The 121,896-nt window shown below is 41.6% G+C and overlaps 1 protein-coding gene and 1 pseudogene across 6 annotated transcripts; one reads left to right on the forward strand and one right to left on the reverse strand.

The window, feature by feature from the left end:
- The first annotated feature begins 22,244 nt into the window (after positions 1-22,244).
- On the forward strand, positions 22,245-111,454 carry Pals2 (protein associated with LIN7 2, MAGUK p55 family member). 6 transcript variants are annotated; one of them, XM_051152395.1, is made up of 13 exons: positions 22,245-22,397; positions 62,067-62,185; positions 77,573-77,725; positions 80,064-80,213; positions 81,020-81,247; positions 91,864-91,905; positions 93,407-93,538; positions 95,237-95,336; positions 95,649-95,717; positions 98,192-98,353; positions 108,040-108,242; positions 109,870-109,998; positions 111,191-111,454. In XM_051152395.1, exons 2-13 carry the CDS (start codon positions 62,069-62,071, stop codon positions 111,365-111,367), a joined length of 1,662 nt encoding a protein of 553 aa, XP_051008352.1. In that variant the 5' UTR covers positions 22,245-22,397; positions 62,067-62,068; the 3' UTR covers positions 111,368-111,454. The 6 variants fall into 6 exon arrangements, with proteins under 6 accessions (XP_051008352.1, XP_051008356.1, XP_051008355.1 ...); XM_051152398.1 differs by having other exon boundaries at positions 22,256-22,387; XM_051152396.1 differs by lacking the exon at positions 22,245-22,397 and adding an exon at positions 22,649-22,806.
- Positions 66,261-67,136, reverse strand: LOC127194802 (tRNA N(3)-methylcytidine methyltransferase METTL6-like; annotated as a pseudogene).
- Positions 111,455-121,896: the final 10,442 nt, after the last annotated feature.

Consider the following 121,896-nt stretch of genomic DNA (forward strand, 5'->3'; position numbering starts at 1 on the left):
CTGATCTGGCACTGTGCTACTCCATGCTGCATGCTTCCTTGTGGGAATCCCTGGGAGCAGAGGTGCTATTCTATCTCCTGTCTCATGAAGAATACAGAATAGCTCGCTGTGTCAGGTATAGTTCAGATCACTCTAAAAACAATGCCAGATCTGCCCAGACAACAGTTAGTTACCACACTTCGTTCCTTATACCCAGAAATTCTGAAATTTAAACTTTAGCGTGAACCACCTGATAGGCATAAAAAAAGACAAACTGCCAGGGAAGAAGTCCAGCGCCCAACATTCCAGGGAATGGCTGAATAAACTATATGTGGTGTGCCTAGCTACGGGAGTATTATTTGGTCCTTAAAAGGAAGGTGATGCTGACAAATGCTACAACAAGGATACATTTTGAGGATAATATGCTGAAGGAAACAAGCCAGTGGGAAAGAAGAGGCTTTGTGATCCCACTTGCCTGAAGCTCTCGGAGTAGTCAGCTCATAGACAGAAAAGACAATGCTGCTGGCCAGGCCTGAAAGGAGTAGAGATTGTGGGACATTTAGTGGGTTTCAGATGAAAAAAAAAACTTCCAGATGAAAAAAAAAATCCCAAAGGTAGATTTCCCAAGAATGAATAACAAACTTACCAGCGGTTGTGATGGTAACATTTATGCTCTACACGCTGTGCTACAATTGAAACAGACACAGGCATGTTGCCAGGTCCCGTGCCCAGTGTTGCTGATGCAGTGGAGCTGAGACCAGGCCTGAGAACTTGAACTTCCAACCAGCTCCCAGATCATCTTGAACTAAGGCTCTGAAAATCACTGTGTCATTTAGAGGCATTTCCAGGATCTCTGCATAACCCACCCAGGGCTGACAGTCGGGTTGGAAGAAGCACATGGGGACCTGCCTTGCTAGTTAACCTAGGAAGCATGCTGTGGGAATTCTGCGTCCACCTGGAGAAGCATTCCTAGAGAGCTGAAGGAGTGATGGCCAGCCTCACACACTCCAAGCCACCTCTTGGCACTCCACTAACTGCTCAGGCTACTGGGTAAGTCCCAAGTATAAGTGGGAAAGCATTAAGACTTGACGTTTTTGCCCTTAGCAGTCTTTTATTTTATAATTCTCTTCTTTTTAAAGCAGGAGAGAGTGTAAGCCATCTAGAAAAGGAATATAGGAAAATATGAAATGCTCACCAAGTTACAAGCTGTATGTTGAATGTTTACTATAAACAGGACAGATACTCTTTAATGTAAAGTAATCATAAAAGCCTTATCAAATTAAAATCCATAGTACTCCTCATGGTAGGGTAGAATAACAGTATTGACAATGGCTTCTGAGATTATATTACATTCAAAATGCACTTGGAAGAATTTTTCCTTATCTATAAAACATTCCTATTCTTTCACCTACTAATCTTACACATAGAAACATAGTAAATATATGAAGTGTGTAATACAAAAGTGTATAATAGTAAAATAATAATATGCAATAAAACCTGAAAATACTCTACATGTGAAGTTGGAGACCAGTAAGGAGCTAAGTTCATTTCAGTGCACCAACCAAGAGATTTTCAACTTTAAAAAAATATGAATTTGGGGGCTGATCCAAAGCATCTTCTCTGAGCACCTTAGTCAGGGCCAGAGGCATGTGTGGAGATAGTTGTATATCCAGGACAAAGGGCAGCCTCCTGCCGCCGCCTGCGGTTGCCGGTTGTAAAGGCAATGGAAACATAGAAGCCACACAGGGGGGGAGGGGTGGGGGAGGGGGTTGGGGTGTGGCCAGTGGTCCAGTATTTGCCTTGCTCAGATGAAGTACTAAGCTCAGTCCCTTGAGTGGGCAGGAGGGAGGTTAGGAGAAAGCAGGCAGAAGAGCAAGCCTGGATCCTGTTGATCCTATGGTCCCTGAAGCTAGAACCCTGACTGTCTTTGCCTTTGGGGTCCCAGCTACATGAATCTATAAACGCTTTGCTTTTTCCTTAACTTCACAATCAAAAGAGTTAAAAATATATTCTAGTTGAGCATGGTGGCGCACGCCTTTAATCCCAGCACTTGGGAGGCAGAGGCAGGTGAATCTCTGAGTTCCAGGGCAGCCTGGTCTACAAAGTGAGTTCCAGGAAAGCCAGGGCTACATTAAAAAAAAAAAACCTGTCTCAAAAAAAAAAAAAAAAAAAAACCCACAACAGAACAAAACCCATCTTCTATTTGAATATATATTATATTTTAAATTCACATATATATGTAAGGAATATTAAAGTAGTACATTAAATTATACTTTAGAAAATCAAATGTTTAACTTTTGAAAAGACTTCATTAAAAAAGTATTAATTAGTGTCTTAATTACCTAGCTTTATAATATTGCAAAAAACTTTATTGCATGAAATATATTAGTATATGCCTCACAGATCAGTTGAAGGAATACAAAATGAATAATCTCCATGAAAGAAAAGGGAAATTTATCAATGTACTAGAAAGTACATTTATCTTGGTCCTACCAATACCAGTTCTAAGGATGCAAAGCAAAGACACAGTAGCAAAAATGTGAAAAGATTTATGCATAATCCTATACAATCACATTTGTGATAGAATTTTTAAAAATAATCTAAGTGCCCATTGATAGAAAACGATGGAAAAAGCAAAGTATATCTACCTAGTCATATACTATGTAGCCGTAAATAGAAATATGACATCCTGAATTATACACAAGTCTTTGGACACGTTGCTGAAATTTAAAGCCCACCAACCACCACCAGCAGCAGCAACAAAAATAAAAACCAATGTGCAAGACAGAAAACAACATGGAGAAGGCTGCCTTTTATGTAAACAGAAGAGCACACATGTGTATTTATTTTGCATGAATAGCTAGTGGGATATTAAGTCAAAATTGATACAAACAAGGGAAAAACAAGATAATTTTAAAAGGAATGAAGTAACAGGATAAAGTTATCAAATGTTGGTAAGTGTGAGGAGCTAATGAAACACTTACCTCTGCTGAAAGTATTAATCAGAGCAGTCACTTCTGGAAACTGCACTGTTCGTGAAAGCCTGAAGACACAGCACTTCTATTCTTCACAAAATAGCCACTAGAAATGCATGTGTGTCAAGAGACCCACAGAAGCACGACACAAATAAACCCAGTAACAGAATCACATTACCGGTGCAACCGACCCAGAGAAGGCCTTTCAAAAGTTCAGCTTCCCTTCCTGATGAAAACTCAGGAGGAACTAGGACTTGAAGGCACACACCTCAACAAAGCGAAGGCTGCATCCGGCAGATCTACAGTCACTATATAGATCATGTAACCATCACATAAGACCAGGGAAAACTGAACTCACCTCCTCTAGAATCGGCAATAAGACCAAGGCACCCACTTTCACATTTTCTTATTTGACAAAGTGCTCAAATCTTAACAAGAAGAAAAATAAATAAAAGGTATATAAATGGGAAGGGAAGACATCAAAATTTCAGAACACATAATCATATATATAGTTTTGTTTCTTGTTTTTTTTTTTTTTGTTTGTTTGTTTGTTTTGTTTTGTTTTGTCTTGTTTAGTTTAGTTTTTTCAGACAGAGCTTTTCTGTGTACCCTTGGCTGTCCTGGACTTACTTTGTAACTCACAGAGATCCGCCTGCCTCTGCCTCCCCAAGTGCTGGGATTACAGGCATGCGCTCTCACACCTGGCTTATAATGTTAAGTGTAAAAAGCCAGCCTTAGTAAGATGAGTATTACATGTTACTCTTTATGTGGAATATGTATGTGTATGTGTGTGCACCTGAGTATAGGTACTTGTACATATGTGTGTGTTCCTGTGCACATGTGTGTGCATGTTTGTGCAGTGTGTGTGTGCTCTTGCACATGTGTGTATATGTGCACACAAGTGTACCACATTGTGTGTGTGTGGTCCTGCACATGTGTGTTCGTGATGAAAGTAAAAGAGCAACCACGAGAGAGAAAGAGATATTAAAGAAGGGACATATGGGAGGGAAAGAGGGTGCGATGGAATACCAGTGGCGTAAAAGCGGGAGAAGGTGTGACAATGGGGTCAGCATGGGGTGTCATGGAGCAAACAGAGTGTAGTGGGGGGTGGGGAATGAATTAAAACAAACTATAATGACACATTTATATGAAAATGTCGCAAAGAATCCCATCACTTTGTATGTTAACTTTAAAATATTTTTTTAAATTGATACTAACTTAATATATTAATGAAATCTTTCATTCATTCAAATTCCGAACTAGACCTCCGTCTCCACTACCAACAAAATGGTTACACTGTAGTACACTGCGATCCAATACACTAACAAATGGAAGAGAGGAGACATTCCAGTGCAAGTAGCCTGGAGGGAGCTCATCAGACGTTGTTGACTAAGAAGCGTGACATGCTGTGCTGTCCCGCCCCTAGTCCAACGTCTGGTAAGGCCAGTCCACGGGAAAGCAGCTGCCTCTGGGACCAGCTGCTGCAGAGACCAAAAGAGCACACGGTGAGTCTCTTGAGCGCTGGTGGGATCCCATGTGTGCACGTGTGGGTGGGCTCGTGAGCGTGTTTAGTCTATGAGAAATCACCATGCAGCATGCTTACGATGTGAATGCTTCACTGAGTGTTCTGTGCTTTTTAAAATGTTTAGAAAACATTCGAGTCACTACGTCTGAAAGCGGGGAGGGAGCAGCGGGAAGAGAATGGGCTGGAAAGCAATGCTCGGAATCCATGGTGCTATAAAGGTTCAGCTAGCTTTGCATTCAAATGTATGTTTTATGTATGCAAAGACATAAATTCAGTAAAAGGAAAAAACACGTATGAGTACATCAAATGGAAATCATCTTAACATTTTCCCAGGAGTTAAATTCCAACAGAGATATATGTGCGTGTGTGTAATCATATGTGTGTATACACACATATGTATTTTTAGGACTTAGCATAAAGTCTGGTCCCCTGAAATACTATAGTTATATTTCTGCATTCAGTTTAACAGCTTAAAAAAAAGAAATCAGGAATGTTAATGCTCAGGAAACCCCAGGGAAACAAAGAAGGAAGGTAGAAAACTGCACAGCTGGAGAAGGGTTCATTATTATCCAAACAAACAGATGCACCATGGTTAGGCGTGCAGGAACCTAACAGCCTTCTGGAATTCACGAAACTGCCTGGGAAGCTATTACACCCATGCAGACAGCGCAGTGAGCCGAGCAGTAACTACGTGTTCAGGTGGAGTCCCACCAGCTCGGCCTCTACTTTCTCACAGACCGCGGCGGAGCCACGCAACGTGCGCGCGGAAGGGCCAAGCAAACGGCTCATGGATGTTTTTATTATAAAGCGCAGTTTCCTCTTCCAACTATTTAATGTCCAAGTGTTTCCCAAATGGTCCTAAACTGGCAGAAGGTAGAAGATAATGAGACGTCTAGGGTCTTTGTCTTTGGTTCTGGGGGGAAAGCATACTGTCGCAGGTCTACACAGAAGTTTTGGTTTTATCTGTGGGAAAGTTTAACGCTCAATGGAGCCAAACTTTTGCGCACGCAAAAAAGAACAGAATGCTGAAGAACGTGGCGGAGGTTAAGAGCACTGGCTGCTTTTCCAGAGTTTCTGGGTTCAATTCCTAGCACACTTGTGGCAGCTTACAACCAACTGTAACTCCAGTTCCAGGGGATCTGACACCCTCTCTGGATTCTGCAGGTACCAGGTGTGCATGTGGTACACAGATATACACGCAGAAAAAAAACCCATGCACATGTGATAATGGTGATGATGTTGATGATAATGATATTTTATATTATTATATAATACTTAATAATGATATTGTTAATTTGAAAATACATTTATTTTAAAAAGAATCACAGTCCTGGTATTTCTCACATAGCAGCATTATCGTGATAAAAAAAAAAAATCACCACCATTTCATTTGATTGTGTAGTTCACAAAGAGATGGCCTTTGTTTTAGGATTTGGTTCATTTGTTAATTCCCAAAGAGAAATATGACCACACATAGCTACTGTGATCCTTCACTTTTATGAGAGAAAAACATTCCTTGAGGAGTCAAGTCACAGGTGAATATGGCTGGATTTACATTGAATCAGAGTAACAGTAATTATCTGATAATATAAGTGGCAGTGACATTCAAGTGTGAACACTCTCTATGCTGATGATAATAACAGCTAACATTTATTGAGAGCGCACTGCACATCGGGCGGTGCTCAGTGCATCGTATCTAATTTAATCCTTGCCCCCATGAGATCTTTCCTCACTGCAGAGCTATACCTGCCAAGCAGATGGCATATTGATGACAATTAGTCAGGCCATTCCCCCTTCCAGAACCCATGCTAACAAATTCTCAACTTGACTCTAATGTCCCAGGCTGCGCTACTCCTGCTCGGTCCCGTCTGTGACTAAGCGTTCTCTGAAAGGTCCTCCATGAGTGGCACCAAGCACGCACAATAGAACATTTTCCAAGGAATCAACATGACTTAATAGCAAACAAACTCAAGGGATTTTATATGAAATTAGCTAGTCTTACTATGAAACACAAATGCAAAATTCAAATAGACATTAAGAGATAAACCTGGAAGAAATTTCACACTTGAAATGGCATCTTGCGAGCTCCTTTTTAGAAGAACTTTAATAATCATTTGTGCTGTCACATAACAATGACCCAAAATAGCTGCGGAGGTGAGGCCCAGGTTTCTGAGATAACCTATGTGTTTGTTTAATTTCCTATGGCACTTCCTCTTCCCCTTGCATTGAACTGGGTGGGTCAGTCTCATGAGGCCCATATTGACAGGTCACTTTTCAGTTCTGTCTGTAGTAAATTTTGTTCACTAGCACACTTTCAAAATGAGAATTTATTCTCTTTCTCTGGGTAAAAAGAAGAATTCAAACTTATATGGGGCTTTTTTTTAAGCTAGAGAAACAAAGGGGAAAAAAAAAACAATTAATTTCATTAAACTTGTCAATCAGGCATACAATTAATATCCTGCCACGTGTGTGGAAACTTTGGGCCTAACCCATGAGTTAGACAGCAAAACTCTTTGCCTGCAAAGATATTCCAGATTTTCACTCTTGCAAATGTTGACATAAATATGAATATATAAATATATGTGTTTATTTTTATAAGATTTTAATATCATCATACTTAGTTTTAATTAGGTTATTTTTATAGTAGTAGTAGTATGTTGTAAGCATTTTATTATTATCTATTATTATTATCTATTTCATAAATGTTAAAACCTGAATAATAATTTACTTGAGGGACATGACATATATTACCTAATGAAGCTGGAGATTTAGGTTCTTTTTAACTTCTTATTCTTATAATTATACTAAAGTGAATATTTTTACTGGCAAATTTCTATGCCAATCTCTACTTATTGCCTTCAGATGAAATACTTTGAAATTAACATATTCCTCTTTCAGGGTCCAAGGACATGCACACGTGAAAGACTTTTGAAACATTGTTGAATTGTGTCCCAGGAGTAGTTATATCAGCTTATATTTTCCTATGCATCATGTGATAAAGTCTATTTTCCCACAACCCAACAGTACCAGGCACCTACTATTAGATATTTTAAGCCAATTTGTAGGTGTAAATTGATTTCTTGTTTTAATATGCCTTTGCCGTCCCCTGTGAGTCTGGCGCTCATCTCCCGAGGTTGCCTTTTCCTGTCTATACCTTGGCCATTTTTCTACTGCTATACTTGAATTTCCTTCTCCCTTTTGAACAGGTCTTCAAAAATAAACCTCAGAGTGACGTCGTTATCTGTCGCATATGATTCAGCGATTTTTTTTCACAGCCTGTGATTTGTTACTTTATTTATTTCCTGAGGATTTTATTTTATTCCGCCACATTGATCAATATTTTCATTTTATAATTCCTGTTTCTGGTTTGGAGCTTTGAAAGTCCTCTACCGTCTAGTCTTGGTTTTTGATTCTAAGGCTGAAAGAACATGTCACAAAATGTGTCAGACACACTCTGAGTGTCTCTAAGTTTGAGAGAAGCAATATGTCCCTTTCAGTTTTCAGAAGGAATCAGGGTGATTAGGGTAGTGTGCAGGCATGGAGCGGGGCAGAGATAGACACAGGATCAGGAACTGAGGGTAGAAAGCAATCTGATATGTAGATATTACCAGATTTTCTTCCCCGACTGGGGCAGGTTACTACCCAACTGTCACTCACTGGTAGAGCCTAAGAATTTTTCCTTCTAACAGGTTTCAAGGTGAGGCTCAAGGTTACTCTGGTTCCTTTTCTTGATAAATGGCAGTGCTGGAGGTCTTCAGTGTGACAGTCAACCTAAGTTTATATTTCCTAATTCAATGGCTTTCTCTACTTTGGTTCAAGTTTTTGTTGTGTTTGTTGGTTGTTGTTGTTGTTTGCTTGTTTGTTTGTTTGTTTTTTGAGACATGATTTCCCTGTGTAGCCCTGGCTGTCCTAGAACTTGCTCTAAAGAGCAGACTAGCCTGGAATCCAATGACCTGCCTGCTGAGTGCTGGGATTAAAGGCGTGAGCCACCACACCCAACCTCTGATTCAGTTTTGAAAGCCCTAAGCAAGCTGCACAGATATTCTCTGGTATTCCTTCTTAACAGGCAACACTCAGCGCTCACCAAAAGCAAGGACATCTCCGCTGAGATGCTAAGCGTCCAGAAGATCTCCACAGGACCTGAGCGGCGAGGCCAGTGGGCAGCTGGTTGAGTGCTGAGAGAGGACGCAGTCCATCCAGCATTGTTACTCATACCCTGAATAACCTCAAGTTACGCACAGGTTGAAACCCGCCGCCCTGTGTGAGGAAGCAGTTCTTTTATTAAAGTATCAAACAAATCTCACTTCTGAAGTCCGTATTTGTTTTAAAAAGCAGGGGAGGCTAGCAACTGAGACCTTCTAAGACCCTTATCTTTGTCTAAGTGCAAGCTGCTCCAGTACACACTGTTCTGTGTGCCCAGAGACCACTTTTCTTCCCCCACAACATTGTGAACCCTGGTGTTCTACGCCACGTAAGTCCCTCTATAATCCTCCGTGCTATCCTCTTGCCGGAGCCATCCAGGCCTCGTCTTCACTCTCCGCATTGAGACATCAAACGTAGGAGACCGGGCTATTTTTCTGCTTTTGATCACCATTGCTTTTGCCTCAACCCCAGCACGCCTGGCTTGTCTCCTGGAAAGGCAGCAAAGCTGTAGAAAGAAATGCACATTTGGTTTGGTATCAGACTGTGCGTGGATTCCATGTATTGCTTTGACAGCCAGCCTCGGAAACAATAACTTGGCATTTCCAAGCCTAATTTCTCTTTAAAGCAGGAGCCCTATCAACCTCACAATGAAAGTTCTCCACCTCCACAAATACCAATTGTTTTCCCCTACTATTTTTTTTTTGTTTTGTCCTGTTCTTTGTTTTTGTTTTGTTTTGTTTGTTTGGTTTGGTTCTAGTAAGCTGTCTGGTCTCTAGACAAGCGTCTACATGACCACCAGAATAGCCTTTCTACATCAGAAATCTTAGTTTTAAAAAGTCATTACACTTTCACATCAGTCAGAGGACAAAGCCTCTTGACAAGGCTGCCTTTAGCCACCGCTCCCTCTTCTAGATGCTTCTTGCCCCCTGCAGCAAACTGTATCAAGTCTGACTTCCTGGCTCCTGTTCATAGCTCAGACCTTCTTCCCTTTCCCCAGTCTTTCTAACAAACAGCACCTTTTCACCCAGTCCGGAGTCCCGCTTGAAGCTTTCGAAGGACTAAGCAGTTTCCTCTGAGTGGGTTTCATAATTGAACTTATCTCCTTTCCTGTTGCAAATGCTTGCATCAACTTGCCTGGTTTTATTTCTGTTTTTATAGGTAGAAAAACCTGATGCTTCAGGGTATAAAGGAAATTGTTGACCCAGTAAATTGACAGGACAGCCAAGATTCACCAGGCTGTCTGAGCTTAAGTCCATATCTTCACCATTATGCAACACGTAGTTTGCCATGAAACACTCTGGCAGCCTCTTCACTCATGAATAAGATAATTATATATTTCTCAAGATCTACAAAGTGCCTACCACAGTGCTTGGAGTACAGTCAATATCTAAAAATAAAATTTGAGTGCTTTGTTAAAGGTTGAAAATACTTGCCCAGGGCTGGGGTAACAAGGGGTGAACCTGTTACTTCCCTGGTATGCTCTGACAGCTGCCGAACTTTCTTTGAGTCATGCCTGTTTGAATCTAACACACTAGTTTCATTGATTTCCCCATCTGGGCTGTAAATTCCATGAAGTCAAATCACACCTATCCTAGTTACCCTAGTTCCCAGTATACTATCTGACACACGCATTAGGTGCTTACAAGAAATATTAGGTGAGCTGCTGAGATCAGTAGCGCCACCTGGTATAGCTGACGGTGCCAGGAAAAGAACAGAAATAAAATACATTTATCAACAAGTAGCCTACACTCCAGTTAGAATCAAAGAATCATGTATCCCTCAAGCAATAGATCATCAAGTTAGCTTCACAGCATCTCGCACAAGACCTGACTACTTTGTCCATCTGGAGAATCCCATAAAAGATGGAATGTGAAAAAGTTTCCATAGTTTTGCTAATATTCTCTTAGCGTACTGAGAAGTGATTAAGACGTAAGAGAGCAGAAAGCATCCGACCCGTAATGATGTGCAAATGATATTGATCTCATCAGTCATGTTTGCTGTCACGAAGGAGTCCATGACCGTAACCTATGTCACACACTGTGCGAGCAGTTCTGCAGGGCACATCATCATCATTAAACACCCGTCTGTGTGCGGTACCCCGCTAGGTACCATGCAAAGGATTTTAATTAAAACAAGTACAATCCCCAAAGTTTGCAAATCACTTCACTCAAATAAACTCCTTTTAAATATTACAAAAATATTCTGATATTTTAAGTTGTAAATTTAAATTCAATCATCCATTCCTGTTTTATTGACCCTAATCACCGTAAGCCATCAAATGCAAAAGACAAATCCTAGAGAACGGTGATTGATTCTGCCAGGCTTACATCCGTCCCTTTTAAACGTAACTAGATTTAGCTATTTATACTGATTTCAATATATTCGTGATATGTGACTCAACATTCCACCACAAATTTCCATTTTATTTCTAAATTATTTTCTAATTGTCTAGGGTATTTTTCTTTTTACCAAAGACTTCATCATGGAGTCACAAGTTTTAGACTGGGGGGCGGGGGCAGCGCGTTTGCCTTAATTAGCATACAAAATAATGGGTTTTGTTGTGGTTTCTCTTACAGACTTTGTGCACTTTGTTGTGGTTTCTCCTGCTCTCTGCTTTCCTTTTATCCTCGTGCCCCTTTTCCTGGACCCTTGCACCCCAAGCAGTCCTCTTCCTGCTTTCATGCCATGTGTGTGCTCTGCTCCGTCTCGCTTGTTCTTCAAGCCTCTTTCCTCCCTCTTATGGTCCCCTTTCTAGTTTCACAGCCGGTGCCCACACTCACACCCATAAACAAACACACGTGTGCATACAAACCCAACGCTGGGCTCTGAATATGAGAAAGAGCCTGAAGTTGTCAGAGTCTCAGTCCCTCACCTACATAATACCCAGCTCTGCCTTGGTGCAACGCAACATTATTTTTAATTCCTTATAGGGGGTTATTTTGTATGTAAATCTCATGCTATCTACAATTTATATTTGGGATTGCAATTTACCAAGTGTACCAAATTGTCTCTGCTTATTAGAAATAATGTTTGCAGCTGGGCGTGGTGGCGCATGCCTTTAATCCCAGCACTTGGGAGGCAGAGGCAGGCGGATCGCTGTGAGTTCGAGGCCATCCTGGTCTACAAAAGGAGTCCAAGATGGCCAAGGCTACACAGAGAAACCTTGTCTCCAAAAACCACAAAACAAAAAAAAAGAGAGAGAGAAAAGAAATAATATTTGCATCCTCAAACCTCTTTATGTGCATAGCCTACTTCTTAGCTATTTTGTGTGTCTGTGTGTGTACACACTGGTGTGTGCAGGCGTGTGAGAATGCTCCTGGAGAATAGAAGTGTCTTCTTCAGTCATTGTTTACCTTATTTTCTGAGGCAGAGTCTGTCTCTGAAGCTGGATCTCGGTGGTGTGGCTAGACTGGTCACCAGCATGCTTCAGAAATATTCTGCTCTCTGTCTCCCAAGCGCCCATATTACAGGCAGATGCTGCAATGTAAGGCTTTTTACATGGGTGCCAGATGCCTAGGCACCCGGGCAACAGGCCGTCCTGCCTGCCCAACAAGTATCTTCCTAACTGAACCATCTTCCCAGCCCCACTAGCTATTCTTTTTAATAAGCTGGCTATACTTCCACTAATGCTGTATATAAACTCATGTTAGCTTTATATTTCAGTTCAACCGAGGACATAGTTGTAATTGTGAATGGCACATATTTATTTTACAACATGGATTTATTTATATGGACTGGTTACATGTATGGAAAACAAATCGCATTTTATGGACTTTGATTAGATGTACCTGGCTTTCCAAGTCTCCCTCTTTAGCTCTTTTAGGTGATCATGACTCATCCAGAGAGCTAATCGCATTACTAGTGAATGCCTTCTCTCTCTCACACACTAATACCATTTCTCTTATGTATTTCTTTCTTGTCTTATTGAACTGGCTAGCACTTCTAGATCAGTGCTTAAAAACAGCATTTAAAATGGAGCTTTCTCTTCTTTGGAAGAAAACAGGACCTAACTGAGAGCATTCTCGGTGTATAACTAAGGAGAATAAGTGAATGAGCACTTGCCTTTCTACAGGTGTGGTGAAAACAAAAATAGTCAATAGCTGACCTCTTCTTGGAGAAAGCAACAGTATTGGGTGTCTAATAAGCTTAATTTGTAACCCTTAAATACCCTGCAAGGTACAATGAAGAACAGAAAAATTTTTTCTCATTAAAAAGAAATTCTCAGGCCACACACACGAGTGTTCACAGTGTGGAAGTTGGAGCTGACTCTGAACATTTCTCTTCCTCCACTGTTACCTGGCTTGTAAATGCTACGATGGTTTGATGATGGTAGTTGTATATTTATCTTTGATTATACAGTTGGTGTATGGTTGCAGTTATACACTTTATTATTCCTTGAATAACTATTCAATATGTTAGAATTGTATATTGACTTAGAATAAGATGAATTATAATCACTATTTCCTGATTTAAAAATTGGAATGAATCAAACAAATATTAACTTTTTAAGTGTTGGTGCCTTATAATTATTTATCTAACTATATCATGCAATTATATACTGAGTATACTGCAACATTTCATAAATGTATAACTTAACCAAATCAACTGTTCTCAAGTTAGACTAGTCTGCTGAAAAGGTGGCTTAAATTTTCAGCTCAAATTACCTTAGTTTTAAAAGGATTCTATGACTTAGAAAAATTCCAAAAGAAGACTTTGTGTGTGTAAATTTTTCCAGGTGTTCAAGAAAAGAGAATACGAACATAGACACAAGAGAACACTCCTCTCTACCCTCTCTCTCTTCCCCCTCCCTTCTCCATTTCTCTTTTCTCTACCAGAAATCCAAAAATGTTAGCCAGGTGTGGTGGTGCAGGCTGTTAATTCCAGCACTTGGGAGGCAGAGACAGGTGAATCTCTGTGAGTTCAAGGTCAGCCTGGTCTACAAAGTGAGTCCAAGACAGTCAAGGCTACACAGAAAAATTCTGTCTGGAAAAACTATGAGTGAATGAATGAATAAATAAATAAATAAATAAATAAATAAAAACTGTTCTTGATTTACTAACATACCACCCTCTCTGCGGCTGAGGGTGGTCCAGTGGCCCAGTGTTCTGACTGGCCAGACAGACCTGAGTCATATGGTGACTCCAATGATTTAAGGAAAAATATAGTCATTAGCATCCCAAGTAGAATGTTATGTAACAAGTGATGAAAAATATTCTTCCAAAGGATGAGATGGGTTATAACTGTTTCAACATAAAGAACTTAGTATCTGCTGAATTAAAAAAAAAATAATAATAATCATGGTGGTTTGTTACTGGCTACAAGCTCTTTGCTATTTAAATGTTTGTGTCCCTGCAAAGGTCTTGTGGAAAACTAACCCCAAGGTAATGTGGTTTGGAGGTGTGTGCAAAACAAAATGACTGGGATTTGTGGGTCCATGTGAACAGGATTAGCCACTTATAAAAGGCTGGAGGAAGTCTTTGGTCTTCTCTTCTGCATAAAGGCACAGTGACAAGGTGTCATCCACGCAATAAAGAGTCATTTCTAGACACTAAACCAAAGGATGGACTGATTTATCTTGAACTTTCCAGTTCCCAGAAATGTGAGAAAGACTTCTGTTTATAAATCACCTAACCACCAGGAGGTGGTGGCACACACCTTTAATCCCAGCACTTGGGAGACAGAGGCAGGTGGATCGCTGTGAGTTCGAGGCCAGCCTGGTCTACAAAGTGAGTCCAGGACAGCCAAGGCGGCACAGAAAAACCCTGTCTCAAAAACAAACAAACAAACAAACAACAATAAATCACCTAACCTACTGAGCAAAGGGACTAACGCAGGTTTCCTGTTCCGAGATATCTGTTTCCTAGGAATTCCAATTCCTCAGAGTGACCAGTAAAGTGAACATCTATTCATATAGGAGACATTCAACTAATGCATCAACAAAAATAGAAATTATATAATACATAGTTAAATAGATGGTTAGCCATAAACCTCCCTAAGACAATTAAACTGTGGTGTTAATTATGTGTCCTCCCTTAGAGAGAGAAAAGATTGCTGTAAGAGTCAAAAGGAGCCCTTTTCTTTGAATCTGCCAGGGTCTCTGGGCAACTGATTGTAAGGCAGTTTGGAGTGTCCATCAGTAAGTGGCCTTGAATGGACACCAGTGGAAGAAAGGAGCCAGGAGTGGACAGAGGTGGGCAGAAGAAGCAGTCAATGGCAGAGCAGGCCTGAGTGACACTCTAAGCTGTTACTTGGGTGTCTGCTATGTTAGTGAGGTACAAGACTATCTTTAGTTCAATGTGCTGACCCTCAAACACTGGCCACATCCTACTGAGTAACAGAAACTTTGAAGCCTTCTGGTTTGGGGGGAGCAGCAAGAAGGTCCAGCAGGCAAAAGTGCTTGCTGAGCAAGTCGATCTGAGTTCCATAAAGGTGAAAGGAGAGAGAACCTACTCCATGAAGTTGTCCTCTACCTCGACATACTTGTCTTGGCATGTGCCTGAAAACACACACACACACACACACACACACAAGCTGCTTTTATTTTTTTAGGTTTTAAGACCCATTTGAGGGTGCAGGGGGTGGGGTATACAGCACACTGAAAGACGATACTTAGGACCCTGGCTTCAGTCCCCAAAACCTCAATTTAAAAAACCCCACAAAACCCTAAAATTATATTTATTATTATTTAAAATTATTTATTTATTTATTTATCTGCTTTTTGGGGGATTCTTTCTTTCTTTCTTTCTTTCTTTCTTTCTTTCTTTCTTTCTTTCTTTCTTTCTCAAGACAGGGTTTCTCTGTGTAGCCCTGGCTGTTCTGGACTTCCCTTGTAAACAGGCTGGCCTTGAACTCACAGCAACCTGCCTGCCTCTGCCTCCGAGTGCTGAGATTAAAGATGTGCACCACCATGCCTGGCGGTATTTAACGTTTCTATTCCTTTTTATTTTTTTTGAAAAAGAACAGCTTAGAAAAATTTGTACGTTGGTATCATGTAGTTCTAACGCGCAGCAACAAAACCGGAGGGGTTTACCCAGGCTCCACACGCCTCAAATCTGAGCACCCGGTTGGTGCCCTGATCATGATGCCGAATCTGAGTTAAATAGCATGTTACAGAGAGCCCCTCATCATGTGGCTCGCACTGTAATTCATTCTGGTTGAACTGGCCTGAAAGCACTCTGCATATGCACTGTGAGAGCGAGCAGGGCAGGCTGGAACCTGGAACCCGTGGAGGGGGAGGGGAGGACACGACACAGGGGGGGCATAATAATGACGTCAGTGGGCCAATAGGGCACTCCACTTGCATTGTTATTGTTGTTTTGTTTTGTTTTGATTTGGCTGAGATGAGGTCTCACTACGTAGCCCAAGTTTGCCTGGTACTCACTAGGTAGTCGAGGCTGGGTGAGAAACAGAGGCCTCCCCATACCAGCTTCCCGCGTGCCTATGTTTCAGGTATGTGACGTCCCACTCAGAAGGCATGCTCTGAGAAGCATGAGACTGCTGCGCCTATTGTGTGAACTCACAGGCAGAGTCATTCGGTATTATTACAAAAGCAAGTCTTCCATATATGTTAAAAAAAAAAAAAAAAGTGTTGCTATCTTAAAGAGGAACTAAGGCCCCTGTACGTCCTGCTATGGTAGCAGCACGTCTTTAAAATGGGCCATTAACTTTCAGGATTTTGAACAGCCAACACAGCTTGCCCTGGCCATATCTTACTACTACACACACAAACACACACACATACACACACACACACACACACACACACACACACACACACACACACCACTTCCACCTTTGTTTCTATTTCTCAATCTGGATCATCAGTCAGTTATTTGACAAAAGCCTTAAATCTCTACAGCGCTTATTCAAGACCTGGTTTCACCCTCCTGACCTCTCTAAGAGTCTCTGAAGGAGCATGTCCGCTCCACAGCGTGGCCTTGTGCTGTGGTGCCTGGCCACTATTAAAACTGTTTTTGTCTACCATGCCATAATTGTCTTCAAAAGGGCCTCCTCTGCACTGCAGGACTGTAAGTCTCTAGGCTTCTCCAGAGAGGGCAGGACACTATACAGACGCCTTTTGATGCTCACTAGTTTTTGTTTTAATTTCCATTTTCATGTCAGTTAAAAATCTCTTTATACCTGAGTAGGATAATTGTTTTCTTCTTACATGGTCCATAGATAAATGGGAGTAGTTAACTCGAAAGCTAACTCAAAAGGAGAAATCCAAAGGGTTAATTAGATGTCCATGCTATTGCAGGACATTCGATCAGCTTTGTTAGGCTCCCTACCTCAAGTCTCATTGCCCTCAGAAGAGCTTTTCACCTGTGCCCTGCATAGTCAGGAATAAGTATCAAGTATAAGCAACAATTTTCCTTTCCACTTAATATTTTTAATTTCGTAGTCCACCAACTAACGGCTTCGTTCCAATAAATGATTACCTACTATCTATAGCACTTTGCCAAATGCTGCAGGCAAACCTTCTTATGCAAGGCACCCTTGACTCTTATCTTTAAACAAGATAGGGTTGGAGCGGAGCCTGGATGGAGGTGAGGAAAAAGTGTAGGTAAATATTCAAACATAATGGATGCTTTTTATAAAGCAGAGTGGAAACGGGGCTAGAAGAGGCAATCAAAGTATTGCAGAAACTCAAAGGAGGTCAGTTACCTCTGTTTGGGGTCAAAAGATATCAAAGAAGAAGAGGGGAAGGTGAGCACACACGTCAGGAGTTTGGCCAGCAGAGATAAGGTAAGACCTACAAAATACGAGCGTCAAAGACAGTGCTGCATGCTTGCAGCGACTAATATACAGATGGAGAACCTTGACCATTGCCAGTGGCTTTAGGAGTAGAGTCCCATAGGCAGTAAAGAGAGGGGGATAAAATGGCTGACCCCCTCGGTGAAGTACACAGATGGATTTAGGGCACGGAGGGAGGCCTTGAGGCAAGAAAGAGTTGAGAGCCAGAAGAGATGGACAAACAGCATCCTTTCTGGAGCAGGCTGCATGTGTGCTTGTTAGGGCGGCCCGTGGGAGGCCGTGAAGGAGGTGCAGGGCAGGGATGCCAGCCAAGGGGGGGTGGTGAACCAGAGTGGCAAGAAGCAGCAGATGTATTTTAGTCACGTTAATTGGTACTGCGATTGGCTTGCCCAGATGGAGATACTCAAATCTCAATATGGAGTCGAAAACAAGCCTGAAAGGAGAGTAGACAGATAAGAGGCGTGGGGGCCCTAGAGCAGCAGCCTCTAGCTTCCCAAAGGGTCTTCTTGCCTTCTCAGTCTACATTTCCCCTCAGAAATCCTCCCTGTTCTTAGAGGAACATGTCTCTTTAAGAAGTGGGAGACGATAATACAGCGGGAGCTCAGCCACAGAACAGTCAGAAACATAGGAGTTGGCCAATTGTGTAGTGTCAGTGAAGGTGAAGGAAGAGAAAGGCTCACAAAAGCAGGGTCGGGGGCAACCCCTTGACCTGGTAAACCCAGCAGAGGTGCAAGGAAAGAACACTACTATCTAAGCAGAGACCTTCTGGTGCCTCTATAATCCTTCTGTCTCCTGCTAAGATGTCTGACTGACGTGGCAGTCAGGTGCTATTTTAATAGCATAGTGTTCTGCATCCTCGGGGAGTCGCTGATGTTAATGTTTTATTCCCAGCATTTTCCACCAATAAATGTGTGAATATATAAACAAATATATGAATAAAATTGTCAATGGTGATGAGGTAAAGAGTAGTTTCAGTGGAGAGGTGGGTGGCGTAGAAACCAAATTCCAATGTCTAAAATACATGAATAATCACACAGACACACATTCTTGTGTAAGGAAAAAGAAAGCATTGAAATTCTTACAGTTGATGGCTTTAATTGTAATGATTTTTAAAAATGAATTGCTATTGTGATCTTTAGATAGATAGTTTAGAGGACAAAATTCTGCTAAGAAAATAGTTGTTTATTTTGGATTGTTGGTTGGTCAGTGAGACTTCAGAGAGATTAAGATGGCAAGGAAAGGCCCCTACAGCTATCTATGAAAGTAAGATTAAAACAATATTATTATATTATTCACAGTCAACTGTGGTCCCAGGCTTTGTAAACCAGGGCTGTCAGAATGCTCAGAGATTTAGGAACCTGGAGATCTCCAGGCAGCCAGGTGAGACTAATCTGGAGAAGCTTTAGAAAGGAGATAAATTTAAGCTGTTTTGAAAGGAGACTATTCTAGTCAATTGACAAAGAGTCTTACAGGACAGGATTAGGTATTTTAATTTGATTACTTGTGATAATTTGGAGCTAGCCCAGCATTGTAAAAAGTCAAGACAGTTGTAAACATTCCCTGGAAGATGACTCATTTCCATAGCTCCTCCCTCTGCTGTACCCTGTAAGTCCCTGGACAACTCTGAAACACCCTGTTACCAAAGCTGTACCCTAGGCCAGTAAAACTCTGGGAGCAGGGTGGGGGTGGGGGAGAGTGGGGTGAGGCCCAGGCATTAGCAGTGCAGTCAAAATGGAATGCAGGGTGACTATCTCTGGGTGTAGGGCGAACTGTAAGCAGGTATGAAACAGGCTAGAATTAGAAAGGTTAGCAAAAAGGCTGGAAGTGGGGAGTCTGGCCTAGCTTTGTGTACAGAGATGAAAGAGTGAGGTGAAAGTATTCCTGAGGGAGCCTTGCTTGGACTGTGTGACGCTTGTCACTTGCAATTTTTCACAAAGCTATCCTCTAAGAACACTACAGTTCCTATGATGGATCACTTGGAAAAGGAGCAAAGAGGACGTTCTTTGCTAAAAATTCGGGGGTTCTTGCTGTTAGCGAAATTCTCTTATTTCTGTAATAGCCTATCTGGTCAAAGGGAACCACGTTATCATATAACCTTTTACTTATACACTTAAAAATTCTTATTTCACATTTCCGTATATGGGGGTTTTGCCTGCATTGCATGTATGAGTATCACGTATATTCCGGGTGCCCCAGAGGCCAGAAAAGGGTGTCAGATCACCTAGAACTGGAGATAAATGAGGGTGGTGGGAATCCAAGCCCAGCCCCGTGAAACAGCAGCGAGTGTTGCTGTCTATCACTGAGCTATCTCTCCAACCTCAGCTTTTATCTGTATTTGGGGGACGAGAAGAAAAGCTAACTAGAACTTTTTAAATTCTGACTTTTTTTTTTTTTTTTTTTTTTTGGTTGAGTTGCAACTAGGCTGTAGTGAAATTAATGATCCATTTAGCAGTTAAAAGTTTAGGTTAACCTTGAAGAAAGATGGAAGTCAGGCCATCAAGACACTGACGAGAAAGGTTCCACGCCAGGTTCAATCATAACCACCTCCCTCTCTGGGATGAAGCTTTGTAACAGGTGTGGGAAGAGGATGCGTGGTGTTTCAGGAACGATAGTCTTTCAGAAAGATGAGCTGACAAGCAAGTGTGGGGTTTTGCCGTTCAAATCAGATCATTTCCGATTGACTCTGGCATGTCTCACTTTTAAAGTCTAGAGGAAGGGCAGAATGCTATGAGGTGTGCTATTATTTATAATAAGAAGTTCTGCTTCATAGTATAACTGGTATAGGAGTGTTTGATGAAACACAGACCCTGACAGAAACTTCACTGTCAAGGGCTCCCAGGAAAAGAAGTGATTGAAGACAGTTATTGAAGTGAAATCATTTCTCTGATCCTAGGGATGAGCTTACAACAGCAATCAGCCTCTTCTCTATAACTGCTGTCAGTGTTTAGAGAAACGATTTGGAACAAGGAGTGAAATGAAATGTAACTTATTCCTGCTCTTAGACGCTGGGTCAGACACACAAGGACAGGCGTACTGGCCAGGGCTGGTCTTGGAGGTCTACATGTTGCGTGATTTGACAGGTAGACTCTCTGCTTCCTCCCCAAAACTCCCTCAGCTGATTTTATCCTGTTTGTAAGGACTGAAAGTAGAGTGTGGTGGGTTCATACATTGTTTCCATGAGACCTTTGAGAAAATAAAGGAACCAGCAAGATACCCAGAAATGACATCACTGCCTGCCCCATAGAGAGCAGCTCAGGGCAGGTACAATACTGGGTTAAAAAGGCTGTGGTGAGGTGGGTATCGGAAGGCCGACTATGTAAGAGTTTACAGATTTTGGGAGTGATGGGGGGGCGGTGGTTAGGGTGCTGCAGGAAGGGGCTACTGAGTATCCAGAAAAATAAGAAAAACCCAGAGTCCATGCCGTCCTCAGAGGTCTAAGTATGCTTTCCTTCTGCCTATGCCTTACCACACTACCCGGCTCCTAGCCCACTCCATCTCTTTTCCCCTGGCAGGCTTGGCTACAGGGTGCCACAATACCTACCCGAAATTACTCCGGGCTCCTTGGCACATTCAACTTCTCTTAATTGTTCCCAATTTCCTTTTCTCAGGTTTGTTGTTCCGGGAAAGAAGGTTCTAAATTAACGCTCTACAAAGTCCCTCTACATGTTGGTTTGCAAAATTAATGATCCTCATGGCAGAGCAAATTAATCTTTGATGCTTGGTTGACGCTAAAGACAAAACTCACTGGGGCCCTCTTAATACACCGAATCAGTGTGTTCCCCCCTCCCTTCCCTTCCATGCGGGCTACATCCACGGAGGAGGCAATGTATCATTTCGGATGTCCATCTCTGAATCTTGTTGTGGGTTTGTGGAGGGGCTGTGCAAGGTGCTCAGAAGCCAAAGGATGCTACATAGGGGAGCCACCAGATGTATGGTCACAGGAGAAGTTTTATTGGCACTTTCTACATCCCCTAAGGCGGCGTTGTTCCATTGAAAGAACAGGTAATACTTGCTTCAGTTTTAGGGAGAACATGACAGCACGTTCAAGAGCACACAGCACAGGTCTGAGAGCTCGCAGAGATCTCCAAGCGGATTGGAAGCTCTCGCACAGCCCTGCTGTGTTCTTAGCCAGAAGCGTCTGCTACACTGCACTTACTGCTCAGTTCCTTTCAGCTGAAAATTTAAAGCTACACCCCTTGTCAAAACGACACTTTTAATAGGGTACCCATCAACCATCACCCGACTCCGGCAGGGTCGCGGCCGGAGGCACCGCACTCCGCCTCCTTCCCGGTCTGGGAAGACCAGATGTTTGGGAGGGTCTAAGCTATGCCCGCTTCAGGATCCCGCCCGAGCCCGAGCCCTGGCGCTATGAAAGGAGCTAGTGTCCTTTCATTTGTCGGGTGTGACCCATACTCTCCGGTTGAGGCTTTGGGAGAAAATTAAGTCCCCCTCCAGGTCCACCTCCGAGCCAAGGGTATAAGAGCGGGGCGGGCGCGGACTCCGGGACGCCCGCGTGTCTCCTTTGTGCCATAGCGGCTCTCGGCCGGTTCCCGTTTCTCTCCTACAGATCGCAGCGGACGCCGAGCCAGGCCACGGAGGGCTACCCTAAGGGACCCGCCCGCGGAGCCCTCTGGCGGCAGCACCTGGCGGCCCGGCCACGGCCGAGGGGCGGGACGGGGCGGGGCGGGGGCTGGGGGGCGGGCAGCGGGGGAGGTGGGGGGGGGGACCTCCGCGCGCACTAGTCCGCGCGCACTAGTCCGCGCGCACCGCGACGTCCGGCGCACGCGCGAGGCCAGGAGGAGCGCGCCCCGGCGGTGGCGGCGGGAGCCGAGCGGCGGAGGGAGCCTGGCCGCGCGGGCCGGCGGGCAGCGGCGGCGCCTGGAGCCGGGCGGAGGGCGCGGCCGGCGGGGACGGCGGGAGCAGCCCGCCCGACCGCGTGCCCCGAGTCGGTAGATGGGGCTGCTCGGCGCCCGCGGCTGAGAAGAGGAGCGGCGGCGCGGAGGCGGCCGAGGTGCGAGCCGGTGAGTGGCGGCCCCACGCGGTGCGGTAACGGGCGGCTCGGGCGCCCCAAGCTCGGCGGCGCCACGCGGGCCCCGCCCCTGGCACCTGGGCGCAGGAGCCGCGCCGTGTCCCTTCCCCGCGCCCCTCGCCCCACGCGCGCCCCACGCGGGCCGCCCCTTCCGGGCGGGGCCGGCCGCCTCCCTCTGCGGTGCGGGGAGCGGAGCGGGCGGGTGGCTCTGACTGACACCTTTTGGGGGGCTCCGAGATTCCCGGGGAGGCTGCTTGCTGCAACTCCTGCTGCCACTTCCGAGCCACGAGGTTCCAGTTGTTTGGCCAAAGTAGCCGTGGGCGAGCACACGCCTCTGCGGGGGCGGTCGCCGCTGAGCGCGTGCTCTGCGAGCCTGGGCACATTTGGCTGGAAGCAGAAAGGTGCCTTGCCTTCTCTTCCCTTGTATTTTGGCCGGACGGCAGGCCTTAAGGGGGAGTAAACGGAAGATCCGACTGCGCGGTGACAGCTTGTGGATTGGTTGGGGTGTATTTTGTTTTTGTTTTTATTTTAATTTTTTTTCTTGCGGGGGGACTTTTTTTTTTTTTAAACACTTTATTGGGAGTTTATTCTTAAAGCTACCAGCTACCAGTTCCTGGGATCGCAGCTCGAGATAACATTCATTAAACTACCTTTTTCTGGGGCGAGCATTTGTGTAGGTGGGGAGGAGGGGGTGAGGAAGAGACTCAAGGCTGTCGGCAAGGCTCAGAAAATTCTCCGCATTACTCAAAAAGGAGCCGGTTAAGGTCAGGCTAGCCATGCTTTTTACTCTTTTCCTACGCCTCTGGGAATTCTTGGAATTTTACTTTAGCCTTCATGAATGGGGTTCCTTGTAATATAGCTGACAACATTCCGGGTGCATTAAATTGCTCTTCACTTGGAATATGACTTAGCAGCCATTTCTTCCCGTGTAGAATTTCTGACTATTTTATTATTATTAATTTTTTGGGCAAACTTACATATGTCTCATGTGGTAGGCGAGGTAATTCATCGTTAGCAAGGCTGAGGTAGTTTTGATTCGTGGATCAAAGAAGGCACCCGACATGGGCTGGGCTGTGCAGTTATGATAAACTACTAGGCCTGATTGTAGTTTTGTGTTCAGAGGCCTTATGACTCTGTAATAAATAACTTTGGGGGGTTGTTTTTATGTTGAGGTTATTATTTTGTTAAAGCTACGTCATATCAATTATTGCTTAAATACATATATTGCTCTTGAAGGCTCATGTTTCTTTTATTCTAAACTAGGGTTACATAATGCACAAATGTTAACACTTTGAATTGCTCTGTTTTGTCCTATGGAGGCTACAGGCTAGGTAGGAGGGTGTGTGTCTTTTGTAAATTATTTCAATGAATCCCATTTCTACCTTGAAATACATATATATATATATATATATATACATATATATATATAAATAAAATAAGTTTGGAGGTAAAAAATATTAAGCTGTTGGAGTTAAATCAGATAGCTCTATATAAGACAGTCCTTTTTTTTCCTCTTCAGGAAAACTGTTGGAGTTTTATGATTTTTCTCAAGTATTTGAGGGAGCAGTTTGCTCTTTTCCTGACACTGCCTTCAGGCTGAAATTGTGTCAGGAGGCTGCCCGCTTCTCCATCCTTCACCTTTAGGTTTGAGATTAAAAACAAAAGAGGAAACTAAGTCCTGCGACTGTAGGTAGCAGGTTTTTTATAACGCTTTAAGATGGTGTTGTTCGTTTGAATGTATCCTTTCCCTGTGTCAGCTTCAACGCTGAGTACCGGGGTGATGAGGAGAAGACAACAGATGTTTTCATTAAATGCTTTGCACCTTTGGTCATCTGAGCTTTGTCACAAGTGGGTAACATCAGCAAGCAAATCACCGCTGAGACACTTGCAAACAGTGTAGGGCTCATGTTAGTCCGAGACACAGGGGATTAAAACACCAAGAAAATAAATACTGAGAAAGGTAGGAAGATCCGTTTGTATTGTTTATGTGGTTTATAGTCAATGCAGATTGCTAGTGATTTAAAAAGTTAGGTATGTAGTAACACTGATAAATTCTCTCTTCCAGTGTATTTCATTTGATATGTAACTAAATTAGTATCAAAACTTGCCTTCAGCTGGGCGTGCGTCTTTAATCCCAGCACTGGGGAGGCAGGGGCAGGAGGTTCGCTGTGAGTTCGAGGCCAGCCTGGTCCACAAAGCGAGTCCAGGACAGCCGAGGCTACACAGAGAAACCCTGTCTCGATAAACCAAAAAAACAACAACAAAAAACTTGTCTTCAAGTAAATGTAGTTACTCACAAAGAATATGCTGATACTCAGGGACAGTCGAACAGATTTGAAAGTACTCAACTATTTTGATACAATCAATCCCCAGAAAATTTTGTAGAGAAAAATTATTGTAGTTTTGTTTTACTGTTCCGTTCTTTTTTTTTTTTTTCTTCCAACAGTAGTTCACTGGTTATAATCATCAAATCTTAAATCATGGACGATCTCTCTACTTTTGTGGTACTAGTATTTGATTACGTTTTTCTCTAATTAGGCATCAGCTTTGCCTAGAATATTTTTGGTTAGATTAAAAGCAGCGTCAGCGGTTATCCAACACTTGGCTGTTTTTTTGTTTGTGACCACTGGGGGGAGCCTTTGCAGTTCATCTCAACGGGATTCCTGCTCTGCATGCACTGGCTGCTAATCATCCTGGGCACTTGGCCAGACTGCTAGAGACCGTGCTAAGGAGGGTGCGTTCAGAGCCAATGACTTCCCCTTTAATTCGCACCCCACTCGCAAGTACCTCTCCTCACAGACTGCTATTAACAGTGTACTTTCTGGACTGCTGTTAAATGGGCAGACCAACCATGAACCCTAAGATTCATGAATGCATTACAGATTTCAGAGATCGGACTTTACCGGTGTTGATCTTCGAATTACTTTGTTAACGTACACAGATATCAGTCGTCTTGAGGGATCTGGAGAGATCATCACCCTTGTGAAGTATACTAATTCCAAACCTTTTAAAGCAGATTTGTCTCTTTAAAAAAAAACTTTTAGAGGAGGAGATCTCAAAGCATCCCTTGTGGCTAAATTTGTGTTCATTACCCTACAGAAGAAAAGATGGTCTTCTGGCAGTCATGGAGATTAATTTAAAAATCTATACCTTTTGACCGTTAAATTGTGATTTTTTTTTTCTTATCCAGTAAAATAAAGTCAGATTTTTACATGTTCTTTTCTGATAATATTTAACCTTGTTATGGCCATCTCAGAAAGTGAGCTCAGTTAAACAAAGTAAAATGCATTTTTAATAGTTTAGAAAGAAGTTAACTTTTATGACCTTCCTTAATTATGGTAAAATAACTCCGAGACCTTCCTCAAATCTTTTTCATGGTACATTCATTCACATAATGACTAACAATTTGGAGTACTTCCCATCTTTAAATTGCCCCTTTAGGAGGAATGGGAGGATACAAGGGATGGGATAACAATTGAGATGTAATATGAATAAATTAATAAAATATATTTTAAAAAATTAAAAAAAATAAATTGCCCCCTTTCCCCTTTAAGATGATTTTGCTTTTGTCCTGAAATTCCTTTTTCCTTTCCTTTTAAAAAAGATGCGTTTATTTTGTATGTGTGTGTGGGTACCTGAATGTATGTCTGTGTGCCTCACATATGTCTTGCCCATGGAGGCTAGGAGAGGCCATTGGATCCCCCGAAAGTGGATTTACAGGTGGTTGTGAGCTACTCCTCATGGGTGCTGAGAACTACACTCCAGTCCTGGAAGAGAAGCAAGTGCTCTTAAGTACTGAGCCATCTCTCCAGCCCCTCTTCTCTCTTTTAAGTGTAACATACCAGAAGAGACATTTTCTGCTTATTGAAAAGTGTTTATTTGTTGCAAGGTTCCACTGGCACTTGAGTGTAGTTTAACATACCTGGAGATGGTGACTTCAAACGGTACTACCTGTTGGAGTCATCCTAGATGAAGGCAGAGTGACAGTCGAAGACACGACAGTGAGTGTGTTTCTGTTTGTGTGTTTCGTGTTTTAGCTTTTCAGATTCTTTCCACTATTTGCTAGCTCCTGCATGTGACCTGACCCTGACACCTTGTCATCCTCAGCCTTTTCTTTTAGACTCCTTGTTAGGAACAACCTTGATCGGTTCCTTACATCTGTCCCTGTCGCTGGAACCCACTGACACTGCGGGCTCTGTTGCTGCTGTAGGCAGAGCGTCCCTTTCTGTTGCTCCCAGTAGAAGATGTGCTCGCCAGCAGCTTCTGTGTTTTCACAGTACCGCCCAGACGACTAGAGACAGAAATCAATATTGACTTCTTCCCTGTTTGACAGACTAGCTTACATTACTGGAACTTGGTTGTACTTACGGTAACCATGTACAGTCCCAGTAGGCACCCCACGCGAAGATCTGTGCTCAGTCACTCCAAAAGCAGTTTTATCTTTACCTTTTAATTTGGTCTTTAGTTCTAAAGATCTGAAAAGCAATTGTCTAGGAATATACAAAACAGTTACACATAATGAGAAGAATTTACAGTTTGTTTAAGAAAGGTATATGTGTGAAGGAATCAGTATACCATGAAATGATAAAAATAGCACGATGAGAGCCAGGCGTAATGGCGCACGCCTTTAATTCCACCACTCGGGAGGCAGAGGCAGGTAGATCCCTGTGAGTTCCAGGACAGCCAGGGCCACACAGAGAAACCCTGTCTCTAAAATCAAACAAAGTAAAAAACCCAAAACAACCAAAGCAAGTGAACAACAAAGCAGTTTCAGGAAAAATAAGTTTATGTTCATTATTCTGTGGAGCTTTGCTCTGTACCATATAGATCTTAGTTGAGTAGGAGAGATGTGATTAAAGGGTGGGCTGGACAGCTGGAGATATGGAAAATGTGTAGGAAGTTTGTGAGAGCGTGAGGAAATGGCTTACTATGGGCCATATGCTTAGGAAAAGGAGAGTAAAAACGAGAGGTTTATAGACATGTTGGATTCAGAGGGTCTTCATCTTGGAAGGAGTATTGGCTTTGGGAATTGTAAGTAAATTTAGTTAAATGTTTAAAGAATATTTGCTTTATGAGGTTCCATAGGTACTTTTGCTGTGGAGTGACTGGTACAGTGTGCTCTTTGTGTAAGTTCCTGTCTCTTGTAGTTACCCAACAGTAAAGGATCTTAACTCTAGCATGTTCATATTGAGTCCAGCTTGAGTATAAATTAGTATGCCCTGTGGAATATTCTCTTTACCACCAAGTCATTTAACAGAGGGTTTTGGTTTTTTGGACGGGGTGGGGGGGGGGAGTGATGCCTTCTGTGTTGTTTATATTAACATCAGCGTGTGGTCTGCCCTCCACCACACTCGCCAGGTCCACACTGCAGCAGGCGTCTGGCTGGTTCCCCTTGCTTTCCCCAGGGTCATGTCTTTCCCCCTTTGCTTTTCTCAATCTCTAATAGTAAGCGTTCGGGCTTTCCTTCCTCAAGAAACGGTCATTGGGTTGAACTCATCTACAATTTTTCTTTCTGTTCAAGACAAACTGTAACACATAACGTGTCTAACATTCATTATGTGTTTTCATTCTTAGGAGCCTTGAATCTTTTCCCCAGCTTGCTCAGTAGGATTCAGGAACTATGCTAAATGCTCACTGTATATGATCTCATTTACTGATTTACAGACTTAGCATCAGAGTTTAAAAATCTAAATAAAATCCTTCCAGATTCTCTTGGCTGCTGCAACAAATTGGCACACACATGTACTGACTTTTAAACAAAAATCAGAAATTTATTCCCCACAGCTGTGAAGGCCAGAAGCCTGAAATCAATAGTGTTGGGCCTAGATCAGGGTGTCATAAGGCTTTGCCTGTTGGAGGATCTAGGGAATTCCCTTGTTGCTTCTTCTGTAGTTTCTGGTGGGCATTCCTTAGCTTGTGGCTGCATTATTCTCACCTCGAATGCCAGCCTTTCAAATCTCTCAGCTCTGTCCTCTCCATGTCTACCTACCTGCCCTCTCCCAGACTTCCATCTTCCCTTGAAAGATACGTATTTAACTTAAACACAATATTAAAATTTTTTTTTCATGGTAAGGTAGTGTTCAGTTTCCAGGGGTTAAGACAGATTCCTTGGGGAGGCCTCTGTTCAGCCTCTAGATGACTGTTTAGTTGGTTCATAAAAGGGACTTGTGCACAAAATCGTTCTGGCAAAGAAGTGGCTTTTTGCCACATTCTCGTTCTCCTGTAAAGTAGTACCTCAACCAGGGATGACTTTGCTGACACTCTGTCCTCAGGAGTATTTCATGACGCAGGTGAGAGGAGCTGCTACTGGTGGTGTGGCTTCTAAGTGAAGGGTGTTGCAGAGTGCCCAGGATGGCCCTGGAAACAAAGAACCAGTAGCCCAGAGTGTCAGGAGCACTGGCATTAGTGAGCACTAGTCTTAGGGCATCTATTGACTGGATGTGTGGACACACACCTGGAATTCCAGTATAGCCAAGGCTGTGTAGAGATGCCGTGTGTGTGTGTGTGTGTGTGTGTGTGTGTGTGTTCATTCATTGATTTAAGTTACAAAAAAATGATTTACTAGTAGCTGTTGCTACTTAAAGTATAAATTCATGTTAACGTGTTGATCTTAGGACTGTGTCCTTTGTCAGGAGTTCTGACACCACTCTTGTGGTACATGGTCCCTGAGAAGTTGGCTTGGTAGTGTAGTTAGTGATCCTGAGGGTGGTGATGCCACGGCTGTTTGCACCTGTTTTGCCCACCCTTGATTATAGTAATTTTTTTTTTTTTTTTTTTGTCACTTAGTGGCTTTGGGTCTTTCCAAGCCATTGAACTTGGGTTCCATATAAACATGATGCCCGTAGCACCATGTCTATATCCAGTACAATACGGCGTGCATAAAGAAAGTTGTGTGTTTGGAGATCTTGTTTCCAAATACCATTTATTTTCACAGCTTCTAACCAAGTGATAATGAAGATGGCTGCTGCCATACTGTAGTGGGACTTCTCAGACCCGCCCGTGGTTTAAATAATAACACGAGGCTTTTACCAGTGTTTAAAACTTAGGACTTTTGCTGGGCAGACCCTCAGCTAGCACATCTAACTTACATCAAGTGCTCTAGCCCACGGCCCACCATGTGCCTAGTTCTTTTATCTCTCTCCTCACCCTTGGTACTTTTCCTTCTCTGTGGCTGCTGGAAAATTTCCCGCCCTTGCCTTCTTTCTCCCAGAGTTCCTCTCTCTCCCGGAAGTTCCGCCCTCCACTTTCTGCCCAGATATTGGCCCTCAGATCTTTATTACACCTAGTAGGTAAGTGAGGCAGGAGGAATGTATAAAATATTAGTCCTGTGATGGTTCATAGAAGTAACAATACCAAGATCTGCCTGAAATTCTTGGATGTTTTAGGAAATTTTGTTTAGTACTTGTCCTAATTGGCTTCCTATTGCTGTAATAAACAACATGACCAAAACCCAAAGGGTTCCTTTTAGGCTTACTGTTTTTGTTGTTCATCATCAAACGTAGCCGTGCAGAAGCTTGAAACAGAAGCCATGGCGGAGTGCTGCTTGCAGCGTGTCCCCTCTGGCTTGCTCAGCTAGCTTTCTTAGCCTAGACCTACCTACCTAGAAATGTTGTCTCCCACGCTGGGCTGGGCCTTCCTATATCTTAATATCTGAGGGCCAATCAATACCTGGGCAGAAAGTGGAGGGCGGAACTTCCGGAAGAGAGAGGAACTCTGGGAGAAAGAAAGCAAGGGCAGCCACAGAGAAGGAAAAGTACCAAGTCTTAATAATTGTAAAAAGACTCAAAAACAGGGCCACAGTCCAATCTAACTTAGGCAGTTCTTCAGTAGCGGTGCCTGCTACATAGGTGACTTTAGGTTTGTGTCTAGTTGACAACTGAAGCCAGCTATAACAATACCCAATACCACAGTGGTAGAATTTTCTTTTTCTTTCTTTTCCCATATTCTTTTCTTTCTCAGCATGGCAAGGCTGTTAGCACTGGGTAGTAGCCTCAGCTTTTCAGTTGCTCTTTTATATTTTTCAGATTATGGTGTTCTAGTCAGCCAAAACACTAAGTTTGCTGCTAGAAGTGTTTCAAAGAGTTGTTTGGAGAACAGGTATCTCTCTGTAACCCCAAGATGGTGTGGACCTCGTGATCATCCTACCTCAGTGCTTGAATTGTAGGTGTGCACTCCCATATAGGCTGTGATTTCAATTGGTTAATGTAAATAAGCTATAACATTTAGGCATTTTGTAAATGCAATTCAGGAAAGTCTTTCTCTTACTATATGGTTCAGTGTGGTATGCACAGAGTCTGGTACCTAAAAGATGTTTAGTTAAGTTCCTTTTGCTTACTTCATAGTTTTATTTCTTCCAGAATATAGGTTTAAGTAAGAAATTTTAAATGAGTTTTATTTGAAGTTATATACTGTGGACTAGTTAATGTTTAATTTTCGCCTGACTTTTTTTTATGTGTTTACAAAGATCAATCAAATGTTGAGTGACAAAGTGGAATAGGTGACCCTAAGTTCCTTCCAACCTGAAGATTTATAGCATTGACATAATCCCCATTTTTTTCTCATTTTTCTGCTAAAATCTGTAGAGTATAAACAGTATTTAATGATGTGGCATCTTATTTTGAATAAAGCAATATATACTTCTAATAGATCATTGCCATATAAAGAGAATTTTTTAGCAACTCAAAGAGTGTGGTCATCTTCAAATGAAGTTATTATCTATAGCCATATGCACATATGTTTTTTTGGATATTTCAACTTTGGTTTTTAAAGTAAAATTGTCTTTTCATCTTTTAATATTCTATCTGACATTTTGGTTTATGGCTCTTAGAATAGTTGAGTAATGTTTAAAGAATTGCAAGTACCTATTTTGTATACAAATTTATTCAAATAGTTTTTATTTTCTTTTTAAAATCGGTACTCTTTTGGAATGAAAATAAATGAAAAAACCATTTAAAATGGTTGAGCTTTCTTGGGCAACCTAGTTGTACCATTGCTTGACAAATTGTCAGCATTGAGTTCTCAAAGAACCTCAAAGCAGATACATTTTTTTAATGACAGAATTGGACTTTGTAGGGTAAATAAAGTTAAGCTTGTGAATGAGCCCATAAAAGTCCTTAGGACATTCTGTTTATAGAACATATTGTCAAAAGTTTATGATACGTAATTTGAAATTTCAAGCTAATATACCATTAATTGCTTAAGTGCTTAACCACTGCTTTCTTGAGAGAAACTTTTGAGCTATGTGGAAATTTTCTTATTTTCTCTTAAAAGTTGCTGATACTGCCTTACAGACAGTACAGCTCGATGTTCGAGGTGGGAAAAGCTTTTAGCAACCTTTTCTCTTGTTCAGCTTGCTGGGGCCTAGCAGGTACTTACAGAGTGTGTCCACTCACAATGTCACGCCAGTATCAGTAAGAACACATCAGTACAGCAGTCGCTGGTCTGCCTTCTCCTCCTTTCCCTCTCACCTGCCCGCTGTCTATGCTTCTGCCCTCTCTCCAGAGAGTGTGCGCTGCCGACATTTTCTCTTCCTACCCTGCTATTTTGTTTCATATCTTTATCATCTAAATCTGTACTTCGCATTCTTATATGTGTCCAAAAGAGGCGATTCATACTCTTTCACTGAAAGTAAATCTGAACATGAATATTCTGGAAATTTCCATTATATAGTTTAAGGAGACAAATGTTGTTTTTTGGGGGGCAAGCATCATTCCATGAACATAGGCTATGCTTATACTTTTAAAAAAGGATAATTGGAAAGTTAGCTAACAAGTAGCATTGGCGCCATGAATAACACTGTAAGTTTTAAAATGATTGAGAGGACAGTGTGGTGGTGGTGGTGGTGGTTGTTTGGATTTTGTTGTTGTTTTGTCAACTTGACAGATGTTAGACTCATCTAGGAAGAGAGAACCTAAAATGAGAAAGTGCCTCCGTCAGATTGGCCTGTGGGCAACTCAGGAGGACATTTTCTTGCTTAGTGACTGATATGAAAAGGCGCAGCCCGCTGGGGCCACCCTCGGGTAGACGTCCTGAGCTGTGTGAGGGGGCAAACTGAGCAAGCCGTGGAGAACAAGCCAGTAGCCAGCACTCCCCCATGCTTTCTGCTTTACTTCCTGCCCTCAGGTGCCCGCCTTGAGGTTTTGCCTCAACTTCCCTTAGGGAGCGATTGTGACCTGGAAGTTGTAAAATGATACAAATGTTTTCCTCCTCATTTGTTAGTTTTGGCCAGGTTTTTTTTGTTTTTCTGTTTTGTTTTGTGGTTGTTGTTATTGTTTTGCATTTTTAAATCAGCTCAACAGAAAGTCAGACTAGAACAGCCAGCTAGTAAAAACACCCACCTCCAAGCCTGACCACTTGACTTGGATGCCTGGAACCCACAGGGGGAAGGAGAGAACTGACTTTGATAAGTTGTCCTTTGACGGCCACATACTCAGCCCTGAAAAATAAATACAACTTTAATTATTCAAAAATACAGTTAAAAACAAAAACAGAAATTTTACCTGTGGGTAGAAACTTGCTCTTTGTTTGGTCGAATTAATTTTGAGACAGTTCTGAAGACTATAAATTTGATTCGGCCTGTTCAAGAGGTAGCCATGGATTGGTGAGAAGTTGATAACTGAGGGGGCGAGGCCTTCAGTGGAGTGAGTAACACGAGTGAAGTAATTAAGGAGTAAGGTATGTGGTCCTGCAAATAAGATGGAAAAGATCAAGATGGTTAGAGCAGATCTGTGCGCTAAAGAAAAGGAATTATCAGGAAAGAAATTTTAACATTCCCAAAGACAGAAAAGCAGCATGGCCACTAAACTACTGCCACGTGAGCTGTGTGACAATCGTGTGCCTCGATGGTTGCAGGTCATAAAGAAGCTGGTAGGTGAAATAAGGAGGCTGAAAGACAGTGGCGGCCGAGGTGAGAGTGAGGAACTAAGTCGAGGCAGCTGCGAGCCCACCACAGCAAAGCAAGCAGCTTAGGTTACACACTTTGAACTTTTCAAGGAACTCCCACCCAGTCTGTCTCTGGATGTTCAGGTTTGAGATTTCCCAGAGAGCTTGTCTTTTTCTTCAGATAAGCCCTGATCTTGTATTTAAAGTTATTTTAATATTTAAAGTGTATGCTGGGGAGCAAACACAGAGCCACGCACACGCTGGACACATGGTTCGCCATCTGTCTACACCCTCTGCCCTTGCCCTCCTTAAAAAATAAGTTCTTACATTTCCTAAGTTTTAGTAGATTCTTAACTGTATTGTTTGACAGTTTAATTAAAGAATGAAAAAGTTCATTTGAAACCATCTACTTAGGTAAAAGGTGCTAAGCAGGATTTCGTTTATCTCTGCATGACACACTGTTGATCTCAGTGGAAAGACAGTAATTGTGACGGATGAGCGTTAGGGGTTTGTCACATAAGGCAGGAGCAAAGATGTGGAAGAACCACAGGAGTTAGAAAAAACAAAAACAAAATCAAGGTACAGAGCAGACGTGGCTGAGTTTTATTTCTAATCCTGGCACTCGGGAAGTAGAAGCAGTGGACTGCAAGCTTTAGGCCAGCCTGTGCTACATAGAGGATTCCAGAGCGGCCCGCGCTGCAGAATGAAGCCTGTTTCAACCCCGCTGTCCGTCTCCTCCGTCGCTCCCGAAACACCAAAATACTAATGGTAGCAAGGAATGTGATACTGTTGATCACAAAATATTAACAACAAGATTTAAAAGCCATAGAAACGGCATGTGTATTCCAGTGTTTGGTACTAGTGGGTTTTTAACTTTGATCGTAGGTCTTCCTCTCTGACATCTTTTTCTTGATTGTGTGAAAGAACAGCGTAGCAAGTGCATTTTGCCGTCATACTGTGTCTTTAATGCCAAATTACTGCCAGGTGTTTACTAGGCGCACATGGAAAGTACAGTGATCTTGGATTAAAGTAACACTAACGCTTGTTGGCTCAGTGCATTGTGTGGACGAGTTAGGGTAACTCGTTACAGGTAGTTTTCCCCGCTGGGACATCCTGTGCTATCTGAAAACATTTTTGGTTTTTCCAGCTTTAAGTGGAGGGCAGTTCTCTTGCCTAGTGAGTGGAGGCCAGGATTGTTACTAAATAATTCATGGGGTAGCATCTCACACACATAACAGCCACCTAGCCCCAGGGGCAGTGCTGCCAAAATTGGACCATTGAGTTCATCTGTAATTCAGGAAATGGAGGCAGGAGGATTACAAGATTGAAGCCAGCCAGTGCAGCACACTAAGGCTGTGTCTTATTTACTGGCAGGTTGTTTCTGGGCGCTGTTGGAGATCTCAGTTAATCCCTTACTTCTCTCTAGACTTGGCCATATGTTGGCCTTTCCTAGGACTTACAGGACAGTCGATTTTCTTTATCGTGTTTCTATCCTGCAGGTTCATCTTCGTGGTGGTGTGCGAATGCGTGTGTGTGGGGAGGCTAGAGGTCCACTAGTGCTTGCCACCTTCCGCACCTCACTGACCCTGCTGAAGGGCTTCGGGCAGGCCTGAGAGGTCCTCAGGGATTCTCATAACTCATGTTGGGATTACTGGCCACAGTGCCCTGCCCAGCTTCCCCTCCCCACCTTTAAGTGGACGCTGGGTGATTGAACTCAAACCATCATGCTTGTTGCTAACTGAGTCTTCTCACCAGCTTTCTAAGGGCTTATCTTAAGGCATTTGGGATAGATAATTATTTCTGGTTTTCTTTTTTAAACCCTCTTCTGCTAATCTTAGTTACCTCGTATACACTTTTACAAGTTTAGCTCTGGAGAGATCACTTTTGTGTTCAGATTCTGAGTGGGTTTTTTTTTTTTTTTTTTTTTTTTTTTTTTTTACTCTTTTGCAGTAGTGCAGTTAATATTTTTAATGTATTACTTTATGTATATGAATGTTTGCCTATGTGTCTTGTTTGTGTACCCTGTGTGTGTCTGGTGTCTAAGGAGACTGGAAGAGGGTATTGGGTCACTAGAACTGTTGTTACAGACAGTTGTGTGCCTCCATGTGGGTGCTGGGAGTGGAACCGTGTTCTCTTGGAAGTGCATCTCTTGGATGCACTTTGCTACAGAGTCATCGCCTCCAGCCCTATGTCAGTGCTTTTAGTTAGTGCACTTTCTAAAACACTGAGCAGAGGCAACGCAGGCAAGAAGGGTTTCATTTTAGCTTTAATGTTACAGTCCAACATGAAGGGCAGCCGAGGCAGGCACTAAAGCAGGAAGCATGTAGAAATGCTGATGGCTTGTGCGCTCGTGTTCTCCCTCCCTCCCCTCTCTCTCCCTCCCTCTCTCTCCCTCCCCTCATTATTTTGTTAAGATTTGGAGATAAGGCCTCAAACTCAGAGAGCTACCTTTTGAGTGTTTGGATTAAAGGCACACGCCTCTAAACCTTGCCAGCTTGCCTTCTTAGACGACAGAGGGCCTTCTACCCAGGGTGGCACCACCCAGCGCGGGCTTGTTCCCCTCCCCTCATCAGTCATTAATCAAGAAAATGCTGTACCGACATGCTTACAAGCCAGTGTGATAGAGACAGTTTCTCAATTGAGAGTTCACAGTGACTCTAGCCTGCGTCAAATTGACAAAATGAATAGCACAAAACTTGCAGGTATGTTTGTGCTCCTGGTCTAGGATGAATCAGGTCTGGAGTCTAGGTGTTTGGCTTTGTTGTTGTTTTATAGTGCTTGAACATGTTCTGCTTTTTAAATATGAGTAAAGAAGGAAAGTTACCCAGGAGCTATTAATATCAGAATAATTTCATTCTTGCTTATGTTTACAGGTACGTGCATACGTACATACATACATACATGCATACATGCATACATACATACAGTAATATGAAGATAAAAGTTGAAAGAATGTATCCATAGTGGAGAAGAGATATTTTAAAAGAGCTGTATATCATTTTTCTTATCCCACTCCATTTGAGGTTTTAAACACACTGGCTGTGTGTTCTTGCTACTGTGGACAGTAGAGAGGGGAACAGGCGTGAGTCTATAGGGCAGAAGTCAATGTGGTGGATCCAGGTATGTGGTAGGCATTTTCCTGTTGCTGTGACTAAATGCCCAACAAGAAGCAACTTGAGAAAGGAAGGACTTATCGTCACAATTTAAAGGGATATAGCTCATTATGGTGAAAAGGCATGGTGATGGGGGCTTGCTCAGGCAGGCTAGCGGAAGCTTGTGGTACAGCTTCCTTCTTCCTTACAGATAAAAGGCTGTTGCGCCCTCCCCTCCTCTCCAGTCTTTCCAACTTCCTTGCTCCAGTAAAGCTGTACCTCCCAAAAGGTTCTGCAACTTGTCTGCAGTGCCACCACCTGCAGGCGAAGTGTCAGACACATGAGCCTATGAAGACATTTTACATTCAAACCACTGTGTGTGTGTGTGTGTGTGTGTGTCCATGAATCAACATCTGGTGTCACTTCTCAATCACTTCTCCACCTCATTTTTTTGAGACAGGTCTCTCAAACTCTCTGCAGCTGGAGCTTGCTGATTTGGCTAAGCTGGCTGGACAGCAAAGCCCCGTGATCCTCCTGCCTCTGCCTCCTCAGGATGGGATTGCAGGATGCATTGCTGCATCTGACCTTCCCAAAGGTGCTGAGGAGCCAAGTCCAGGTCTCATGCTTACATGGCAGTAGCTTACCAACTGTGCTGGGTAGCCACCTCATGGTAAGTGTATATACAGGATCTGTGGTTGCCTTTAGGAGACAAAGTACTGACGTTAAATGCATGTGTTGTGTTTTGTTTTGTTTTTTTCCAGTAGCTGTTTCCTGTCTGCTTCTTACACGCATAGATTATATCTTTATCTTCCATTTTCATCCAGGCAGGTATTTCTCGTTTTGGTGTCTTATCAAATCTAAACCATGTGATTCCCTGCTGCGTCTACCAGTAGCAGAGACCGGTGTTATTCACAGGCCCATCCCACTCTGCTCTGTGAACGCCCGGTGGGTGGGGTGGTTATTGTTTGACCCTTGACTCCTTCCTAGGGCTTCTTGTTAGCTGTGGGGAACACTGCTGTGACAGCTGCTGCTTCGGGTGTCTCATACTTACCGCAGGAGCACACAGCTAGCCTGAGCACACCTGCTTTAATGCTTGACATGTTTTAGCTAAGAATTATGAAGACACTCCTCTTAGGAGCCTAAGAATTCCAGGGTAATCAGTTGTGTTACTCTGATCCTGGTGCTTTGAAAAACCCAGCATATCTTCCCCCACCCCCGAGACAGGGTTTCTCTGGGTAGCCTTGGCTGTCCTGGACTCACTTTATAGAACAGGCTGGCCTCGAACTCATGGCAATCCGCCTGCCTCTGTCTCCCGAGTGCTGGGATTAAAAGCGTGCGCCATTCCACCCAGCAAACCCAGCATATCTTGAGGGAGGGATTTAACTAGTCTGTTTGTTTGTTTGTTTGTTTATTATTTTAGATTTTGCAGACAGGGTTTCTCTGTGTTATCTTGGTTATCCTGGACTCGCTTTTGTAGATCAGGTTGGCCTTGAACTCACAGAGATCTGCCTGCCTCTGTCTCCCAAGTGCTGGGATTACAGGTATGCACCACCCCCCCCCCCCCCCCCGCCTGCCTTAATTTTGATTTTTTTTTTTTTTTTTTTTTAGACAAGAGTCTTACTTTGAGGTTCCGGTTTGCTGGGAACTCACTCTGTAGACAGGACTAGCCTTGAACTCATAGTTTCTAATCCTTCTCAAACAGTTCCACTCCTCGGTGACTAAGCCACTGAAATATATGAGCCTGGGGGGGGGGGGCGTTCTGATTCAAACCACCACACCATGCAACAATATCTCTTAAATTTTAATTTAAAGTAAATGTATCATAAATAGGTAATGGGTCTGGGTTTGGTGGCACATACCTTTAATCTCTGCATGCAGAGGCAGGTGGATATCTGAGTTCCAGGCCAGCCTGGGCTATGTAAAAATAAAATAAAGTTCCTCTCCCTTGCTTTTTCATGAGGTTAATCATTGCTACAGTTTCAGAGTCAGTTACACGAGAGATGTCTCCCACTAGTTGGTGAGCAGTAGTTTCAGAGTTAGTTAGACTAGTGGTGCTTCCCAGAAGTCAGTGACTAGCACTTTTGGCCAGATCATGGGTGGCACAGCACAACATTCTAGCACATTTCCAAGTGCCCCCTTAGAAGAGGAGTGGCAGGCACTGCTATGTCCTAGAAAATGTCCGTGTTTTCAACTGTACATGGCAGCTATTGACTGTCCAATAAAGGAAGAATATTTGTATTCACACATTCTCAAGGCAGACTCAGAGAAAATCTTGGGGCCAGTTTGTGTGCACCTCTGAAGTCTGCAGTAGGAGATTGCTCAGTGTTTTGAGCTCTGGGCTGCCTGGTTCAGCTCAGCTGTTCCGGCCCAAACTCCTCTCCCAGCTGACTTATTTAATCTGGCTTCTCTCTCAGCCTGGAACTGCTCCATTTGGCCTCAAACTAACTCAGCAATCTGCTCTAATCTTCTGGCTTCTTCTCATTTTCTGGCTTGTTCCATCTTCACCTGTGTTCTCTCTCTCTCTGCAACCCATCTCTCTCTTCCTGTCCTGGTAACACTGCCTCTGAAGTAGCTTCCCTTTCCTCTCTCTTCTCGTGAGAGTTGGCCGTTTCCTATTCTGTCAGATCTTCTCTGATTCTTCACCTTTCCTGCCACTCAATTACACATCATTTTCAAACATGGGTGCTCCCTTCTACAAATTAATTTTACCTTCATTTTGGATAAAAGGCATGTGTCACCACACCTGGACCTAAGCTTTCCTTTACCTGATACTTGCTCTATGCTAGGCTGGCCTTGAACTCAGATCTGTTTGCCTCTCTCCTGGATTAAAGGCGTGTTTGTATTCCAGTAGGATCACACAGACCTAGAGGGTCTTTGGGTGTGATCTCTTGCCAGAGCAGCCATTCCTCTTGGACTGTGTAAGTGGGGAAGGGAGCTGAGTAACCGCATGCATTCTTTCTCTCCTCCTCTGAGCTCCTCACCATGATAGACTGCACTGTGAACTGTGAGCAGACACCTCCACAGAGCTGCTTTTGTCAGGGTGTTTTATCACAGCAGCATAGAGATAAACTAAGGTGCAGGAATAGGTGAAGTAACTTAGGGTTAGATTCTGAAGTGAGAGATAAGTTATGAACTAAAGTAATGGCAGTGGAATAGTGAAATATGCAAAATTCTGAAACTGAAAGACCTTTGTGATGGAGGACGCAAGAGAGACTGAATTGCTACCTGTACTAATGTTAGTTAAGAGAGAGGAAATATAGGGACAGGCCAGGTTTAGGTGGTACCATGGTAAGCTTTGGAAATTTGGAGTTTTGTGGTTACTTGGAGCATTTTACAGGAAATACTGAGTCTAAAGCTTAGAAGGTAAAGCCTTGAAAGACGTTAGACACTGAGTGCCTGCTGTGTATAAAGGCACTCACTGACTGCCAGGGGAAGCGGGACCGTGAGTGAGCCACCCAGCCGCCACAGACATGTGGACAAAGGTCGGTTTGTGTGAGTGTGATGATGATGGGGAGTGACAGGTTAGGTGCTGCTGTAGCCGAGGTATTTGGGGTTATTTGCTGAGGAGGTGACAACTACACTAAGTAAATTAAGAAAATAAAGAATTGTGGGATCACCAGGCAGTGGTGGTGCACTCCTTTAATCCCAGTACTCGGGAAGCAAAGCCAGACGGATCTCTATGAGTTCAAGGCCAGCCTGTTCTGCAGAGCAAATTCAAAAACCGTGTATCAGAGGGGTGGGGTGGGGGCAATTCATGGGATCTCTGGGAGGGTCACTTCAAATGGGATGGTAAGAAGTGGTGACGATGGTAGGCAAGTGAAAGACACAACGGACCGGGCTCGTTTATAGGAGAGGAGGCCAGTGGGACTGGCGGTTAGAGGACAAGGGGCAGGAAGCTATAGGGAATGAACTCAGAGAGGGTCGAGCCAGCACTGTGGCGTGCTGCAGGCCACAGTGTGATGTGCCTCCTTTTGGACTGGGAAGCCTTTGGACAATTTCAGTAAAAAGTAGTAGGATCGCTTTATGTTTTAAGTGACAGTCGTAGCTACTCTGTAGAGAACTAAACTGGAAGTGGGGGATTTGTGCAGCACAGGTGACAGTGCCTTAAGTAGTACCACAGAGGTAGGCGAGTAGGGAGGCAGGCAACTTTCTTCAGTCACCTCTTTTCTGACTGAATAGAGCTGGAGGACGTAGCTCAGTGGTACAGCACTTGGCTAGTACGTGCTAGGCTGAGAGTTGATCTTCCTCACTGCAAAACAAAGTTGTCACGGGGTCTGTACGAAGTCTCCTTATTTTTCGAAGTAAATATGTAAGCTATGTGATACTTGGAAACAGTCTACCGATAAAATTCATGAGATACTCATTTTTACTAAAACGTAGCATTGATCCTGTAGCCAGTTTCTTTTTTTCCCTAGTGTTTATTAAATGTATACAAATACTTTGAGGTGGTATTGATTTAATAATACTTTATATTTTCTTATGCTAAGTTTTGACTAGTTTTGTTAATTGGAGCTCAGGTCAAAAGTTTTTTTTTTTTTTTTTCAAGCTGGGCACGCTGGGCTGGTGCTCACCTGTAATTCCAGGACTCAGGAGGCAGAGGCAGGTGGATCTCTGTGAATTTGAGGCCACCCTGGTCTACAATGTGAGTCCAGGACAGCCAAGGCTACACAGAGAAACTCTGTCTGGAAAAACAAAAAAGATAAGAAAAAAAAGTTTTTTTCAAAGGAGGGTGGTGACTACAGGGTGAAAAACATTTAGAATAACAACATTTAATTGAGCTTTGTTTTGTTTTAATATGTAGGTTTAACTTTCTCTCTGACAGCTCTGTTTCCCATGGGTCAGTCGTAGAGTGGACATGGGCAACATGGACCAGGATCATGGGTTGGTCGACCAGTTAAGAGTCACTTTAAATAGAGCATGTGGGGACTCTAAAGCAAAGGACAAAGCGGGAATTACAAATCCATTGAACTTTTTTTTTTTTTAATGCAGAAAGTTAAGGATTTGGAGATTAGAGAAAAGAGAAAAATTGAAATTTTTGAGACTCAACTTTTTGAAGAGAATGGACAGATAGTGACATCATAGCATACATGAAAGGTTGAACTTATAGCAGGAGGACTCAGCTTAATAAAGTGGGCGAATAGTTTTTAAAATGGTAAATCAAAAACATAGTTGACAGTTGTTACTTCCAGATGGAGTACATCAAGAGGCAGTTGGTGAGGTGCATGCTGTGACTGGGATTTGGAAGTCACCAGATAATGCGCTGAAGCCCGGAAGTAAATGAGGTACTGGCAGCCATGTGCTAGGCTTTTATTGCTGTGATAAAATACCATGACCAAAAGTTACTAGGGGAGGGATATGTTTATTTGGCATGTAGATTACAGCCCACGGTCAGGGGAAGCCAAGGCTTCTGAGGCTGCTGACTGCCTTGCTCTTCTTAGCTTGTTCCTCCTGCCTTCTACACTCAGGGCCCCCTGCCCAGGGATGGCCCTGCCCACAAAGGGCTGCCGTGCCAATCCTCAGTCGAGAACATGCTCCACAGGCATGTCTCTAGGCTGATCTTACAGAGCATTTTCTCAGCTGAGGCTCTCTCTTCCCAGATATGTCTAGGGTTGTGTCATGTCACAAAAACAGCACAGACAGTGGTAGTCCGTCTCTCAGTGGCGTTTTTGATTAGTTTGTTGTCAGTTAGTCTGCTCCTAATTTCACTGAAGAAATTTGAAGAGAGCAGTAGCCGAGGGAGAACTGAAGAGACAGTGCCCAGTGCAGACTGATCATCTGTGGAGGCTGCTGAGAGCCAGGGAGGCGGTGAAGAGTGCTTAAAGGGGAAATGATTTTTTAAAGTAATTACTTGTGGCTAGGGAAGACGCTAGCATTTATACATTCAGAAGTATAAAACAAAGTGGAAATACAGGAGGTATACGCGAGAAATAGCCCAGGGGACATGGCCCCATGGTGGGCAGGTGGGTGTAAGCACCGCACAGACAGAAGCCTTGCAAAGCAAGAAGCCTGTGTTTTCTCCTGAGATCCGAGGGAAAGAGGTAAGAAGTGCAGAAGAATTTCATTCCACAAGTGGAGGTAAATGTCAGGGAAACAAAGGCAATCACCCTCTATTTTCTTCACCTTTCTCTCTTCACAAAAGCCTCTTGACACTGTAGTGGTAAGTCTTCTAGAACGGGAGCGCGAAACTGTGCAGACCAGTCACAGCGGGTTCAGAGCGGTTTGATAACATTGAAAAACGTGGGTATAGAAATAGGAGCCAGAGGAGGAAAAGGCTGCTGAGGAGGAGGATTGCCTCATGATTTGGTCAGCACGTCATATGTGTGCATGCAAGCTCCGGCACGTCACCAAGTGAGTGTGAACTGCTGTCTTGTCCAACCCACATATGTAAAGGAAGCTTTGCTAAAACAGAACAATGTCCCGTTGGAAACTAACTTGTGGAACATCTGCAGTGTTTGAAAAAGTATATGTAAGCTTTTAAAATGTATAAAAACCACAAATTATATTTTTAATTTATGTGGTTCTAAGTATTTTTGACAAAATGACACCCCAGTACAGTTTTGTAACTGCTAGAAATGAGGGCTGGCAAAGACATGCAGTTGTCTGCCATAGGGACGTGTGCAACAGGAAAAGGTAAAATATTACTAGAGTTGAGTTGTTAGGGTGCTCTCTCAGTGCTTTGAACAGATTGCACATTGCTTTAGTTTTACAGTCAGAAACTCTTTCAGATAAATATGTTCTTAAAACCTAAAACAATGTATTTATTTTGAATATGATATAATTTGAGTTTTCACCAACACAACATCTCTTTGATGCCTTAAATTTCCAAAACCTTGTTAAATAATTAGTAAAACTGTTACGTATACGATTTCACCTGGAGGCATAGAATAAAAGTTTTGTTTGTTTGTTTTGGCCTTTTGTGGTTCCTTTTCATTGTTTTTTTAATATGTGACTTTCAGTGTTCATGTGAGGAGTCTCTGGACGCTGGCCGGAGTTTTACTGAGCAATTGTGTCCAGAAGGAGTATTTGAGTAGCTTAGGAACTTTGGGGAAAAGTTTGTTTCCCAGTTTCTAATGGAGCACTTCATATTTACACTTTGTCAGTGCTGTTCTTAAGGAGTGCTGTAAGCCGAAGGAAGCAGCAGCCTGGCCGTTGGAGCCAGAGTGAAATGTTCTTAGGCTTATGGGTTATTCTCCTGCCTTATGAAATCTGTCATTTCAGTACAACGTGACACCGTGCCCTGCTGTGAATTGTACTTAATTGTAGGTTAGTGATTTCTGAGCCTCAGTTCCTTATTAGATGATATTGCTTGTGTGCCAGTTAGGTAAGGGATTTAGATCCAACCCTAGATAAATATGGCTGTAAGTACAAATAGTTTTATGGGGGCTTAAATGAAATAAGTTGACCACTTGTGTTAAATTTTCATATTTACAAATGTTGGGAATGGTCATATCCTTTCAAAGTTGGAAATATTCTTTATGGTATGGTTTCAGACATAGGTTATGTTATATCTTAGTTGAATGTTTTATGAAGTATACTTCATGCTAAAGTATATTCTTTAATGAGATAACTTTGTCTCTAGGTGTTCTTTAAAAAAAAAAAAAGGTTAGTTTTCTGTCGTCTTTGTTGTTTTGGACAGTATTGGGAATGGAACCAAGGCCCTTCTGCCGCAGAGCTACATTACCAGATCAACAGTGAACGTTTGAATTTCAGAAGTTGGTTGTAATTTTCTGATTTTTCTATAACCATACTGGGTACTGTTTATACATGATAGCTGCACTTGTTTTTTTTTTAGCTTTTAACTTAAGACTGTTAATGCACATATAGATAAAAATACTGTGCTCCTCAACTTCTATTTCTGTTGAGTTTGAACTGTTTTTGTTTTGTTCTTGTTGTGTGTTTTTTTTTTTTGTTTTTTTTTGTTTTTTTTTTTTTTGTGGGTTCTTTTGTTTTTATTTCCATATCAAGTAAATGGACTAGTTTATATTACTGATGCCGGATTTAAAAAAAAATTTTTTTTTAATCATTATGCAAGGTGACAGTTTAGCCTTTTTAAATTCTGCCCTTAAATATATAGGTGTATGTATATTAATACATATATATGTATATATGTATGTATACCCCAACAACTTCACATTGGGAATTTTGCTCAGATTGGTATTTATTAGTATATATATTTGTAATCTATATTCATAAGCTATAGTTACCATTTTCCTTTCCTGTATTATTTCTTGGCATTAATAATTACTTGCTTAGTTTTCCAGATACATTACTGTTCAATATTGAGTCCTTACTAATTTTCTTCATCAACTTTTACGGGTGCTTATTTAAATCTGTCAACTTTATTTTCTTAAAGATGTCATTCCTGAGCCTCTTGCTGGACACACTGAAGTTCTCTGTGCCCAGGTTGTCCTGTCTTGGATTACCCTACCTCCTTGTGTGTCGAGCAGTAGGCCCTGGGTCACCTGCCTTTCTCTTTTGTTCTTTGTTTCGTGCTTTATAACCTTAGGAAGCATTTGCGGTAAGTTGAATTTGTGAAACTTTCTATCATCAGGTCATAAAATTATATTTAACTGCCTTGATTTGATAAGGTAAGGAGTTTTCAGCTGTAAAATTTTAAAGGCGTTGTTCTTTGCCTTCTGTCTTTGATGTGGCCAGTGGGCAATTTTGATTCCTAAATCTTGTCATGTGCTTCTCTTCTGCCTCTCCATTCTGTCCCCCGGGGATGAGACATTTCACAGACAAGTGTGGTAGTTTGAATCCGTTTTGCCGGGTGCTCAGTGTTGTGTTTGTTCAGCAGCTTCACAGCTGTTAGTTGTGGAAAATACCCAGGCGCTCATTCACCCTTTCCTCTCCCCCATTTTGTGTTTTCTCTTTCTCTCCAGAACGCCATCTTTTTTAGATGCCCAATGGTCAGATCCCCAAGTTTCTATGTTTCTACCTAGTGTGTGTATTTTATTGCATTTTAGTTTGGACAAAATTAGATAAATTCAATTTGTCAAATTCAAGCACAACAAAATTGAGGAGTCTCTACTAGAAAACTCTTAATGTTACATTAATTATACTTTGGGTAAGGGCAACTTTGATGAAGAGTTCCCTCTGGCCTCTTGCAGATTCTGATATTATTGTGAACTCAAAACTAATCCCAAAGACATATTGGATTCCATGATATGTATCTGTTGATTATCCAAATTTTTCTTTCCAGGCAGAGCTTATAGCTAGTAATGAAAAAATAACACGTTGTATCAATAATCTTTCATGGCACCATGCATCTTTCTACTAATAATTGGTTGATTATCTGTGCTATGTAAGACACTATTTTGAGACCTCTAAGAAAAGTGTAAACTCCTGTTCTTTGCGAAGTATAACTTGAAAGAGGGAAACAGAGCCTTCAGGAGACCAGTGCTGCGGTGCCCCTCACCATCTAGTTTCATTCTAAGCCCCTGGTAGATGCCAGGCCTTCAAGTTCTAGAACTGTGTATATACTGTTTGTTTTTTGTTTTGTTTTGTTTTTAAAAACTACATGCAGGGACTGGAGCGATGGCTAAGTAATTAAGAGCACTGCCTGCTCTTCCAAGGGGCCTGAATTCAATTCCCAGCAATCACATGGTGGCTCCCATCTATAATGTGATCTGATGCCCTCTTCTGGCATGTAGGTGTACATGCAAACAGAGCACTCAGATACATTAAATAAATAAATCTAAAAACAACAGCAACAACAAGAAACCGCATGCACCAGCAACAGGCTGGTTGATCAGTGGAATCGAATCGAAGACCCAGATATGAATCCACACACATATGGTCACTTGATTTTTGACAAAGAAGCCAATTCCATTCAATGGAAAAAGGATAGCATCTTCAACAAATGGTGCTGGTCTAACTGGAGGTCTATGTGTAAAAAAATGCAACTGGACCCATATTTGTCACCCTGCACAAAACTCAAATCCAAGTGGATTAAAGACCTCAACATAAAACCAGAGACACTAAGTCACTTAGAAGAAAAAGTGGGGAAGAGCCTGGAACATATTGGCACAGGAGACAACTTCCTGAACAGAACACCAACGGCCCAGGCCTTAATGTCAACCATTAATAAATGGGACCTCATGAGGCTGAGAAGCTTCTGTAAGGCAGGAGACACTGTCAAGAGAACAAAGCAACAGCCTACAGACTGGGAAAAAGATCTTCACCAACCCTATATCTGACAAAGGTCTAATATCCAAAATATATAAAGAATTCAAGAAATTAAACACCACCAAACCAAATAACCCAATTGAGAAATGGGGCTTGGAACTAAACAAAGAATTCTCAACAGAGGAATATCAAATGACTGAGAAACACTTAAAGAAATGCTCAACCTCCTTAGTCATCAGGGAAATGCAAATCAAAACAACACAGAGATTCCATCTTACACCCATTAGAATGGCTAAGATAAAAAATTCAAGCGACATTACATGCTGGCGAGGATGTGGGGAGAGAGGAACACTCCTTCATTGCTGGTGGGAATGCAAACTAGTACAGCCACTTTGGAAATCTATCTGGTGCTATCTCAGAAAACTGGGAATAGGGCTTCCTCAAGACCCAGCTATTCCACTCCTTGGAATATACCCAGAAGATGCTCCAGCACACAGTAAGAAAATTTGCTCAACCATGTTCATAGCAGCCTTATTCATAATAGCCAGAACATGGAAACAGCCTAAGTGTCCCTCAGTAGAAGAATGGATAAAGAAACTGTGGTACATATACACTATGGAATACTACTCAGCTATTAAAAAGAAGGAATTCCCGAAATTTGTGGATAAATGGATTGAGCTAGAAATGATCATAATGAGTGAGTTAACCCAGAAGCAGAAAGACTTAAATGGTATATACTCACTTATATCTGCATACTAGCCCAAGGGGCATGTCCCACGAAAGCCTTCACTTACCAGAAAACTGGGACAGAGGGGAGGACATCCTATTGGGACTCTAGATGAGAGAAGCATGGGAGAATAGCAAAGTAGAAGGATCCAGAGGGTCCTAGAAACCTACAAGTAGAACATTATGATAGGCAGATTTGGGCCCAGGGGTCCCGCTCAAACTAAGGCACCAGCCAAGGACAATACAGGCGGTAAACTTTAAACCCCTACCCAGATCTAGCCAATGGTCAGAACATTCTCCACAGTTGAGTGGAGAGTGTGATATGACTTTCTCACGTACTCTGGTGCCTCACATTTGACCATGTCCCCTGGAGGGGGAGACCTGGTGGCACTCAGAGGAAGGACAGCAGGTTACCAAGAAGAGACTTGATACCCTATGAGCATATACAGGGGGAGGTAATCACCCTCAGGAACAGTCATAGGGGAAGGGAATAAGGGGAAAATGGGAGGGAGGGAAGAATGGGAGGATACAAGGGATGGGATAACCATTGAGATGTAACAAGAATAAATTAATAAAAAAATTAAAAAAAAAAAAGAAAGAAAAGAAACCGCATGCACAAATGTAATGCCTTTCCACCCTAAGCATTTGTCATTCATTATGGTTGTTCCTTTTGTAGTTACTTTCACAAAACTATTACAGTTTTGTGACTCTTGATTCGTGGCTCTGTGTTTTTACCATAGATCTTAGCAACTTTATCACAAAAGTTTTCCTTTCCTTAGGAAACCAAAATGTTCAGTTTTTCACTTAAAATACTTCATGGCGTCTCGTTATTACAGGGATTTTTTTTTTTTTTTAATACAAATGGATAGAAAATGTAGGGAAAGAACTGTATATAGAGCAGCTTAGCCTTAGAGCAGCATTTAGGAACAACTGCCCTAAACACAAAATTAACACATGTTATCTGGCACCACAGGGTAAGGCAAGCATGACTCAGTCATGGTGCAGCTAAACCAATAGGAGATTATAAAGGCTTCCGCTGCTGATGTCACTTGATGGCTTTGATTAATAACTTGCCTTCCTTCTGTAGATGGGTGCTTATATTAGCAGACAACAAGTTATAAAAGGGCAGCAGTAGTAATTCTTCCACAGTCAATTACGATAAACAAAATATCATTTTATAATTGTGAGAGAGTTGCAGAGCATTTAAAAAGAGTTAGAACCAATCATCTGACCTAATAAGATTTAAGAATCAGTATAGAGCTGGGCGGTGGTAGAGCACACCTTTAATCCCAGCACTTGGGAGGCAAAGCGGGCCTCTATGAGTTCTAGGCTAGCCTAGTCTATAGAGTGAGTTCCAGGGATAGCCAGGGCTACACAGAGAAACCTTGTCTCGAAAAACCAAAAAGTGAAAGAAAGAAGAGTCAGTATAGAATTCAACTTAGTCTCAAACCAGCTACCTTGGAGCTACATGTCGGAACACTTTTGTGTTCATGTCTTATGTATGCATAGCTAAAAGAGAAAGACAAGTAATTAGTATTTATTTCCATTGTCCCAAAGTTTGCTTTCTTTTGGAGATCTGAAAAGATTGTGATTAGGGTAAAATAATTTTTTATCAAATTTTACCTGCAGAATAAAAATTAATAATAATTGAAAATACTTACAATTAATTTTTAACAGCCTTAAAGAGATTTTATAACTTAAGTGTACCCATTAGACTTATTTAATGTCATTATTTAATTAATATGACAGTCTGGAATGGCTTATTTAGAAAATAACTCATGACTAAAAGTACAAATTAATACTTATGGCATGGGACATGTTAAGGGATAAATAAGGAGATTAACTCCAGAGAGAAAAATCTGACCTTGGAAATAATACCAATAGAGTTTAGTTTGGGGTTTGTTTTGGGGCTGGGGGCGGGTGGTTTGGTTAGTTTGGTTCAGGGTTCTGTTCTTTTGCTTTGAGACAGTTTTACTCATAGGCCAGGCCAGGCTGGAGGCTACAGCCTGGAGGTCACAGCCTGGAGGTCTTGCTTCATCCTCCCTAGGACTGAACTTCCAGGTGTGAGCTCCTGTACCTAGGCTTTTTTTTTTTTTTTTTTTTTTTTTAATTCCTAATGTTAAAGTGTTCTCTCTTCATCCTTTTGGATCTGTATACAGCTCCTCATCTTATTGACTCTTCAAGTAGTAGTCCATAGGTGAGATAAGCCGTCTGTTAAATTACTGTTTTGTTGCATAGATAGACACACATAGGCAGTTTGTGTAAGAACTAAGGTAGTAGTAGGTAAAGCTGAGAGCCTTTTAACTGTGCCTGTGCCTTCCTCAGAAGGAGGAACTCTGCCTCTGCTCCTTCCTCAGAAGTAGTACTTACTATATTTTATTTCATGTCTTTCTAGATGTATATCTATGCATTTATTTATGTGTTGTGCCTGTAGAAAACCCTAACTTTGGTTGCTTCATTTCTCTTTCTTTTTAGTGCATACATGCCTATGTGCATGTGAGAAAGAGATGGGGGCGTGGGGAAGAGGGAGCCATGGCACCTGAGGCTTCATACATAGCAAGCAAGTGCTCTACCTCTTGGCTATATCCCTAGCCCTCCTTTTACTTTTTATTCTAGGACAGAGTATCATTAAGTTGTACACACTGGCCTTGAACTTGTGATTCTCCTGTTTCAGACTCCTGAATAGCTATGACTACAGGTCTTTATCATTAGGCCTGGCTCTATGAATCATCTTCCACAAACAAATATACAAAATGTAACATCTTACTGTATTAGTAATACCTGGCAATAGTATATTGGTGTAATGTTGAAGTAGCACCTGTGACATGGTGATTTCTTTTACTTGATAGGAAGTTGTATCTCTGAAGGATCAATAAAATTAAAGCTTTGAAATTCTTGTCATTAGAAACAGCACTCAGGTTTTAGCATGCTGCCATGTTTTCCTTCTGGGAAAACAAACAAAAACAAATATAAAAACAAGTTAAAAATGGCCATTTAAAGATACTGGGAATTGACCAAGAGGAGTTAAAATCTTGAGGACCATTTATTATTGTAGAAGGAATGGCGCTTGGTGTAAGAACAGTGTGAATTTGTGACCTTTTTACCTGAGGCTCTTCACCTAGGTAAGTTGCTGAGGACTGCTTTATCTACCCCGTGGCAGGAGGTCTGTGTCCTTCCAGATTCTCAGTGTGAAATCCCAGGCCCCTGTTGGGTAGCATTGCTAGGTGGGGCCTTTGGAGTTGGTTGGGATTGGATCAGTCCACAAGAGTAGAGCCTTTATGAGGAGAAGAAGGAGTACGCAGCGAGGGTGTTTTGATAAAGGAGCATTAACGGACTGGCTCCGCTGTCTGGAAGTTGGAGTGGCTTGATCCAAGCTAGGAAAGAGCTGTGAGGAGCAAAAACCTACTATTTTGCTACTGATAGTGATGAATTTTTGGGGAAATACAGAGAAAGCCTGCTGCTTTGTTAGTTTGAGATTATAGATTTGGTTTTTGTGAACATAAATGTACCAGGTAAATTCTAGAAAGGAGAGCTGAGGTATGCTTTCTACAGAGTTTGGCAAAAAACAGAAGCTAAGGGACTTGGATTTCCAAACCCACATAGACAGGCTCACGGTGTGTGAGCACAACCTTTGCCCCAGTCATTGGCTGATCATTAAGCCACAAAGACCTCTGCATAGTCCTAAGGGAGCAGGCTGCACTGAGCTGAGGTGTGCCCTGCCTGGGTTTCGCTGAACGGCATAGCTTTTTGGCACCGTAAGATAGACTGTTGAAAAAGCAAGCCCAGTTGCTGCAGTATATTAAAAGTTCGATGCTCCAGCAAAAGTGCCATGATGAGTGCAGAACAAACAAACAATAACCCAGAGTAATTGAAGTTATAATCCGTAAAGCAGCCAGTAGAAATTAACTAGGCATGAGGTTAGGTCTGCCACAAGCATTAAATTGGCTGTTTTAATACAGTGAAAGAATGTAAAGAGTCAATAAAGAGGCTAGGAGAACCAAATGTAAAGTTTAGATGGGAAAAGCAACTGTATCTGAAACAGCAGGTGCATGGGATAGGTTCAGTAGCAGACGTGAGGGGACGGAATACATGTAGAGATCAATATTGTTTCAGTAGAGAGGAAAAGAAATTGTAAGGGTTAGGGAAAGAGCTTGAGAAGCCAGCGGGGCAGTGTGTAACGTTCCAGTATGATACGGGATGGACATTCCAGTGACCAGGTGGAATATGAAATGTCTCCCTTGGCTCATGTTTTTGAAAGCTTGGTCCTCTGTTGGTGGTGGTGTTTTAAAATTTAGTATAAACTTTAGGAGATTGGACCTAGCTAGAGGAAGTAAGCCACTAGGGGTCTGCTCTTGACGGTTGTGCCTCATGTCTGGCCCCTTCTGTTTTTTCTCTGTCTCCTGTCCACCATGAGGCATACCTCTTCTGCCAGCAGGAGTGCAAGAACCTCTCCGGTCTCCTCCCCTCCCTGCTTCTTCCCTCCCTCCCTCCCTCCCTCCCTCCCTCCCTCCCTCCGCCCTCCCTCCCCCATTTCTTCCCATTCTCACTCTCCCTCCTCTGCACCTCATTTTTGGTGATGTCTTGTTCCCCAGTCCTCAGGAAACCTTTGGGTAGTAGTGTTGATGTGGTTACACAGCTCCTAAAGCTTGACACTCCAAGGGGAAGAAGGCTTTTCCAGCTTCATTTGGAGAGAATTCCCATGAGGATGCGGCCAACCCGCATATTTTGTTGTCCTGTGTTGTCTCACTGCTTGAACTTGGACATGAGTCTGCTTGTAGGGAATAGGTGTCACAGTGGGATGAGTAAAGCGCCACCTTTTTGTTTGAGGTTTAGGAAAGAAGATCTGGAAGAGACCCTTTAAAGTTCATTTTACACATACTTTATTTACAAGCTGCTGTGTACTAAAATACTGCTAGACCACTACTTAAGGCCAGTGGTGACATATTTGTAGTACAGATTTAAATGGCAGTGTGGACATTTTGAAGAACTTAGTAATTTCTTACGATGCTGAATGTATATACCAGTACTACTCTTTGCCTGTTTACTTGGCTGAAATACAATTTAAGTTCACAAGCAGGAGTATAAATAAACATGAAAAGTTAGAAATAATGAAACAAAAAGAGAGGAGAGTCGGGGGAAAATAAAGAGCTTATTGTTTATTTTTTTTTAAAGGTCCTAATATAGCAAACAGTTAAAACAAAAACAAAAAAAAGTAAGGGCATTATGTGGGAAGCTCTGTTATAAAAGTAAATACTAGAACACAGTTACAGAATTCTAAATTCAAACAACTTTAATAAACAAGAATATATTTTTCAGAAGAAACTATCAAATATCACAAAACAACATTAATAATTATAGATCTGGATGAGATTAGTTATTTTTGAAAGAAATATTTTTAATTTATCAAATAAGAAAAATCTTCCTGCATAAAGTATGCTGTAGGTAACAGGGCTTATCTAAAGTAACTCCCTGGAATGGTTACGGTGAAGAGCTAACAAGGTAAGAGGCAAGTGGAGGCAGAGGGCACGGGTAGGGCGTGCACCGCGCCAGAGCACCGAGGGTAGGGTGGCACCGCGGCAGAGCAGAGCACCGAGCTCCTAAGTGCTAGGAGTGACAAAGGAGAAGCTGGGCATGGCGGTGTACACCTGTGATCCAGCACTCAGGCAGAGGCTGAGGAGTCAGGCTTTACAGACCTACAGAGCCTCCTTGGGTAGATAGCAGTTTTCGTTACAGAGAGACTGTTTAAAACAAACAAAACTAACCTCCCCCCAAAACCCACCCCCCCACCCAAAAGAAAGAGACATGAAAAGGGACAACTTTTCATACAGGATAACATAGCTGTGTACCAAGTGACCTGTCAACCACCTCGTGACACAGAACCACAGGGGACACAAGGAAATGTCATCAAGTGTACAGGAGCATCCAGGGACTTCACTAAACCGTGTGATCTACCAGAGTAGGTTCGCTGAGCAGTAATAGGCCAGGGGCTGGAAGAGCTAAACTCAATCACAAATAGATCTTATTAATAACTATGTGGTGGGTTTTGAATCTTTATAATTAGCGGAGAATGTTCATTGTTTTTAAGTGCTGGCATATGCCAGAATTCTAAAGTAAGCAAGCTTGTCTTTAGTATAGAGCAGTGGATGCTTAGGACTCTGGGGAAGAAGAAGTAAGGCGGCAAAGGCAGGAAGGATCATAAAGAGGTCCTTCTAAAAGATGAACATTTTCACTGTCTTAGTAGTGCTGTAGTCTTGCAGCTTGATATGTATCAAAATCTGTTAAAGTATGTGCTTTCTATATGCAGTTACACTTAAATTTCAAAGAGCTTTAGAAAATAAATGACTGCAAAAGCATATTGAAAGTTGGTACTATTTCTTGAAATGCCAATTCATAACCATACCGATAAAAATAGTCTCTGATATAGAAACCCCACGTCTGGAAATTTAACCTGTAGACATTCCCATAAAGCTACACAACAATCATAATAACAAAAATAGTTGAAACACCTAGATGTTTTATATAAATTGGGTAAATGGTGTGTTAGATAATCTATACATTAAAGTACTATTACACATGCAAATTAAAATCTTAAGCACACAGGAAAGCATTCATACATACACAATAAGTAACTCTTTTTTTTTTAAATGTAGTATGTGTGTTACCACTGGAGGATACGTGGTGATTAGGAAAATATACGGTGACGCTCTACCTCAGGCACGTAAGATGCACAGGTGCGGTGGCAGGCAGACTTACTTCTGTCTTCTTAGGAGAAGGAAGAGCCTGAAAGGGAGGGAGGGCCCGCCCACAGTTTCGAACAGCCCCATACGGCAGCTTTGTATAACTTAATTGCTGGTTAAACTGACATGAGGGTTTTCTGGTCTTGTTTTTTAATCTTTAGCCTCTTAATTGTGAATGTTCTTAATTTTTGCTACAGTTAATTTAATGTACTGTCATGGTTTCTTATTAGAAAAGAACAATTAATGATTGACCATAAGCTAAACATACTGGTAAATCTGACTAAAATACTTAAACGATGGAAATCGCAGATGGTGATATCTAGACATTTCCACACTCAGTTTATCTGCAAGATTTTATTTATAGAATAAAAATAATTGTATGCTAATAAAACTTAACAAATTTCCTAAACGAACATAAAGTTATTAAGCTGTTACCAGGAAGAAAGTTATTCCTGTGTCTTGAGGAGAAAGTAAATCTTCCAATTTTTTCCATAAAGTTACTTTGTTGGCTTCATTTGGTAGAAGATAGCCACTACATATGTAGAAAATCCAACTGAATCTTAGTCAATCGAAACTAAAATGTAAGAGCTTCTTCTTCACAGTAGCACAAGACACTTAAATATTCAGGAAGAACTCTGTGAGGAGATCTTAGGACCTTCACACACAAACCACCCAGTTAGTGAGGAGTTAAACATTAGCACTTTGATGGTTTGCAGAACCTGGAAACGTGGACTGCCAGGAGACCTAACACTGTGGAAGACTGTGTGTGTGGCTGCCTCTCATCTTTGTCTCTCTGTAGGGGAAAATGCAAATTTTTATTTAATAACTATTTATAGAGGATAGCAGAAAGTCTAAAGGTGTTCAAAGAAAATTTAAATTTCATCTTTATATTTTGGTCTCCTGGTGTTACATTTTAATGTTTTTAATCATTCAAATCAGAACCTTCCGTTGCTGTTTATTATGCTGCTGTTTGTTGTAGGTGGGGTGGGGGTGGGCAGGGATATTCTTGTAGCAGTTTCTTCCTAGGTAGCCAAGGCTGACCCGGACTTCTCTGTGTGCCGAGGCTGACCTTAGAATTTTGATCTTCACTGCTTTAGCCTTCCTTCCAAGTGCTAGAATTACTGACGTGCGTCACTGTGTCTGGCTAGAATTTATTATTTTAAAATTTTCTTCTATGAAATCTGTTTCTTTCAGTTTGAGAGGACATCTTTCTGAAAGTGTAGCATATCATGGAATTGTTTCTAAGAACAAGATTGAAGCTGGGGTGGTGGCATTTTTATAACCCCAGAACTTGAGGTAGAGGCAGGAAGATCAGAAATTCAAAGTCAAAGTTGGGAAACTTTTAGAAAAGAATATAGATGGTTAAGTACCAGTAATTTAATTAAAATGGCTGTATGTGATAGTCTAGAAAGCCTAGCAGTATAACAGTAGAAAATGTCGCTGTTAGAAGCTGTTCCACTTAGTAGTCTAAACAGTTAAACACACAACTTCTGTCATAACCTTATAAATAATTCATGGGAGTGAATATTTAGTTTGAAAACTATGGTTGTTAAGATACATTGAAATGCTCTATTTTTGTAAAAATACTTTATTGAGAATCTATGATGTACCAAACTGCATTCTTATTCTTTAAGATTCAGGTAGGAGCAAGACAGGTGTGATTTCTGCACTTCTCAGAATTTGACAACAAAGCATGTTTTGAGCAAAATCACAGTATTAATGATGCAAGCTTGTCAGAATTATAGAATTATATATATACACACACACACACACACACACACACACACACATACATGTGGAGAAATCCTAACTGGAGCAGCCAGTGAGGTTGAAACTTGCTTCTGAAAGATGACTGTGAATTAGTTATACAAAGGCGGCTTTATATAAATGGCAGTAAAGAAGAGAGGATTTTGTGTCAGGGCCAGGCAAGGATTGAGTGGTTAAAGCTATAAAGGTTGGTGTAGATTGAATCTAACAATGTATTAAAAGGCTTAAAAGCCTTAAATTTTACATTTAAATCACTTCCTTATGGGTCATTGTCATACTTTGGATCTGGAATGCCCCCCAAAGTTTCACAGCCTCTGATACTATTGGGAGGTGGCCAAAGCCTTTAAGAATTGGGGCCTCATGGGGGACTTTTACTGAGGCATGCCCTAAAAAGTTGTGGTGCCTTGGTCTCTTTCTCTCCTGTCCTGGCTATGAGGTAAACAGCTCTGCCCTGCCGTGGGCTTCTACTATGGTGTGAGCCAAATAACCATTTTCTCTTTTTAAGTTGCTTGTCTGGGGTATTTATGGCAATGAGAGGAAACCAACAGTTACAGACAGGCTGCAGTGATAGTCTGGGCAAGGTAGGATTTTAGCTAGGACTCATTGCCGGGTAGTGTGGAAAGAATGGGAAGATTCCAGAAATAATGTGAGATAGGTTGTCTTGTTGTTTTTTCTAAGTCTCTGTTTCTTCCATGTGGTTGTGTTGGTCTGATGTTTCCTCCCTAGCCATTCTTTGTCTTCTTTCTGAAACGATTCTTACAGTACTTTCCTGGTGTTTTAATAAGAATCTTGAAGGGAATAGATACAGTAATAAAATTAAGTAATCGGTCTGCTGTTTTCTGCCATCTTTCTGTGTATTGAATTTTATTTAGGTAGTTAAAATATCTATATATTGCTGTTAACAGTGCTGCTCACTTTCCAGTGTTTTGCGGTTGACAGCTCAGGAAATCCCATATAGTTATGCTTTTAAAAATGTATTGCCTACTTTCTATATTTTTTCTTTTTGGCAGGGGGAGTGAGGAGGTTTCGAGACAGGATTTTTCTTGTAGTCCTGGCTGGCCTCGAGCTCACAGAGACTCACCTGCCTCTGCCTCCCATGTGCTGAGAGGTATATGCCACTATGCCTGGCTTTTCTATTTCAGGTAAATTTTATAATTAAAAAAAAATCCTATTGGAATATCTATTATGTTTCATTCCTTACTTTCTTAAAGAATAATTTGAAAAGAATTGTCTTTTTTTATATTAGTGATTCCTACTACAGAAACTGTCCTCAATATATTTGAAATTTCTTATATACAGTACAATATTATTATTTTTCTCATATGACGATCTTATTTTACCTTTAAATGGCTGTTACTACTACTTAGGGAAAATATTGATTATTCTGTTTTTCTGATGTCTAGCCACTTTGAAAATTCTCAGAAATAGCTGTTTATTAGCATATTTTAATTGTAAGGTAACTACATGACTTCTGCTTCCCCTCTTATTTGCTACTCTTTGCATTCCTGATTTTGTATTTTGCGAAGTTCAGTCTTTGGTCCTGTTTGAAGGATTTTTGGATTTGCTTTTTAGGCTTTTGCACACATCTACTGACCTTCCTTACACTCCTTGCCCTCCCGGGTCTTCGCCCCTCCCTTCTCCTTCCAGGCCCTCTGTCCCTTACCTGATTCACAGTGGTTTTCTGTTTCCTTGCATTTTCTATCCCCCTCCTCCACCTTCCCCTCCTGCCCCAACCCCTTGTTTGGTAGGAAGCAAAGCCAGGACCTAAGAGCAGCACTAGCCCTGCCCCAGGCCCGTGGCTCTTTTGAAGAGGCTCCCCTCAGCACTGTTTTGCTGTGTTTTTGGTCCTCACCCCAGCTCCCTATGTTGGCGCTTCCCTCTCCCAACTGCCCTCCTCCTTCCTCCCTGCCTTAGGGGTTCTCTGATGCTTAGTGCTCATGCTTGTTGATTTGCTGCCTTTGCTTCATGCAGGTTGGTTTCCTAAGTGTTAGCTCTTGATTTGTTCATATGTGAGACAGGAGGACTCAGATGAAAATCTCCTTTCTCCCCCTGGTTTAAAGTCTCTCCTTCAGGGACTACACAGGGCTGGGATTTGCAGATAGCTTACTTCTGAACTTTGAGACTTTACTCCCTTCCTGGAATCTGAGTAAATCGTTGTTTCGCTGATGTTCAAGGCCCCCATAGCACAGCTTATTCCGTACGGGAAGCTCTGACTACGCTAGCGTTTCGTTCCCCTGTGGCTACCTATGTCTTACTTATATCATGCTTTAATGTTTGGAGTGCTTTCTCTCTTCTGTTTAAGGGGTTTTTGTTTTGTTTTGTTTTTGCTTTGTTTTAAAACACAAAGTACTTTATTGGAAGTTTGGGAATGAAAGGACTTTGATAAAAAAAAAAAATCACCTTGTTTCTGTTTAAACTCATAAAATAGCAGAAGGCACATCTGTAAGAAATAGTCCAGATTTTGTTGCTTGTGATATTGGGAGAAAGTGCAGAACCCCTTGTTGAGTCGGGTGTGGCCAGGCAGCTGTTAGCCTTCCGTCAATGCCCTGTTAATGTGTCTTTAGAACAACGTAGCTGGAAAGAACTGTGGTTTTGGTTTTTATTAGAAATGGATCAAGCAGCTGAGCAGTGGCATTTAATCACAGGCCTCAGGAGGCCGAGGCAGGCTGAGCTCTTGAGTTCAAAGCCAGCCTGGGCTACACAGAGAAACCCTGTCTCATAATTTAAAAAACAAAACAAAGAAAACAGAAAGAAGAAAATCAAGTGATCAAGTGGAAAGCTAAGCTGGTGACACAGATCTGTATTTCTGTACTCCAGGCAAAAACAAAAATCAAGACCAGCCTGGTCAACTTAGTGAGTTTCAGGATAGTGAGACCTTGACTCATAAAGGAAAGGAAAAGAAAGGAAAGGAGAAAGAGAAAAGAAAACACAAAACGAGGTAAAAATTAGTTAAGAATAATTGGAAGCTATACTATCAAAATGTAATTATAATAATCTCAAAAATATAAACGAATTAATGAAGATATATAAATAAAAATTGAGCTTTTAAGCCAGGCATGGTAGCACACAACTTTAATCCCAGCACTAGGGAGACAGAGGCAGGAGGACCACTGTGAGTTTGATCCTGGCCTGGTCTACAAAGCCAGTCTAAGACAGCCAAGGCTAAACAGAGAAACCCTATCTTGAAAAACTAAGAAATAAAATAAATAAAATTTAAAATTTGAACTTTTAGATGGGGGAGGATTACCCTCTTAGAACCCGAGGGATTGGTACTTTATTAGTGTTCTGATCTTATTCCATATGTCAAAAGCAGTAGCAATGTATGAGGTTCTTAAAAATAGTCAAGGGTGTGTTTCATATTCCGTTTTTCTACCTAGAGTAGATGGATCTCCGTTAGTTTAAGGCCAGGTTGGTCTACACAGTAAGTTCCAGAACAGTCAGGGACATGTAGAGAGACTCTGTCTCAAAAAAAAAAAAAAAAAAAAAAAGGCAAACTGGAAGTGAGAGCGCCTGAGCAGCAGGGTCACCTGCCCGGCCCAGGTTAGAGCCCCAGAAACTGCGCTTACACTTCCCCTCAGAAAGTAACAACAAGAAGTCGAGCTAACTACCTTGATAGACACAGGGCAGAGATCCGAGGCTGATCCAGTCACTCTCTGCCCACTTAGAGAAAAATTTAGGCTATAAGCAAAATTGTGAAGTACCTATTTATTTACATTCTTGATTTTAGCCAAAAAGCCAAGAGTTTAACATGTCTTTCTTTCCTGATGCCTTACTCCTTCCTTTCAGTGTAGTGTACTCCAAGTGCTGTGTTCCTCTTCACTTCCGGGATTCTAAAGTTGTTGGTCACCCACTCCCGTCCAGGAGGAGAGTGCCACCGTCCACATGGGAGTGCAGAGAACGGCTGCTCTGCTAGGGGGAAAGAGGACAGAAGACAGGGGAGGGGGCTGGAGAGGCAGGGGAGGGTCTGAGCCTGTGGACAAACAGTGGCAGGAGAGGAGTGTGCTGCGGCATTTGGTGGGGGGACCGCAGAACTTTGAAGAGTTGCATGAAAAACATTGGTTGAGAATGTAGAAGGGGGAAGGAAGAGCCTCAGCCTCCGCTATCTCAGTAAGATAGTGTTATTAATATCTTCTCCCCCACATAAAACAAAAACCTATTTACCCATCTGACTAGGAGAAATGATCAACAAATCTGAACAGGAGGTTCTAGTATGGAGCAGGATAGTTAGCCGGGCAAGCAGCGTGAACAGAGGGCACTGCGTTTCATTACCAACCTCTTAATGGTACAGTCTAACTTTTGATAATGGTCATTTGTGTCTGTCATAATGAAAATAAGTATGAATTTGAAACAACTATAGTATTAGTTATTCTTAAAGAAACATCAAAATGAGCTAACACTGATTAAGAGTGTGGTATCTATTGAGAGCAAGGGTGTGGGCTTGCATTTTATATGTGTTTAATATGTATTTATATGTGTCTAATATGTGCCATTTGACGTGTAACTATTTGTCCTGTTGTTGGGGCAGGGGCTGCTTTTTTTTTATTGAAAGCCTTGTTACACTGGCTAATAATCTGCAGACTTCTGGAGTTTAGCTGCTTCCTGTATGTATGCTTGTGCCACACAGGTGTGAGTCGTGCAGCTTTTTAATAGGTTTTGATTGAATGAAAGGCCGTAAGCACAGGATGTCTTTCCATTTATTTAGGACATCATTCATCCTTTAAATAAACATTTTTAGTTTTTAAAATAAATAGTGTGTGTGTGTACGTGTGTACATGTACATGCGTGTGCATGTGTGGAGGTCAGAGGACAACCACCAGGTATGTAGCAGGCATTGAACTCTGGTCATCAGGCTTGGTAGCCAGTGCCTTTACTTGCCAAGCCTTCTAAAGGACTCTCATTCACTAATTCTATAAGTGTTTTTTGTTATGTATTAGGATTTTAGGATTTCCATATGTAAGATCTTATCATTTTAAATAGAAATAGTCTTATTTAACGCTTTTTCCGCATGTTCTGGGCTGGCTTTGTTTTGTTTTTGCCTAATTGCCTGGTTAAAACCTCCACTGGTTTTACAGTAATGGGGACACCAACTTGCCTCGTTTCCTATGTGGCATGTACTGTTTTGCCATTAAGTATGATCTTAGCTTCATACTTTTTATAGATGTCCTAACCTAAATGAGGAATTTACTTTATAAGTTTTGTTAGTGTTTTTAGGGGGAGGAGAGGGAAATTTGGGAGCTTTTGTTTTGTTAACAAATGAAATGTTAAAAAGTGTTAAAAATGTTTTGGATTTTGTCAAACACTTTCTTGTGTATCTGTTTGAGGTGCCCTTGGGTTCTATCCTATAACTTATTGACTTTCATATATTTTGCTCCTGGAATAACTTGTATTTGGTATTTGTATATAATCCATTCTGTTTCTAGTACTTAGCTGTTGTTTTATTTTTACATCTGTATATATAAAATATTAGCTATTCCTTTCTTAAGAGTATCTTTGTCTGCACTTCAGATCTAAGTACCTAGCTTCACAGAATGAATTAACAACAGCGTTCTTGCCTGACATGGTCTCGCACACCTTTAATCTCAGCACTCTGGAGGCAGGGACAGGTGGATTTCTTGAGTTTCAGACCAGCCAGAGCTACACAGTGAAAACCTTTCTCAACTCCTGCACCCACAAAAGAAAAGTCTTCTTATATTACTTTGAAAGTTTGTCGAGTTTTACTTTTAATTCTATTTTTAAGTGTTTAGTGGACTTTACCAATGAAGTCTGATTTTGGACTTAAGGAAAGATTTTTTTTATTGTTGTTAATTTAATCTCTATACCTTATATACGTCTTCAGAAATTTTATTGCCTCTTGGATAGTGTTTGTAAATTTGAAAGATAAAAAGCAAGTAAGTTTTAGGTATGTATACATTAAGTCTAGTCGTATAAAATCAAAACTGTATATAGAAATTCATCCAGTTCAGCCGGGCATGGTGGCACATGCCTGTGAAATCCCAGCACTTGGGAAGCAGAGGCAGGCGGATCTCTGTGAGTTCGAGACCAACCTAGTCTACAAAAAGAGTTCCAGGGTAGCCAGGGCTATTACACAGAGAAATCCTGTTTCAAAAAACCAAAACAAAACAAAACAAAAAAATTCATCCAGTTCATGGGACAGTAATTAGTATGAAACTCAGAGTTTATTTATTTTTTAAAATAGGATTCCCCGCCCCCCCAAAAGTTTAGCTAGTGTCTTCTTGTTTGCATGGCTCTATAGTCTTACTCCAGAACGGCTTGGAATCTGGGTCTTCCTTCACTTGTGTATGTACTAACTTCTCCTTTTTATCTCATCAGAAATGCAGCAAGTTTTGGAAAACCTTACAGACCTGCCCTCATCTACAGGAGCAGAAGAAATAGACCTAATTTTTCTGAAGGGTATTATGGAGAATCCAATTGTGAAATCACTTGCTAAGGTATACTAGTTTTTTCATAAGATTACTGGATGACTTTGAAAATTGCTTTTACGGAAATATTTTCAGTGACCACCATTTTGGAATTAGTTGATGCACTGTTTCTCAGAGTTAGCAAATGACACTTGTCACGTTAGTGAGCTGTTAGTGTATGCCAACATCAGTAAGGTCTGCCACCTTTTTACTCTGCCTGCAGAGAGTGAGGTGACTCTGACAAGGCAGAACCGCACAGGAGGTGACCTGAAGCGTGGGAAAAGGATTTGGGTTCTATCTTCACTTTCAACTAGCAAGGTGTTGGTTTTATATTGTAATATACACCTGTTTATCATTTAAAATCTTAACTGCTTTTACTTAGTTCTTTATTTATTTTGAATTTTAGATTTTTCTTGCGTAACCCTGATATTTTAGATGTATTTCCTTAAATCAACTCTAGAGCAAACCTAGTAGCTCACTTAATGTACACTTTTTTTTTTTTTGTAACCTTATTTGTGGTTCTGTTTTATTTCACTTACAGTTTATTGATGATCTTGTTTTGACATCAAGGAAACTCAGTGTATTTACTGCCTGTTTCATACCCTGCTAGCCCAGTCCTCAGAATTGCTCTAGGTGGTTTTTGCTTTCCAAAAGCCATTCTGATGGTCCTCCAGCCTTACTCCTTCATGGAGCCATCTTTCCTTTTTTGCTTTGTACTGTTAGAATGCTGGTCTCACCTTCTATGTGTTGCTGTTGTTAGTTTAGTTTTTTTTTTTTAATATGTGTGTGTGTGTGTGTGTGTGTGTGTGTGTGTGTGTTTGTGTGTGTGTGTTTGTTTTAAGACTTCTGAAAACCATACCTTTTTAACTGGTAAAAATGAGTTCATGTGACTCATGATGAGGTCATGCGGTAAAAAGTCATTTTCATAATGTAAATACTTAATATTGCTGCATTATCATAATATACAGGATAGTATTTGCTCTCACATTCTAACTGCTTACATGACTGTTGAAGTAGGTAGGAGCGACTTGAGCCCATACTAAAAATGGTTGGGTTTGGGCTCCTGTTGGCACAATTTTTACTCTTACCTTGATTTTCTTATACTACCTCTTAGGATATTCCTTCTATTGTCCCTGAATCACTTTTGTCCTTGTTCTCATGTTAAATTTAAGGTATTTGTGTAGATTTAGACATTTTAATACCATGTAAGACATTTTACAGTATGTTTGTAGTTTCCAAAGTTCTTTAAGATACACTAGAGTAAATAATAGAAGGGTTGGGGCAGGTAGGCCAACGTTGTCTTTTAAGTTCCTGCTACACAGAGAAACCCTGTCTTGAAAAACCAGAAAGTAAAAAAGAAAGAAAGAAACTGGAAAGAAAAGCAAATCTAATTGACATTTTAACACTCAAATACAAAATTATTTCATTTGATAGATTTAAGTATTAGAAGACTAAATACAGAAGGGCAGAATCAGCCAATCTGAAAATAGATGAACAGAAAAATCCCAGGAGGAACTCACAGAAAGTCAGATCAAAATACAGAACATTGATGTGAGATGCACATATAAGCTCTGATGCACGTTTGCTTCCTATCCCAGAGAAGGACTGGGAGAGAAGGTAGAAATGGTTTAAAATGGGCTAACCAGAACTTGAAAACAGGTAACAGTAGGCATCAAAGCGACTCAGGACATATGTGTTACTGAGGTGCCTATTTAACACATCAGCGTGGACGCTGGCCGCCAGGTTTCCCAGCAGCCTCTCAGCATCACTAGCACCTGTTTCAGAGTCATTCTGGCTGGTACCCGAAACCTCTCCAGGACCTGAGGTTCTCTCCCTTTCCAGCTTCTCTTCTCTGTGGAACTCAGCCATTTGGCTACATGGCCTCTTGGTCTCCTGACTACCTTGGCTTCTGGTCCCCTCTCTTGTCCTCCCTTCTCTTCCTCTCTTGCTCTCCCCCCGCCCCCAAACACACACACACTCCTTTTATGGCCTGGTTTAGTCTCCTGGCCCAGTTCAGTCTGGACCCTTATATGTGCCTCTAGCTGTCCCCTCCCTCATATCTACACTAACCCTTCTCCTCAACCATACCTTAGGGCAGTCATGTCCTCATTTTCTTCATTCAGTGTGTAACATAAAGCTTCTGGAATTTATGTGATAAAACACTGATTAAAAGTAACTGGGGAGGAAAGGGTGTGTTTCATCTTACACGTCAAGCAACAGTCCATCACTGAAGGGACTCTGGACGGGAACCTAGAAGCAGGAACTGAAGCCGGAGCCGTGGAGGACTGGTACTCACCGGCCTGTTGCACCTAGCTTTCTTATTTTAGCGCCACTTGCCCAGGAGTAGCCCCACCCAGTACGGGCTGGGCCCTCCTGCATCACTTCTCTATACCCTTTCCCAAATCAAGGAAATGCCCCACAAGCTTGCCTGCTTGCCTGCGGAGGCATTTTCTCAATTAAGATTCCTTCCTCCCAGATGACTTCCGTGTCAAGTTGACAACAACAACAAAAAGAACCATGAATGAATGAAGGGGGAAAAACATCATAAAGTATTTTCAACTGAGTGAAGAAATGAAAACGTATGACAAAGCAGAAATGAAAGGACTGTCTATGTTAGAGAACAGCAAAGCCAAGTGAGCAAATGTAATGCAAAATATACAGAAGTGGTAATAAAAATATGGCATAAAAGAGGAACAAAAATAGCACAATGGCAGAGTTGCAAGTGTAGTATAGAAGACATTTCAGACCTGGGGCTGGAGACATGGCTCAGCAGTTGAGAGCACTGACTGCTCTTCTAGAAGGCCTGGGATTGATATCCAGCACATAGATGGCGGATCACAGCGTTCTGTAACCCCATTTCAAGGGGATTTGATGCTCTCTTCTGCACCCCCTGGGCCTGATGCATGCATGTGGTACACAGGCAGAATACCCATACATATAAAGTAAACACTTTGAAAATTGTGAACAATTTTGTGACGATGTCTGGGACGGCTTAAGTGACACTTAATTTCTTGCAGGAGAAGCCTCGTGTAAGAAATGACGTCAGTAGCTCTATCTAGTTTTCAAAATTGGGTGTTTGAAGTTTAAAACCATTGTGCAAAAGAAGCTCCAGATCTCTTTACTGTAAGTTCTACATTTAATGAAGAAATAATACTAATTTTACATTATTTTTCTACCAGAAAAGGGGAAAGGAAGAAAACATTAGTGTTATATTGAATATAAAAAATATTTTGGTATAACTACAGGGTTGTATTCCTGAAAAACATAGATTTTTTTTTAAACGTTATTTTTTTAGCATGCGAATCTGCCTTTATCTTTAATAAATGAAAAAGATGGCATGTCTACCAAAGTGCTGTCTTAAATTTATTTTTTATCAGGAGATGCTTCTTTGTGCACTTGTTTCTTCCCCCCTCTGCGCTCAGCTCTGGTGCCTTCCTTTGTGGAGACTGAGAGTCGCGCGACAAACACATCTAAATCACAAAGCTGTCAGGACTTAACAGTTGGGTCTTTCTACAGTGTGTAAATGCGTTCACTTTATTTACTCAAGTGTGCACACATGGAGGTCAGAGAACAGTCCTCAGGAGTAGGTTCTCACTCCTTGCCCTCCCTTTCTGAAGCTAGGTTTCTTATGTCTGTCGCACAGATGATTCTAACCTCTCTGCTGCTCAGCTTGAGGTAGGAGTACTAGGATTACAGATTCAAATTGCCGAACCTGGGTTTTTTCCCCCCCTATTTTGGGTGTTTTGCCTGTGTATATGTCTGTGCACCACCTACAGAGGCCAGGCAAGACATGGAGTTACAGAAGGTTGTGAGCTGCCGTATGGTGCTGGGAATCAAACAGTCCTCTGCAAGAGCAGCCAATGCTCTTAACCACGGAGTCACCTCTCTGGCCCCCGTGCCTTTTTTTTTTTTTTTTTTTTTTTTTTTTTTTTTCGTAGACATATGTTCCTGGGGTCAAACTCAGGCTGTTGAGCTTGCACGGCCAACACCCTTACCTGCTGAGCTGTCTCCCAGTTCTTCACTTGTTTTTAGTACAAAAAATAGCACATGTAACTTTTAAAAATCAGAATATAAAAAAATGTAAAGTAGCTTAAGATTTTTCTCTTCAAAGTGAAGCAGAGTCGGTGGAAGGGGCGGGGCCCTCTGGAGGCTTCCGGAACTTGCTCTGAAGGAAAACTCGTGGCCCGGACAGGCCTTCTTTTTTATTTACTGTCTCTCGAAACACATACTCGCCCAGCACTTCTTCATAGCCTGCATCCACGGGAGCTGCGCCGGGATTCGTCAGCTTGTTCCATCTCATCTGACATAAAAATTTTCTCCGAGTTTGCTTCCAGCTCTAAATCTAAGCGTGGCATGATTGGTCATACAGCCTATCGTGATGGAGCCCATCGTGATGGAGCAAGGCCCTCTGCCTGCTGTTAATACCTTGGACACACTTAGTGAAACGAGGCGCACCTTCTCAGGGTGAACAGCTGAGAGCACAAAAGTCAGTGTGACGGCATCCACCGACTCGGGGACGCGGTCAAGAAGGTCATCTCTAGTGACGTCACACTGAAGTACTTTGCATCGCTCTGTGTTATGTAAAGGACTTTGTTCAACCTAGTCAACTGCCCTTGGAGAATAACCCCAGGCATAGGCAAAGGTATTCACATCTTCTTCTAAAAATGGGAATAAACAGTTTCCAGCCCCACATCCAGCCTCCAGCAAAGTCAATTTTTGACGTTCATACTCCCTACGTGACCTTAGCTCTTCCAACTCTCTGGTGGTCCAGTCTGTCCCCGAAAAAATTGGTACTGTTTCTTTTCTTTTTTTTTTTAAGTTGCAGTTTTCTTAGCCTCTTTCTCCAGTTTTGACTATTAAAAATATCAGACACCAAAGCTTGGTCTCTTTGCAGTGTCTCCTCTTCTTCAGAACTAAGAATCCTTGTTCGCAGTTGCTGGTAACAGATGAAGGCTACTAAGATTCTCTGTTCTTTAACCATCTGAACAATCAGCGCAGGTAGTGCAGACACAGGGTTTCCTCTGGTGCATTTTCCCCAGGGGTCTTTCAAGCATGCAGTGCTGTCAGTCAAGCCTAGGGGTTGGGGATAGAATCTCCTGGCTGAGGTGTAAGCCTCCCGAGGTTAAGCCGCATACAGCCCAGGACTGCCCATCCCTGTTCTCTCTCCATGGCACTGCCCCCACTGTTTGCCTAAAACATTATTTTCAAATGTCTTTTGTTTTATGTGACTGTTCTGCCTGCATGTATGTCTGTACATCGCATGCATGCCTCGTGCTGAAGGAGACCAGAAGAGGGCTTTGAATGCCCTGGAACTGGAGTCACAGATGTCTGTGAACTGCCATGTGGGTGCTGGAAACTGATCCTAGGTGTAGGAGTGTGTGTTTTTTTCTCTGAGCCCCAAACTCCTGGAATAATGACTCATGAGACTCAAAATATATTTATAAATACCCAGGCCATATAGCTAGGCTCTTCTCTGAGTAGCTCATAGCTTAACCCATTTATACTAATCTGCATTCTGCCACGTGGAGAATACCTCTGCTCGGGTACCATTCATCTGTCCTTACATCTTGCTAGCCAAATCTCTCCTGCCTTGCTCTATCCCAGAATCCTTTCTGCCTGCTGGATGTCCCACCTTTTATCCTTTTCTATAGGCCGTAGGTTTTTTGTTGTTGGTTTTGTTTTTATCAACAGGTGTTACATCCATACCATACACAAGATATTCTCTCTACACCTAAGCCCACTGGGAAAGCAAATATTGTCCTTAACTCCTGAGCCTTCTATCTTGTTCCAGCTTTTAAATTCTTAAGAAAATATTAACAGTTATAACAGACAAAAATAGTAATAACTCGTTATCCAGCTGTTTTGGTTTTTTTAGTTGAGGTTGTTCCCTTTGTGCTTTCCTGGTTCCTGTGGCTACTGCATGTTGTACACAGATGTCTGAAGGTTTGCATCTAGGAGCCACAGAAGAGCGAGAGCATGCAGCGTTTGTCTTTCTGGGTCTGGGCTGCCTCGCTCAGTGTAATCTTTTCTGACAAATTTTATGATTTTATTTTTCTTTGATGCTGAATAGTATTACATTATATGTGTGTACCAAATTTTCATTATCTGTCTGCTGAAGTACATTTCAGTTGTTTTCATTTTCTCGATATGAGTAGGGCAGCAGTAAGCACAACTGAGCAAGTTTCAGGATGATGAGTGTTTTGGGCAGACGCCAGGGTGTTCTAGCTGGCTCATGTGATGAGTTCTTTAGTTTTTTGAGGTTTCTCCATACTGATTTCCAGAGTGGCTGCACCAATTTGCAATTCTACTAACAGTGAAAGAGGGTTACTCTTTTCCTACAATCTTTCTAGTATTTGTTGTCAGTTCTTTAGTTGTACTTAACCATTCTGACTGGAGTGAGATGAAATCTCAAAGCTGTTTTAATCTGCATTTCCTAATTTCTAAGGATGATGGATGCTTTCTGAAGTATTTCTTAGCCAATTTTGTTTTTCCTATTGAAAACTCTGTTTAGATTTCTAACTTGTTTATATTGGGTCATTTTTTTTTTCGTTGTTTCTTTGGGGGCTTTTGCTGTTGTTGTTGTATATTCTGAATATTAATTCTCTTTCTTATGTAAAGGTGGCAGGGATTTCTTCCCCTTCTGTGGGTTTTCTTGTTCATTCAGTCGATAGTTGCTTTGTTATATACACACTCTTTAGGTGTTATGAGATCCCAGTTGATTATTGGCCTCCACTCCTGGGCAAATGGGATCCTGTTCACAAAGTCCTTTCCTATGCCTGTATCTTACAGGGTACTGCCTGTGTTTTCCCGTACAATTTTTAGTGTTTCAGGCTTCAAATTGAGGTCTTGGGTCTAATTTTTGTGCGAGGAGATAGATGCGGTTCTTCTTTCTTTGTTTTGCATGCAGGCACTCGCCTTTTCCAGCGCCATTTGTTGAAGAAGCTGCCTTTTCTCGATTGCATGGTTTTTGCCTTATTGCCAGATGTCAGATGGCTGTAGTTATGAGAACTCACGTTGGGTTTCCTGTCTTCATTCCATTGGTCTACATGTATGATTTAGTGCCAGTGCCATATTGTTTTTATTACCGTAGTTCTACACTCTATCTTAAATATATCTGGAATAGCAATCCTTCCAGCATTCTTCTTTTTAAAATATATTTTATTAATTTATTCGTAATACATCTCAATGGTTATCCCATCCCTTGTATCCTCCCATTCCTCCCTCCCTCCCATTTTCCCCTATACCCCTCCCCTATGACTGTGACTGAGGGGGACCTCCTCCCCCTGTATATGCTCATAGGGTATCAAGACTCTTCTTGGTAGCCTGCTATCCTTCCTCTGAGAGCCACCAGGCCTCCCCATCCAGGGGACATGGTCAAATATGGGGCCAGAGTTCATGTGAAAGTCAGACCCCACTCTCCACTTAACGGTGGAGAATGTCCTGTCCATTGGCTAGATCTGGCTAGGGTTTCGAAGTTTACTGCACGTATTATCCTTGGCTGGTGCCATAGTTTGAGCAGGACCCCTGGGCCCAGATCTGCCCATCATAATGTTCTTCTTATAGGTTTCTAGGACCCTCTGGATTCTTCTATTTCCCCATTTCCCCATGCTTCTCTCACCTAGAGTCCCAATAGGATGTCCTCCCCTCTGTCCCACTTTCCTGGTAAGTGAAGGCTTTCGTGGGACATGACCCTTGGGCTAGTGTCCTGTTGTAAGTGAGTATATACCATTTGACTCTTTCTGCTTCTAGGTTAACTCACTCATTATGATCATTTCTAGTTCAATCCATTTGTCCACAAATATCGGGAATTCCTTGTTTTTAATAGCTGAGTAGTATTCTATAAATGTATCACATTTTCTTTATCTATTAGGCTGTTTCCATGTTCTGGCTGTTTTGAATAAGGCTGCTATGAACATGGTTGAGCAAATTTTCTTGTTGTGTGCTGGAGCATCTTCTGGGTATATTCCAAGGAGTGGAATAGTTGGGTCTTGAGGAAGCCCTATTCCCAGTTTTCTGAGAAAGTGCCAGATAGATTTCCAAAGTGGTTTGCATCCCCACCAGCAATGAAGGAGTGTTCCTCTCTCCCTACATCCTCGCCAGCATGTGTTGTCACTTGAATTTTTGATCTTAGCCATTCTGATGGGTGTAAGATGGAATCTCAGAGTTGTTTTGATTTGCATTTCCCTAATGACTAAGGAGGTTGAGCATTTCTTTAAGTGTTTCTCGGCCATTCGATATTCCTCTGTTGAGAATTCTCTGTTTAATTCTGAGCCCATTTCTCAGTTGGGTTATTTGGTTTGGTGGTGTTTAATTTCTTGAGTTCTTTATATATTTTGGATATTAGATCTTTGTCCGATGTAGAGTTGGTGAAGATCTTTTCCCAGTCTGTAGGCTGTAGCTTTGTTCTGTTGACAGTGTCTCCTGCCTTACAGAAGCTTCTCAGCCTCATGAGGTCCCATTTATTAATCATTGACCTTAAGGCCTGGGCTGTTGGTGTTCTGTTTAAGAAGTTGTCTCCTGTGCCAATGTGTTCCAGGCTCTTCCCCACTTCTTCTTCTAACTGACATAGTGTCTCTGGTTTTATGTTCCCTCCAGGATTCTTTGTGCTTAGCATTACTTTGGATCTATGGGGTCTTTCGTGGTTTCATGCAAATTTTAGTTTAGTTTGTTTCGTTTTTCCTGTTTCTGTGAAAACCGTTGTGGGTGTTTTGGTTGGAATTGCATTGAATCTGTAAATGGCTTTTGGTAGAACGGTCGTTTTCACAACGTTCATTCTGCCATCCGTGAGCATAGGGCGTCTTCTCGTCTTCTAGTGTCTTTCTCCGTCTCTTTCCACAGAGAGTTGGAATTTACGCTTAGAGGCCGTTAACCTCCCTAGGTAGCTTTATTCCTAGATATTTTATTTGTTTGATGCTTTTGTAAATGAGAGTGTATCTATGCTCTCTTTTTCAGTGTGTTTATTTTTGGTGTAGAAAAGCTACTGATTTTTATAAATTGTTTTTGTCCCCTGCCACATTACTTAAATTGTTAATGGTTTCCAGAAATTTTCTGGTGCAATTTTGGGAATTTCTTAATGTATGGTGTCATTCAAAGGCAAATAGGGATAATTTGACTTATTTTTCTATTCATAACCTTTTAACTTCTCTTGCCATACTGCTCTGGCTGTTTCTTCCAACACTATATTGAAAAGAAGTGGGGATAATGTTTGCTGAAGGTCTGATATATATATATATATATAACTTTTGTTATGTTGAGCAGTGTTCCCTCCAGTCTTACTCTCTCTAGGACTTTTTTTTTTTTTTTTTTTTTTTTTTTTTAATCATTAAAGCATCTTGGATTTTGTCAAAGGCCTTTTCTGGTTTCTGGCCTTCCTTAAATTGGGCTAGTACTAGAGATACCTGACGTGAACTAGGCTACATTAAGCTGTAAGTACATCTTTAGATTATCTACAGACTTCAAGCTAAGAGTTACTGTCATCTATATTGGCTAATTTTCTTGTCAACTTGGCATAAGTGGGGGTCATTTGAGGGGAGGTAACATCAAATGAGAAAATACCTCTGTAAGATCAGGCTGTAGAGACAGGCCTGTATAGGGGATTTTCTTTCTTTTTTTTTTTTTTTTAAGATTTATTTTATTATTAAAAGGCATTTTCACACATTTTTCTAGTGAAAACACACATGTGAACAATTTAATCAAATCCTACAAACTTGATTTTTCTAAGAATTTTTCCTAGAGATATATAAATACATACAAAATGAGACATAGCAAGATTATATATTAATAGCATAATTTATAGCACAAAGGCCATATAAAAATCTATGAGAAGCCTGACCAAGAAAAATTCTATGTTCATGCAGAGGACCGTGACATTAACCTTACACAGAATACAGGCATCTTGAGGTTGTGATACAGAACCACACACAGCAGAGGCCCACAGCGCTGTTATGTTTGTTAGTGAGACTTGATGTTTCCAGCTAAGACCCAGCAGCAGACAGTAGCACTCTTCTGTTCAGTGTGCATGCTGGGGTGCTTTAGTCAGGACAGTAAGACAAGGAAGACATGTTCAGAATGGGAAAAAAAGAGCCAAAGCTATTTTAACTCACAGATGACATGGTCTCATATTTAGAAACCCCCCGAGTGGGGCCAGGGGACAGTAAAAACTATTAGAACCAAACCAACAAGTTAAACAAGATCGAAGAATAGATCAATATTTCTACATGCTAGGAAGAAAATCTGAAAATGAAATTTAAGAAAACATTCATAATAGCACCAAAAATAAAATATTTGAATAATTTTCAAAAAAACAAATGGAAAACTACAAATCTATAAAACATTTATAAAAGGAAACAAAAAGATTCAAATAAATGTAAATCAGATTATAAGTTTTAGCATGTTAAGTGGTGTATTAGTTAGGGTCACTATTGCTGTGATGAAACACCATGACCAAAAGCAACTTGGGGAGGAGAGGGCTTCTTTTACATATATACCCTAAGTCATAATCTTTTGAGAAAAGACAAGGCAGGAACTCACAGAGGGCAGGAACCTGGAGGCAGGAGCTGATGCAGAGGCCATGGAGGGGTGCTGCTTACTGGCTTGCTCTCTATGGCTTGCTCAGCCTGCTTTCTTAGAGAACCCAGTATCACCAGCTCAGGGGTGGTACCACTCACAATGGGCTGGGTCCTCCCCCATTAACCACTAATTAAGAAAATCCCCCCCTGGGGCTGGAGAGATGGCTCAGTGGTTAAGAGCACCGCCTGCTCTTCCAAACGTCCTGAGTTCAATTCCCAGCAACCACATGGTTGCTCACAACCATCTATAATATAACCTGGTGCCTTCTTCTGGCCTGCAGGTAAACAAGCAGGCAACATCTTTCCTATCTTGGTGCATCTAAAATTCTGAATGTAAATCGATCTCCATCACATCCTGTCATTATCAACTTAAAACTATCTAGACCTAAAAACATCATAACCCCTAAACAACTAAGCTTCATTGTAAAACTGAGCTACCTACCTGGTCTTCAACTCCATCAGAGACTTGAGAAGAAATAAAATTGATGACCTGAGTATGTGGGGAGTGCAAGTTAGTAGCTTTCCAAATGAGAAGATGACAGAGACAGTTTACTACCTGAATAGTCACCCAAAACTCTCTATTATGTTGGAGCATCTTCTTCAGCCTTCTGGCCCAATATATCTGACAGACATATTTGTAAGGCAGGAACTATTGAGGACTTGTTTACCCTGTCTTAGCAGAGTTTGGCCGTCGACTCTGCCTGTATCCAAGTTTGCCCTTTTTTAGGCAGTTCTGTCTGTGGTAGAAAGGAGGACATTTTGCCCAGTGGCTGGTTTGCCACATTTGAGCCCATCTCCATGAGGAGGCTCTTTGATGCTCATCATCCTCTTTGAGTTAGGCTATGTATTGCCAGGAGTTAACCTACCTCATTGTCAGCGAATCTTTAAAATAATAAAAACATTTTTAAATGCCATATTTTGCATGTCTCTGAGGTTTTTGAAGACCTTATCTAACTATCCTCCCTTATTTTTCTATAGAATCATATCTATTTGTCCCACCTAAGATGTATATTCTTTTGATAAAAATACCAGCAATTGACATGACCATGATCTGATCAGCTAATAATCAACTTGTATAACTTATTTATCCTAAGCAGCCTGCAATAGCACTTTCAAAGTATTAGAAGTAAACCTTGCATTATAATTGAGTTATATGGTTAAAATACCTCATATTAGAGAGAGAGAATACACACACACACATATATACACACACACATACATACTGTGTGAAGAATGAACTTACATTTGAATTCTATACCACTGTATTTAGAATAATTATGTATTTTTTCATTTGTTTGGAAGTTAAATTTTCCTGTGAAATTTGGTTCATATTCTTAATTAGTTGGTTTGTAAAAGGTCTTTATGTAAAGAGAAATTAGCCTTTTGCCTCTGATATAGCTTGTGACTTGACTCTAGTTTTTGTGTCTTGACATTGTTGACTCTTAATGAGAAGTGCTTAGATGTTCGCCTAGTTACATTAAATTAGACGTCTTCGTATGTGACTTGCAGCTCTTTGATTTTGTGTTCTATGTAGAAACTTATTTCGAACTCTAATATAAAATGATACTTACATGTTTTCCTTGGATACTATTACAACCAAACTTTTAAGAGCAATCTTGCTTCTTTTAAAAAGAAAAGAAAAAGGCAAATACCCTTTTGTGATTCCTGGCATCCGTGTGGCTCTAACCCTGCAGCTCTCTTAGCAGTAGTACCAAGATGCTTTGTGATATAACTTACCTAATAAAATCTGAGCTCCATTTGGATAGCGAAATGGTTTCTGAAAAGTCCTCTTCTTGGAGAGTTGCGTTCTAGCTGGTGTGTCCTCTTTTGATAGGACCCAGCCTCTGCCTGTTTGATGGCAGTGCAACTCTGTGATCTTTCCTTGTTTCCACTCTCACTCAAGTTACTGTTCTAGAGCCTTTGTAGAACTGTCTGGTTTTTGGGATTTTAGATCCTTAGATAAAAGAAAGTTAATTTTACCCCAGCTAAATTCATTTCCCATTTATATACCTTTTCCACAAAATATTTAATAAGGGATGGTTACATACTTAGCCCTGTTGTAAGAAAGTAGAATCAAAGTTTATGTATGAGCCTTGCTTTCTAAAAGAAAAGGCAGAGTCCTAAAAGAAAAGGCAGAGTCACAGTAACATTGCTACCTTACTAATGCTATTATTAGTAGTAACTATATTGGTTATCTATTTTTTTGTGTTTACAAGTTTGCAAGAACACTACTTGAGTAAAATAGCCAGAAGTTGCAGAAGAAATTCTCAGCGCATTCTCCTAAGGTACACATGGGAGTAGGAGCCCCAGAGTGGACACAGGAGGAGGCTAGACTATATTTGTATCAGATCCTGCACCTCTGCAGCATCAGCCATGGGATGCTCTTCCTACTCATGACAGGTGAAAGGCATTCTCACTGAGTTATCCTGGCTTTCTAATACTGCTTTTTCGTAAAGGAAAAAGCTCAGTTAATCAATGACTCATTTACCCATTCATTCATTCATTTATTGTTTGTTGTTTTAATCAAAAATCCCAGATCATTCTATTTTATCAATAAAGCCTCAAGAGCCAGATGCTGTGGTGAAAACCTGCCAGCTCAGAGCTGGCACCCAGCTGAACTTCCTTCTCAACTCATGTCCCAATGGAGAAGGCCCAAAAGGCTCCTTAGCTCACCTGACAGCCCAGGAGGAAGAGGCCAAAAAACCCAAGGCCAAACAAAGGCTTGCTGTTGCTAGCTCAAGGCCCAAAACGCCAAAGGCCAAGGAGCTGAGGAGCTCAAGCGCCAGAGAGCTAAGAGCCAAGCTAAAATCCCAAGAAGCGCCAAGGACTCAAAGACCGTCTGTACTTCTACACAATCTTAAATACCCTCAACTCAAAGTCCTTCCTATTCTTTAATCCCTGTCAGCTGGTTTCTTGCTCTGCCTCTTGACCTAGGGTTAATTTTATTAAATCCTGTATACACATAGCTCTTGGTGCGGGACCTGAACCACACCTTAATCACCTGTTTACAATAAACAGAAAGTTCTTAGATTAAAGGTGTGTTGGGACTCAACCACAAGAAACAGGGATTTACAGTTCAGTCTCAGAGATCACATGGGATCAAAGACAGACTTTTACAGTTCACAATCTCACGGATCACATTGAGATCAAATACCTTGCAACGTTTATTTTAAATACAGGTCTATACACTATAGCCCTTGTTGCTTACCTGGAATTTGCTGTGTAGACCAGGCTGGCCTCAGACTCCCAGAGGATCATAGCAGAGTGCCCCACTGTGACCTACTCTTAACTGGTTTTTAAGGTTTCCTGTGACCCTGTTAGTTTGATGAATTAATAAGTTCAAGTGGGCATTGGCCTCCTGAAAAATCACTAAGTTATTTTTGGTGTTAAAGTAAATTAGTGGCTTCATTTTTTTCACAATGCTTCAGAGCTTGCATTTCTGTTCTAGGAAAAAAGTAAAGTTGACTCACTATGTAGCTAAGAATGGCCCCGGACTCTTGATCTTCTTGTTTCTGCCTCTCAAGTGTTTTGATTACAGGCATGTGCCACCATGCCTAGCTGTGAAATTGATCTCAAATATATTTCAGAAATGGGTTCCCCATACTAAAATAACTGTAGCCGTAATTTCAATAAAAACACTTTCTGTATTTTATATTGAGAGTCTTCATCCATAAAACCAGTCTGTGGTGAAGGAACTTTGGGTACGTTTGGGTTGTCTTCGTGTTCCACGCTCACCGGAGACACTCCGTGTCTGCCTTTGCTTTTCATCACGTGCCCACTTAGTGTCACCTAATTTGTAATAAACACATGCAGTGAGGGAGGCAGATGTATTACGAATATTCAAGTCAGCAGTCATTTCTGTACTGAAGGCCTGAATTGCCCCAGCCTACATACAACCTTACACATGCTAACCATGTGACTAGCACAGGCAAACAGCCTGTTGATGTGGTGACTGAAAGTGGGAAACCAGTCATCATGTGTCTTAGAGAAAGATCTTGACAACTCTTCCTAAGAACAAAAGCGTGCAGGTCATCAGAGGACCGAGGCCGAGGTCTGAAGCAGGGGAGGAGCACCAGGCACCAGAGTGTCCATCTGTCCATCCGTGTGCCTGGGTTTTGTTTTCAAGATGGAATCTCTTTGTAGCCCAGGCACTGGCCTAAAATGTCCAACCTGCCCTCCCACATTCCTCAAGATTAGGTTTACAGACATATGCTACTATACCAGACACATTTCTTTATAAAGATCATTTTAAAATATTAACATGCATACTTAGTCATTTGCTTTAATGAACATAACAATATCCAGAGTTGAAGCCTCTATTAGAAATCTAGTTATGGATAGAGGGTCTCATATGAGCTTTATATATCATCTGCCTAATTCAGTTTTGCTTTCTTTCTTTCTTTCTTTCTTTCTTTATTTATTTATTTTTATTTTTTGCAGTAATTATAAAATGAGTATTTCACAATGTTTAGGGGAGGAATAGGGACCAAAGTCACTATTTTTATGGAATATTTATAAAATCCATCTATTGCCTGTGACTTGTGTGCGTGTGTGTGCGCGTGTGTGTGCATGTGTGTGTGCGTGCGCGTGTGCACGCACGCGTGAGAACATGCATGCCACAGTACTCATGTGGAGGTCAGAGGACACCTTTCCAGAGTCAGTTCCCTTGCCGTGTTGACCCCCATCATAACATTCAGGTTGTCAGGCTTGGCAGCCAGCGCCTTTACTCCACTGACTACCTCACCTACCCTCTAAGGAATAACTTTTAAAAATAAGAAAGTATGAACCAGTGAAATATCAGAACAAAACACATCAGCAATGTTACTTTAACCCACTTTTGTTTTTCCAGGCTCACGAGAGGCTTGAAGATTCAAAATTAGAAGCTGTCAGTGACAATAACTTAGAATTAGTGAACGAAATTCTTGAAGATATCACTCCTCTAATAAGTGTGGATGAAAATGTAGCAGAACTGGTTGGCATACTCAAGGAGCCTCACTTCCAGGTAGCCTGCTCCCATCATCTTCCCATGGCTTTCTCCTCAGGAAGCTAACTTCTGCACTGAAGTAATTCAGTGTTGGCGTAGGGCGTGTTCCACAAGTCCGTACGATCTCGCTTAGGTTTCCTCATACCCGGAGGGTAAAGGGATGTCAACACGCACATATGTGGCTGTGCACAGCACAGAAAAATGCTGTGTTTGTCACAGAAGAAAATAACCTTGGCTTTTCCTTTGTGCCATCAGTTAACCCTGACTCACCATCAGACCACATCCTAGGAAAAATTCTCACTTTGACAGTGTCGCTTGGTTTGTTTGTTTGGCATTTTTGTTGTTGTTTCTTTTTATTACTGGGCGAGGGGTATGTGCCACGGCGGATGTCTGGGGGTCCTAGGAGACCTGGCGGGAGACTGTTACCTCTTTTTACCATGTGGATCCCTGAGATTGAACTTCAGTCACCAGGGTTGGTGACAAGAGCCTTTACCCTCCGAGACATCTTGACAGCCATTTTTCTTCGTGAATACCACTGTGTGTCCTTCCTCCTTTGGCGTCTTGTGGGCCGTGTTTAGTATTGCTTCAGGACCAGGGTGAATTCAGTGAAACCCATGATAAAATGACGACAGAAGGTTTGTCTAGGGATAGAAACTATTACATAACATACTTTATTCTGTAGATAAAAACAGCAACAACAAGAAGAAACTGGCCTGTGAGCGAGTTCAGCAGTTTCACGAAGAAAAATTCACTTCAAAACAGAAACACCTGGGGCATTTTTATTTTAAACTTGTAATAACTAAGAGTATAAGGTAATAGAGAATATTAGGGAAGTAACAGGTGAATTGGAACCCCATAAATCCATCCAGCCTTATATGGTTACTCATGGTACGACAGAGCCGTTACATGTTAGTAGAAAAAAGATCTGCTACCATAGGTGAAAAAAGTGTCACTGTTTTCTATTCAACCTTTACCCTCAGAATGAGCTAGTAACACCCCTTTACTTTTTAAAGACCCCTCTGAGGAGCTAAAGGATTGAGTTCATGTAAGGCAGTATTTGAATTTTATTTTAAGGGCAGTGGGAAATCGCGGGGCCAGGATATTATACATACAAATTTACAATTCACGTCTGTGGGTTCCTGCTGCATCTTAAACATGGTGTTTAGTTGAAGAGACAAAGCTATTGTCTTCAGTGTCCCTCCCTCCGTTTTCCCTTCCTTCCTTTGTTTCTTGTTTGAGACAGTTTATCACTAGACTTCAAGCTCACCAATTGACCAGGAAGCCCAGAGATGCTCTCGTGCCCGTTTCACAGAGCTGGAGTTGCAGACGTACATCTCTGTACCAAACTTTTATATGCATTCTAGGAATCTGCACACAGGCCAGTGTGTGGGGCAAGCACTTTACTGACTGGGCCGCCTTCCTAACCCTGTTTTCACGCTCAATTTTTTAGTATCTTGCAGATGATTTCATGAAATTATCAGGAATTGCCAACTAAGCCGAAACTCAGATTATTTCTGTCTTGAATGTGTTGATACTTGCTCTCCTCTCCTGTTTTGACTTGTCGTGTCTGAGCTTGTGTTATGCATACTCAGAAACTCTTAAACTTAGTGTTATGGCAAGTATTGAATTAAAACTTTTTTGGATAAGAAATTTTAAAACTGTTTACTATAAAAATGAAATTTCTGGACAACTAACTCAAAAATCTCCAGAGTAGCATATACAGAGTGAACATAGATAGCAAACTGGACATTACATCCAGAACCATTTCTGATTCTTTTTTCCTTCAAAATGTATATTTTATAGACTAAAATCTTATTTGGTAACATGCAATTTCCTGTAAGTGATAGAATTTGCTGATATTTATTTTCTCAGATATCTTTTTAGCATACCTTTTATATATGTCAAAAGTATATCATATTACTAATATATTAGCATAATAAAAATTAGAGTTTTTATCACTCAACTTTTTTTTTTTTTCTGTATCTTACGGATAGGGGTTAGTGGTAAAGACTGAAGAAGATGCTGACACTGTTGACGGGAAATTTGTAACCTCCCTGTACCAGACTTGGAAACCCAGGTTTGGTGTCCAGTGAACATGACACTTTAAAAGCATGTGACTAAATTCTACCAGTCTCTTTAAATCTGAAAACCTGAATATGGCATTGCTTGGTGATAATAAAATGATTTAGTTTTACTTTGTAAAAAATTGAATTATTTGATATAATTCATGTTGGGAATTTAATAGTGTGTCTTTAGAAACTTTTAGTACTCTACAGTGTTAATGAACTAATAAATTATTTTTAGCAACTTGTTCCATCAGTAGCTAATAACAACAGGCTGTTTTGACTCCTTCCAGTCGCTCCTGGAGGCCCATGATATCGTGGCGTCAAAGTGTTATGATTCGCCTCCCTCAAGCCCAGAAATGAATAATTCTCTCAATAATCAGTTGTTGCCAGTAGATGCCATCCGTATTCTTGGTATTCACAAAAAAGCTGGAGAGCCGTTGGTGAGTAGATCTGAAATGTAGCGCTGCCTAGTCTCTGCTCTTGATACACTGTGGGAACTGCTCATTCTTTCTTTATCAGTCCTTAGCGTTTGTATAAGTACACAGCAGATCATCTGTCAGTCATGTAGCTTATGAAACTTAATCAAAATGAAACCTTAAACTGACTTGGAAGCTATAAATATGCCAGTGGGGAACAGGAGAACGGCTTTAGTTCTTCCCAGCCTTTCAGAACTCGTCTGTCTGCTTACTAATGATAACACCAAAACAAGAAAAAAGGGTGTTATTAAAATTTAAAGTTTTTAATGGAGCTCTGTAAGTAGCGAAGTTAACTACTTCCTCTTAAGGTTTTTATTTGTAGTTCCTAAACACAGCGATGTGGCAAACACAACAAGTCAGCAGTCTTTTTTGCTCCCTTGAGCTCCCTTTGTCTGTGGAATACAGCGAGATTGTAAAGGTTAGCCCAGTTACACGAGTGTTCCTCTGATGCCACAGTTACACTTACTTGGGAACAGAATTCACCAATCTGGTTTCAGAGTCATTTTATTTTATTTTTTTAATAATTTATTTAATTATATTCAGTATGCATTGGTATGACAGTGTCAGAATCCCTGGAACTGGAACTACAGACAGCTGTGAGCCACCACATGGTTGCTGGAAATTGAACCCGGGTCCTTTGGAAGAGCAGACAGTGCTCTTAACCACTGAGCCATCTCTCCAGCCCCTAACCGAGTCATTTTATTTGTATTCATGGATGTTTACATATTTGTAATGAGAAAATAATATATATCTTTTTAAATTTCCTATAGGGTGTAACGTTTAGGGTTGAAAATAATGATCTAGTAATTGCCCGAATCCTTCACGGAGGGATGATAGACCGACAAGGCCTGCTTCACGTGGGGGATATCATTAAGGAAGTCAATGGCCACGAGGTTGGAAACAACCCAAAGGAATTACAAGAATTACTGAAAAACATTAGTGGAAGTGTCACCCTAAAAATTTTACCAAGTTACAGAGATACTATTACTCCTCAACAGGTTAGTGATAATTTTCTGGGTGATATTAAGAATACTTTACTTTTTTAATCACTCTGTTAGGTAGATGCTTAATTGTTACTATTTTGCGTAAGACAGTTTGTCTTGGTAATTTCTTTTTTTTTTTTTTTTTTTTTGGTCTTGGTAATTTTTATATGCTATCTTAGTATCATAAAGGAAATGATATCACATTTACTTGTGAACCCTGTTATTTGTATAGTCTACAGGTAGGTATCAGAAAAGTCATAAAGCCTTTTCTTAAAATTACTATTGTTGAAAACGTTTTTGACATCTCTTTTTTTTTTTTTTTTTTTTTTTTTTTTTTTTTTTCCTTTTTTCAAACATTTCAAACTTTGAGACCCTAGTCTAGGTGACCTCCAGGCTAATGCTTTAGTGATACGGTATTTTACAAGCAATGTCTGATAGGTTGTACTAAAGATGCTCTTGGACACCTACTTTTTAAACATTTCATGTATATTTTCGGTACCATGAATAAGTGAATAGGAGAGTGTGCTAATGATAGAGATTATTTTGGTCTCCTATAATAGCTGCTCTTGTAATGGTCATGACATAATCGTAGTACTCGGAAGGTTGAAACAAAAGGACCCTAAGTTTTGGAGCTTAGCTTGGGGTATATAGTGAAATACCCCCAAAAAGAAAAGAGGGAGATAGATAGCATTCTGGTTTTGAGCTGGTCTTTAGAAGATAGGATATGCTACTTTTACATGTAAATTAGACCTCTGGAAATAGTGAACTTTGTTTGAAATAAAGGCAGATATCTGCTTTAGTTTCATTCCTGTTGCTGTGATAAAATACCCAACAAAAGCAAACTAGTGAAAAGGAGGGTTTATTTCAGCTTACAGTTCCAGTATTGCAGTAGGTCCCAGCACAGCTACAGTCAGGAGCAGGTAAACCAAGCCAGAATGCAGGTCAGCACGTCTGTGTTAGCTCAGCACAGGTTCCCCATTTTTCACACAGCCCTGGAGCTGCTGCCCAGGGCATGTGGCCACCCCACTAGCCTGGGTCTTCTACACCTGGTAACTTAAGACAGGCCCACAAGCATGCCTGCAAGTCAGCCCGATATAGGCAGTCTCTCTCATTGAGAGCCTTTTTTCCAGTTGATTCTAGGTGCGTCAAATTGAGAGTTAAAACTAACTCTATAACCTTACTTTACAAAGGAAACAATCACGAAAGAAGACAACATCAGAACTTAGACTATCCCCGCTCTTCTCAGGCTGCCGTTACCCTTATTTGCGTATTTCTACCTATGGCAAAATGAGACCTATTTGAACCTGATTGTATTGGAAGAATAAGATTTGTTATTTGATTACCTGTTGATTATAATGGGAAAATAATATTTTCCTTCGTGGTCCCAACGAGACTTACTGTTTGACAAAACAGCCCACGACGCTGGGAGGACCATGGCAGCAGGAGTTCAGTGTCCACAGTCAGGAAGCAAGTAGAAGTGACTTGTTGTTCAGCCCGGGACCCCAGCCTGTGGGGCGGTGCCGTTCTCGTTTACTGTAGCAAGGCTTCCGAGCTGCTCCCACAGCTGCGCTTCCATGCTGACACTTAACCCTGTCTACTTGATGACGGTCATACGTGTGTATAATGGACTTTACAGGCAAAACACTCTTTGTTACTCTTTGTGTAAATTTTGTATTTGGTTAATTCAACAGCTGGCCTCAGCGTATGGATCTTTACCTTTGGTTTAGGCTTACATTCCCCCATTCTATAATGTCTGGGTTTTTCCTAGCCTTTAGAACTAGGGACGAGGGTTGACTGTGCAGGGAGGAGAAGTGGTCACAGGAGCCCGTGCAGCACTCGACAGCACATCCCTCTCTGAAAAAGAAGAGGCACCGTGACAAGAAGCCTCCAGCTGTACTCAAATTGGGATTTTCTTTTTTAATGAACAGAAAATGATGATGTTGAGGCAGTTAGCGTGATCCAAGACTGTGCTGGACAAACTGGGCATCTGACAGATGCTGTAGGTAAAGGCCCTTGCCCCCGACTCTCTCACTTAGCAGCGCCATCATCTAGTATGCCGGCTCCCACCCCATGCCCAACCAACTGTGCTGTTTTCTGTAGGAAAAGCTAAAAATCGTAAGTGGAAATTTCCTGAATGACTCAAACTCTAAAGTGCATTATTGTGAGCGGTGTGAGGAACTGTTGTTTTTCGTGCCTCAGCCCCGCCCAGAGCCTGAGTCCCGTCCCTTAGCTCAGAGTGTTGCACGTAGTGCCCTCTCACTAGTGCTCCCTCAGTGAGCACAGCGCTGTGCTGATGTGTCCGTGTTTGGGCTCAAGTGACAACCTGACAGCATAAGGACTGGCAATTCAGACGTGCCAACTCAGAAGCCGGGGAGGACTTCCTGTACGTGCAATGGTAGCAGCTCTCAGTCTAGCAAGAAAGAAAAAGACTCTGATGCTGAGGTTGCTAAGATCTGTGGTAACAACAGGTCTTCTCTCCATGAAATTGTGAGGAAAAGAAGTTGTCTGTCAGCCTGAAGCAGCTAGCCATGGCTACCGTGTGTGTTAAGTGCTTAGTTAACAGCGGTTATAAAGCTCAGTGTTTTCTTAAGTTTAGCATTCATTGCACATCTTGGAATGTGTCTTCCATGGAAAAGCGGGGAGCCTGTTGTAGTTCTGTAGATTGTTGTGAGAGTAGAGGGGAACCAGAGGCTCTCCTGCTTACGGGGTGGATTTTTAAGGCATGACGGTAGATCCTCGTCAGAAACACTTGAGCTGCTGACTTGCAGCCTCAACTCTTCTATGAAACGTGTGATATATAGTTTACAGCTTAAGAACCAGGGTAAGCTAGACGTTACAGCTAGTTTGGAAGTTCTTCAACTTATATATATGAGTTAGGTTTCTGGAAGGTATAAATAAATCTACATACAAAACCTGTAGTTAGTTTTTTACCCTATGGTAGGTGGATTGGGAGCTATTTGGCTCATGGTTTTAGGAAGTTCAGTCTAAGGATGCTTAGCTACATTTCTGGGCTGTTACGGCGGAGTATGATTGTGGAAAGGCAGAGCAGAGTTACTCACCGCAGTAGGGCTGAAACCAGAGAAACACAGGAAGGGGTCCGGGCAGAGTGTGTGCGCCCTGCAGACATGCTTCTCAGGGGCCTGTTACCTCCAACCAGGCCTCGGCCCCTAATTGCCTGCTCAGTGTGAACTCCTCAGTGGACTGGACCCATTAGTGACGTTAGTGCCATTATAGTCCACCCGCCTCTCAGTGACGGGGTCTGCCATCTGGGGCCCAAGAATTCAACATGAGATTTTAAGGAGACTATATATAAATCGTAACAAGGACAAACTGATAGCAATACTCCTTTACTTAATCCTTATGACCAGCATGACTTGGACACCAAATGTATTATAGGAAAATAAGTTATAAATCTATTTTATTCACCAAAAAAATAGAAATCAAAGTTAATTTTCTGAAAAGATTAATAGTTTGTTATTCAAAGTATGCTAGCACAGTTTCTTACAAGAAAAATGCATGTGTAACTGAGAATATTAACAAATTAAGAGAGAATAACCTCATTAGAGTTGTGATTAAATTTAGTTCAGAATTATGTGTCTTTTGTAAGTACTAATAACATAGGAAGAGGAAGGTCCTAACCATTGGAAGTCTGACTTCTGTAAAGTAGGGCCATGACTGCTCTAAAATATAGTTGAGATGAAGGCTTTTAATTGTAGAGATGAGGGATAGATTAGCAAGAGGCATCTAAAGAGTCCAGATGAGGGAGGGAGAGAAAGTAGTAGACAGAAAATGACCAGTAGAATGGGCCAGGCCATGGCAAGAAGAGTGTGTGTGTGTGTGTGCGCGCGCGTGCGCGCGTGCACGCACGCGCACCTGTGGGCCAGGCCATGGCAAGAAGTGTGTGTGAGTGAGTGAGTGTGTGTATGTGTGTGTGTGTGTGTGTGTACGCGTGCACCTGTGCAGTGAGGGAGAAAAAGAAGAGAGGAAGACAAGAGTCCGAAGAGAGAGCATGGCTGAATGGCAGGGTTAGATAGGAGTGAGAAGTTGAGAAAGGAAGCCCAAGAGCTGGGGAAGAGTAGCGCAGGAGGCAGGGTGAGACAGCCAAGCCGAGAAGGCCCCAGTACTGAGTGTGCCTGGAGTCCTGCGTGGCTGTGGTAGGCTGCTAGGCACCAGGGATAGCCATGCGTCCTAGGTTTCCCTTGGATCTGTCAGCATCAGCATCAAAAACTGGACTCTGAGCTCGTCTGATCTACCTGACACTTCACTGTGACCAACCCTAGCCCCCATGGCATCTCACCTCCACCAGAGTGAAAGTGCCCATCATAAACCAAGGAAACCCACCATACCGTATACAGTTGTGCGTGGGGGAAAGAAATGTCCTCCAAAGAGTCTGTTGTAGCAAACACTACAGCTCTAGGAGTCCTTATCTCGTGCTGAAGTTTAGTACGTTTGCCCACCAAGTCCACTAACATTAGAGCTCTCTCACCTCACCACTCCCAGCCACTGTGGGACAGAGCAGCTAACAGAAGTGCCACCCAGGATCTTAGCCCAGCTTGGCACTGACACACTTCAGGGCCCTGCCACATGTGATGGAAAAGCACAGCTTACTCTGGAGGAGAAGGGTGGGGAAGTTTGTTCAGAATTCTGATGAGGCTTCAAACAGTGGAACAAACTGAACTGAGTCAACGTCAAGGATAAAATAGCAATGATTTGATTGCTTTAGTAACTTTCATTTGGGATAGAATGAAACATAAATCCTTAATACTTTAAATGCCAAGACTTTTGGACACTGAAACTTTCAGTTAATTATTGCTTATACTCAATTGTTTGTTTGCTATTGCTTAATCCAAAGAAGCCACAAAGTAAAGTCTAAAGATAAAGATTTTGCCTCATTGAAGTTCAAAAACAAAATGGAAGGAGAGGAAGGTGTTCACTGGTATTACCTTCTGTCAGTATTTTCTTGAGGGTTCAGTAAGCATAATGTGACAAAAATAACAGACAAGGGAGCTGCAGAGGAAGAAATAAAACTGTAAATTTACAGTTAATATAATTCTTAGGCTTAGAACCCACCTCGCAAGAAACTACAAATATAGAAATAGTAGAGTACTTAATCAGATTAGTATACTGTAGTTTCGGGGTTTTTTTTTATTTGTTTTGTTTTTGTCTTAGTGGCAACTAAAAATGAAACTTAAGACACCATTTACAATAGAGTCACTTTAATGCCTGGGAATAAATCTAACAAAATAGTTCAAGTCCTCCACACAAAAGAATTATAAAGATGTTCTAAATAAATAGAATATTATGGAAATGCCCAGTTTCCTCCCACTGACTTACAGACTCAGAGATCTGACAATCAAAATTCTAGCAAGATTTTTGGTCGTCTTGATGAGATGAATGGCCAGACACTCTGGAGGTGGAAAAGCAGGAATGGGGGCCTCTTACTTCCTGACAAACATCCTGACAAAGCAGCTTTAGGGGGGAAAGGGGTATTGTGGCCCGCAGTTCAAGGGTACAGCCCACCATAGTGTGGTGGTAAGAAGGGAGCAAAAGCCGTGAAGCCGCTGGTCTCCTCGAGTCCACAGGCAGGAAGCAGAGAGCAGTAACACCTTGTTCCCAGCTTCCTTCTATTTGTACAACCCAAGATTCCAGCCCAGAAAATGGTGACACTCACACTAGGTAAGTACTTGCCCATCACTTGGGCTACTCAGGGTGCTCCTGCACTGCAGTGACCAGGGCCCATCTCCCAGGCGCTTTTAGATGCCACTGAACTGAACGTGGAGACTAACCATCACTGTTAGCATTTTTTATTTTTGTTTGTCCTCTCACACAATGCATGTTGATCATGACAATCACAGTTATTAATGTGCAGGGTTTATACATTGTGGTGTCAGCATAGAAATGGATAGCATGGTCAGTGGAAGAGAGAGCTCAGAAAGAGACGCGTATATTATGTTGGTATAGAGCAGAACGGAGGAAATTGAATATTCATAGAGATAATATCTAAAGTTCTGTCACTGTTTCCCATCACATACAAACTCAAGTACAGACCCTTGTTCAGTAAACATCTGAAAACACTAAAAATCACAGTGTGAAATGCTGTATTATACAATCTACTTAGCAAAATTCATACATGAGTCTACAGCATGTTGGCTTCCTTGGCAGTAAGAGCACAGTTGGAATAACACATTGATGGGAAGTTTAGTAATGCCCCTCAGAGTTGAATGTTCACGCAGTCCTTTCCTAGAATAATTCTTACATATATATATAGTCAGAAATTCATTAACAATCATTTAAATCCTAAAACATTATGTGCATATATTATGGTACTATTTTTATTTTTAAATGACTACATATTTCTTTAATTTATATAGATGGAATTAAATCTGTATCCAGAAGGAAAAGCTAGGAGTTGAATACAAGATCTAAAATAAGGTTCTCTTGGTTGGGGGAGCCAGGATAATGGGTTGGAATGAAATGAGAGCAGGAGGACCAGGTTTTGAGCTTATATTTTGGGTGGCAGACCTATGGTTCCTTACTACGTAATTTACTAAATAAATGCAGTTTATGTATTTAGGAGTAACTCATGTGATTTAAATTGAAGAATTACAAGTTCTAATTTTTTAAAGTGTACAGTTTTATAAATATGGGTAAGCATATATACCTGTGACACCATTAACACAGTCAAGATAATAAACTTACCCGTCACCCTTGAGTTCCATGAGACTGTGTCCCTCTCTCACTCCAGACAACTGCTGTTCTGCATTCTGTCACTGTAGGTTAGTTTGCATTGCCATATCATATAAGTGGAATCATCTCATACATTGGATTTCAGATTTTTAATATATTTTTCCTTTGAGGATTCCATAGATGCATACAGCATATTTTTATTATATTCACCCCCATACTGCTCCTCCTGACCCCTCCCAGATCTGCTTCTCACTCTCTCAGCTTTGTGTGCTCTGAGTACAATGTGTGCTGCCCATTTACTCATGGTGTTGGGCCTGGCTCTGCCTCCGTCAGAGTCCCTCAGCTGTCAGACGCTCAGACAGAGGCGCATGAGGCCCTCAGCTCCGTGCTGGAAGGCTGACTGGCTTGATGCCGTCCAGGTCTTGTACAGGCAGCCACAGCTCCTGTGAGTTCAGCAGCTCTGTCATGTCTAGAAGGTGCTGTTGTGTTCTTTCCCTCTCTAACCTCCAGCTCTTAGTCTTCCTGCCTCCCTCATCCTTGGTGTGGTCCAATAGCCTTGCAGGGAAGGGGCACAATACAGGTGACCATCTGTTGCTGAGCACCCCATAGGCACTTTAATCTTTGTACTTTGACCAATTGTGAGTTTCTCCTTTCACCACTGTGCAACACACACACACTTCTCTAGTTGAGTCTGAGAGCCTCACTAATCTGTGCTGACAGAGATTTGACTTTATAAGGTATTTTCATACTGTGTCTATTTAGCATATGAGCTCCCTAGCCGTATACTGAGTGAGTTAGCTCAGACCCAGAATGACAGAAGTTGGATGTTCTCAATCATAAATCTTGAAGAGCTTCTAGAATCTAGGAAAGTAGAAATGAATTTCAGTTTTTACCTAAAGTCTTTCAGCATAAATTTGCATGTGGTGTATCCATTTTGTGTACTTGTATTGGTGAGTTCATACCTTTTGCATGGGCATACCAGCTTGTTCAGTAAAAGCTGCCTGGGGCTGTGACAGATAAAACAACTAGGGATATAAATACCTAAGGATTGACAGTTGGTCATGTGGTAGGTGTATATTGACATTTTAGAGAAAAAACCTTTCCAGAAATGATTGTACCCACTTACAGTGTCACAGCGTTGCTTTTCCTCAGTGTCCTTGCTGTATCTGGTGTGACCAGTCTCTAGTTTTAGTCAATGTAATAGTGTATAGTAGTAGCTGACTGTGGTTTTAATTTGCACATCACTACTAATAATAAGATTGGACATTTTTTATGTGCTTATTTTCCAGTTTTTCATGTGCTTATTTTCCATGCTTTTATTCAGTTCAGTTCAGTGAAGTTTTCATGCCTTTGTCTATTTTGTATTGCTCTGTTTGGCTTTGGCATTCTTTTGCATTCTGGTGTGCTGACTAGTTTTATGTTAACTTGACACGCGTTAAAGTCATTTAAGAGGAGGGAACCCCAATTGAGAAAAAGACCAGGCTGTAGGCAGTCAAGTCTGTAGGGCATTTCCTTAATTAGTGATTGATTGGGGGTAAGAGGCATCCCATTGTAGGTGACGTCACCCCTGGGCTGGAGGTCCTAGGTTCTGTAAGAAAGCAGGTGGAGCGAGCCAGGAAGTAGCACTCCTCTGCGGCTTCTCCATCAGCCTGTCCTTCCAGGTGCATACCTGGTTTGAGTTCCAGCGTTGGCTTCCATTAGTAGATTGCGTCTCAGGATGTGCAAGCCATTGAATAAGCCCTTTCCTGCCCAAGTTGCTTGGTTATGATGTTTCATCACAGCAATATTAACCCTAAGACTCGTGGATACAAATGTTTCATCAAAATTATAATTTGCAGAGATTTTCATCCAGTTTTCAAATTTAGGATTATTTTTCCTTATCTCCTGAGTGTTGGGGTTACAGTCATGTACCATCATGCTCAACTCTGGATTGAGTACTGTGATCTGCTTAACAATTTGAATTCTTCTTATGGTTTCTTGAAAATAAGAATATAATATGTAAATTTTAAGTATTTATTTATTTTACTAGTCTTGTTGAGACAGGTTCTCACTCTGTAGCCCAGGCTAGCCTTGAAGGAAGTCCTACCTTCACCTCCCAAGTGTTAGGATTATAGGTGCAAGTTATCACAATTGGTTGTACTAAGTCTTGTTTATTAATTGCTTCATATTTGACATTTCTAGTCTTTTTTTTTTTTTTTTTTTTTTAACTTTTAGGGGTTTTTCACTTGGTTAGTTGGTTTCATTTTTGAGACACATTATCACATAGTCCAAGCTGGCCTCCCATTCACTGTGCCATTAAAGCTGACTTTGAACTGATCCTTCTGCCTCTACTTCCCAGATGCTGGGATTACAGCGCATACGGTGACTGCTCGGTATTCCGAGCTGTTCTTAATTGTCTTTTCTCCTCCAGGATATCTGTTCCTACTTATTCATATGCCTGCTCTTTTTGTTTTGTTTTGTTTTGTTTTTTAGAATTTATGAAAACTGTATTTTACATTATTTCTGCCCTCCTTTCTTCCACGGCAGCCTCCTGTGTCCTTCCCTACATCCACCCTCTCAAATAGGTGACGCACGCATCTGTCATCATTGTTAAACAGCATGCACAACTTGCTGCGTGAACAGCTTTTATGTGCATACATTTAGGCCTGACCATTTGGGATTCAGCAACGCATCACTGGGCAATTGACCCTGGAGGTGACTGGCCGTCTCCCTGTCAGCAGCCATTAACTGTCGGCAGCTTTTTGTATAGGAATGGGACCTTGAGATCCTCCCCTCTTGTCACTGGCGTGTGGGGTGGTATGCTGTCTCTGTGCAGCCTTGGTTAGCACGCTGCGCCCTGGTCTTTTGCTATAATGAGTACTTTAGTAGATAGCAGGGTTGTATACAAGTCACCTCACACATGTCTGAATAATGTAACTTCTGAGTCCATTCCCAGAAGTGGATTACTAGGTCAGAGGGTGTATGTATTTGTGATCCTGGTAATTATTGCTAAATTGTCCTCCCAAGAGGTTGGGGCGTTCTTCCACAGGCCTGTTAGGAAAATCCCTACTAGCCCTTCCTTTGTGCTGTCTGCAGAATGTCAAGTCTTTGAGCTTCTGCTAGTTGATAGGAAGAAGGTGTTACCCTAGTAGAGTTTCAATTTTCATTTCTACTCAGAATAGTTTAAACATCTATACTTAAAAGCAATTTGTACGTCCCTTTCTGTAGTGTCTATTTTAGATTGCTGATCATTCAGTTTTTCCTTTAATGGTGACAAAACAGAATTGAAATGTTTTTTTAAGTGGTGTTTAGTAAGTAAAGATTGATCAGCTGACATTCATAAACTATCATTAGTGCAGCTCATAAAATACAGCTAAGTCAGCTACTTAATGATTTTAAAGATTTTATTAAACTCCTAGGTCAAAAGCCAGGATAACTGATTTTTCAGACAAATTTTACCAAAGTAGAACTAGATTAATCTGAGCTTTTGAGCATGAGGGTAATGTTCCAAAAGTAGTTGAAAAAGCCAAAGAAATGTTCCTTTTTGTAATCCTATACATCTGAGTTGGGTGTTCGTATCTCCAGACAGGGGAACTACTGTTTGAAATTTGGAAGATGCTTATAACTTTACAAAGTATTCTCCCATACCCAAGGATGATATTACACCCTTGCTTAGGTTCCATGAGGCTTTTCATAGGGTGGGCCTTTCTCCAGAAGTAAGGAATATACTGCTAGTTTCATAACTACTCACACAATCTCTTCTCTGCCTCATGTCAAATGTCTGCGGCTTTTTGCTTCTATCATTTGTAATTTACGGGTATTATAACCTGTGAACAATTAATTAGGGAGGAAGTTGTTTGACCAATGAGTGAAGTAATAAAGTGAGCCAGTAGCTTACTTGTATTTTGTTAAGTTATAAATTAAAAGTCTGGCTTTATTTATGCAATTGAAAAATATATTTTTAGAGTTACGTCAATCTGGAGAGGCATCCAGCCCATGTCCATCAGGTATGATATGATGTGAAAACATTCTCTGGTATTCCTGCTGTTCTGTCTCAGCAGTCAACTAAATTTACCTTGATTAAACTTTATCATCTTGAGTTGTTCATTGCCAGAGCCTTGAGCTGCATGCCAAACTCAACTTAGCCACCCGTCACAGTTTAGCCGTCTTAATATTGTGTGCATGCTTGCTTATTAGATACTTCTAAAATTATGTCTGAGGGAAAAGTGGCTTCCTGGTTAGGCTAGCCATCGATTGCCAGGCTTTGCGAAGTTGTTGCGAACGGCCTAGATCTTTCTATCAAGACCACACGCACCCAGTGTTTACAAATATCTTCCTAGACAGCTTTCACACTGGGTGTTTCTTTAAGCACACTAATAATACAGTGTATGTACGTGTGCTATTTGGAATTTTTATTTGTTTCTAGTTGTAGAAGTATGATACACAGAGAAAAATAACATTGTTAATTCGACTAATGGTATGGTTTTCTGCTTATTAAAGTTTATCTGCTGATTAATGCTAAGGCTTTTTGGTAGAAGATAAAATTTGAATTTCTATAAATATGTATGAAGCATGTCTATTTTAAGAAAATAGTTGATTTAAACCTGGCCATCAAATATTAAAGATGATTAATTAGAATTCAAATTAAAGTAAATAAGCAGTATGCTGCAAGCACTGAAGATCTTAAGTAACAGTGTAGCTGGCATGCTTTTATTAGTAAAGCAATTTTAAGAGAAATGGGTATGTTTGAATTTATATTGGAAAATAGTTAAGACCTTTCTAGTACTTTGTCTCATAAATAATTTAATACTTATTTAAATTTAAACATATAAACCACAGTAAGATGATCTAAAGTATTTTCCTTACTAGTTTTACCCAGTGTAACTGTCTGATTAGAATACACTACTAGAGATAAAATTGTGTTTTAAGGTTGCTAAATATATTTCAGGTCTCACTTCAAGATGACCTTTGTTGTTTAATTTTGCTTTCAAGGTGTGTGTACACTGTCAGTCCTGATACACTGGAAATACATACTAACATACTTTATTTCAGGATTTTAACTGCAAATTGACATTTACTTAAATTAAAAGTATGCAGTTTTTGTTGGGAAATCAAGTGAAAAAATTGAAGATGGGAGAAGAGTGCAGTGGAGTGATTGTTACACACTTACTGGCTTAAGACTAGGTGTTAAGAAAAGTATAAAATATAGCTCAGTGGTAGAACACTCACCCACATACAAAGCCCTGAGTTTAAACCCCCCCCCCCACGTCCCAAAAAAAGAAACAGGAGTTTAAAAAAATGAACAAAATTTTAATCTAGCATAAATGTTTATTTTCTGTGATGCCAGATCATTATAGGAGTAGTCTGATATTTTTTTTTAAATTTAGGAGAATAAGTTTCTTATCTGAATTACTTAGTGTCAATTACAATTTAATATCAGTGGTTTGGTTTCAATATTCCAGTGCTTAATGATACAATACAGTCTTTTTCACTGTGCTGTGTTTTTAGGTCTTTGTCAAGTGTCATTTTGATTATAATCCTTTCAATGACAACCTGATACCCTGCAAAGAAGCAGGTCTGAAGTTTTCCAAAGGAGAAATTCTTCAGATTGTAAACAGAGAAGACCCCAACTGGTGGCAGGTTAGTGTGAGTCTCAGAAATCTCGCAACTGCTGTTCTGTTTAATCTGGGATCTGGCCAGTATCTAAAAGTGCAGGAAGCATTCGTTCCCATGATATCCCTGCATGAATAGCTCCGGCCTTAAGTCGGCTACCTTTGTGCACAGAAGACCAATGAGAGAGAACTTGTGAGCAGCTGTCAGTAAGCAGACATGACCCGCCTGCATCACTGTCACCTGGTCTGGATTAGGTGGAGCAGTTCTTTCACACGGGCAGTCGCTTGGACTGTGTTGTAGGCTAGGACGAACCTTGGAATCACTGTTTGTCAGTACTTTTTAGATTGTTCTAGCAATTGTTTATATCAGCTGATATGCTATTCAAAGTTGAAGGAAATGACAAGTAAGAAATTTAGAATCTTCCCACCTCTCAGAGCTGATCGTGGCCTCATTGGCAGGCAGGGAGACAGGAGGAAGGCTCCAGGGCCCAGTACCAAACACCAAGGTGCAGTTACTAGTAAGAGGTGTTAAAAGCGACGAATCAAACAACTACCACAGAGATCATCTACAGAGTAAGAACAGCCTCAGGACAGTGTGCTAGACATGTAAATGGCGACATTTGTATCAATAAGTGCACCATGCTGAGGAAACTAAGGGTTCAGTAAACAGTTCATGATTTCAGGAGGTCCTCGCTGGAATACGTCCAAGCTTTACGAGCAGCTGCTCACTCGCCTCCTGTGCCTGACCACAGACCTCCCAGCTCACTCTGTTTTACTTTCTGTGAATCTTATCACTATTATTTGAGTCTCTTTCTTCGTTTTGGTAGTTTTATTTTAATTCCAATTGTCAGGATTATTAAAAACTGATAAGCAGATTTTGTGTCCCAGTAATAAGGAAGAACACACTAACACTGTGCTGTGAATCATTGCCATACCACTTGGTCTGGGGTCAGAGAGATGGCTGAGCTTGCTAAGAGCCTTGGTCACCTTGAGGAGGACCCAGATTCCCTGTGCCCATGTTGGCTGCCCAGGGCCTCCTGGACGTGCGGCTCCAGGAGCTCCAGTCTCCTCTCTGGCCTCTGGTACCTTTTCTCATGTGCACTTGCACACAGACACCAAACACTTAAATATCTTTAATTGCTTGCTTTGACTTGAAGGTTTTTACTTTTTATTTTTGTGCTAGTTTTTATCTATTTTACACTTATTACTTTGGGATATTCAGATTCTTGTTAGCGTGAATTAAACTTTATGCTCTGTATTCTCAGTATTGGAAAGTCTTTCTATTGATTCAGACTCAAGAAATAATATTCCAAGACTGAGGTCATTAGAAATGGCTTTTATAAAGGGCACTACATGAGCTGTCCTTAGCACTTCTTTAGATAGACAGCATTCCTCTTTCCTTTCTTTGACTTTTTTTTCTCTCTATCCTCTCTCTCTCCCCCGTCTCTTACACACACACACACACACACACACACACACACACACACACACTGTAGTATTTGAGGAGCCTGTGCATTGTTGTTAATGGGAGGTTCAGAATGTCGTTACCAGTTGGCAAACATGCCTGAGTCTTAGCTACTAGCTGGTTCCTTACTGTGGCGGGATCTAAGTGCTTTAGCGCAGTTCCATGCATTGAAAGTTGTTTTCCATAGCAAACTAACTTTAACTGACCAACAATGTCCTTCTTACTAAAACTTTAATCACTGAGATATTACTTTGATTCTAGGCTAGCCATGTGAAGGAGGGAGGAAGTGCTGGTCTGATTCCAAGCCAGTTCCTGGAAGAGAAGAGAAAGGCATTTGTTCGCAGAGACTGGGACAATTCAGGTGAAGAGCTTCACACAAGTGACAGGCAGGGAGGGGCTGGGCTCACCTTCCTTTGCCTCTTTTTTCTGAATATGTAAATAAGTTTATTTGAAATCCATGGAGAATTAGCTTTTCCTGCACATCTGCTTTTTCCTCGCTAAAGTAATTTTTGATTCTTTTCTGCCACCTACTGGTAGAGTACCAAAATCAGTGACAGATTCAGCCCTTCCCTCAGGAAGGCAATTCTCCTGCTTCCTCATAAAACATGACTGGGCAATTTAAGGTCGTATCCTGACGTATCATCTGAGTCATGCTGGTCTTGTCATTCTCCAGGACCCTTTTGTGGAACTATAAGCAACAAAAAAAAGAAAAAGATGATGTACCTCACCACCAGGAACGCAGGTGCGCTTCACATCCCTCTGAAAGCTCTAAGTACATAGCTTTAATGCTAACATGTTTTAATCTCTGAATATGTAACTTAAAATGAGTGTAATTCGTATTAGTGCCAACTGCTGAGTCTGGCACATAAAGACGTGATAAATTATAAAGAAACTGTTTAAGTCTCAACTTGTGAACATAATTTGCAGCAGGATGAAGTTGTTAGGATTTGTATTTGAACTTATGCAGGAGCAATGTTACTGACAATACTTACTTAGGGATTCTGACATAGAAACGTGTCATTTCTAAGAAGTAGAGCGCCTTCATGACAGTGTTAGCATTAGGATGGAAAGCTGTATGCCATAACATTATCAGATGCATTGTGGGAAAGCAGCACTAGGCTAGATAGCTCAGCTGGTCTAGTGGGAGCCTTCTAATGGTCTTTTTTTCTTTCAGATCTCTTAGGGTTTGATTTTTTTATTTTATTTTTCAGGGAGAGAGGGGGGATCTTTCTATAAGTTTAGTTTGGCGTGGAACTCAATAGTTATTACAGGCTGGCCTCACTTCATTATCCTATTATCCTATACTTTAATTAGTCACCAGGCTGGCCTCAAACTAAATCCTTCTGCCTTTTCCTAAATCTTTCATCTTAAAGAAAGGATTTTTTTTTTTTTTTTAAAGAAAACATAGTGGTAATCATGAGAAGTAGTGAATTTATTAGCTTCATGATACAATCATTTTACAGTTAAACACAGCAAATCACCAAGATGTATACTTTAATTATATACTGGCTGGGCGGTGGTAGTGCACACCTTTAATCCTAGCACTTGGTAAGCAGAGGCAGGTGGATTGCTGTGAGTTCAAGGCCAGCCTGGTCTACAAAAGAGAGTCCAGGCCAGTCAAGGCTACACAGAGAAACCCTGTCTGGGGGGAAGAAATCTTATTTGTCACTTATGCCTCAAAAGGCAAAAAACAAAACAAAAACAAAAACAAAAAACAAACCTCAAGTCAAAGGCCTAACATGTAAAGGGTCCTGAGTTCAACCCCTAGAGGTCAAAAGGAAAATTAAATAAATCACCCTCAAAAGGAAAATGAAATAAATGCACCAATTTGGGGCATTACAGATTTAAACTAAAAAACTTCCACCTCACTAGCCATGAGAGAAATGCAGATTAAAGCTACATGGAGATTCTGTCTCAGCCGGTATAGACAGGCATTCATTAAGAAACAATAACATTCTGGCAAATGTGTGGACAGAAAGGAGCCCTTCTGAGCTGACAGCACAACCATTGTACAACCCAGTGTAAGTCGACTAGAATAAGTGACATTCCACAGCCGTCCCTGCTCCTGGGTGTTTACCTGAGGGACTCAAGTTACCTCAGCACAGAACTACTCCATGTCATTGCTACTGCACCGTGGTTCACAAGAGCTAAGTTCTAGAACTAGTCTAAGGAACCATCAACAGGAGAGATACAATGAATAAAGTTGTTTCTTTTGCAAAAAAAAACTGTATACAACTGGAGATAATCATGTTTAACAAACTAAATCAGTCTTAAAAATGCAAGCATTTATCCCACCTGTGGACCCTAGACTTTATACAGATACACAAAGTCATATATGTACAGTTGACATTAAAGGAGAAGGGAAGTATATAGGGAAGAAAGAATAAGGGAAGGCATGAGAATTGGGAGAGTGGCAGAGGTTACAGGAACATGTACTCAAAGTGTACCCCAAAGTGTGTCTGCGTAAAAAGGGCCTCATGTGACCCATCATAATATTTAAAAAGGAAGCTGAATATGGAGATTTGTTTCCCTTGACTTCAAAGCCACCTCTACACTAGTGTTAAAGAACATGCATGAAGAAAGTCCCACAGGAGGGAGAAATGGTGTGTTTACTCTGCAGTGTAAGGTTGCAGTGTTGTTACTGCAGATAGAGTCAAGCAACGATGAGAGGTGCTGCGTTTCATATTCACTTTGGTTTGATTATTCATTAAATTTATATCTCTTAATTTTTTTTTGCAAGACTTGTAATTTTTTTGGTGACTTAGTCTATATTTGAGGCTATAGTCTACTGCAAATGCTTTTTTATCCAGCGTATTATTTTATGTATACATTTCAGAATTTTGGTACTTAGACATGAGTGTGTTATCACTGGAGGTGGCAAACTCTTATCTGCACAAGTACAGCAGCTAAGCTTGTGTCTTGTATATTTTGTGATTGAGGGTCACATGAGGTCATAAGCATTTGGAAGGTTGAGAAACACTGCTTTAAAATATATAGAATATTGATAAATATACTTGGGGATTTTCTAGCACATTAATTGAATGTCTGAGGGCAAATGAGATGGATAAGCATTTAAATCAAGATATAAAATTTGTAAATATAAGCCTATGTCAGTCCTGCGTAATTCCAGTGATTAGCATTGCGAGTACCAGGGAGTGTGGCTGTGTGTATGACGTATAACTGAAGACAATGTTGTCCCATTCCTTTTACATTCAGAGTTTGATCGTCATGAAATTCAGATCTATGAGGAAGTAGCAAAAATGCCACCCTTCCAGCGAAAAACCTTAGTGCTGATAGGAGCTCAGGGTGTGGGCAGAAGAAGCCTGAAGAACAGGTTCATAGTACTGAGTCCTGCCAGATTTGGAACCACAGTGCCATGTAAGTCTGTGTTTCCATTTGTTGTCCCGAAAGAGAGTGGGGGTGTGGATAAAAGGATTATTACTAATTAACATTAATTCCAGATGAAATTTGGTTATGCCAATGAGCATGGAAGAGTAGGCGGTCCTGCCAGCTTGTTTGTTGCTCAGGAGTAGTTGCATCTGTGCACTCTTCATACCGAAACGTGCTAAAGGCAGATGCACACATTTATGAATTGTGGCAAATTACATTTGTTTGGTATTTTCTTGTGTAACTACTGTCCATTTTGTTTGTATTTTTGCCCCGTGTAGTATATTTAAAAGGAGAAAGCCTACAAGATGCTCAAACACTCAGTACAACAGTAACTTTGTGAGTTTAGGTGGTTTACGTTCCAGCCCTGGGCCCTGCAGGAGCAAGCCTGATCCTCTGTGGGCGATCCTCTTTAGGAGACTCACTGGGCCTCTGTGTAGAGTGACGCTGCTGAGAGCCACTGAGGGCCAGACGTTCACTTCGTGAGCTTCATTTCCCCTGTCTCCTGCGTGTTTACATAGAGACCTTCAGTGACGCCAGAAATGGAGGAGGTGGAGCGTTCGGATAACCTCGGATGTTGTAATGCCTGCCTCACACCTGAGTCCTCTGAGAGCATGAGCAAATGGAACATCTTCAGGGAAGAGAGGGATTCGCTTTAGTTCATGTCTTTCCGAGATGCTCCCGATGTCCGACATGTTCTTGATATTTCCCTATGTAGCTACTTACCCACTTAGTTGTGTTTGAACTCATAGTAGGATGGAACAATATGGTAGCAGCAGCATGTGGGAGAGGTTTGTGGTAGACAGGAAGCAGAGAGTAAGGGAGTTTCCAGAACCAGGAATGACTTTCAAGGCACGCCCCCAGTCATCAGCTTTCTCCTAAGGCCCAGTTCCTAAAACTTCCCAGTTGGGGACAATTCATATTCAGAACTTAGGTTTCTGCCCTCTCTAGTCCTACCGAATCATGTTGCCTAAAGCCAGTTTTAACGTGCTATGGCTTAGAGTGTCTTAGTACTTGCTTTCCTTTAGATTTGTTTATTTTGGCTTTTATTTTTTAAGAGATTTTTTTCTGTTATTTTTAATTGGGTGTAATAGTGTGTCTGCATTGGCTGTGTGCATGTGAGTGTAGGTGCTACAAAGACCAAAGACAAAGGACCAATGTCGCACACCCCCACCCCCGTTGAAGTTACAGACAGTTGTGAGCTGCCTGGTGTGGGTGCTGGGAACCGAACCCTGATCCTGCAGAAGAGCAGAAAGTACTCTTAACTGCTGAGCCGTCTCGCCAGTCCCTAACGTCATTTTAGTCTTAAAAACATTTTATTTTATACTCAGTAGCAGATTTCCTTTTGGCATTATATCCATTTGGTTTGGGTTACCTTGCCCCTTCAACTTTTCCATCTCCCTCCTGCCCCCCCCCCCCCGCCCCCGCACGCACCCCTTTTCCCCAGTGCTCTGTCTCCTCTCTTGCCATGTGGGCTCTATCACCCTCTTCGTTTCCTGCTTTACATCCTTTATTTTAAAAAATTAGTGTCCCCTTTCAAGTTGAATAACTTCTATCCTCACACATTTCCACAGGAAATATGCACACGCATGCACACAACCACACAAGTAGGATCTGCAGATGAGCATGCAGTGTGTTGCTGACGAGCTACCTCATTTAGCTTTTCCAGCTCTATCCAGTTTCTTACAAATTTCATTTTTCTGTATAACCAAATAAAATTCTAGCGTGCGTATGTGCGTTTCATCATCCACTCATCAGTTGATGGATAGCCAAGTTATCATTTCCTTGCACTTTGACTAGAACAACACTAAGCATTAGTGGTAGAGTCCTTTGGGTACATGCCTGTGAGTGCATGGTGTGCCTGGGTCACATGCCAATTCTGCTCCAGAGTAGTGCTGGTGGTGTGTATGGGATATATGTCTTCATATGTGTGTGTGTACACGCAGAGGACAGAGGTTGATGGTGCACGTCTTCTTCCATTGTCCTCCTTCCATTCTTTTTGAGATGGTGCTCACCACACCTGCAGCTCATGTGTTTGAACAGACTGAAGGCCAGTGAGCTGCAAAGACCCAGCTGGTTCACGCCTACCCCCCACTATGTCTCCAGACAAGCCCCACCTTTCCCCCTATATTTATGTATGTCTCTGTACCACATGCTTGCCTGGTGCCCACAGAGGCCAGAAGAGACGAGGGTATCAGATTCCCTGGAACTACAGTCATACTTGGATGGTTGTGAGGCATGATATGGTGCTGGGAATTGAGCCCAGGTCCTCTGGAAGAGTGGCTAGTGCCGTTAGCCGCATAGCCATCTCTCCTACTCCTGTGCCCAGCTTTTGTGGGTGCTGAGGAACCAAACTTGTCTGGTGAGCACCGTGTCAACTGAACCCTCTCCCTGCCCTGTGTTACGTTTCTTACAGAGCCTCCATACTAATTTCCATATCATTGCACCAGTTTGCACACCCACCAACAGGAATGAGGTTTCCTCCTTCAGATCCTCACAGCATTTGCTGCCATTGCTCTTGATCATAACCATTCTGACTGGGATGAGCTAGAACCTCAAAATAGTTCTAACTTATATTATTCTGATGCCTGAGAATATTGAACACTTGTAAAAATATTTGTCTGTCACTTGTATTTCTTTTGAGAATTGTCTTGTCTACCTTGTGAATAGTACATTTATTGATTGGCAGTTTGGATTGGGGGTTTTGGTGTTTCTTTTTCACAGTTCTTCGTATATATAATCTGAAGTGTATCTGGCAAAGGTTTTTTATCACATTCCTTGAATAGTCTCCTTTCTGATGTAATTTTAAAAAATTATTTAAAACCATTTGTAAAGTCTTAGGTCTCCTTCCTATATATACTATGAAGTTTTTCCTTCTGCGCATTGTGGACTGTGCTTATATATATCAAAGTGTATTCATTATATTTTCCCCAGCAATTTCACCATCTCACATTTTAAATTAAGGCATTTGATCCACTTTTATTTCTCTTTCATTCTTCTGCAGATAGATACTCAGTTTTGCAAGCACCGTTTACTTAACTGTCTTTTCTAGTGTATGTTTTGACACCTTTATCAAAAATTGGGTGTTTATAGCTATGTGGGTTTATTTCTGGTGTATTGCTCTATTCTTTTGCCTGTTCTTATGCCAGTACCATGCTGTCTCGGTCACAGTGGCTCTGCAGTATAGTTTAACATCAAGTAATTTGGTCCCTCCACCTTTCTACTTAGGTTTGTTTTGGATATCCAGAATTTTTTGTCTCTATTTAAGGATTGTGTTTTCTAGTTCCCTGGGATTTTTATGGGGTGACACTGAACCTGTGGATTACTTTTGGTGTGTCACCATTTTTTCAAGTGTTGCTTCTGCCTGTGCAAGAACAAAGATTCCCACTGTCTAGCACCTGCCATTCTTTTTTCATTTTTGTTTTAATGGATTTTTCTCCCTTGAACTATTTAATCTTTTTAAAGTTGATATGTGTGTCATATTAACAAGCTGTCTCGGCAACAATAAATACACTCTCAGAAAGCAAAGTGGCACCAACGTGCTTCCACTCACACCGCTGTCCAGAGGGGGTGAACACTTCCAGAGTGCTGGGATTAAAGGTGTGCGCTACCACATCCAACCCGGCTTATTAAGAAGTCTTTGCATGGAAGCTGTTAGTAGGCTTCAGCCAGCATCTTTGCCTCTGAAGCTTACCATGGTGCTCATAATTTTTCTCTGCTGAGGCACTTTTCTAAGGGGGATTCAGAGTCCTCCTCAACTATGATGGCAGGGACAAGAATATTCTGTCTCCACACCCACCTCCCAGAGCCACCAGTGACTGTTACTCTCCAGCAGCTCCATCTTCATTTCAGAGTATTTGTTGATCTTACTTGTGACTTCCTATTTGACCTATATTATTTAATTTCACACTTTTTTGTTTTCCTAGGTTTCCCTGTTAGTGATAATTCCGTTCACTGTGTCCAGAGAACATGCATCACTTTTACTCCCCATAAACTCCTTGGGATTTCCTGTGGCCTCAGATATAATCTGTCCTGGAGATTGTCCCTTGCTCTTGTACTTTCTTGGTGACTGGGGCGCTATGTCGATATGTTCTGTGCAGCTACTCAGGTCTCCGTTTCCTCTATGACCTTCTGCTCATTTTCACCATCACGGAAGCCCTGACGTCTCCTGCTCTTTTGCTGACTTGTCTGTTTCTCCCTTTTGCTTCATCTCTGTTTTTCTTTGTGTATTTGGAGATTCTACTGTCTGGTGCTTCTATGCTTATAAACGTCTTACTTCTGGATGAGTTGACCCTTTGGTCATTGTAAGTGTTCTTTATTGTCTGCAGCAGTACCTTTGTCTCCGTGTTTGTTTTGTCCGATATGAATGTGTTTCTGGGTCGCAGCTTGCATGGATGTCTTTTCCATCCTTGACTTCCAACAGACCTGTGTCTTCAAGAGTAAAATGTCTTTCATAAACAGCATATAGTTCGATCACCTTTTTAAATCTCTTGTGCCATTCTCTTCCTTTTAGTTAGAGTTTTATTCACTTAATATAATTACTGATACTATAAATGTCCCTCTGTGAATTTCCTGATTGTTTCCTCCCAAGTTCAGGTCTGCATTATTGGAAATACATAAATCAGTTTCTTGTCCTTCAGGCATCCATCAGGAAAGATGCATCTTGTCTTTGTGTCCTATTGTTGATGCTAATGTTGGTGGTCATTGATTTAGTTACTGTGGCATTTAGTAGATGTTTCTACTGCAAATCCATAGTGTACACTTGAGCAATCTGTTGAGTGATACATTTAAACAGTGCAGCTACTCTCAGCAAACTTTCATCCGTGATTTAAGCTTCTGTCACTAACTGAACACTATATGAGCTTTGCCTCAGTTTGGAGGAACATCTGACTACTCTCACCTTGTTTGAGTACACAGCTAAGCTTTATTTCCTAGTGTCTGACACATATTATTTCTGCAAGCTGGTAAAAACTGCTTTGTTGAATGACTGAGCTCAGAAAGGAAAGAACTAAGTTTTTATCAAGCCTCTGGGGCTCTGTGTTCCTTTTCCCTTCTTTGCTTTCAGGCTTCTCGGAGAGTCCATAACCTTCTAGCTACTTCCATTTTCATAATGATGTCATTTTGTTAAACAAATCTCATTTTTAGGTATTAAAAAAGGCTAGTCCCCATCAAAACTGAAGCCATGACTCTAGTTCACAACTCCCACCTTTCTCACAACTCTCTTGAGCTGCACTGGGAAAGTTGAGGTGTGGCTTGTTTTATTACTTGGTTTGCGTCCGCCTCTGCTGCTTTAGTGCCTTGTGGGCTGTATTGTTAGCAGTGAGTGCAGAAAGGAGAGAGAAAGTAGTGTTGCATACCATCTTGCTTGCTGGAGTTCTTTGTCTTGATTGTTCAAAGAGTGACTCTTCAGAGCACTTTCTAGAGTTGTTGGAGATTTTCATATACAAATTGTTCTAGCAAAGGGCATTTGAGTTTCTAATTATTCCCTTGGAGCCTTGCCACAAACTTTTATACCATAGCTTCTGCAATCCTCCCTAAACTGGTTCCAGGAAACCACACACACACACCCCACTCTACTCCCAAAAATACTAAAAGCCACAAATATTTCAAGTTCCATAGAATTTTGCATATAACCCACACAAAGCCTTCTAAGGATGTTTAAGTCATGTGAATTATTACAATTCCTATCATGTTAAATGGTTTATAAATAGCTGTTATAGAAGCAATATTGCTTAAGGAACAGTGACAGGGATAGAAATTTGTTCATAGTCAGTACAGGTAAGTTTTGCTTTTCCTGAGTTTCCCCATCCATGGGTAGCTGACTCTACAGGCATACAGCTCATAGATACAGAGGGGCAGCCAGTGTGCTTCCTCTTACTGTCTTTCCGTGCAGAGCACCTTCAGAACAATTCAGGAAGGTGGGCTTTTCTTTTGGACATGCATATATGAACATGCATTAGCCTAGCATACAGATCACCTGACTGCTGTGACATGTCACCATAGGCCTTGAGCATTCTTCTGAGAAAATAATTATACTGTGTGGGAAGAAAAGAGAAAACAATGCATTTCTCCTTAAACCTATGATTGACAACTTATTGACTCCTTTTTGGATATACAGCAGACAGTAGTATTTAGTAGATGACCCCAAGACCAGGATGACTTAGTATGTTAGCATCTGCTAGGATTCAGGTGAAGTCTGAGACTCAAGTTAAAATTCCGTTCAGTGCTCTATTTATGCTTAAGGAAAGCATTCAAAGTTCCTAACCCTGACTGTGCTTACAGCATCACAGACAACTCTGCCACTTCCCGCTTAGTGCACTAGTCTTTTCCTCGCGATCCTCCAATTCACTGTTCATGCCTTTGGCCCTTCACTCGTCCAGCTGCCTGGAATATTCACCTTTCATATTTTCAGATGTTTGAAGTGGCCTTTTTATTCAAGGAAAACCTCAGCCGCCCCACCTGACCGTTCAACTTAACGTAGCTTCTCCAGTTATCTAGTGGCTGTGGCGACACCTGAGTTGTTGCTTCTCAGTTCTCACTGTCTGCTTCCTGAAGGGTACGTCACAAGGAAACACCTTGTTTGTCTTCTGTTCTCTGACCTACTACCTCGAACAGGTTTCTGTAGTAACAGCATGCCCAAAAACATGTACCAATGAATGAATCCCCATCACATCATTAGAGTTTCTGCGTAAACATAATCTTAAAGTTAAACAAAAGTCCCAATTCAGAAACAGACACCAAGCACATGAAAACATGCTCAACATCATTAAGCACTGGAGAAACTTAAAACCACAGTGTACAAGTTCATAACCACTCAGGTGGTGGGGGGGGTACTATAATGGGGAGGAGGAATTAGTTAAGGAACACAGAATTTGGAATGGTGGGAAACTCTGCAGGTAGATAGTATGCTGATTCACTGGCTGCAGTGTGGATGCACTTCATGCTATCGAGTGATCTACTTCAACATGTCTACATGATAACTTCTGTGAAGAGTTGACCATGATGAAAATTTTAATGTCATCCGTAGTTTCTATTTATATAAGAATATAAATATATTAAAGTTCCATATTTTTTAAAAAAAATCTGTTGTTCAGTGATGGGCACTTGAAGCTCTGTCCCTGCCTTGGGGCCTTTGGGTAAGGCTGCAGTGAACCTGGCAGTGAAAGTGCCTCTTGGCCACAGAGTGGGATTGCATGGTTGTTCCTGGGCACTGCTGTAGTGCACACTGTCAGGTGAGGTTCATGGCATTGTGGTGATTTATTATAATTTTTAAGTATATTATAGAAACAAGATAGAAAAACTGTTGTCAGGAAGATAAACTATAAATCCTGTTTTGCTTTGTTTTGTTTTGCTTTATTTTGCTTTTAGTATTGAGGCCTTTGGCTTGGTTAACACATGAAGTGTTTCTTTGTTGACTCTTTACTGCTGAAATTTAGAATTTTGTCTGTCTTTAAATTCCACTTGTGCCAGGCACAGTGGTGCACACCTTTAATCCCAGCACTTGGGAGACAGAGGCAGGCGGATCTGTGAGTTCGAGGCCAGCCAGGTCTACAAAGTGAGTCCAGGACAGCCAGGTCTACAAAAGAAGCCCTGTCTCGGAAAAACCAAAATAAGAAGAAAGAAAGAGATTCACTTGTGAGAAGTCACGGGCAGTGTGAGAAGTCACGGGCAGTGTGAGAAGTCACGGGCAGTGCAGCTGTGCTGTAAGAAGCCTGGAGAGTTAGTGCAGTTGTTCTGCTCGCTTTCACCTGAAAAGGAAACAAGAGTTGAAACGTGTGGGTGGCAGTGGCTTTAGGTTTTCTAGGCCTCTCTGCCCCTTTCTCTCTTTCTTTGTTGGAATGTCCAGTAGAGAGTGGAGTTATAGTCAAAAATCACTTGGAAGCATCTTGCTATGACCTGGGATTCTCTGAATGAACCAGGATGTGGTGCGTGTGCACGTGCATCTAATACTCATTTCAAGCAGCACATTGATAGTTTCAAAACAGGGCTTCACCAGAAGACATGGCTTTTAAATCAGAGTTACATACTTAACCAAGTCCTTGTATGTGCTTACCTGGGAGATTTAAAATTCTTTTGGAGCTTTTGTCATATGAGATCGATCTTTGGTGAAATTCCAGAAACATGATTTTTTTTTTAATGTGGAAAATCATCAGACCATCCTGAAGATTCTTGAAATTAGTTAAAACAGCAGAAGACAACATGTACATAATGGCTTCAGTGGAAATTAGATCTTTACCTTGAGTTTAAAGTTTGTTTTCATTTTCTTCTAAAAGTTGTTTTGGTGTGCTATGCTCGTTATTCATAATTTAAAAGTTTATTATTTTTATTTATGTCGCTCATTTAACAATGTTAACAATTAACAATAGTTAATGATTTCTCAGATATTCTCCATTTATTTAACAAAGGTAGACTTCAGTCAAGCTTAGATTCAGGCTAACCTGAAATACTGCAAAAATTATTTCTCTTCCTCAAAGCTGCTGTTCAATTTGGCAGAGTGACTTTGTAGAGACCTGAAAGGTGGAATTCATGCCCATGCCCAGCACAACAAAGTTGTCAGTATGGCGTGCATGAAAGCATCCATAGATCTGAGTGCACATAAAAGGGCCGCCCACCACTGGATTTGGAATTGGGGTTTTCACTCTGATTTAGAAACCATAGGTCAGAGTAGAGACCTAATGCTGCTTATAAAATCAAATATTTGGCATTTGGGAATATCAGAAAGCAAGAAGCCAAAAGAAAGCTTAATTATTGAGGAAAAACAAAGAATAGATATCCTAATTTGTGGGTAGAATTGCTCCAGAAAATAGTTATTACTAACTAAGAATGGGTGAACTTTGCTCACCTTTGGGTAATCAATTAAGAAATATTTAGCTGGCCAGACAGTGGTAGTGCACACCGTTACTGCCAGCACTCAGGAGGCAGAGGCAGGCAGATCTCTGAGTTCAAGGTCAGCCTGGTCTACAGAGTGGGTTCCAGGACAGCCAAGGCTGTTACACAAAGAAACCCTGTCTCTAAAAACCAAAAACAGAAAAGGAAGAAAGAAACATTTAGCTGGAAAGGCAGGCTGTAATGGAATCTTGAAGAAAAAGGAGTGCGCCATTCATAAATGGCAACACAGAAGAACTTGCAAATAAGTATGTTTCAAGTTTCCAGATGAATTAAAAACCACATTTTTGATACAAACTTTATGTTGGGAACCATCCCTTTAAACATTCTTCTAAATTAGAAATGTGCTCAAGGGCCATGCAGTCTGTGTCATAGCTACTATTTTAATGGAAAGGAAACATGGACAGTAGATAAACAAATACACATGGCTGTGGCCCAAAGCCAGGAGACAGACCAGTTTAGCTAAATCACTACACTGAGTGAACCATGCAAACGCATCCCTGTGTCTTTGAGTCTATTTTTTACAATTTACAATTTCTTTGTGCAAGTTTGGTTGAGGTTGGTTGGTTTATTTTGTTGGTTCATTCATTTGGTTTTTTTTGTTTGTTTGTTTGTTTTGTTTTGAGACAAGGTTTCTCTCTGTGTAGCCTTGGCTGTCTTGGACTCACTTTGTAGACCAGGCTGGCCTCAAACTCACAGCGATCCGCCTGCCTCTGCCTCCTGAGTGCTGGGATTAAAGGCGTGCGCCACCACACCCCTTTGTGCAAGTTTTCAACCTTATTTCATTCTAGTTACTTCACGGAAGCCAAGAGAAGATGAAAAGGATGGACAGGCATATAAATTTGTGTCCCGATCAGAGATGGAAGCAGATATTAAAGCTGGAAAGTATCTGGAGCACGGGGAGTATGAAGGAAATCTCTATGGAACTAAGATCGACTCTATTCTCGAAGTTGTCCAGACTGGACGGACTTGCATTCTGGATGTCAATCCACAAGTGAGTTGCATGAGTTCCAAAGCTGTTATTTTTATTTTCCTAGGGAGTTTTTATCTGTGTATGTAGGATGCAGGAAATGCATTCAATCAAGGTAGAAATGTGGTTCTTTCTCAACTAAATTACGAGTCCATAGCTAGATACATAAATAAATGTCAATCAGACAACCAAGGCTTGGGTAAAACCATGTGCTTGAACCTGCAAAGTGAAGTATTTACTTGATCAAGTAATGTCCAAGTCTTAATGTTGGGAATTTTATACTTAAAACTCAAGGCTACAAGATGACAGCACGATGAAGTCATTCCCTCTTTACTTCCCCAGACGCATGGAAACAAAACATTCGTTTTACACTCACTTCTTACTTTGTTTTGCTCATCTCTTCCCATCTTTTACACTCAGCCCAACTTCAACTTCCCCTTTCTACTCAGAGATAGGTTATAATAACTTGGTATATATATCTTTTTAGTCATGTCAGTATGCCTTAAGTACACATGTGTATAATGTAAGTTTCTATTTTTGTTGCTTTTAGCATAGATAAAATGGTTTTATGTAGATTCTTGAGCTTTTATTGATTTTGCTCTGTGACAGTTTCTTACATGTGAATAATGTATTGATGAACCTTGTCTCCTGCACCCTCTCTTCCCTTCCATCCCCACCAGCTTCCCACCCCCCATTCCCACAAGTAGTAGCGTTCCCAGATTGGTGACTTTTGCCTTGTTCTATAACTCCTTTAGTCTAACGTGGGCCATCTGTATGAACATAGGGTTAGGACTATTCACTAGAGTCCATTGGGAGCAAGTAGGAGCACAATTAAAGGCAACAGCTCCCCTTCTCCCTAATCTGTCAGGAGGATGTAGTTCAGCAGTGGGGCATGAGCGCCTGAGCCCTCGCACCACCCATGCCTGACTGTTGAGGAGCCCATTCCTGTGCGGACCCAGCCCGGCCTGATTGCAGTGGTTGCGTCTTGCTCAGAAGATGCATTTCAAAGCCCTTCTCTTTATCTTCTGGTCCTTACGTCCTGCCTCTTCTTGTGCAGTGTTCCCTGAGTCTCAGAGCAGTCGGTATATAAATCTCTCGTTTGGGGCTGAATGCTCCCGCATCACTTATTCTCGGCACCGTGGACAGCCATGAGTTCGTATTCACCACTGTTCACTAGAAAAGAGGCTTCTCTGGTTGAGGCCACGAGTGGCATTTATATATTGGTATATCTATAAATAGCTAGAAAGCAATTTAATGGTTTCTTGATTTAGCTTTTTTATTAATGTTTCTTAAAATCTTGTCATCACTTTCTGTGGAATTATTTTTTATTTGTAGATATTGCACAGTGTTTTGTACTATGAATGAATATTCAATACTGGGAGAATTCTACAATTAACAAAAGATTATGTATGTGGATCACTAAGTTATATACTTTCCTTTAAGAGTAAAGAAGTAGTAATAACACTTGATTTTACAACAAAGTAAATGGGTTGGTGTTTTAGGGAAGGTGCTGTATAGAGTAATGCCCGGGGGCACGGGCAGTAGATTGTCCTTAACCTTAGGAAAGAGGCAGATAGACTTTGATTTATACTAACAGCCAGCACATTCCAAGTTCTAATATGATATAAATTGGTTTGTACTCTTTGTACAGGCACTGAAAGTGTTGAGGACATCTGAGTTCATGCCTTACGTGGTATTTATTGCTGCTCCAGAGCTAGAGACCTTGCGTGCCATGCACAAGGCTGTAGTGGATGCAGGAATCACCACCAAGCTTTTGACGGTAGGGGGCTCTTTCCAAGTTAACACTTTTTTGTCTTCCCTTTTCTTTTCATAATGTTTAATCCCGTTGAATCATACTTAGGAAGGCTGTGCACTGTGTGAAGTACTATAGAATAAGAAGTGGCTTGATGTAATTAGGATTTGAAATGATGTTGCTTTTATATTGTTTCATGTCCCTTTAAAACAGAATAAGTTTTCTTTTATAAAATTAAGTGGATCAGTATTGGAATATACATACATACATACATACATACATACATACATACATACATACATATATATATATATATATATATATATATACATATATATATATATATTCATTCCATCTACATCCTGTGTGATCCTGGAGCTTTCTTGCTTCCTTAAGTGTCATTTTCTCAGTCTTCTAATCACTCTACCTAAAGTAGGTCTTTTAAAAGTCTTTGTACCTGTGTTGTCTTCTAAAGTACTTACAAGTTGGAGTTTTTCTGTTTGTCATTCGTTTGCCTTTTTTTTTTTTTTAACCAAAACACAGGACCTTTTTCTGTTTCACTGTTATCTACTGATTCCAAAACTTTACAGACATTAATAGGATCCGAATTCATATGTGTAGAATTACATATGAAGTAGTGGGAGTTGATGGAAAGTTTTCCTTGCTCATGCGGAGCCCATTACTTAGACCCTCCGCTCCCTGTGTTGTTCCAAACCACCCAGCAGACCTGATGGGATGCAAACAGCACTCTCACAGAAATAAAGCTAAAGGCTATGGCTGTGTGTTTTAGTGTCGCTTAGAGTCATCACACCTTTAAAATCCTCTGCCTTTCTAAGTGACAGGAAGCATTTTGGCTTCGAGTTGAATAGCTGCTGCAGGCTGGGATCCCAGGCTTACACAGGCCATAAGGTAATGCTCTCTCGGAAGGTGTGATAGAGAAGTCAGCTGGGAGTCAGCCTCCTATAGTAATCCTGCATTATCTCAGCCTCGCCCTAATGGTGTTAGGGACTTCATTCTAATGCCTGCAATACGGTGCTCCCAAACCATGGAAGTAGATGGGAAGACTGCAGCGCGAACAGAACCTGGCAACACCTCCCTCAGCACTGTAAAGGGTGGATTTTGAGAATATCATCGGAATTCCAGCAAATACCCAACCCTCTTATTGCTTAACTCTCAGTACGTATTACCATGCAAACTTTTTTTATTTTAACATTCACAGGACTCTGACTTGAAGAAAACAGTGGATGAAAGCGCGCGGATTCAGCGAGCGTACAACCACTACTTTGACTTGATCATCGTAAATGACAATCTAGACAGAGCCTTTGAGAAATTACAAACTGCCATCGAGAAGCTGAGAATGGAGCCACAGTGGGTCCCCATTAGCTGGGTGTACTGACGATTCCATAAGGCTGACAGTTAAATAAAACTCTTAAAAAGTGACTCAAAAAGTAAACCTCCTCCTGGGAGAACACGTGCAGAGGTAGAAGGCGTCTGCCACATCTAGGTGTTTCTATTGTGTAGGTTGACGTCGCAGTGTGCTAGGTGCACTTTTTATATGATTGTGGTGGGAAGGTGCACTAATATGTCATCTCTCTTAATTTTTCTAACTTTTTATGGATAAAGCCTTTCTATTCATACCACATAAAGAAATGCGTTCAAGCATTTTGTATGTTTTGATTTAGTGCCCTTACCTTTTTCATCAAGGACTTTCCAGATCATTCTCTCCAGCGTTGCTCTCACATTTTCACTGTGATAATGAATACTTGAAATAGTTTTGTAGAAGCTAAAGCTATCATTCTCCTAAGTGTTTAGTGAAGGGTCAATTATTCTCTTACTAGAAAAAAAAAAATAGAAGTTATTGACCTTGTTAATGAAACTTCTTAGAGAAGCAGAATTTAAATACCAGTGCTACAACTAGTTCACGACTATATATAACCTGACACCCAGTCTTTTCAATGCCACCTCTTATCCCAGAGTACGGCTGCTCATCCTTATTTGCACAGAAAAACCCGCTTTCCCCCTCATCTCTCTCTAGCGAGTGAAGAGCAAGAGCTGCACTCTGTACGGGCAGATTCTTCTGACTCGTCACAGGGATGCGCTGACGCTGACTATAATGTTGCAGGTTAGTTATTACGGGAGCGCGGGCTGAAAGCAAGGTCATGCAGACAGAGAGTGCCTTATCCTGCAAAGCTTTACTCAACTTAGAGAACGCGTCCTTGTTTTTAATATAAAATTTCAAACCTTTTACTCAGTCAGTTTGTTTTTAAAAGGATATAGTCAGCGAAAACATGCCTCTGCAAATGCATGTGATATTTAAAGACGTCTCTAAGCTGCAAGCTGTTTGTTAATCATCAGATGTGATTTCTGAAACAGGAAGTGACTTGTTTAGGGTATTTGTTCTCTGTCCTGTTGAAAACCAAATCCATTGAGCAGTTTACAAATTTGGAGATAATTGCCACGTATTCTTACATACGCACACACACAATATCCATTTTATAATATATACTGAGTAATGTTCTATACTCTAGATTTGTGTTAGGAAAAAACACTTTTTTGTTGTTATTTAATGATTGGGAATCAAGTCTTTTAACTGCATTGCCACAGCGTACCAATTTCCACATTCTCCGTGGCTGATACCCTCCTTTAGGATTCTTGAATGGTACAGATTTTCCATAAACATTTGCATTTAGTGATGCAGCTCATCACTAAGTTACCCTTGGTTTATATGCTGCTAGCTTTTCACAGCCAGAATAGTTACACTTTAAAGGGTTTGGTGCTTAAATATTGATGATTATCATTGGTGACAGGATCCAGACACCTGACTTCTGATTTTGATATGTACATTAAAGGTACATATCCATCTATATAAAGATTAATATACATACAGACAGACAGACAGACATACGTACGTACATATTTATGATAGTAAGCAACATTCATACATTGTTTTAAATTATTTTCATAATAAACACCTAAGTTACCATATTGTTAAAATAAGAATCTGTGGACTTTTCAATTTTAATTCTAGAACTTTATAGCCAAAATACAATTGGGGGGTGAACACAAAATTGTTACCAAAATGGATCATACACTCAGTAACTTTTAAACCACGTGGACTTGCTGAAGTGCATGGACTCTCAAAGGAACACGAGCACAGTGCTTGCTGTGACACTCTGTGGCTTACTGTCTCAACACCGTGATGTAAGTTTGGAATTTCAATTCTGCGTTCTCAGGAAGTGCAGTGTACTCCCCAGTGTTCCTTCACACTCTTCGTGAAGCCTTTCTAAGCAGCTTTGGGAAAATTATATTGGCACAGCAGTCAATCCACACAGTGTTTCTACCGTGTTGGTACAACAGAAACAACAGTTACATATGTATTCATGTCCTCCGCGTGTGATATAAAATGGACATTGTCTGGAGTATCATCTATATTTAACATTGTTTCTGTTATTAGTGGTACTCGTGATTGATAACTTAATCACATTAGATTTTTCCCAATGAAATAATAGTTTAGTTCACAATAATTAGATGCCAATATTAAGAAAATACAACTGTTTCTCAGTGAAGAATCACTGAACTTGAATCTCAAGTGCCCACCTGAGTCTGTAGAAACCATCAGGCCTCACATGAGGATTCTTCCTAGGCAATATGATCAACGAAATGTATAATTCTCTCATAGGAAGGGTCTAACATAACAGACATAATAGTTTTTCCAAAGATGAAGGCTTCCAGTGCTGTTCAATAATTGGTATAAGTAAAATACACACACACACACACACACACGTGTGCTTTGGGAAAACAAATGTTCATGAATGTGCTACAGGAGATGAGTGTCTGCATCCAGCATTCAGGATGTGGTTATTTCTTTACAACTAATGGATACGTGTGGTTTTTTTTGTTTCCAATGTGCAAATGCCTGTAGAAATGTCTGAACATTGATTGCTAGTTGAATATATTTAATGCTCTACAGTAGAATTTTCACCTTTATTACTACTGTGCTTGTATTGTACAGTCTCCATTTCTGTTCTTTTAGATAATATCAGATGTCAGATACAGCAGGAGTGTCTGTTTTGGCTGACGATACAATTGCTGACCATAGCTTTCTAAAATAGAAATTATCGTAAAACAAATTGGAACTAAACCCTAGATTCTAGAGCCTAATAGAGTAATTTATCATAAACTGTAAAACGTTTCTTTTAAAATGGCAAATTGGTTATTAATACATATTTAGAAAATAGCTCAAATTAGCAGTAAAGTCCAGTAGCAGACAGTGATTATGGCCAGGTTCTACTCTGACCAAAAAAGATGATTATGCCAGCCCTGGTGATACAAGCACTTAGGAGGCCAAAGTAGGAGGATTGCGTGCTGGAATCAGGCCGAGTGGATAACAAGACCCTGTCTCAAAAACAGAACACAACAGCAATAGAATACAAAAGAAAACAAAAACAAGGGCCCAGGGCTATAATTAGCGGAGAGTGTGCCTAACTAACACGTGTGAGGTCCACAACACCACAGATACTATCCTAACTTCAAAAATTGACTAAAACAATATTTTTTTGTGTGTGTGAGAAGTATCATGATTCAGTGGCTGAAGTGATTGTCAAGGTCACAGATTAGTTACAATTATTTTAAACGGCCAAACTCAACTTGTAAAAAGTTTGAAAATAGTATAAAAAATTAACAATCTACTTATTTTTATGCCTACTGAAATAGTCCTCCATTATACAGAATTACAGAGTGCAGGGCCCTACCTCCATAGTAACTAATCTTTATACTAAATAAAGAAAAGGCAATCCTGAAGATCTGTGTACATAAATAGTTCATTTTTAAAAACATGTACATACATATATATATATCCATATACACACACAAAGCTATGTGTATAATATGTAACAATCTCCCAAAATTCATAAATAATAAAGCTAAATACATTCACCCACATGTTACAGCTAGTGTTCTAAGATCTCTAATTACTTTAAGATTCCTAGACATTCTGTCCCTCTTTGAGGTTCTCTTAAAAGAGGCTTAGTCTCCACCTTGGAGCTGACACTAATCCCCTTTCTGAAGAATTTATTAGAGAAACTAAGCTCAGAAAATTGTCATTCGTTATTAGAATTTAATTTTCTTAAGAAAAAAACCAACAGATTTCTGCATGGAGACCTCTTGGGAAATATTAAACTTTCCAATGAAATTGTGCCTGCCCTCCTCCTGTTCAAAGGGATTTGCTGTGAGAATTCTTACAACATCTGTAATGTATTTGGAGTTCTTGGGAGAAATTAGGTATTTTAAATAATGAGCTTATTGTATATAACTGAGTATACGCAGATTTCTAAGAATACATTTGATGAATAATTCAACGTGATTGTTCTTTTGTAAGTGTGTGTGATACACATGAAGATGATGATAATCCTCTAGTTTTTTAAGGTAAGGTTATTTTTAAATTATACTTTTGTTTTAGCTTTTACAGTTATATTCTTTTAAAACTGTTTCTCATATTTCATCTTGTTACTTTGTATCCTGGAGTGACCTCAGAAAAATGCAAAGAACCACACATCTTTAGTGAACTAGAAAGCGAGATGATGGTATTCTTTCTTTTCTAAGGTAAGCAGGGCTGGTTTGCACCACTTGAGCAAAACACTACAAGATTGTCTTAAAAAATTATCTCGTGTGATAAAAGCAAAAAGAGTTGTACTGCTCCTAACGGCTAAGACCCTACTTCTGAGCGCGAGGTCTGGATAACATGTAGTGGCCCTTTACCGTCTACATGTTAAGTAGGGCGAAGGCAATACTGGTCTTCATCTTAGCCTCTAAGGAGTGACTAACTGTGGTGTGGTGAGCCTGTGAGATGCTTTATTAAATGTTCTCTCTTACCCGAGCTTGCTTCTCCTTCAGTCCCGGTAAAGGTGCCTCATTGTAAGGTGAAGGAGCAGGTGGTGAGCTGTCGAGGAGCACATCTCCAGGGTTAGAAGAGCCCCATGGTGCAGCTGGAATCTGGAACACGGTCTGCTCTGCCCTTCAGGGCTCCTAACCTAGGAGTCCCATTGGAAACTTGTTTCAAGCGCCGTCCTGCTAAGCAGGCCATTCACTAATCAAAGGAAATTGAAATCCTCTGGCATGGTCACGTGAGAGTAGACTGACGTTAGCATTCTGAAGCTGCCCTTCTTGATCCTTGTGCCTAATGCTGGCACTGCAGCCTGGTTCTTACACACACTGTGAGGTTTTATAGGCACCAACATCTTTATTTTAAAAAAAAAATACAGTTAGGTCCAATTAGTACCTCCAAAATCCAAACAATACTTCTTTCTCTTTCTAATTGTTTATTGGCTTGTGACTGGGAACATGGTGCTGTGATAACAGCCTCAGGACACAGGTCTGAATGGCTTTTGTTTTCCTATTTGGCCGTTTCTTAATCACTGACACAAGCTGAATTAAACACATCAAAAGTTAGGAAAATTCAGCTTGTAACTTGGAAGTTGACCATTTCTTATATATGAAACTACTGCTTTTTCAGTCTCCTGAAATAAATATTCTTACTACCACAGGGCACAGATGCTTAAGCCCAGGTCTTTGCATATGCCCAGCATGCTCCACTACTGAGGAGTAGTCCAGCTTTCATTTCGGAAGTCGGAGACAGTTGTCTTTATTATTGTTGTTGTTGTTGTTAATTATTATTATTATTATTATCCCAATAGTAGCCTCCCTCCTTTCCTCCTGGTCCCACTCTCTTCTCCTTATCCGCCTTCCCCTCCTCAGAAAAGGAGCCCACTCCCCAGCAGCCCATCCCTGCACATCAGTCCGCATCGGGACTGAGGGCATCCTCTTCCACTGAGGCTGGGAAAGGCAGCTCTACCAGAGGAAGTGATCAAAAAGCGGGCAGCAGAGTCCACGTCAGAGATAACCCCCTGCTCACCTTACTAAGGGACCCACATGAGGACTAAGCTGTCCGTCGGCTGCATCTGTGTAGAGGGCCTGTGTCCAGTCCACGCATGGGCCTTGATCGGTGCTTCAGCCCTGTGCACACCACCCCACCACCCCAGCCCTGCTTAGTCCACTCTGTTGGTCTCCTTGTGGACTTCTTATCTTCCCTGGGTCTTTCTGTCCTTACCCCTACTTTCCCACAAGGCTCCCTGTGCTCCTCCTAATATTTAGCTGAGCATCTGTTTCACCCTACTGATGGGTGAAGCCTCTCAGAGGACAACCATGTTAGGCTCCTGTCTGCAAGCATAGCAGAGTATCATTAATAGTGTCAGGCGTTGGCTCTCTCCCAGGGGGTGGGTCTCAGGTTGGGCCAGGCATTGGTTGGATGTTCCCTCAATCTCTGCTCCCTGCACATCTTACAGAGTAAATTTTGGGTTGAAATTACTGTGGGTAGGTGGGTGTTCCCCTGCTTCCACTAGCAGTTCTGTCTGGCTAGAAGGTGGCCTCTCCAGTCTCCATGACGCCCCCTACAGGAGTCTTGAGTCGCCACCGTATCTTGCCAGGAGCCTACCCTGTCTAGGTCTCCAGCTTGTCTCTGTGATGCTGCCCTACTCTCCCGCCCATTTCTCGTCTCTCTCCAAGACCTTGAGCCTCCCTCCCACTCTCTCCCACATCTGACCCCACCCTCATTCCCTCAGCTCCCCCTCGCTACCCTGTTCCATCTCCTCGCTTCTCCTGTCTGTTCTGTTTCCCCTTCTGAGTGAGATCCGAGCAGCCTCCCTTGTTACATCGCTTCTTGGAGATCTGTGGCTTGCTGTGTGGTCGCCCTGTACTACACAACTAACATCCGCTTACAAGTGAGGGCAGGCCATGCGTGCCTCTCTGGGTCTGGGAAATCGTCTTTATTGTAATTAAGCCAAAGGTAAACCATGAATAGGGTGTGTGTGTGTGTGTGTGTGTGTGTGTGTGTGTGTGTGTGTGTAAGGCATATGTGCACCAGTGTATTCATGTTCACGTATGTGCAGGGCCATGTTAATGTTATTTTTACAAAACAGTGTTTTTTCCCTCAATTTCTCTCTTAACCCGCTATCCACAAATAATTCAGAGTCTATTATATTATTTTAACAAGCTTCACAACACAGTAACTGAGCGGTTATTACTCTATTCTCAACCCTCTAAGCTAATTAGGTTTCCTCCAGCAAACATCCCAGAGATTCTTGCACTTTGTGGCTTTCCTGCTCCAGCTCCTTCTGATGGCTCCTGGATCTCTCCTGTAGCTGAATGCCCTGCTGGCAGGAAGTCCAGCCCTATTCTCTCCCCTGTTCAGCGACTGGCATATCAGGGGTCATTTGGGGGAGCCATGTTTACATACCATTGAGACCGGAGATTCTTAAAACAAGGCTTTCAACCAGATTGGGAGATGGGGAACAGAAATCAGCGTTTGAATTACACAATAACTTATGCCTACAGGAATGCTCACAGTCTATGTCAGATGTCCTCCTTTGGTCTCTGCTTTTACTGACACAGGGTCCCTCTCCCAAACCCAGAGCTTGGCGATTCCCGGCTAGTCCCAGCTTGTCCCCAGTGATTCCATTTGCCTCTACCTCCAGTTGGCCACCACATTTCCCCAACTTTTACTTCTGTGGGTTCTGGAGCAGCTTCACACTTGGGTAGCAGGTACTTTGTCCACTGAGCCACCTCCCTGGACACCCCTCCCCATTGTGTTTTGTTATGGTTTTTTCCAAGATCCTGGGTAAGGGATTATGTACAAAGGCATAAGCCCTCTGTGGATGGTTATGCTATTAAAGAATTTGTCTCTCCCTCCCTAGCAACCAGTAACTGCCCATTGATAGAGAGGGGAGGGGTTCACAATCCCTTCCTGCCTAGCTTTCCTTATCTACTTGGAACATCTCAGGGAGGAGGCCATGCCTCATGGGCCCCTTTCTCGATTGCCAGCCCCCCCATGTCAGGATACTGACATACCTACTGTCTGCTAAGAAACAGGCCCAAGTATGGTCAAGAAAGCAGCAGCTCTGCCAAGCCTCCGAAACAGCATCCCACCTCACTCCACTCCTTTCTTCGGTTCTTACGTCCTTTCCACCCCCTGTTCAGTGATGTCTGCTGAGCCTTCGCGGGGGGATGTCCATATCCAAAGAGTTCCCCACGCTAGACATGGCTGAGGTCATCTCAGCCCAGCCAAGGCAGGCAGCGTTTCCTGTGGGGGCTTGAGCACCATGGAGCGCTGGTGTGCTGTTACCAGGTTGGGGTGTCAAGGCCATTCCCAGGGGTGGACCCTGGTGCAGTGGTTGGAGGCCCCTTCAATAAGAACTCTAGTGATGCTGAGGTTCTGTGGGGAGAGTCCTTTCAGTCTTTGAAGTCAGACAAGATTTGGTCACTGCTGTATTTAAAACTTTTCAATGTCTCCTGCCACACTGAGAATAAAATCTAAGCCTCTTTATGTAACCACAGGGGCTGCTCCTTCATCTACACACTTGCTACACAAAGTATAGTAAGGACAGCGTTGTAGGGAGCTGCTTAGAAGGACATCCTCTCAGGCGGCACCACACATTTAGTGAGTCAGAATCTGCATCTTAGCAAGAACTCAAGATGATGCGCACAAGGAAGCTGAAAAGCATCCATACAAGCCTCCTCTGTCTTCCTCCCCGGTCTTGTCCCGGGTTGTCTCACGTCAGCTGTGCGCCATCTTAGCTGGGCTGTGACGTGGTCAAGTGTTCCCGCTCTGTGTTCCTACTTAGAACAGTGTCCTTCCAAGACCTTCACATGTTTGCTCCTTGTACTGATTTAGGTCTTTTCTGTTTTGTTAAACCTCAAGACTTCTCTAGGTACCCGGAAATGGCTCCCAACTCTCCCACTAAGACACACATTATCCTCCCTTCCTGCTTTATTTTCTTAATGGTATATGTAAGTTTCGGGGCTAAAGTTATGCATGTATTGCCTATTTCCCAAATAGGTCATAGTTCCATATGACCAGGAAATGGTTTTGCTCACTTTTCCAGTCCTTGGGTGTTAGAGGGTGTTGTGGAGACGATGCCACTTGAGCTCCGAGTGAGTCAAGGAGTAAAGAGATGGAAGTAGAGGGGCTGTCCGTCTCCTTACTACTGAACTGAACCTGCTTTATCAGAAGCCAGGAACTTTGCAGAGACAACTTCATCTCACTCTACAAACACAGACTGAGGCGCCTGTGCCATGATGGCTCTCAGTGTGACAGGAGTGTGCACCCAACAGGCTGTGACTGTACAGAGCCTGAGGGGAAAGCCTGAGCAAACATTTACATATTGACTGTCTACACTGCTCCACAAAATCCCCGCCTTCTCATTCAGCCGAGATATTGATCTCTGCCCACAGCTTAAGCTCTTTCATCTTTTCCAGATTTAACAATGATCTTTTTTATTATTTGAGCATCCATAGGAAATAATAAGGATATAAAGGGCATATAAAGGAAAAACTATCTCCTCCTACTCTTCCCCTCCCAGCTCCTCTCCCTGACTACAAGCAGTGCTGCCTGGTTCCCGGGGTGGGGGGCAGAGCTTCCTCAGAAGCACGTGTGTACATAGCATGCAGTCCTGGTCATCTTCCTGTAAGTGCACATCTGCAGCTTAAGCTCATTTTCCTTCACAATATAACGTGAGCCCACTGCAAGCCAATCAGGAAGAATAGGCTCCTCCTTTTCAGCTGCCCACAGTTCTCAATGCATGGCTTTCCTGTGATTGTTTACCAGTCAGGTCTCTTCAACAGTTACATAAGTTGTTTGAAGGACTCTGCTGTTACAGACAGCTTCAGGGACGTCTTCTATGGTTTAGACACATAGTGCTTACCATCCACTGCACAAGGAGGCTTTTAGTGTGGTTCACACCCTTTAGCTCTCAAAGAATTTCCAACCAGCAACCAGTTCTCCCCTTGAGCCCGTTTCCTTGTCATGTCCCTGTTCCCCCTGCTTTCAGCCACCTGAACAGTGTGTCCGCCGTAAGCAGCGCTCTCAGCAGCATTCTGGTTTGCACGGAGGAAGCGTGCCGAGGGCCCCAACGCTCACATACAGCTTCAAAGCCAGGTTTAAAAAATGCCAACACACTGCAGTGGTGACCCTGAGTGACTGCATACTCCCTGCTCTTGTCCTCTGTCTGCTGAGGGAGGCCTCAGAACGTACATGACTTTGTTAATGTGGGTAAGGGAGCTTCTATAACAGGAAAGACCCTCCATCTCCTTGGAGAGGGCTCGTGTTCTCAGAGCCTGGTACAAGTGGGTTACAACTGAATTGAATGACATCCCTGGGAACCCCCCCCCCCCAGAAATGTATGCCTAACATGTAATAGAAACTACAGTCAGCCTCCAATGCATCCAAACTATAAAAATACAAACAACTCAAAGACCATTTAGTATAACAGGACTGGCCTCAGGCAAGTGAAATGTCCCCGAGGGGGCCACTCACTATATGACAGCACGGGTGGGGGGGGGCGGTGGCTGAGGGAGCAGAGTCACTGAAACAGCAACATAGACCTACTCTAATCTTTCCAGGAAGGTAGAAAGCAGTAACAACAAAAGTGGTCTGATTTGTTCTTTGAAACAGGGTCTCACTCTGTAGCCCAGGCTAGCCTGGAACTCACAATCCTCCTGCCTCAGTTCCCTGGCCCCAGGAAATGCTGATGTATACATACCGTGGGAACTTTAGGCGCTGGAACCTGCTGTTGTGATCTACAAGTGCATCGAGCCAAATCCATAGGTATCATGGGACACAGACAGCCTGTGAGAGGCAGGTGGGGATGCAGGATGCTTCATACCATCTCACTGAATTAGCCATTGTTTGGGCGTTTTCATCCTCATGTCAGAATCGAGGTTCAGACAGCTATGTGTCCAGGACAACAGCTAACCAAAGTCAGGCCTGAAGGATGCCAACAGCCCCGGTTTCTTAGACCAGAATGCACATACATTCTTTCTCCTGCCGCACTCACAGCTACACTGTTATTAAACTGCTGAGCACTGAGCCAGGAA

The sequence above is a fragment of the Acomys russatus genome, chromosome 10, assembly GCF_903995435.1.
Source record: "Acomys russatus chromosome 10, mAcoRus1.1, whole genome shotgun sequence".
NCBI classification, from domain to species: domain Eukaryota; kingdom Metazoa; phylum Chordata; class Mammalia; order Rodentia; family Muridae; genus Acomys; species Acomys russatus.

Coding starts and splice junctions, on each gene's coding strand:
- Pals2 (XM_051152395.1), top strand. CDS start 62,069: ATGCAGCAAGTTTTGGAAAACCTTACAGACCTGCCCTCATCTACAGGA. Junction 93,539..95,236: donor AAGACCCCAACTGGTGGCAG/GTTAGTGTGAGT, acceptor CTTTGATTCTAG/GCTAGCCATGTGAAGGAGGG. Junction 98,354..108,039: donor ATTTGGAACCACAGTGCCAT/GTAAGTCTGTGT, acceptor ATTTCATTCTAG/TTACTTCACGGAAGCCAAGA.